General features: G+C 40.4%; 1 protein-coding gene across 1 annotated transcript; it reads left to right on the forward strand.

Annotated features, from left to right (window-relative positions):
- The first annotated feature begins 15,293 nt into the window (after positions 1-15,293).
- Positions 15,294-78,169, forward strand: CD38 (CD38 molecule). The gene is made up of 8 exons (XM_002814614.5): positions 15,294-15,624; positions 51,818-51,947; positions 60,191-60,326; positions 70,457-70,542; positions 74,323-74,396; positions 75,427-75,519; positions 75,849-75,935; positions 77,850-78,169. The coding sequence occupies exons 1-8, from the start codon at positions 15,392-15,394 to the stop codon at positions 77,911-77,913; spliced, it is 903 nt and encodes a 300-aa protein (XP_002814660.1). The 5' UTR covers positions 15,294-15,391; the 3' UTR covers positions 77,914-78,169.
- Positions 78,170-144,179: the final 66,010 nt, after the last annotated feature.

Consider the following 144,179-nt stretch of genomic DNA (forward strand, 5'->3'; position numbering starts at 1 on the left):
TTCTGCTAACCCCAACTTCCTGACAATGAACATTCTACTCTCTGCTATGAGTCTGGTTTTCTTAGAGTCCACATATAAGTGCAATCACATAGTATTTGTCTTTCTGTGTCAGGCTTATTTCACTTAGCATAATGTCCTCCAGGTTCATCCAAATTGACACAAATGGCAGGATTTCCTTCTTGTTTATGGCTGAGTAATATTCTATTGTATATATGTACCACAATTTCTTTATCTATTCATCCATTGATGAATACAATGGATACTTAGGTTGATTTCGTATCTTGGCTATTGTGAATAATGCTGTAATGAACATGAGGTTATTTTCCTATTACTTTTCAAAAAACCATGCGTTATGCTATTGATCTGGAAATGTATAATAAATGCATTTTTGAAAAGAAAAAAATTATTTCTAGGTTCTTAATGATGTTTTCGACAATCTAATTTAAAGAGCTGAGTTACTTTTTTCTACATGACTTTTAAAGATTATAGCTTTAGAATATGTTTTAAAATAAAATAAATAAAAATGCTATTTCAGAAGAATATTTATCCATGTATATATACAGGAGGAAAAAAATTAAAAAGGAAGAATATTTAAAGATAAGCTAAATATGTATCATATAATGTGGAGTTAAAATCTTAGGATATAAATTCCGGGGAAAATGTATATATAATACACCAAAATATTAATGCCATTTATTTCTGAATTTTGAAGTTACAAGTAGTTGTATTTTTTCTTTGTACTCTTCTTACTTTTCAAAATTATATATAAGCACACAATTGCTATTATAACCTGAAAAATCATTTGTAGAGCTTATTACTTTTTACGAAGGAATGTCTTTCTGAAATATACGTTTGAACTTTGCTTTGATTACTAATTATTTGGTAAAATATTAATAAGCAGAATTTTATAATTTATTAGAGTAAGAAAAATTTACTGTCAGGAAACAAAACAAAATAACCAAGACATTCTTCAGTTGGTAAATGGATAAACTGTGGTACATCCAGACAAATGAATATTATTCAGTGCTAAAAAGAAATGAGCTATTAAGCCATGAAAAGACATGGAGGAAACTTAAATGCATATTGCTAAGTGAATGGAGCCAATCTGAAAGGGTTACATATTGTATGATTCCAGCTGTATGACATTCTGGAAAAGGCAAAACTGCAGTGATAGTAAACAAACAAACAAACAACAATGGTTGTCTGAAGTTGAAGAGAGGAAGTGATGAATGAGCAGTTAAACAATTCTGTATGATACTATAATAGTGTGTGGACATCACTCTACCTTTGTTGAAACCTCTAGAATGTACAACATCAAGAGTGAGCGCTAATGTAAACTATGGGCTTTGGGGGATAATGACAAGTCAAGGTTGGGTCATTGATAGTAACAAAGGTACCCCTCTGAGTGGGATGTTGATAGTAGGGGAGACTGTGCATGTGTAGGGAGAAGGGAGAATAGGAGAACATTCTGTATTTTCTGCTGGATTTTGCTGTAAACCTAAAGCTGCTCTAAAAAATGAAGTAAAATAAAAAAAATCAGTGAATGATATTCAGTATCCCTATTTTCAATGAATTATATTTGGGGCTTTCTTTTGGAATTTTTGTTTGCTTTTGTTTTTAACTTGCTCTGAAAAACGCTGCATTGAGAAAGCATTGCACAGTTGCTTCTTAAATATTCAAGAATGTGTTCCTCCCCTCAGCTGAGATATTTGACCTTCAGCCTCTTTGTGTTAGAATATAAGAATGGAAAGTGTAATTGTCCTAGGGAATCAAGTAAACATCTTATTAGAAAATCTTTTGAGAAAATTTTGACACAAGTTGGTGTTCTGGGTGTTTGAAATGCATATAAAGAATGGCTCATATATAAACTTTGTCCATGTGCTATGATGGGCTAAATTTGATATCAGAATGGGTTTTAAGAAATATATATATTCAGCATCTATTCACCCTATTTCTGGTGACAATACCCTGATTTTCCTCTGGAGAGCTGCCCGTTGCTTTACTCTCAACCGATGTGGGGCTCCACCCCCAAGATCAGGCCCACAGAAAGTGACACAGACCCAATCTAATCGGAGCACTCCAGTCCCTGGCCACAGTGATTGGCTCATAAATGGGCTCAATGAGTGCTCATGGCAAGAAATATCTTAAGTGACTAGAATGAGGTGAGGTGTGTGTGTGTGTGTGTGTGTGTGTGTGTGTGTGTGTGTGTTTTGCAAAGTGTAGAAGAGCATGAATTCCAGAGCCCTATTGCTTAGGTTTGAATCCCAGTTCCCCACTTCCACCACCAACCAGCTAGGTAAACTTGGAAAAATCACTCTTCCTCTCTGGGCTTCAGGCCTCAGTCTCTTTCCTGTAAGATGGGGTCAATACTACTCACCTCATGGGGTTCTTATGGGGATTGTACAAGTTAATCTTTGTGGAGCATGACACGGTGTTTGTCTCAACATTTTCACTTGGATATGTAACAGGCATCTTACACTTGATATACCTCAAATGAATTCTCCTTTCATAGTCTTTCTCCACTCAGTAAACGACAACTCCATCCTCCCAGTTGCTCAAGCCAAAAATCTTGGAGTTGTCTCTGACCACTCTCATTGTCTCTTTACCCTATCGGCAAATCCTGTCTGTTGTACCTTTAAAATATATTCAGAATTTAATTGCATCTGCTGATGCCAACCCAGTTCAAGGCACCATCATCTCTTGTCAGGATTATGGCACCATGGCTTCCAAAATGGCCTCGTTGCTTCTGTCCCTGCCCCACTTCCATTTCTGCTCAACAAACAGCCAGAGTGAGCCTGACAAAACACGTCAGGACATGTCACTCTTGTGCACCAGTGCCTGCCTATCTCCGGGTCCCAAACACACAATTACATCTCTATCCTCATCTCCCACGTATTTCCTCCTTGTTCTTTCTGTGCCATGCACCTGTTACTTGACCTCTGCTGTTCTCTGAACACACCAGGCTTGCTTCTGCCTTAGGGCCTTTGCAATTGCTCTTCTCTGTCTGGAGCCCTGTTCCCCTAGATTTCACCTCACCTTCTTCAGATTCTTACCCAAGTGCCACCTTCTGAGTGAGACCTTCCTTGGTCCTTTACCCAAAATTGCAACCTTCCCCCAAGTCTTTATCCTGTTCCCTGCTGAGTTTGTTTCTTAGCCCTCATCATCACCTCACATGTGCTATGGTTTACTTATCTTGTCTATTATATGTCTATTCCCCTTTAAAACATAAGCTCCTGGCAACTGAATTTGTTTAACTGCTATAAACCCAGTACTAAAATAGTTCATGGTGCTCAGTAAATATTTAATGCACAAAGGGCTGAATAAGAGAATGGAAGTCAAAAGAATTGCATTACAGTGTGATACTCATCAACATATAGTTGTGCAGTGCCCTCTAAGTACCAGGGACTTGCTAACCACTGAGGATGTACCTGAGACAAAGATTGTTTGGCATCCTTCTATAATCTAGTTGGGGATGGAGGTGGGGTGGTAAAACTGTCCCAAAAAATCAGGAAGTATAGGATGCATATGGTTATCCATGATACAAGCTTGTAATCCAGACATGAAGGCCTGTAAAAGATGTCTCAGATTTGGAGTGTCTAAACTGTCACCTGAAGGTCTAAGGAACAGCAACTTGGTGAGGGAGGTGGGGCAGTGGGAGAGCTGAAAAGTCACCAGATCTGTTAAGCTGCGGTCAGACCTAAGGGAGGATGTGGTTGAGAAGTTGACTTCTAATGAACTCCTGTCTTTACTCTGATGAAATAAACAAGGAAGCCTAGAATGAAGGGCAGGCAGCCCAAGTGAATTAAAAGCATTTTGAGGCATCTTGCCAAGTTCTGTTTACTCTTATTTCGTTAAAAATACAGAAAGAGTAGTACATACAAGATTCAGCCTTGCTCAGTTTCAGGATGTGGGAGGAGAAATCATGCAGTTGTCTTATATGAATCTGCTAGAAAGAAGCAGGTCACAGGTGTGATCTGTGTGGCATCAACGAGCATGCTTTTCTGTTGTTTTTGATATTCAGCATTTATCTATTCTTCTTTTCGCGATGGTATCCTGACTTGAGGAGGCACAAAACATATTGAGGAGACAAAGACCTCCCTAAAAAAAAAAAAGACCTCCCTAAAAAAAAGCAGATTAACCCTGAGCTTCCTGGTGACACTCAAAGCCTTCTGACCAGGAGAAGTGTGAAGAAATGGCGAGAACAATCCCTGGACCAATCAAAGACCACACGCTGCTGCATCCCACGCCCAGTGCCCACGTCCCGCCGCCGTTGCCAGCATGCCCAAGAGAACGGCTGAAGGGGATGCTATAGGAGATAAGGTCAAGGTGAAGGATGACCCACATAGTAGATCTGCAAGTTGTCTGCTAAACCTGCCCCTCCAAAGCCAGAGCCGAAGCCTAAAAAGGCCCCTGCAAAGAAGGGAGAGAAGGTACCCAAAGGGAAAAGTTGACGCTGGCAAGGAGCGGATAACCCTGCAGAAAATGGAGATGCCTGAACAGACGAGGCACACAGAAAGCCGAAGGTGCTGGGGGTGCTGAGGGAAGCGTGTGCATTTTTGAAAACTGTGTGCTTCTGGTGGCTGCACAGTTTGAAATACTGCTTTTTATCAATTTTTTTTTTTTTTTTTGAGATGGAGTCTTGCTCTGTCGCCAGGCTGGAGTGTAATGGTGTGACCTCAGCTCACTGCAAACTCCACCTCTCGGATTCAAGACATTCTCCTGCCTCAGCCTCCTGAGTAGCTGGGATTACAGGCACGTGCCACCACACCCAGCTAATTTTTTGTATTTTTAGTAGAGACAGGGTTTCACCATGTTGGCCAGGATGGTCTCGATCTCCTGACCTCGTGATCTGCCCGTCTCGGCTTCCCAAAGTGCTGGGGTTACAGGCGTGAGCCACCGTGCCCGGCCCTATTTTTTTTTTTTTTTATCAAGTTTTATAAAAATCAGAATTTTGTTCTACTCTTTTTAAAGCTATGTTGTTAGTACACAGAACACTTTATTGTTTTTTGGGGAAGGCGCATACGTCACTAATAGAATGTCTCTGAAGCTGGATTGATGTGGGGAAAACACCTTTCCCTTCTAGTTTTTAATTTTTTTTTTTTTATTTTTAGTAGAGATGGAATTTCACCATGTCGGCCAGGCTGGTCTCGAACTCCTGACCTCAAGTGATCTGCCAATCTCGGCCTCCTCAAGTGTCGGGATTACAGGCATGAGCCACCATGCCCAGCCCCCTTGTAGTTTTGAAGGACTTCCTCTTGGCTCCCAGGAGGAGGGATTCCCTGACTTTCACCACATGGTCACCTTGGCACAAAAGCTTTGTGGTATGGAAAAACAAATTCATTCGTTTTTAAATCCTCTTCTTCCTTTCCACTCTTCAGCATAGACTTAACTCCCTTAAATCCAGACACCTGTTGGGACCTGACCCCCAATAATTGGTTACCAGTGTGTCAGGCAATCTGGACTTTCCAGTGATGCCACTGAGATGGTGTCCCTCAAAAGAGCAGCGGTTCCGATTCTAGACTGTGGATCTTCAGATAACCCTGACTTTCAGGAAGTGAAATAAAAATGGCAGAATTTAAAGTTGTTAAACAATGTGCTAAATGTGAAATGTCAACCCTCACTCTAAACTTTCCCTGTTTAGAGCATCAGTCAAAAGCTTCATGGGTTTTAGAGTGACTTTCTGATTTTTGGTAGTCCATGGAAGAAGAGAGTTTGAAAGTTGTTGTATACTGTTAATGATTGTCTGCCCATGTCCTGCTGAAATACCATGAGTGTTGATGGACAGTATCTTTAATAAAGCTGAATACAGTTTGGCTTGGGGAAAAAAAAAAGGCCTCCTGACAGCTGCCACAGACCCGTATCCAAGAGCATGTTTCCAGAAGTTCCTACTACGGAGCATAAATCCCCTTTGAGAACAGACTGAGTCTGTCAACTGTAAGCCTTTGTTTTCACATTTACAATATGAAAATCATCACATGTTTACATGATGGCAGTGTTGTGAGGGTATAGTTCACAAAGGACCTGACACTCAAAGATGTTAGCAATTATTGTTGAAAGAAAAAAAAACAAGAATTACGTATGAATTGTAGCATCTCCCTTTTCTCCCTTCAACATTGTGCCTTATTTCTCAGCAATGAGCCAACAGATGCTTGTTGATAGATGGTTTTAGCTGGTGAATCCGATGAAGACCTTGGATCTGTTGGTGAATGTCCAGCCTGTTGTCACTGAGTTTGAACTGTGGGAGAAGGAGCTGCTTATTCTGCAGGCATTGCTTGAGTGCCAACCACATACTGGGCATGGTTCTGGTGCTAGGGACAGAGAACTTGGTATTTCTGGTGAACAAAGGCAGGCAATGGCCCTGTTGGCATGGAGCTGCCCTTCTAGTGGGGGAACTGAAGAGAGGAGGCTCTCCCATTTCTAGAGGCTTTCCCAGGGAAATTGGCTGCTTTTTGCTTGACATATACACTCACATGTTCTTGCAGCAAGCCTGAGGCACAGGGAGATTACACGAGATGCTCAGGCTCAAAGAGCCAGTGGGGGTGGAGAGGTGGTATTGGAGTCTGGGCTCTGGTGGTTTGGGAGAGGACATATGGCCTGGCAGGAGCCATGTATACACAGTGAAGTAGAAAGGACAGAATTTCTCTCTCTCTCTCTCTCCCTTTCTTTCTCTCTCTATATATATTTATAATATCAAATAATATTTTATAATCATTTTTAAAGCTATGAAAGATTAGGGAAAAAAAAGGAAAGATACTACCAAAATGTTAATGGTAGTTGGGCAATGAGGGGGAGCATTTTTCTTCTTTTCTCTATTTCCACTTTTAATATATAGGGTTTTTTGTTTTTGTTTGTTTTGTTTTAAAGACAATCTCCCTCTGTCACCCAGGCCGGAGTGCAGTGGCACAATTTCAGTTCACTGCAACTTCCACCACCTAGGTTCATGTGATTCTCCTGCTTCAGCCTCCTGAGTAGCCGGGATTACAGGTGTGCGCCACTGAGCCTGGCTAACTTCTGTATTTTCAGTAGAAACGTCGTTTCACCATGTTGGCCAGGCTGGTCTCGAACTCCTGACCTCAAGTGATCCACCCACCTCGGCCTCCCAAAGTGCTGGGATTATAGGTGTAAGCCACCAGGCATGGCTAAAATGTGATTTTTTTTTTTTTTACTTGAATGATTTTAAAATGACTAATGAAATTGACCAAAGAAAGAAGAACATGTGTGCTTTTTATTCTAGAACCAATGTTTCTACTAACCAGCTGTGTGGCCTGGAGATAGTCATGCCTCTTGTCCCCAGGTGTCCCCAGATCTGTTGTTCTCCCCACCGTTCTGCTTATATGCTGTTCCCTCCTTTTTGCAAAACTTGCTTGCCCTTCAACAGCCTGCTGTGGTGTCACTGTCTTTTCAAAGTCTTCCTAAAAACTACTCCGGGCCAGGTGTGGTGGCTCACGTCTGTAATCCCAGAACTTTGGGAGGCTGAGGCGGGTGGATCACCTGAGGTCAGGAGTTCATGACCAGCCTGGGCAACATGGTGAAACCCCGTCTCTACTAAAGATACAAAAATTAGCTGGGCACAGTGGCACGTGCCTCCCAGCTACTCGGGAGGCTGAGGCAGGAGAATCGCTTGATCCCGGGAGGCAGAGGTTGAGGTGAGCCGAGATTGCATCATTGCACTCCAGCCTGGGCAACAGAGTGAGACTCCGTCTCAAAACAAACAAACAAACAAATAAACAAACAAACGCCACTCCGATTCCTTGTGATTCCCCATGTTTGCTACATCACCACTGCAATATTAGAGCTTATTTGTTGACTACTTGCTAGGGGCCAGACATTCAGCTATGTTCTCTATACACATTACCTGATTCAACTCTGAAAAGAATTCAACGACGCCCACAGATATTTTTCAGCCTGTTCGACAGATGAGAAACTTGTCCTTCAGAGAAGCTTTATTATTTGCCCAAATAGCAAAGCCCACCCAGGTCTACCTGACCACCAAGTGCTCTTAAGTGCTGGGCTATACAGGGATTCCTCAAGGCCAGTTTATTTCTGTGCCCTCAATACTTAACACAGTACCTGGCCCATGGTGGGTCCTTAATATTTGTTGAATGAATGAATATCAGAATATGCCATTTTTCAAGCCTCAGTGCAGTGTAACTATGCACAAATAAGTCTGCAATAATATTACCATATGTTGAGTGTCTAGCCTGTTCTAGGTGTGTACATTACCAATTAATCCGCTCTTCAAGCTGATGAGTAGACATTGCACTGCACCTATTTTACAGATGAGAAAATAGAAATTAAAAAATATTGGTAACTTGCCCCAAATCATACTACAACAGGGTGTGGTAGGAGGATCTGGGTAGTTTCTTGTGCATTATCTTCTACCCCCAAATATACCACAGTGTTAGACGTTTGTAGCCAAGCTTCTTGCCTGCAGAAAGATAAAATGCAAAATGAGAATATTCACAAAGCAAGTGATGTAGCAGAAGTAAGGGGCTATAGGGTTCCTTTAGGTTTTATTTTCTCAAGTGTTTATTACATTTCACAGAAAGAGAAACTAACATCTGAAGTTGCCAAATCCCTGATGATTAATAATCAGAAATGAAGACAAAACAAACTTGAAACTGTAACTGTGTGAGTGTTGAAAAACTCACATTCTCAGCTACCGTCAGTGAGAGGGCCAACTGGTACCACCCCTTTGGCTGGCAATATCTTTCAAAACTTTAAGTGCTTGTGTCTTTTGACCCAGGAAGTCTACTTTTAGGAGTGTATGTACTTGGACACCTAAAAAATATGCTGCCACAAGAATATTTGTTGTAGCATTCTGTGCTCATTTATATAGGTCTAGTTAAGTAAACTCTAGCATACTATACAATAGAATTCTAGGGGTCATCTAAAAGAATTGGGTAAGCAACATGTGCTGGTACTTAATGTCTTCAACATACATTAGTATGTGAGGAAAGCCAGGTACACAACAGCATATGTCCTATGCTATAATTTTTATGAAACAATGAAGGTCTCTCTCTCTCTCTCTCTCTCTGTATGCTGCTTGTTCATTAAAATGGGAAGAGGGGAGTTCAGGGAAGACGAAAGAATTGTTTTCTGAATCCAGCCCTTTGATCTATTTGACATTTATTCCATGTGTGTTTATCATATTTATTGTCAGAAACAAATAGCCTTTTCAAAGGGGTGTGTTTTGTGGCAGGACTCAGATGTTTCATTTCACAAGCTGGAAAGCTATAATTCCTAATGGTTCAGTTTCGTAAACAGCAGGTGGCAAACCTTCTTGCATGGTAACTGATTTTGAACCTTGCACTATAGGGATCGTGAAAGAAAGCACATGCCCAGAACAAGAGAGCAGAAGAAGAGAGGGAACACAGCAAGGTCAGAAATTATAGAAATGAATCCAGAGGCAAAACCCACATTTCTCAGTCATTCACTAACTGGTTTGTTCAACCAGCATTTATAGACATCAAATTGATCCCAGGGTACTAAGAGAATAAATTTCAATTGCTGCCAATCTAGCCTTGTGCAAACTCCTGGTCTCCTGAGGAGGGGACACCCTGAAGAAATCCTCAGAGTGTGCATTCCTGGGCTAGGGGGTCCAGACCAGAGCCTCTGAGATGGGTATTGTCTCAGGAGATCTGTTGGCATCTATGTTATTCAGTGAGAAGAGTATACAACAATTTGCAGATCGAACCTAGCTTGGGAGCTGAGTGGGGTTAGAAAAGGCTTCCTGAGGACGTCTTATTGAAGCTGAGACATGAAGGGTCAGTAGGAGTCAGCAGGGTGACGGTATGGCATCTGTGAAGGCCCAGAGGCAGAGGAGAGCTTGGGCTGGTTGGGGACAGAGAGAAGGCCAGCAGGAGTGGAGAAGCATAGGAGTTGCTGGGTACAGAGGTGTGCACCATGGAAGCTGGAGAAGCAGACGTGGGCCAACAGACAGGCTGCTTGTCATGTCCAGAGCAAGAGGGGAGGGAGTCAGAATTACGTTGTAAAAGTTATGTCTTTGAAAGGGGTGACTTGGAAAAAAAAACCCACCAGCCTGACTGTAGTATAGAGAATACATGGAGGAAGGTGGAAAGAGTGGAATTGGGAGAATGGTGGGGAAGCTCTTCCTGGGTGAAAAAGGAGGTGAATTTTCTCTTGGACTAAGTTAGTGGTACTGGAGATGAAGAAATGGATATTTAATGAATAATTTGCAGGCAGTAGGAACTGTCATTCATGTGGATATGTGGAATGAGGGAGAGGCAAGAGTCAAAGACTGGGAAATTTCTAGCTTGAGTAACTGCAGGAGATGTTGGTTCTTTTCACTGAAATGCAAAAGACCAGAAGAGGAGCTGGTTTGACAGAGAAAGATTAACAGTTTAGTTTTGGACAGAATGAGTCTGCATTGCCTATGAAAGCACTCAAATACAAGTGTTGTCTTTTCTAACAACTCTTTGGTCCCTTCAGGACCTCCCAGCCATGAGCTCTCTCATCTTTTGGTGATCTCTCACCCTCCTTTTGCCCCCGCTTCAGTTTCTGTGGGACTTAGATGTCATGGACCATTATTAAAATCCCATCCTTGAGGAGAGCGGATGGCTTGAATCCAGGAGTTTGAAATCAGCCTGGGCAACATGGCGAAACCCCATCTCTACAAAAAAATGCAATAAGTTGTGGTAGTGCACATCTGCAGCCCCAGCTACTCAGGAGACTGAGGCAGGAGGATTGCTTGAGCCCAGGAGGTTAAGGCAGCAGTGAGCCATGGTCTCAGCACTGCATCCAGAGCCTGGGTGACAGAGCAAGACCCTGTCTCAAACAAAACAAAACAAAAACAAACAAAAAAACAAAAAACAAAAACAAAACAACCAATAAAAACCAAAAACAAAACCCATTCTTGCTTAAAGTTTCTACTTCCTTGACGTTTCTTTCTCCATTATATTTACTGGTGTTAGGGGCTGAATGGTGAACCCCCCAAATTCATATGTTGAAATCCTAACCCTCAGTACCTTTGAATGTGGCTGTATTTGAAGATAGGGTAATAGCTTTAAAAAGGTAATTAAGTTAAAATGGGGTCATTAAAGTGAGCCCGAATTCAGTGTGACTGGTGTTCTTATAAAAACAGGGAAACTGGACACAGAGGAGTTCACAGGGAACACCGCGTGCAGACAGAGTGAGAAGACAGCCACTTGCAAGCCAAGGAGAGAGGCCTCAGAAGAAATCAGCCTGGTGACACCTTGATCTTGGACTTCTAGCCTCCAGACCTGTGAGTCAATACATTTCTGTTGCTTAAGCCACCCCATTGTGGCACTTTGTTATGGCAACCCTAGAACACAAATACACACAGCAAACCCCAACCCTGTCAAATCCAACTCTGCTCACTTTCACCCTTGTGTTTAAACAGTGGGGAGTGGCTGGGCAAAAGAACACAACCACTAACTGACCTTTTAAAAAATTCCTGACTACTTGATGATACCCTGAGAACCCACAGTCCATTTGCTCTCCTGGTCTCCTTCCAGGTCTACCAGCACCCCACCAACTCTCAGAAGATGACCTTTTCTTCTCATCTCACTGAGAAGCAGCAGAAAAGTACATCCACGTTATCATCACCCAATCCATGAACCTCCCAACCCCAAAAGCTGTGTTTTCCATCTTTCTTCTGTGAGGTGGTAGAGCTCCTACCCACACTCTCACCTGTGCTTTGGATACCTCTCACCAATATATGAGTCCAGGATTTCAAGACCAGCCTGGGCAACATGATGAAACCCTGCCTCTACAAAAACAAATAAATAGATAACTACAAAAAATTAGCCAGGCCCATGGTGGTGCATGCCTGTAGTCCCAGCTACTCGGGAGACTGAGGCAGGAGGATCGCTTGAGCTTAGCAGGTCGCGGGAAATTACTGGAGCAATTGTCAATTGTCGCCTGCCTACTGGGTCATCCCAGCATCCTACAAACATACTGTGATAATCTCATCTTAGAACAAAATATTCTCTCCTGACTGCCCAGCATCCTCTAGCTATGGCTTTATTTCTCGATTTCATTTTACAGAAAAGCTCTCCACACACACACGCAAACCCCAGCTAACTTACTGATACCACTTATCTTCTCACATACTCTCCTAAACCTACTTTGTTCTCATCATTCCTCTAAAATGATTCCTCTTGTCAATATCATCAATAACTTTCAGGGTACCCTTCCTCTTGTCTCAGGGATCATCCTTCCCAGTTCTCTTTGCTGAAGCTTTCTCATCTTTCTGGCCTCTGCCACAGGAGTTGCCCATGGCTGAGCCTCTGAAACTCTTCTGTTTCTGCACACACTCTTCACGTGATCTTATATGTATACTCTTGGCTTTAAAAACTGTCCATAGCTAAGGTCTCCCTTATTAGTGTCTCCAGCATTAATCCCTTGCCCAAACTCCAGAAGCTTATACCCAAGTGGCTCCTTGATGCCTCCTGTTGGGGGTCTAATAGATATCTCAAACTTAGGACATCAAAAACCAAATTCTTGATTCATGCCTCTTCCCAAGACCAAATCTACTTCACCTCCCGTTTTCCCGTCACTGTAGATTGCAGTGCTTTCCTTCCTTTGGTCAGTTACACAAATAAAAAATCTTGGCATCATCTTTGACTCATCTCTTTCTTGCAAATGCTACATCCAATTCATCAGCAAATCCTGCTGCTGCTACCTTCAAACTCTATTCAGAATCCATCTTTTGTTTTTCTTTGCCACCTTCATTACTGCTACTACAGCCATTGTAACTGTTCTCCATCCTTATCCTCCTACAATTTATTCTCAATACCAAAGCCAGATTAAGCCTTTAAAATAATATGCCAGATCAAGTCATTTGGTGACCTTGTATGAGTTAAAAATAAAATGCACAGGAATGGGTTAAAAATAAAATACAAAAACAGGCACATAGACCAATGAAACAGAGTAGAGATCTCAGAAATAAGACTTCATGTCTACAACCACCTATCTTTGACAAACCTGACAAAAACAAGCAATGGGGAAAGGATTCCCTATTTAATAAATGGTGCTGGTAAAACTGGCTAGCTATACGCAGAAAATTGAAATTGGATCCCTTCCTTACACCTTTTTCAAAAATTAACTCAAGATGGATTAAAGATTTAAAATGTAAAACCCAAAACTATAAAAACCCTAGAAGAAAATCTAGGCAATACCATTCAGGACATAGGCATGGGCAAAGATTTCATAATGAAAATGTCAAAAGCAATTCCAACAAAAGCAAAAATGACAAATGGGATCTAATTAAACTCAGGAACTTCTGCACACCAAAAGAAACTATAATCAGAGTGAACAGACAACCTACAGCATGGGAGAACATTTTCAAAATCTATCCATCTGATATAGGTCTAATATCCAGAATCTACAAGTAACTTAAACTAATTTACAAGAAATAAACAACCCCATTAAAAAGTGGGCAAAGGACATGAACAGATATTTCTCAAAAGAAGACATTTATATGGCCAACAAACATATGAAAAAAAGCTCAACATCATTGATCATTAGAAAAATGCAAACCAAAACCACAGTGAGATACCATCTCATGCCAGTCAGAATGGTGATCATTAAAAAGTCAATAAACAACAGATGCTGGTGAGGTTGTGGAGAAATAGGAACACCTACACTGTTGATGGGAGTGTAAATTAGTTCAACCATTGTGGAAGACAGTATGGGGATTCCTCAAAGATCTAGAACCAGAAATACGATTGGACCCAGCAATCCCATTACCGGGTATATACTCAAAGGAATATAAATCATTCTGTTATAAAGATACATGCATGCATATGTTCATTGTAGCACTATTCACAATAGCAATGACATGGAATCAACCCAAATGCCCATCAGTGACAGACTGGATAAAGAAAATGTGGTACATATACACCAGGGAATACTGTGCAGCCACAAAAAGGAAGAAGATCATGTCCTTTGCAGGGACATGGATGGAGCTGGAAGCCATTATCCTCAGCAAACTAACACAGGAACAGAAAACCAAGCACTGCATGTTCTCACTTATAAGTGGGAGCTGAACAATGAACACAGGGAGGGGAACAACACACACTGCGGAGAGTGGAGGGAGGGAGAGCATCAGAAAGAATAGCTAAAACATGAGGGGCTTAATACCTAAGCGATGGATTGATAGGTGCAGCAAACCACCATGGCACACATTTACCTATGTAACAAATCTGCACGTCTTGTACATGTATCCCAGAACTTAAAATAAAATAAAATAAAAAAGATAAAAAATAAATAAAACACACAGTCCAAAAAGTCATCCTGTCTTACAGAACCATGGGTGATCTGGTCTCCTGCTACTTTCCGAACTTCTGTTCTGTTTCCCTCAACCCTCTAGCCTAACTACAATTGGCCTCCTTGCTGCTCTGGAACAGGCCAAGAGCTTTTCTGCCTCAGTCTTTGCACCTGCCATTTCCTCTGCTTGGGAAATGTTTGCCTCAAGGGAGTTGGGTGACTTGATTGCTCACATTACTTAGGTCTCTGCTTGAATGTCACAGATGTTCTCTTAACAAAGAAGAGGCAAGAAAAGCCACTTTATTATTCATTAAACTCCAGCATAGAGTGCAGTATTACTGTGTGCCAGACCCTGCTTCAAACACAGTCCATGGACTATAAAATTGCATCTCTGAGCAGCTCCTGGAGCTGGTAGTAACAACTTACATTTACTGGGTGATTACCATGTGCCAGGAATCGTGCTAAACACGTTGTAGATATCAACTCACTTAATCCTCGTAACAATCCCATGAAGTAGGTACTGCTACTATCCCGGATTTACATCTGAAGTACAGAGAGGTTAAGTAACTTGCCCCATGTCATCCAGCAAGAACTAAATTTGAACCCAGAGCTTAGCCACTGATGCCTCTTGAGAGAAGGAGTCAGACTTAAGTTGAGTCTTTAAAGGTGGTTGACCAGGCATTTGTCAGTTAAGAAAGAGAGGTAGGACATCCTTTTTCAGGCAGAGGGCATTGTGTGCACACACGTATAGAAGCGGGCAGCCCACCCTCATGCTTTCCAGGAAGCAAATGTGGCTCAGGTGTAAAGCGCCCGTTTGATGAAGGGAGTTAGCGGAGGGAGTATAAAGATGTACTGTCTGCCCCCTTAGGACATCTGCAGAGTTAAGGTGGCTGTTTCTCCCTGGAGGTGGAGTGGGTGGGTCACCGCACAGGAGCCTATAGTCGTTGGTCTTTTAAACTCTTATTGGTGTACCCAGCCACGGAACTCTGAGGCAAGGGGTTGGGGGTGGGAAGGGAAACAGAGAAAAGGCAAGTGAAACAGAAGGGGAGGTGCAGTTTCAGAACCCAGCCAGCCTCTCTCTTGCTGCCCAGCCTCCCGCCGGCCTCATCTTCGCCCAGCCAACCCCGCCTGGAGCCCTATGGCCAACTGCGAGTTCAGCCCGGTGTCCGGGGACAAACCCTGCTGCCGGCTCTCTAGGAGAGCCCAACTCTGTCTTGGCGTCTGTATCCTGGTCCTGATCGTCGTCGTGGTGGTCGCGGTAGTCGTCCCGAGGTGGCGCCAGCAGTGGAGCGGTCCGGGCACCACCAAGCGCTTTCCCGAGACCGTCCTGGAGCGATGCGTCAAGTACACTGAAATCTATCCTGAGATGAGGTGGGTTGGCGACTAAGGTGCACCGGTGGGCACTGCGGGGACAGCAGGGCCCCGCGCGCGGGGAAGCCGCCCGGATCGCCCGGAATCGGGCGTCTTCCTTGGCGGGTCAGCCGAGAGCCCGCCGGGTGGTGCTGAGTAGGGAGTCCCGGGCTCGGGGCTCCGCGGGCCGCTTGCAGGAGCAGCTGGCCTTGGCACCGAGCGTGCCCGCGGGGAGCGGGGGGGCGCTGCTCGGTGGCTCTGCTGCGTAGCCGGTGAACACTTGGCACCGATGCCCGCCTACTGGGCAAGATGCCCTGAGCCCAGCCCCTCGCCGGGCTGCAGCCCACCTTCGGCGCTCTCAGCCCCGCTTCACCGCTTCAGGGACAGAAAAGAACTCGCAGATGCAGGGGGTCGCTGACATTTTCAACTTTTTCTGCGGTTTCCGCCCGCTGTCTCTGACCCGAAAGTGCCCCCGGACGGTTACAGAGGACACTTGATTAAGTGGTTTGCAAAGCCTGTGGTAGGGGAGGAGGGTGTAGAAGGGCCAAACCACGGAACTTAGTTTTATTCATTTATATAAAGCACCACTCCGACTCTTTTTGCGCGGCCTGAAATGCATGTGACCAGAGAAGTAATTAACAAAACAATGGCAACTTCTAAAAACTAAGACATTAGTTTAGATGATAAGGCGCAGCAACTCGGTGAATCTGTACAAACCTTGGAAAAAAACCCACCACATTAGTCTATGGGACGTTCCAGTTTTCTCATGCTCCTTCCCAGCTACTAACCTCTCCTACAGGGAACAACTACTTTTTGGATTTGATTCCCAGGCCTCACTTTCACCGGGAAATTATCGTTGCTTGTAAAACAGAACAAGCCGGGAAGTCAAGCAGGGGGAGCTGCTACTTTACGCTCTGTGCTTGGGATAGCAAAATCCCGCATTTAAGCAATCCCAGGAAATAAGCAAAAAGACCTCCCTCGCCTCTCCGAGCACACTCAACAGTTCCGGTTGCAAAATGTTCGCCTCCTGGGATTCCCAGCGTTCCGTTAGTTCTATTTACACATAATTAGATACTTAATGGAGAGAGAAACTAGAAGTTGAGGCGTTCCTCCAGGCTGCATTGTAAAGTATGAAGTGAAATCCAAAATGAAATGGTAATGTTAGAAAGCAACCTCATTTAAAAAAAAAAAGTAACACTGGTCTTGAAGATCTTTCAATGTGAGTACATATAGATCTATCTCATTTCTTTTGATAGCCCGTAGTATTTCATAAACTAGATGCAACCATTTCCTATTGACAGGAAATTAACTTGTTTCCAATTTTTCAATCCCATTCATTCTTCCAACAAGTATCTGTTGAGCATCCACTATGTTCCAGACAGTGATCTAGCTACTGATGACACAAGAGTGAATAACAAAGTTCTCACTCATGAAATTTTCACCTTAGTTGGGAGAAACATGATGCAATTAAAATCTTCATACATATATTGTGTGTACATATGGGAGTATTTCTGTAGGATCGATTTCTAGTGATGGAATTGCTGAGTAAAAGGGAGAATTACGCATATTTTAAGTTTTGATTTTTCCAAATTCCAGGTATTCCAAATATCCTCCAAAATAGTTGTGCCATTTTACTCTCCCATCATCAGTCTATCAGAGGGGATGCTTTCCCACAATCTCTTCAATGCTGAATATTTTCAACTTTTTAATTAAGAGAAAAAAGAGCATCTAATTGTTCCCTCAGTATCAGTGAGTCTAAGCATCTTGTATATGTTTATTTGCCATTTATATTTTTTTCTGTAATTTTCCTGTCCAGATACTTGATACTTTCTATTGAGCTGCTTATTTATTTATTAAGGGAGATTTTTATATATTTTAGATAATATTCACACACACACAGTCTTACAGCCACATCCCTGAAATCTTGACCTTGTAAACATGTTTTACTGGCAGCACTCTGGACTCAATCATTGCCTTGAGACTATTTCTTTTTCGATATTCTTTGGAAAGACTAAGAATGACAGTTTTATTTTCAAACCCAACAAATCCTTGCATGGAAATGTTTGCTCTTGATTCTGCTTTTAAAAAATAAATAATTACTTTCTCTCTTTCTTTCTGCACCTTATTAGACACAGCTAAAAGAAGTGAGTTGGACCAGGCACTGTGGCTCACACCTGTAATCCCAGCACTTTGGAAGGCCCAGGCAGGTGGATCACTTAAGGTCAGGAGTACAAGACCTGCCTGGCCAACATGCTGAAACTCCGTCTCTACTAAAAATACAAAATTAGCCGGGTGTTGTGGCACATGCCTGTAATCCCAGCTACTCTGGAGACTGAGGTGGGAGAATCGCTTGAACCCAGGAGGAGGAAGTAGTACTGAACCGAGATCCAGCCTGGGCAAGAGAGTGAGACTCCGTCTCAAAACCAAACCAAACCAAAAAAAGAAGTGAGTTGGCACTTTCAACATTCTGCCTGGAAATCTCCTTACCAAACCTATAAGATCATTAGGTATATTTTCTGCACGTTGTATTGTGACAGGTGAGAGTGCTACCAAACTTTTTACCAGGACATAATACGGGCTGCTTTTCTTCTAGTTGCTAACAATTTCCCCCAAGTCCATCTTGCCTGCACTAACAGTCTCCTGTAGACCTCTCCTCTCCTGCCTGTCACACATTCCTAGTACTAATGCTACAGTATAGTAGTAAGGGTCTCCAGAGAAACAAAATTTATGTAACATAATACAAATACACTAATAGAGAGAAAGAGATTTTAAGACATTGGCTTATATCATTGTGAAGTCTGACATGCCCCAAATCTGCTGGACAGGCCAGCAGCCTGGAGACCCAGGGAAGAGTTGATGTTGCAGCTGGAGTCCAAAGGCAGTCTGTGGCAGAATTCTCTTTTACTCCTGGGACCTTGGTCTTTCTCTTAAGGCCTTCAACTGATTGGATGAGGCCCACCACCTCATGAAGGGTAATGTGCTTTACACCGAGTCTCCTGACTTAAAATCTAAAAAATACCTTCACATCACAACTAGATGCGTTTGACCAAATATCTGGATACCATGCCTGGGCGAATTGCCACTTAAAATTAATCATCACAGGGCGAAGGACATGAACAGACACTTCTCAAAAGAAGACATTTATGCAGCCAAAAAACACATGAAAAAATGCTCACCATCACTGGCCATCAGAGAAATGCAAATCAAAACCACAATGAGATACCATCTCACACCAGTTAGAATGGCAATGATTAAAAAGTCAGGAAACAACAGGTGCTGGAGAGGATGTGGAGAAATAGGAACACTTTTACACTGTTGGTGGGACTGTAAACTAGTTCAACCCTTGTGGAAGTCAGTGTGGCGATTCCTCAAGGATCTAGAACTAGAAATTCCATTTGACCCAGCCATCCCATTACTGGGTATATACCCAAAGGACTATAAATGATGCTGCTATAAAGACACATGCACACGTATGTTTATTGCAGCATTATTCACAATAGCAAAGACTTGGAACCAACCCAAATGTCCAGCAATGATAGACTGGATTAAGAAAATGTGGCACATATACACCATGGAATACTATGCAGCCATAAAAAATGATGAGTTCATGTCCTTTGTAGGGACATGGATGAAATTGGAAATCATCATTCTCAGTAAACTATCGTAAGAACAAAAAACCAAACACCGCATATTCTCACTCATAGGTGGGAATTGAACAATGAGAACACATGGTCACAGGAAGGGGAACATCACACTTCGGGGACTGTTGTGGGGTGGGGGGAGGGGGGAGGGATAGCATTGGGAGATATACCTAATGCTAGATGACGAGTTGGTGGGTGCAGCGCACCAGCATGGCACATGTATACATATGTAACTTACCTGCACGTTGCGCACATGTACCATAGAGCCTAAAGTATAATAATAATAATAATAATAATAATTTTAAAAAATTAATCATCACATACATGTTTTAAGGTTTTGTTACACAAGACCTCACTTCCAAGTATCACTTTCTGTTTTGGTCATCAGTTGCTGCATAATAAACAACCACCCTAAAATTTATTGACTTAAAACAACAATCATTTATTGTCTGTCATGGTTCTGTGGTTTGACTGGGATCAGCTGAGTGGCCTGTTTCACTTGGCGTCAGCTGGGGATGTAGGCATCTGCAAAATTGTCTTGGCAGGAACATCCAAGATGTCCCACTTAACACGATGGCTCCTGGGCTCAGCTGGGCTGCTCAGGCCTCCCTTCCTCTCTGTGTTGCCACAGGGCCTCTCTCTATCCATGTGACCTCTCCATATGGTCTCTCCCTGGTGTAGTTGAATTTCTTCAAGGTTTCTAAACTCTCAAAAGTGCAGCCTGGCAGGCCCGCTCAAAGCTTCAGATCCACAACAGGCACAGCTTCCCTTCCACAGATTCTATAGGTTAAAACAGTCACCGGATCAGCCCAGATTCAAAAGAAGGAGAAACAAACTCCACCCCTCCATGGAGGAAGCAGCAAAAATAATGTAGACAGCTTTTACCCTTCACATCTGGATTTGTTAGCTTTTCTGTTTTCATTTTCTTCTGGTCTTTCGTCCTTCTGTTACACTTACTGCTCTATTTTACTACCTTTTATCAATTAGCTTTTAAGATGATAAAAATCTAATACATGCCTCCTGGAATGTCTTCTTGAGCCTAGGGACTTTTGTTTAGTGATATATCTTGAGGACCTAGAATAGTGCCTGAAATGTAACAGGCATTAAATATTTGGCTGAATTAAATGAATGGCATATAAGCCAGGGTATTAAAAATAACATAAACAGAGTCATAATAAATATACTTCCCCAGTGAACGATTTAATACCATTACTCCCCAAACCCTCAATTTCTGTCTTGAGCATAGAAACTGTTAATTTTTCCTTTGTGTAGTAGCTCCTTAGTATTTCTTTAGAGGTTGTAGCACTTTATCTTCCTCACTGGTCCTTTTCCTTGGTTTTCCTTTTCCAAAAATCTCTCAACAATTTCCCCCAAGTCCATCTTGCCTGCACTAACAGTCTCCTTTAGAACTCTCCTCTCCTGCCTGTCACACACTCTTAGTACTAATGCCACGGTATAGTAGTAAGGGTCTCCAGAGAAACTCACTTTCTGCAAGTTTTTTAGTGTGGGTAGATGAGTATTTAAGCTTGTTCTTGGCGTTACCAGGTTGGTTCTTTGAGTTGAACCAGGGGCATTACATGCGGAATATTCTTGAACAGATCACCTCTGGTTCTGTTGTCTCAAGGGCCACACACACACAAGAGCTGCCTTCTGACTAAGATGGCTCTGGGCATATGAGACCTGAAAGACACATGGCCAAGACTCAACAAAGCGTTTGCTGACTGTCAGCGCTGACAGCATCTCGGTACTGTGGGAGGGAGCCCAGTGTCTGGTGATAGTCAGGACGGACCCAGGTGATGTCAGGGGTGGGGTGGGACCTGCAGGAGGGAATGGAGAGCCAGCACCTAGGGGAAGCTGGGCATTTAGGGAGATATCCAGAGAGTGTAACTTCAGTTCCACTAATCTCCTCATCTGGGTGAAAACCAGCCCTCTCCATGAATGATGGTGATTGCAGGTACTGATGATAGCTGCAGACTGCTGGTGGTCTAGGCAAGCATTCAGGGATGGGAGCAGGCATTTCTGAGAGCTCCCCTTACCCCTGCCCCAAGACAAGGTGGGGGCCCTGTGGGGAGTGACTATTTTATTCACTTCTGCATCTCCAGTTGTCTAACACATTGCTTATCACCTAATAGTCTCTTAATAGAAGCTTGCTAAATTGAGCTGCCTTGAGTCCACATCATGCTGGTTAAACATAAATAGAAATTGTGGGAGACTTAATCAGAGAAAATCTTTCATCTGTCTTACCTTACGTTCTAATGATCACTTCTGTGCCCACGAGGACTATCTTTTCTGATTCATGTTCATGTCGATTTCTTTTTTATTTAACTTCCTCTTCGAAATTTCTGGCAGGATTTCTTGGGAGCCAATTCTCCATTTTTACTTCCCCATGCCTCCCATTTTAATGACTGTAGGATTTTCTCACGGTCTACTCAGCAAAACTTGTTAGTACAACATGTGCAAAATAGCAAATTTATGCAAACACTTAGCAAAGACTTAGCTGTCTGCCTAGTGCTAGGGTGAGACATGGGAGATTCACAAATGAAGAAACACAAGCATTGATCTCCAGGATCCTGCAGTGGGAGGTACGCGGAGGACCAACCTGGGAACAGAGCAATGCAGCACCATGTGATCTGTAATGACAAAGAGGCCTGTACACAGCCAAGAGGTCACTGAGGAAGGAGCCATTGCTTCTGTGCAGTTAGTGCTGCACTAGATTCTGCAGGGATGTAAGGGCTGTACCCCTAATCAAACAAGAAAGACTATGTGAATTGCTGAATATGTGAGTGGAGTGCCAGCACAATGCCATGGAGATGCAGACGTGCCCCATGTGGTGGGGCAGAGTCAGGAAGCACTTTAAGAAAGAAATAGCATTTCAGGTCTTCTTTTAAAGGTAGAATTTCAACAAGAGGGTGCTCTAAGAGTGTGTGCTACCCTGCTGAGAAAATCCTGGTGGTCAGATAAGATGCTACTGCCAGGGAAGATTGGCCAATTGACTGACTAAACCCTTAAAGGTTTGGGGATCTTGGGAAGGATTCTGCTGGTGAGAGGGTCTGGACTTCCTCTTGGTCTGTCCACACCTGGACCTTCTCAGCACACAAGAGACTATGAGGGTGGCCATTTTGCACAGGACAGAATTCCAGCATGTTTTCCCCCTGGAGTGATGGAATGACCACCTGCTCAACATCAGTGTCCCCACTGAGACCATGAGATTCATTAGAGTGCTGGAAAGCATCATGCTTACCTGTGTCTTCTCAATGCTTAGTGTTATGATTGAAGACTTCCTTCAGTCCTACCTTTTGTTCTGGAGTTCTAAGAATCTTAGGTGCTGACCAGGCACAGTGGCTCACACCTGTAATCCCAGCATTTTGGGAGGCAGACGCGGGTGGATCACGAGGTCAGGAGATTGAGACCACCCTGGCAAACATGGTGAAACCCCGTCTCTACTAAAAATACAAAAATTAGCCGGGTGTGGTCGCGTGCACCTGTGGTCCCACCTACTCAGGAGGCTGAGGCAGGAGAATCGCTTGAACCTGGAGGCGGAGGTTGCAGTGAGCTGAGCTCACGCCACTACACTCCAGCCTGTATCACACAGCAAGACTGTCTTAAAAAAAATAAATAAAACTCAGGTGCACCTGAGACAGATTGAATGTGGAAGGGGAAGTGAAACAGGCCTTTGAGGTGTGGGGCCTGGGTGCTGCTGTAGTTACAAATGGGGAAGTGAGACTATAGGTCTCAGTTACCTGTGGAAGGAAGGGTAGAGCGGAGTACTTACGCAAATTAGCTAATTCTGGGGGCTTGGGGTGCCACCAGGATATCAGGGAGAATACAGCCAGGGAATAGAATCTTCTTGAAGCAAAGGCTGTTTGGAAGCCCCCAGAGTGGATGAAAAGGATCAGTGGGAAACAACAGATATCAGGAGAGGGAGAAGAAGATACCTATTTCTATGCCTTTTGGCCTCGTGTTTTGCTTCAGACACTGTTCCCAGGAAGGTCAGTGGAACCCACTGCTCAAGACACACACTTGCTCCTTGTTCTGGTGTCATAATAGCTGCAGGAAGTGGTGGTGTTCAGCCTGGAGAACGTTCCTTTTCTTTTTTTTTTATCACAATAAACACTCATGGCTTCTCTGCTTCCTCCTTTCCTCTTTGTCTTAGGACTCTTGAAAAACAGCTGCCAAATGTCAGTTTAGATATTTTGGAGGAAAAAAGGTTGGGAATCAATGTTTACAGGTTGCCTGCAATGTGCTGCAAACTCCATAGTTGGTTCTTTTTAAACTTTCTCCGAATCCTGTCGGGGAAGTCCCAGGAACCACACCTTAGTGTGTCCGGAATTTGTGGGTTCTTATTCTCATTAACTACAAGAATGAAGCTGCAGACCCTCACGGTGAGTGTTACAGTTCTTAAAGGTGGTGTGCCCAGAGTTTGTTCCTTCTGATGTTCGGACATGTCCAGAGTTTCTTCCTTCTGATGGGCTCATGGTCTCGCTGGCTCCAGGAGTGAAGCTGCAGACCTTCATGGTGTTACAGCTCTTAAGGTGGCGTGTCTGGAGTTGTTCGTTCCTCCCATCTGGAGTTGTTCATTCTTCCTGGTGGGTTCATGGTCTCGCTAGCCTCAGGAGTTAAGCTGCAGACCTTCGCTGTGAGTGTTACAGCTCATAAAAGCAGTGTCTGGAACCAGAGAGTGAGCAGCAGCAAGATTTATTGCAAAGAGCAAAAGAACCAGGCTTCCACCAGGTGGAAGTGGACCCCAGCCGGTTGCCAGTGCTGGCTCCTGCAGCCTGTTTTTATTCCCTTATCTGGGCCCACCCACATCCGGCTGATTGGTTCATTTTACAGAGAGCTGATTGGTCTGTTTTACAGAGAGGTGATTGGTCCATTTTTGACAGGGTGCTGATTGGTGCATTTACAAACCTTGAGCTAGACACAGGGTGCTGATTGGTGCATTTACAAACCTTGAGCTAGACACAGAGTGCTGACTGGTGTATTTACAATCCCTTAGCTAGAGGTAAAGATTCTCCAAGACCCCAGTAGATTAGCTAGACACAGAGCACTGATTGGTGACTTTACAAATCTTGAGCCAAACACAGAGTGCTGATTGGTGTATTTACAATCCCTTAGCTAGACATAAATGTTCTCCAAGTCCCCACTAGACTCCGAAGCCCAGCTGGCTTCACCTAGGGGATTCTGCACCCGGTGGCAGGCGGAGCTGCCTGCCAGTCACGTGCGGTGCACCCGCACTCCTTAGCCCTTGGACGGTGGATGGGACGCACCTGAGCAGGGCACGGTGCTCGTCGGGGAGGCTTGGGTGGCACAGGAGCCCACGGCCGGTAGGGTGGTGGGAGGCTTGGGCATGGCGGGCTGCAGGTCCCAAACCCTGCTCGGCGGGGAGGCAGCTGAGGCCCACCAAGAATTCGAGTGCAGCGGCGGCGGGCCAGCACTGCTGGGGGACCTGGCACACCCTCCACAGCTGCTGGCCTGGGTGCTAAGCCCTTCACTGTCTGGGGCTGGTGGAACCCGCTGGCTGCTCAGAGTGCGGGGCCCGGGTAGCCCACGCCCACCCGGAGCTCGTGCTGGCCCACGAGCGCCTCTCCCTCCACACCTCCCCGCAAGCAGAGGGAGCCGGCTCCGGCCTGGGCCAGCCCAGAGAGGGTCTCCCACAGTGCAGCGGTGGGCTGAAGGGCTCCTCAAGCGTGGCCAGAGTGGGCACGCTGAGGCCGAGGAGGCGCTGAGAGCGAGCGAGGGCCACCAGCACATTGTCACCTCTCATTAGGGTTGGGGAAATGGACCCTGAGAGAGATTAAGTAATTTGGTGATATGCTATAGTCACGCTGGCTATGTAATTTATGGAGCCTAGTGCAGAATGAAAATGTGGGGCTTATTTTTCAAAAAGCAGGAAACAGCTTTTCTTTCTTCCAGGGTCTCTTCCTCCACCTGCCATGGTGGTGTTTGGTTGCTATTTAATGTTGAGCCGTCTTGGGCACAGGGATACTTGCAGGGACAGGGTGTCTGCTAATTTTTCTGTAGACCTCAAAGGTGAGTCCTGAGGCTTCAGGGTCACTGGCCTCCTTTTAGGGAGCCACGACGCCTTGTCTTTGTACTTCAGGAATCATTACGAATCTCTGTAGGTAAAGCGGCAGAATGCCACGTCCTCTCCTGGTTGCCAGGACGTGTTCATTGTGGTTTGATTGCTGGGTCTGTCCTGCAGACCCAGGCTGAGTGACAAATGAAAGGAGTACTCAGACACAGGTATGCAGTGAAAGAGCGGCTAGGGGACTGCCGAAGAGTCAGCAGTCTCGATAAACTGGAGCTGCTCGCTTTCATTCAGTACAGACATAATGCAGAAAGCCTGGAGCCAACGCAATCTGTGGGTGTTTAACATCGTTGTTCTGCCTTGCAGGGAGCAGTCTCGCCGGAGGATGATCAAAGGTCGGTTTCCGGAAGTAAACAAGCTTATTTAGACAAACTCCCCTACATTCCCTTGTACCTTCTCCTCGCCCTCTGCGTCAGGGTAAGAGAACAGCTGCCTTCAGCTTATTCTCCCTTGAAGCTTTGCAGAGCCTTGTGACCTTTCAAAAGGTCTGCTGCTTTCCCTATGGGTTCTCCCACTACTCTGACCGATCTCCTATATTTGATCTCACCTTAACAATCACTTCTTAGAGCTGGGTCACGAAGTATGCAGCATGCACCTGGCACTCCTAATACTGTGCCCATGATGGGCATTGCTGATTGTTCAGAGCATATTGGATGAGCCTGGTTCAGCCTCAGAATCTTCCACCCAGTGCACCATGGAGATGCTACCAATTGGTTGGAGTTGCTCTGAGAGGTGACATTTCCTTGTGATTCTGCATTAGAATCATGTTGTTTGTCAGCCGAAACAGGGAAACCTGCCACATTATCCGCCCCCAGGAAGATACCATCATCATTCCATGCACCTTCAGTCCTGGGAGCTTACTTTAAAAAGAAGTGACAGACATATGAGCGCAGGTCCCCAAACAGAGGGGTGGCAGGATGAGGAGCCAGATGAAGAGGGTCAAGGGCCTGGGGCTGCTTGGCTTGGATGAATCTGATGAGAGGTGGGGTGCATCTAACTGTTCTCTGCTGATGAAGAACAGACTTGTTGCACGGGGGTAGGTGTGTGCTGTGTAAACACACATCAGAATCAGGACCCCGAATAGTGAATAGGCAAAGTAACAGCTGAATTTGCCCAGCTCATCACAATTTAACATCAGTTTTCAAAAAGTTAAGAGCGTGGCTTTCATAGCATGCAGAATCAACACACATCAAAGACTGATTTACTCATTTATGAAGGAATCAGCAAAATGACAAACTTAGTTCAGAGGATATTTTGAGGCACTGAGTAGATATAAAACTGGTTAATGTTTCTCAGGGCAATAAAAAGCTATAAACGTTGGGGATTTCTTTTTCATCAGACAGAAATTATTTGCATACTTAACAGAAAAGATCTCCAAGTTACCATCTAACTTCATAAGGTTAGAATAAAACTTCATAGAGTTATTAATGAATGGTAAATAGAAAAGACAAACAAATATATGTTTTACCAGATAATTAAATAATTCTTGGTAAACTTGGCAAACAGTACCCCAGTGTGACTCTGAAAAGACATACTGCCCATCTTTTTGCCTTATTTCTACGTTTTAGGTATTTTTGTAACATATCTATTCAATAAATATGTATTGAGCTCCTATGATGTCCCAGAAACTCTTTTAGATCCTGGAGATGTAGCAGTAAACAAAACAGATGAAATTCTTGCTCACATGGAGCTTATATTCTAGTAGGGGAGACAGACATTGAGTGAAACAGAAAAATACATAGTATGGCAGATGGTGGAAAGTATTAAAAAGAGTGCTGTGTGGTGTTTACAACTTACTCATTTATGAAGGAATCAGCAAGATGATAAACTCAGTTCAAAGAACATCTTGAGGCATCGAGTAGATTTAAAAGTGGTTAGTTTCTCAGGGCGATAAAAAGCCATAAACTTTGGGGATTTCTTTTTTAGGTATGGAAACCTAAAATAAAGAAGATGCTATGGTTTGCACATTTGTCCCCTCCGAAACTCATGTCTGAAATGTAATCCCAGAAGTGGCAGGATGAGTGATTGGCCCTTTAGGAGGTGATTGGGTCATGAGAGATCTGCCCTCATGAATGGATTAATCCATTCATGGATTACTGATTAATATGCAAATGGGTTAATGGATCAATGGGTTATCCTTGGAATGAAATGGCAGGCTTTACAAGGAGAGGAAAAGGGACTTGAGCTAGCATGCTCACCCTCCTCACCGTGTGATGCCCTGCCCTGCCTCAGGACTCTGCAGAGTTCTGGTAAGCAAGAAGGCTGTCACCAGATGTGTCCCCTAAACCTTGGACTTTTTGGCCTCTATAACTTTAAGGAATAAATTCATTTTTAAAATGAATTACCCAGCTTCAGGTATTTTGCTGTGAGCAACAGAAAGTGACTAAAACAGAAGGCTTTACTGGAAGGTGGCCTCTTAGCAAAGACCTAGAGAAAGAGGGAGAGCAAAACATAGAAATATCTGGGGAGAACATCCTAGGTAAAAGGAACAGCAAGTGCAAAGGCCTCGAAAAGCAGCAAGCCAGCCAGTGTGTTTGGAATGTTCTTTTATGAAAAATTTCCAAGATATGTAAAACTAGGGCTAATAATACAATTAACCCCTACTTACCCATTACTCAACTTCAACAACTATCAACATTCTGCTGTTCTTATTTCATCTATTTACCCATTTTAAAAAAAGTATACTTTAAAGCAAATTCCAGGGTTTATATAATTTTGTCTGTAAATCTTTCAGTCTGTATCTCTAAATCTTTCAGTCTGTAACTCTAAAAAGAACATTAAAAAACACAACTATCATACCATCATCCTACCTGACACAACCAAGTAATTTTTCATATCCAATATTGATCAGATGTTTAATTTTCCATGATTTTCTTTAAAATGTAGTTTTATAATTGATTTGTTCTAATCAAGATTTGCACATTGCATTAAAAATATATGTATCTTAAATTTCCTTTAATTTACAACCATTTCCCTCCCCCATTTAAGAATGCATATTAATTTATTAAACAGACTGGGCAATTCATCTTGTAGAATTTCCCACCTTCTGGGTTTGGCCAATTACATCCTTGTGGTGTTATTTAAAATCCTCCTCTATTCCCTTTATTATCTGTTGACTGACAGCTTGGCCAATCAGAATCACTTGAACGAGCTGATTACACCCCCTCTTTCTGAAACGTTTTCTTCCCTTGAGTCTGTACACACTGTTGACTTCCAAATTTATATCTCCAGCCCAGACCTCTCTCCAGTACTTCTGCTTGCTACTGTTTTTCATAACTTTCTGATTTTTTTAGTATCCAATGCTAGAAAATATATCCATTTAGAGAAAGAGACAAATAAAGTATGAGCTCATATTGATAATTTCGTTTCAAAGTAAAGGGAACAAAGTTTTTATTTAACATTTTAATTTTATGCTTGTTTCTCTTTTACACTGAAAATCTTAGTTCCCAATGACATTAATATAATTATGCATTTACTTCCCATATATATGTTGTATATAATTGTTTTATATATACATATGTGCATATATATTATTGCTAATGAAATGTCTACTGAATGATATAAGTTTTCTCTGTGATTCTTTTGGTCCTTGGGACACAGGACTTATCCCACTAGTGATGTGTAGTCAAAATACTATGTACCAGTGTTTGATACCTTAATTAAAGGATCTCTCTGGCTGCTGCATTGAGAACAGATGGTAGCAGGACAAGGACATCAGCCTGGAAGCCATTTGGAAGCTCTTTAGTAATTCAGATAAGAGATGATTTTGGCTTGGATGGTGATGGATGATGTTGAGAAGTGGGTGGATTCTGGATACGTTTTGAAAGTAGGTCCCATGTGATTTGCCATGGGCTAATATATGGAATGTGAGAGAAAAAGAAGAAACAACAATGCTTCCAAGATTTTGGGGCAGAGGTACTGAAAAAATGAATTTCCATTTATCAGAAAGAGAAAGACTGTGGTAAAGCAAGTTGGGAAGGAAACAGCAGCTCTGTTTTCCACATTCAGTAACCCTCCCTTATCTAGGGTTTCACTTTCTGCAGTTTCACTTATCCATGGCCAGCCATGGTCTGAAAATATTAAATGGAATATTCCAGAAATAAACAACTCATAAGTTTTAAATTGAGCACTCTTCTGAGTAGCGTGATGAAATCTCATGATGTCCTGTTCTCTTCTGCCCTGGATGTGAATCATCCCTTTGTCCAGCATATCCATGCTGCATATTTTACCTGCCTGTTACTTGCCTAAGCAAGTAGACGGCTACTTGCGTATCCATCTCAGTTATCAGATTGAAAAAGCAGTACATATACATAGGGTTTAGTACTATCTGCAGTTTCAGGCATCACTGAGGGGCTTGGAACATAACCTGGCAGATAAGGGAGACTACTGTCTTAGTGGAGATGTTGACCAGAAGCCTGGTTCATATGAGTTTGGGGGTCCTGGAGAGAGGTCTGGGCTGGAGATATAAATTTGGAAGTCAACAGCGAATACAGACACAAGGAAAGAAAACATTTCAGAAAGAGGGGGTATAATCAGCTTGTTCAAGTGATTCTGATTGGCCAAGTAAGATGAAGATTGGAAATTGACCAATGGATTGGTGACTTGGCAAGGTCAGTTTGGGAGGAGTGGTAGTGATGAAAGCTTATGTGGAACAAATTCAAGAAAAAAAACAAATAAGAAGAGAGAGGAATTAGAAGTTGTTGTGCACAGACAACTGTTGCAGGAGGTTTTGCTGGCCAGGGGAACAGAAATACAAGTGAAGTACTGACTGGATGTTTTCCAAAACATGCAACTTAGTTTTCATAGAAAAAAATGGTTTTTCTTTTTCTACTTATTCAATTTTGTGCACAATTTAATTAAATTATATAAGTAAAAACCACAAGCACGAACATGTTTATAAATAGGTAAATAAATAACAAAGTAGATGGAAACAAAAATTCTCACGTGTGCAAAAGAGTAGTTTATTAGCTGTCTAGAAGACAGAAAATTTGCTTTTATAGAGGGAATGAATAGTGTTGATTAGTATAGTGAGTCAGTTAAATAGGTATCAGTTGAATTTTTTGAGGCAATGAGTACATTTAGAATTGGCTAGGCATTATTTTTGCCATTAAAGGAAACTCTTAGAAATAGATCAGGTCAGAAAACCACAAAGACAGTTTTCTTAAATAAGGGGATGGTGGGGAAAAAATGGATGTCAGATGCTGAGAAAAAAACAGGAAACTCAACAATAGGTGAAATCAAGAATTATTTTCGTGTGTGTGTGTGTATTTCACAGAAAGGGGCTGAAAGGGGAGGAATGGTTATATTCACAGATTTTTGTAGTTCATCTTAATAGGGAATAGGAGATTATCTTTTTTTCAGCAAAATATTACCAGCAAATGTCTATTCTGGAAAAAGAGGATAAGAATCTTGTATTTAAAGACCAAAAAGGTGAAAACTGAGGTCAGAAATTTAAAAAGTAAGTGTAGCAAGATGCTAACATTCTTATTCCCTCTAATAACTCTTCTTTTTAAAAAAATTATAAAAGTAAAACATGCCCGTTGAAGAACATTTGGATGAATACAAAAATATAGAAAAGAATGTAAAATCGCTTAAGCCCCAAAGTAGAATTCTAAATAGCGGAGAAACCCACAATTTAAAAAAATAAATAAGGAGCTCCACAAAAGGAAGATATATACCTGCTTAAATGGATGGCCTCGGCATAAGTAGTCTTATAGTTACAATTAATTTTTTTCTATTATGTGATGTTTTAAAAAATTGCTAAGCTCAGTTGTCTACTCCCTGCTAGAACGTATCAAACATGCTGCATCCACATAGTAGATGGTTATTCTACATTTTTGGTCTTTGGATGTTTTGAAGCAATTAGCAAAGTTTGATTTGAAGATACATTGTAAATTTCTGACGGCATATTTTTCTCTGGCCATGATCCATATTTGCCTTGATATTGTCCAAATGTTCATTTTATCTTATGACTATCAAGCAAATATTATAAAGTTATTTGTGAATTTGGCACTTCATAGATGAAATATTGTGAAATTCCGAATAAAACTGCTTCATTGATTATCTTGGTTCCTAAGAGAGATAGTTTATGAGTTAAATTATCTCTAGCAGTGTCTAAGTTGGCAGTAATTAAATCTCCGCGGGAATTCTTAATAAAGGCAAAGAAGGACTGAAAACACCTTGTTGAAACTGAGACAGATTTAAAACCACAAAAAAATGTAAGATTTAGTTAGTTGTTCACATTTTGGGGTCCTGCTTTTATGTGTTAATACTTTCAGATAAAAGTTTTTCAAAGGTAGTTTTGAACCCCAGGATCTGAATATATTAATTTATTTGTCTCTGAAAACTGTATACTTTGTGTTTCCCAGGTCTGGCTTTCTTCATTTTTCCACCTGAAGGAACTCCTTTTCCTCCTTCAGTATCCTCATATCCTCCTTCAATGTTTCTCAGTCAATATCTCCTCTCAATTTTTCCTTTTTAAAATTAAAAATTAAATTATTAACATTTTAAATACACTGAAATGTTCATGGAATAGAAGTACAAATACCCATTTACCCACCACATGGAGTTAATAGACAATAAAAATTTGCCATATTTGTTTTACATCTTTTTTCTAGTTTTTAAAGAAATAACATGTTACAAATAAAATCAAAATACTCCTTCCACCGATTTCCTTTTCTCCTGTCTCAGAGGCAAATACTGCTACTTGCTTCTCTTGTATCTTTTTAGAAATATTCTCTGCATATATAAGCATATATCCATATATTTTTCCACACATAGTATCTCTTCCGTGTCTTACTTTTTTTCATTCTACAATGTATCTTGATGATCAGTGTGGCTTTGTTTCATCCTAATAATTATATAGATTCCACTTTACAAATTTACTGTACTTTGGACTTGTATCTATGAACGTTTAGATTGTTTTAAACCTTTGGCAACATTACAGACAATGCTGCAATGAAATCTTTCTGTATGTATACATACGTGCATCTGTGTATAAGATAGAATTCTGGAAGTAGAATTGCTAAGTTAAAGTATATGCTACTTAATTTTGAAAAAGTTGTCGAACTTCTCTTCACAAGGCAATTATCTTCTTGAGGTAATGAGAACTCCTATTTCCCCATACCCATACTACACAGAGTATCTTCAAATTTTCTGATTTTTGCTGGTCTGATAAGGGAATGTTACCTCAGTTTAATCTTTATTTGCATTTACTATGTGTTTTTGCCCTGTAGAGTGAACTTTACTTTTCTAGCTAACAATATATTTTTGTGATTTTAATGACATCACTTTTGAGATTTACCCATGCTAATATATAAACTCGGGTTCCTCAATTTTAAGTGCTATTCAATAGTATCCTATTGAATGACCATACTACTCATTTATTTATTATTACCTACTTATTAATTAGTCTGTTATCTTTTTTGTCAGTTTTTGCTGGCATAAACAATGCTGAAGCATACATGTCTACTTGTGCATATGATTTTTTCCCAGTATGTTTAATAGAATGACTAAGGTTGTGAGGTGAGCCATCTTCACCTTTACTGGGTATGCTAGTGTGCTGCAGCTGCCGTGATAAAGTACCACAAGCTGGGTGGCTTCAACAATAGCAGTGTACTGTCTCACAGTTCTGGAGGCTGGAAGTCTAAAATCAAGGTGTCAGAAGGGTCGGTGCCTTCTGAAGGCTGTGAGAGAGAATCTGCTTCATGCCCTCTTCCAAGCTTCTGGTAACCTCAGGCGTTCCTTGTCTTGTTGATGGTGTTGTCCCAGTGTCTTCATATTGTCTTCTCTCTGTTTGTGTTTGTCTCTATGCCCAAATTTCCCCTTTTTATAAGGACCCAGTCGTATGGGATTAGGGCTCACCCTAATGATCTCATCTTAACTTGATCATCTGTAAAACCTTATTTCCAAATAAGGTCATTTTCTGAGGTACTGGGTGTTAGGGTTTCAACGTCTTTTGGGGGGGTAAAATTCAATGAATAACAACAGGTATACCAGTTAAGATGCTTTTGGCTGCAACTAACAGAACATTCAACTGAAAAGGTTTAAAATATATTCTAAATTTTAAACAAATGTTTTACAGAGATGAGTTCTGACTATGTTGCCCAGGCTGGTCTCAAACTCCTGGCCTCAAGCAATCCTCCCACCTTGGCTTCCCAAGGTGCTGAGATTACAAGCATGAGCCACAGAGCCTGGCCACTTTAAAATGTTGTTGACACACATAACAAGACCTCCAGAAGTGGGGTGGTCATAGGGTCGGTTCAGCAGCATAGTGATGGCCGAGGCTCTTTCCTTCCACTCTTCCATCTCCCTTGAGTGGCTTCAGCATTATGTCCTCATATACCTGGAACAGAGGGCAGGGAGAGGGGCAAGAGCACACCCCCATTTCAAGTCTCTTTTCATCCCAAAGTAACATATTTCCCAGCAGCCCTCTTCCAACCCTCTCTAGGCTTCTCCTTAAATTTCACTGGCCAGAATTGGACCATGCGGTTACCCAAAGCTATAAAAGAGGCTTGAGAAGTGAGAATTTGATATTTTGAATCATAATAGGAGACATGCTTTGCCAAAAGGAAAGAAGGGTAAAAGAAATCTTCTGGAGAGTACGGAACCAACTGCGTCTGCCACATTGCATATGGCCAAATGGTCACCAAATTTGTTGTATCACTTTATTTTCACAAAATTGGTGTAAAGTCCTCATTGCTATTCATCCTCGTCATCATTTGGAATTCTCAAATTTAAAAAAATGCCCATTTCCTTGTTGTTTTATTTTTTTAATTCCCTGATCATTAACACAAGTAATTATCTTTTTATGTGTTTATTTGTCATTCAGGTTTCTTCTGTGAAAAGCCTATTTCTGTCTTTTGCTTGTTCTTATGTTGAATTGTCTCTACACGTTCAGGATTCTAATCTTCTGTCAGTTATGTGGATTGCAAATATAGTCTCCCAGTCTATGGCTTAACTCTTGACTCTATATTTATGACGTTCCTTATTTACTGAAGATTTAAATATGATCAAATTTATGTTTTCTTTTAGGGTTGTGCCTTTTGTATCTTATTTAAGAACTGATTTCTTTAATGTGAGATCACAAAAGGGTTTTAAATATTCTAAAAATGTTAAACTTTTGCTTTTCATAGTTAGATCTTTGATCCGCTTGGAATTTATCTTTGTGTGTGGTGAAATTAGGAAGCCCATTTCATTTTTCCCCAGATGGATAGTCAGTTGTGTGAGTGCTGTTTATCAAATAATCCATCCTTTATCGAGGGTTATCTGATGCCACTTCTGTTGCATCTTGTGTTTCTTTATGTATGTCAGTTTATTTCTGGACTCACCAATCTGTTTTATGGTCTGTTTGTCGCTATACCACTGCCACGTTGTTTAAATTACTAATGCTTTGATATCCAGTAGAACATGTCTGCTTTCTGTTACTGGAGATAAATTTACATTTTTAAGAAGTTTATATAAATGGAATACATATCATGTACTCTTTTGTGTCTGAGTTGTATGTCTTTGTCATGATGTTTTTGTGATTCATCCATGTTGTATGTATTAATAGCTTGTTCCTTTTTATTATTGGGTCTATTGTGTGTATATATCACAATTTGTTTATTTATCTGTTGATAGACATTTGGCTTGTATTCAGTTTTTGGATACAATGAATATAGGTTCTACGAACATTAGTGTACAAGTTATTGTATGGACATACTGACAGAGCAGGAGCACCGTCCTCTTGGACAAACACTGCCACTTTAAGTGCCAGCTCCATTTTTAGCCTCATGCATCTCAGGGAAATCACTTTTCTTCTAACTACAAGTAGCCAGAAAGAGCAAACAGTAAAACACAGATAAAACAGCTCAGGCACAAAAGGAGGTGGGAGAAAAGTCTCTTGGGTAACTGCCAAACTTCACCCTCATACAGTGGGCCCCAGTAAAACAGTGGGCGTTAATAAACACATTATTTTCCCTTCAGGTGCACTAAAGTAGGGAAGCTAAAAGCAGACTCAGGGGGTATGCCTGCAGCTGCAGAAAAATGTATAAAAACAGCACACAACTCTCCCTCCCAAATAAGCACAACAAAAAACACAAAAGCAGTCCAAGCCTCTAATAAACTCTCCTATCCTAAATCCTTAAAAACTCTTAGTCTGTAAGAGAGTGTGCCTTTGACCTAGCTCAGCCAAAAGCTCCTCACGGGTTTGTTTTCTCTAAAATAAACCTGTCTTAACTGGCAAGCCACCTTTCGTGTTTCTTTCCTCTTTCTTTAATTCTTACACATACTGTTTTATTTCTCTTGAGTGAACACCCAGAAATAGAATAGCTGAGCCATATGGTAGGTAAGTTGATTAACTTTTTGAGAAACCACCAAACTGTTTTATAAGGCAATTGTATAGTTTTACATGTGTAGCATCAGTGTGTGAATATTCTAGTTGTTCTACGTCCTTGTTAACATTTGGTATTGTCAGACTTTTAAATTTTAGCCATCTAAAAATTTATAGTGTTATTTTATGGTGGTTGTAGTTTGCATTTTCCCCATGACTAATGATGCTGAGGATCATCTCATAGGCTTTTTGAAGTATGTGTTCAAATCTTTTGCCCATCTTTAAAAATTAGGGTTTTTTTTTTTTGTACGAATACTTGGAAATTAAGCAACATACTTCAGAATGACCAATGGGTCAATGAAGAAATTAAGAAAAATAAAAAAACTTACTGAAAATAATGAAAATATATCTAACAAATAAAAATTGATACACAAAATACCAAAATCTATGGAATACAGTAAAAGCAGTACTAGGAGGAAAGTTCAGAGTAATGATTGCCTACGTCAAAAAAGTAGAAAGATTTAAAACAAACAACAGTGAACCTCAGGAAACTACAAAAGCAAAACAACAACAACAACAACAACAACAACAAAACCCCCAAACTCCAAATTAGTAGAAGGAAGTAAATAAAAAAGGTCAGAACAGAAATAAATGAAATAGGTTGGAAAAGTAATACAAAAGATCAACAGAATGAAAAGTTGTTTTTAAAAAAAAAATTGACTAAGCATTACCTAGACTAAGAAAAAAGAGGGAAGAGCCAAATAAATGAAAAAGGAGATGTTACAATTGATACCACAAAAATATAAAGGATCATAAGAGACTATTATGAACACCAATAAATTGGAAAACCCAGAGGAGATAGATAAATTTCTGGGCACCTACAACCTACCAAGATTGAACCAGGAAGAGATACAAAATCCGAAAAGACCAATAACAAGTATTGAGGAACCTCAATAATAATGTTTATTAAACAACAATAAAAAGTTTCCCAATTAAAAAAAAAAAGCTCAGGACTGGATGGCTTTACTGCTGGATTCTACCAAACTTTAAAAAATAACTACCAATTCTTCTCAAACTATTCCAAAAAATTGAAGGGAAGAGAATTCTTCCAAACTCATTCTGTAAGGCCAGAATTAACCTGATGCAAAACCAGACAAGGACACAACAACAAAAAAAGAATATTGCAGGCCAGTATCCCTGACGAACATAAATGGAAAGTTCCTCAACAAAATACTAGCAAACTGAATCCAACAGCACATTAATAAGATTATTTACTAAAACCAGGTGGGATTCATTCAAGGGATGCAAGAGTGGTTCAACATATGCAAATCAATAAACATAATACATCCCATCAACAGAATGAAGGACAAAAATCATATGATCACCACAATAGATGCAGAAAAACAGTTGATAAAATTCAGCATCCCTCCATGATAAAAAGTCTCAAACAATTAGGTTTAGAAGAAGGAACACACTTCATCTTAATAAAGGCCATATATGACAAATCCACAGCTAATATTGTACCGAACGGGGAAATGTTGGAAATTTTTTCTCTAAAAACTGGAACAAGATAAGGATGCTTACCCTCACTACTCTTATTCCACATAGTATTGGAAGTTCTAGCCAGAGTAATTAGTCAACAGAAAGAAATAAAAGACATCCAAATTTGGAAGGAATAAGTCAAGTTGACCATGTTTGCAGATGACATACTCTTACCTATAGAAAAATCTAAAGACTCCACCAAAAAACTCTTAGAATTGATATACAAATTCAGTAAAGTTGTGAGATACAAAATCAACATACAAAAATCAGTAGCATTTTTATACACCAATAATAAACTATCTGTAAAAGGAACCCCACTTACAATAGCTACCCCTCCCCCCAAAAAAACCCCACCTAGGAGTAAATTTAACCAAAGAGGTGAAAGATCTCTAGAATAAAGACTACGGAACACTAATAAAAGAAATTGAAGAGGACATAAAAAATTGGATAGATATCCCATGTTCATGGATTGGAAAAATTAATATTGTTAAGATTCCATACCACCCAAAGGAATCTACAGATTCAATGCAATCTCTATCGAATTTTCAATGGCATTTTTCACAGAAATGGAAAAAAAGATTCTTAAATTTGTTAGGAACCATAAAAGACCCCCAATAGCCAAAGCAATTGTTTGTTTTATTTTATTTTATTTCATTTCATTTCATTTCATTTTTGAGACAGTCTTCCTCTGTCACCCAGGTTGGAGTGCAGTTGCATGATCTCAGCTCACTGCAATCTCTGCCTGCCAGGTTCAAGCAATTCTACTGCTTCAGCCACCTCAGTAGCTGGAATTACAGACATGCACTACCATGCCCTATTTTTAGTAGAGATAGGATTTCGCCATGTTGGCCAGGCTGGTCTCAAACTGCTGACCTCAAGTGATCCACCTGCCTCAGTCTCCCAAAGTGCTGGTATTACAGGCATGAGCCACTGCTCCTAGCCAAGCCAAAGCAATTCTGAGCAAAAAGAACTGGAGGGATCACACTACTTTACTTTAAAATATACTATAATGCTATAGTAAAACAGCATTGTATTGGCGTTAAAGCAACACATAAATCAATGGAACAGAATAGAGAACCCAGAAAGAAATTCACATATTTATGGCCTACTGATTTTCTACAACAGCACTAAGAACATAAACTGAAGAAAGGACACCTTTTTCAATAAATGTTGCTGGGGAAACTGGATATTCATATGCAGAAGAATGAAACTAGAGCCCCATCTATCATAATATACAAAAAGTAACTCAAAACTAATCAAAGACTTAAATGTAAGACCCCAAATTATGAAACTACTAAGAGAAAACATAAGGAAAATGTTCTGAGCGAAGATTTTATGGATAAGACCTCCAAAACACAGGCAACAAAGGCAAAAATAGACTAATGGGATTACATCAAACTAAACATTTCCGTGCAGCAAAGTAAACAATCAACAGAGTAATGTGACAAACTACAGAATGGGATAAAATATTTGCAAATGGTTTCTCCGACAAGGAATTAATATCTAGAATATACAAAGAACTTAACAGCAAAAAGCCAAATAATCTGATTTTTAAAATTGGCAATTGATCTGAACAGATGTTTCTCAAAAGAAGACATAAAATGGCCACTAACTATTTGAAACAGTGCTCTACGTGACTAATGATTAGGGAAATGCAAATCAAAATCACAGTGAGATATTATCTCATGCCAGCTAGAATGGCTATTATCAAAAAGAAGAAAAAATAACAAAGCTAGCAAGAATGCAGATAAAAGGAAACTTAAAACATTTCAGCTTTTACTTTAGATTCAGGGGTTACATGTGCAGGTGTATTGCATGATGATGAGGTTTCAGAGTATGATTGAACCCGTCTCTCAGATGGTGAGCATAGTACCCAATATGTGGTTTTGCAACCTTTCCTTCCTCCTTCCCCCCCTCCTCTTATACTCCCCAGTGCCTAGCATTCCCATATCTATGTCCATGTGTACCCAATGTTTAGCTCCCACTTATAAATGAGAAAATGTTGTATTTGGTTTTCTGTTTCTGCGTTAACTTGCTTAGGATAATGGCCTCCAGCTGCATTCATGTTGCTGCAAAAGACATGATTTCATTCTTCTTTTTGTGGCTGCATGGTATTCCATGGTGTATACGTACCACCACATTTTCTTTATCCAATCTGCCATTGATGGGCATCTAGGTTGATTCCATGTCTTTGCTATTGTGAATAGTGCTGTAATGAACATATAAGTGCATGTCTTTTTTTTTTGGTAGAACAATTTATTTTTCTTTGGGCATATACCCAGTAGTAGGATTGCTGAGTTGAATGGTAATTCAGTTTTTATTAATAGTTCTTTAAGAAATCTCCAAAGTGGTTTTCACAGTGGTTGAACTAATTTACATTCCCACCAACAGTGTATAAGCGACAAAGAAAATTCTCACACGTTGTTGGTAAGAATGTAAATTAGTACAGCTATTATGGAAAGCAGTGTGGAAGTTCCTTAACAGGCTACAAATACAACTACCATATGATCCAGTAATCTCGCTACCAGACCTATATCCAAAGAAAATAAAATCAGATGTCGAAGAGATACCTGCACTCCCATCTTTACTGCAGTTTCATTTATAATAATGAAGATATGGAATCCACCGAAGTGTCTATCAACAGATGAAGAGATAAAGAAAATGTGGTATATATACACAGTGGAATGCAACCATAAAGGAGAATGAAATCCCATCATTGGTGGCAACATGGATGAGCCTGGAGGACATTATGTTAAGTGATATAAGCCAGGCGCAAAAAGACAAGTTTCATATATTCTCACTTACATGTGGGAGCTAAAAAAGTTGATCTCAGAGAAGTGGAGGGTAGAATAGTGGTTACTAGAAGCTGAGAAGGGTAGGGAGATAGAGGTTGATCAATGAATACAAAATTATATATAGATAGAAGAAATAAGTTTTAGTTTTAGTGTTCTATAGCATTGTAGGGTGACTATAGTGAACAATAACTTATTGTATATTTTCAAGTACTGAGAGGAGAAAATTTTGTACATTACCAGCACAGAGAAATGATAAACCTTTGAGATAATGGATATACCAATTACCCAGATTCGATCATTGTGCATTGTATGCATGTATTGAAATGTCACCCTTCACCCCATAAATATGTGCAATTATGTGTCATTTAAAAGTGATAAGAAAAATTAGTTTTTTTGATCCTATTATTGACTTGTACGAAGCTTATATATTCTGAAAAGAAGTCCATTTTCAGATGTGTACTAAAAATATTTTCTTTCATTTTGTGACTTACCTTTCCATTTTCTTTAATGGAAACTTTTAAAAACTTTTAAAAAGCGAAGTTTTAAAAAAATCTAGTTAAGGTCCAGTTTGTTAACTTTTTTCTTATATGGCTTGTGATGCTTATTCCTTCTGCCTAGAATGTTACTGGGATGTTCGTGGAGCTAAGTCCCTCGCTTCCTTCAATTCTTTACTCAAATATATCCACCCTATTTAATGTCAACTGTCCACCGCATTTAATGCCACCCTATTTAATATCACTGACACCTCCTCCCCCCTCACTCTTGACATTCATTCTAGTCTATTTTATGTTTTTTTCTCATAGAACTTATACATTTCTAGCATGCTTTATAACTTACATATTCATTGTTTATTGTTTGTTGTTTATTGTCCATCTTTGTTCCAGTAAAATGTAAACTCCTAGAAGAACAGAGACCTGTGTTTTGTTCACTGATATACCCTAAGTGCTCACGAGTGTTTCGAGCACCTAGTATGTGCTCAATAAATATTTGCTAGGTTGATGAATTAATGATTTCTAAGCTTTCCTTCAGCCTGAAGAGTTTTCTGATTTTAAGATTCTACTTAGATAATCCTAATTGTCTCAGTGACTCTCACCAGTCACTCACTTCTCCCACAAGGTGGCAGTCTTTACCTTCAACACAGGTTCTGGTAGCCTCAAATTTGAGAATTAATAGCTGAGTTAACCTGCTTGTTTTCTTTGAGCCCAGACAGCCTGCCCTATGGGAACTGACAGCTGTAAAATTTAAAGGACGAGTGTAATTACCCTGCAAGATCTGAGTGCTTTTAGGCAAGAGGATTTAGGGGGTGAGAGTTTTCCTGGAGAGGGACACATTATGAAGGTGATATTGCTTAATTGATGGGGACTTTGAAACATAGTTGCTCTTTGTGAGAATGGTATAGGTTTAGAGAGAGGTGCTAGCACAGAGCTGTGACACCTGAAGTAGGCTGACAGCAGACAAACTGGATTTAATCACCAAATATATCTGTGTTTTCATCTCTTCCTGCCCTGTGCCCTCTTATCTGACTCACTTTACCCCAGCACTGGGGAATAACTGTGCCCTATTCTGGTCCTGAACCTTTTGTACCATCTAGGGAAATGAGAACTCCTCTTGGGGTCTCAGATCCTCATTTCTGTTAGAACCAATGCTGTTCTGCGGGTAGGGCCATGGTTGTAAATTTCCTGTGGGAGGCAGCATTGCTTTGCAAAAAGAACACAGTTTGGCATGTGAGGCAGCTCTGCCACTTGGACAAGGTAATAAACATCTCTAGCTTTAGTCTCTTTATTTCTAAAACAGGGATGATGCTAATACCCCGCCCGTGGACTAGTGTGAGATTTAAATGTCAGGCACTTGGCACAGTGGCAGGTGGTGAATGCTCTTTGGTGATCATGACTATCCCTTTCTCCTGATAGTGCTGCCTCCTCCCTCTGAGAACCTGGAGTCAATCCACCTTGGGTAGGTCAGAGAAGGTAGAATAAAGTGGTGGGAGGTGAACTCGACGGCATGATGCACAGGGCGATAGGGTGAGTGAGAGGTCTGGGATCTGTTGGCGGAAGCAGAATGGTAGGAAAGGGGAAAACATGCCATTGACCTTGAATCTTGGCATTTGTGCCCAGCCTATGCTGTGTTGAGCCTCAGGTCACCATTTGCGGAGGTGAGCAGAAAACTGCTAACAGATCGAGGCTTCTCCAGCCTTCCAGGAAAACTTTCATCAGTGGGTTAGTTGTCTTGTTCAGAAGCTGATCACGGAGCTTTGGCCAAGCATAAACACTGATTATGGCAGTCTGATTGTCATAATCTCTTTGATTCTTTAATATCCCCTTCAAGATTGTTTGTTATTGTCAATGCCCCCGAAACCTAAGACTGCCAGGAACACACTGTAATTGAAAAAGATGGGTTTGTTGCTCTCTGCAAGAAGGGAGGACACCCAGCATAGGGACCCATGAGGGCGGGGCAGGTTTTATCCGATGATGTTAGAAAGGACTTACTGAGGATTTGGGCTTGTTTTAGGAGATTTGGAGGAAAGGTTCAAGGAGGCTGGCTTTTCCTGGATGCTGCCAGGAAGTAGGGGGATGGTAGTAAGTCCGTGATAGGATGTTTAAATAAATTTCCTCTACTGGGCTGAAAGAATGAGAAGGCTGAAGCTGTAATAAGTAAAGAAGTGGCAGTCACTCCTATCAGCTATGACAAAAGGATGTTTGGCTATTACTTTATGGTTTGGATGCTGTTTTTGCTTGCATTCACATCATGATCTGTCATGGTGATAGGCCACGTACACAGTGGCCTTGTCTGCTGCTAGTGTCCCATGGAATTGATTATGCTTAGTTGAAAAACACTAAGGCCCAGCTGTGGGGGCCCGGCCAGCTCCTGAGTGTCAGGGGGGCTGCACTGCTCTGTCATTACCAACATCTCCACATACAATACAACCTGTGCATGTGAGGTCCCAGAAGGAAGGAGCTAAAGCAGCTAGACTGGGATCACTTTACTCAATTTGAGGAGACGAGTGCTCTTGAGGGAACCAGAGGAAGGGAAGACAGGTGAGCTGGTCTAATCTCCTTTTCTATTGGAGCTCTAGGCGGATAGACTGAAAATATTTGCTAAAACAAAGAGATCCATCTCTAGAATACCCTTAGCAGGATGTCCTTGATTAAAGGATTATTTCTGAAAACTAAATTCAGAATCCGTGAGGCATGATTCCCTGGAAGATCATGTAAGCTGTACAATTCTCTATGGAATAAATTGGAGACTTCATCCCTTAGATCCCTTTGATTGTGTGAGGAACCCCATGAAACCTCACTTAGTGGCCTTATTCATTCTTCTGGGCCTGAAAGCATATGTCCCATGCAGGAAGGAAGGCAGGACCAGCAGGGCTTTGCAGGTTGTGCCATTCTCTCCTTGCTTTGTTTGAGCCTCTTTATTACCTGTCTCCCTGACATTATTTGTAGTGCGATTCTGGGTATATTCTTTGATTCTTGTGTGATTTGGTATCCAGTTTTGCTGAAGGATGCAAGGAAGTGTTTGAGGAGAAAGGTCTATTGGAAGAGGTCTGTAGTCCTAGCCTCCTGCCCCACTCCACATTTCACATCATTAGACCTCAGCACATGGGTCTGGGGCACCAGCACTGTCTTACCTGTTACATAGTGTGGTCTTTATCTGGAGGAGGGATGCAAAAGGATACATTGTGGCCAAGAGACCTGGGAGAGGCACAAAAATAACAGGTGACCACCAAGGGTGCTTGGACCTGAGATGTTCCCATTTCCTAAGACCCTCCAAGATTCTCCAACATTTGGTATAGTTGCCCAGGCAATTTAACAAGAAAATCAAAGTTTTGTTAGAACCCCCATTGTAATATATGCTTATCACAGAAAAATTGAGAATATAAGAAGGAGAATAGAAGGTCACAAAACAACTCTATACTACTGTCCGGTGATAGCTATTTTTAAAACATGGATTGATCAGTGTGGGGTGATTTCTCCAAGTTTTTTTTTTGGACAGAAAATCCTTGAAGATGCCCTGGTTTTAAGGTCTTAGGATGAAGGAATTATAGTTGAACAGTTCAAAACGATGTTATGAATTACTTTCGGATTTGTTTGCTTGATTGCATTAGCCTTGCCTGGGCCCTATGGTAACTATTTAGTTCCATCATGGCGGCTGAGTAGGTGGCTCTGGAAAAAGAGCTATTTAAGAAAAGCTTTTCTTTCTCTAAAAATATTGTAGAGGGCTCGCCCTCTGTTCTTGGAAGCAATGTTTGGGATGGCCTCTTGGGAGGCTGTCTGATGAAGTGTCTAGGGGTATGTGGTCTGGACTTGGACAGGACAAGATGCAAATTCTGGCTGGGATATTCTAGTTGTGGAGTGTTGGAAAGTTACTTGGTCGTCTGAGTTTATAGGTAAACTGGAGATAATAGGTGTGTGTGAATGAGGATCCAATGAGATGCCTGTAAAACATTTAGTCAGATGGCTGCGTGAAGAAAGCACTTGGTAAATGCTAATTGTTGTGGTTGTTATAATTATTACAATGATTAGTCATTGCTGATTGGTGGCTAACTGGCTGTAAGAAATGAAAGTAAAGTAAGGCAGTAGCAGCGGAGGGAGGTGGTGGAGGGAATCAGGAGACATTTGCAGGTTCTGGTTCTTCTGCCTGAGTTTAAGTGCTGGGGAAAACTAGTTGAATAACTGCTTGTCTAACATTTAACAGCTGTGTGACCTCGGGCTAGTCACATTTCCTTTATAAACTTCCTTTTCCTCATTTGCGAAATGAAGGGGTTTCGTTAGGTTACTTCTCATCACCCCTGGTTAACCACTAGAATCGTTTGGGAGACCTTTTTAGAAATTCTTGGTTCCGGGGTCTTCCATTTTCCCCATTCTCACTTGGTGGGTCTGAAAGCAGGCACTGCAGCTTTTCTAAAGCTCTTCAGGTGATTTTGAAGTGTGGCCAGGGCTGAGAACCTCTGACTTCCAACAGCACTTCTGGTTTAGGAAGGAGCGAATCACAGGCACAGAATGAGCTCTCAGGAACGGCTGCTAAGCTAATAATTGCCGTGACACTGTCTCCCTGTCCCAACTGCAGGCACCCCTAGACGTCTCCTGACGAAGGCTTCCAATGTTGGAACAGAAGACTCTTTGAAGAAAAATATTATTGAACTTCCAGAAATGACTCAGTCCTTCTCTGCTGCTTGTTTAGTCGGAAAGATCTGCCCCCATCCCTGTCTACTGCAGTCCCAATCCCTTTTTATTTCAACATATATATCTAAACCAAAAAAAAATTGACTTGCACAACCAAGGTGAGGTGTTTGGCTTTAAGGATAAAATAAATAGTTTCGTAAAACCTGCCCCCAGATTTCTCATTGCCTTTACTCATTTTCTCTAATTTGTAGGGCACACTGAAAGCTCGGATTCATAAGATGTAGAAAGGGCGGAGAGTTAAGTTACAAACTCTTCTGAGGTCTGTTTCAACTCTAATGTTCTATAGCTCTGCTCCGTCTAAACAAGGAATTCTGTTAAATTTGTAACCCGGACTTTCTTGAATGCTGAGGTAATGTTTCTTGAAGTAGGATATATATACCCAAGAAGAATAAAAATAATTCTAGAGGTGTTTTAATTCTCTGTGGGACTCAATAAAAGTTTTGGTGATTATATATAAACACACTTATGAAAGCATCTGGTACATGTAGGTGCTCAGTGCATATGAATTTCTCTTTCCTGCCAGATCTTTTGTAGTGGAAAATTATCTTATTCTTCCATCTTTGTCTGCAAAGATGCTGCTAAGGAAAGATGTAGAAGAGTTTTACGAGGGAGTTGGAGTATGGGAACAGGAAGTTCCCAAGAAGGCCACTGCATTAATTAATAGAATTGAAACAAGATTCCCTAAAGGAAAATCGCTGCCAAATCTCTTTTCTCTAAACTATCCAAAATGGTGCCCCATAAATTTTCATTGACATTGAAGTACATAATGTAATAAGCTTTTTTTCCTTAAATATATAATGTACGGAGAAAACCAGGTTGATAATGGTTTCCTGGCATGGCTTTCAAAGGCAAGTGTGGATGAAGTGGAAATATGGTGCACAGATATTGGAAAGAAACCGCTGTTGAACTCTTCACATTTTCGTGTATAACCCAGTGATTCTCAAACCTAAATTTGCATCAGAATTGCCTGGAGGGCTTATTAAAACATGATTGTTGGATGCCACCCTTGCATTAATTAATTACACCTGCAACTGTTCTATTTTTAAATGGTCACGTTTTAAGGTAGTGGGCTGAGGACTTCATCATGTGAGTTTCAAATGGGACATAATTCATCCCCTAGCCCAGTCCTAGTGAGTGGTAAGTGGTATCTCTTGGTTTTAATTTCCACTTCCCTAGTGACTAATGATGTTGAGCATTTTTATATGTGTTTATTAGCCATTTTTATATCTCTTATGAAAAAATGTGTATAAAATTATTGGCCCATTTATTAATTCGGTTATCCATTTATTATTGAATTATAAGAGCTCTTTACTATTCTGGATGCAAGTCCTGAAACAGAAATAATATTTGCAAATATTTTAATCCATTCTGTGAATTTTATTTTCACTTTCTTGATGGCGTCCTTTGAAGAACACAGGATTTTAATTTTGATAAAGTGTAATTTATGTATTTTTTATTTTGTTGCTGTGCTTTTGGTATCATATTTAAGAAATAATTGCCTAATCCAAGGTTATGACAATTTTTTATTCTATGTTTGCCTCTAAGAATTTTCTAATTTTACCTCTTATATTTAGGTCTTTCATTCATTTTGAGTCAATTTTTGTATATGGTGTAAAATATGGGTCCTAATTTATTCTTTTGCATGTGGATATCTTGTTGTCCCTGCACCATTTGTTGAAAAGTGTCGTGTTTTTTTTTCCCCCATTGAGTGGCCTTGGCACTCTTGTCTAAAATTAATTGATGGTAACTGTAAGACTTTATTTCTGGACTCTTTATTCCATTGATCTATATTTCTATCATTGTTACTGAGCAATGTGCTTGCTGCCTGACAGATAGAGAAGCCAGTATTATGGAACTGGTTTTTGAGAAAAGCAAAAGCTTTATTGTGAGGGTTGACTTGCAAGGAAACAGGATGCAAAGCTCAAATCTGTCTCCCCATCTGGGATCTGGGACAAGTTTTATGGGTTAGGGAGGGCAAGCTGGTATGCAGAAGCACTGGTAGGGCAGGTTTCAACTGGAAGTACTTTAAACAAGACCATTTATGGCAAGGTATGGTAAGGGTCCTAACACTGGACATGCCTGGGCTCAGGTTTCTTGCTTTTAAAAATGTTTGGGCCCTCAGTTTCCAGTCATGCCTTGACCGTTTGCTTCTGTGGTGGGGCAGGAGAGGAATTTTTCTCCTGGGTGTTATTCAAGGTTGAGGTCTTCTTTTCTGCATTGCTTTGGCTGCATGACTTAACAACTTTTTGGCTTTGTGCCTGTAAAATAACTTGACATACTATTATCATCGGAGTAGGGCCAGTTAGAACTGGTCCTGTGATTACACCATTATGCCAGTACCAATTGTCTTGATTAGTGTAGCATTGTAGTAAGTTTTGAAATCAGGAAGTTTGTGTCTTTCAACTTTGGTCTTCTTTTTCAGGATTTTTGGCTCTTCTGTGTTCCTTACATTTCCATATGAATTTTAAGTTAAACTGTCACTATCTGCAAAAGAGGGAACTGGGATTTTTATAGAGATTATATTGAAGCTGTAAATCAGCTTGGAGAATACTGCCATCTTAACAATATTAAGTCTTCTGGCCGGGCGCGGTGGCTCACGCCTGTAATCCCAGCACTTTGGGAGGCCGAGGCGGGTGGATCATGAGCTCAGGAGTTCGAGACCAGCCTGGCCAATATGGTAAAACCCCGTCTCTACTAAAAATAATAATAATAAAAAACTGGGCATGGTGGCGTGTGCCTGTAATCCCAGCTACTCAGGAGGCTGAGGCAGGAGAATCATTTGAACCCGGGAGGCAGAGGTTGCAGTGAGCCGAGATCGCACCATTGCACTCTAGCCTGGGCAACAGGGCGAGATTCTGTCTCAAAAAAAAAAAAAAAAAAACAATATTAAGTCTTCTGATCCATGAATGTAGAATGTTTTTCCGTTTGTTCAGGTCTTCTTTACTTTGTAACAATGTTGTGTATTTTTCAGTGTTCCAGTCCTGTAATTCTCTGTTACATTTACTCCTAAGAATATTAATTGTTTTGCTGCTATTATAAATGGAATTGTTTAAATTTTGATTTTATATTTTTCATTGACAGTATATGGAAAAGCAATTGATTTTTGTATACTGATTCTGTAACCTGAAACCTTGCTGAATATGTTTACTCATTCTAACAGTTTCCTTTTTGTGGCTTTCTTATAATTTTCTATATACAGTATCTCATGTCATCCGTGAAGGGGATAGGTTTACTTCTTCCTATCTAATCCGGATGAGTTTAGTTTATTTTTCTTACCTAAATTCCTTGGCTAGAACTTCAATACAATGTTGAATATAAGTAATGAAATCAGACATCTTTGGACTGTACTTGATCTTAAGGGGGAGCATCCAGTCTTTTACCATTAGGTATAATGTTAGCTGTGGGGTTTAATAGATGAATTTTATCAGGTTGAGGAAATTTTATTTCTAATTTGCTCAGTGTTTTTTTTCATCACAAGAGTGTTGGATTTTGTTAATATTTTTGTGTATCTATTGAGATGATCATGTGGTTTTTGTCATTCTACAAAATATAGCACATTAAATTGATGGATTTTTATATGTTAATTTTTTTTTTTTAATTTTACTTTAAGTTCTGGGATACATGTGCAGAACATGCAGGTTTGTTACATAGGTATACATGTGCCATGGTGGTTTGCTGCACCTATCAACCCATCATCTAGGTTTTAAGCCCCACATTCATTAGGTATTTGTCCTAATATTCTCCCTCCCCTTGCCCGCCACCCCCGCAATAGGCCCCAGTGTGTGATGTTCCCCTCCCTGTGTCCATGTGTTCTCACTGTTCAACTCTCACTTATGAGTGAGAACACGTGGTGTCTGGTTTTCTGTTCCTGTGGTTTTTTGGCTGAGAATGATGGCTTCCAGCTTCATCCATGTCCCTGCAAAGGACATAAAACTCATTCTTTTTTATGACTGCATAGTATTCCATGGTGTATATGTGCCACATTTTCTTTATTCAGTCTATCATTTATGGGCATTTGGGTTGGCTCTAAGTCTTTGCTATTGTAAATAGTGCTCCAATAAACATATGTGTGGATGTGTCTTTATAGTAGAATGATTTATACTCCTATGGGTATATACCCAGTAATGGGATTGCTGGGTCAAATGATATTTCTGGTTCTAGATCCTCGAGGACTCACCACACTATCTTCCACAGTGGTTGAACTAATTCACACTCCCACCAACAGTGTAAAAGCATTCCTATTTCTCCACAGCCTCACCAGCATCTGTTGTTTCCTGACTTTTTAATGATCGTCATTCTAACTGGCGTGAGATGGTATCCATTGTGGGTTTGATTTGCATTTCTCTAATGACCAGTGATGATAAGCTTTTTTTCATATGTTTGTTGGGCACATAAATGTCTTCTTTTGAGAAGCATCTGTTAACACCCTTTGCCCACTTTTTGATGGGGTTGTTTTTTTCTTGTAAATTTGTTTAAGTTCCTTGTAGACTCTGGATATTAGCCCTTTTTCAGATGGGTAGATTGCAAAAAATTTCTCCCATTCTGTAGGTTGCCTGTTCACTCTGATGATAGTTTCTTTTGCTGTGCAGTAGCTCTTTAGTTTAATTAGATCCCATTTGTCAATTTTGGCTTTTGTTGCAATTGCTTTTGGTGTTTTAGTCATGAAGTCTTTGCCCATGCCTATGTCCTGAATGGTATTGCCTAGATATTCGTCTAGGGTTTTTATGGTTTTAGGTTTTACATTTAAGTCTTTAATTTTTGTATAAGGTGTAAGGAAGGAGTCCAGTTTTTGTTTTCTGTATATGGCTAGCCAGTTTTCCCAGCACCATTAATTAAATAGGTAATCCTTTCCCCATTGCTTGTTTTTGTCAGGTTTGTTGAAGATCAGGTGGTTGTAGATGTGTAGTATTATTTCTGAGGTCCCTGTTCTGTTTTTTTTGTTTTGTTTTGTTTTTGAGATGAGATCTCACTCTGTCGCCCAGGCTGTAGTGCAGTGGCACGATCTCAGCTTGCTGCAACCTCCGCCTCCCTGGTTCAAGCAATTCTCCTGCCTCAGCCTCCTGAGTAGCTGGGATTACAGGCACGTACCACCACGCCTGGCTAATTTTTGTATTTTTAGTAGAGGTGGGGTTTCACCATGTTGGTCAGGCTTGTCTCGAACTCATCACCTCATGATCTGCCTGCCTCAGCCTCCCAAAGTGCTGGGATTACAGGCGTGAGCCACCGTGCCCGGCCAAGGTCTCTGTTCTCTTTCATTGGTCTATATATCTGTTTTGGTACTGGTACCATGCTGTGTTTTGGTTACTGTAGCCTTGTAGTATACTTTGTAGTCAGGTAACGTGATGCCTCCAGCTTTGTTCTTTTTGCTTAGGATTGTCTTGGCTATATGGGCTCTTTTTTGGTTCCATATGAAATTTAAAGTAGTTTTTTTCTAATTCTATGAAGAAAGTCAATGGTAGCTTGATGGGAATAGCATTGAATCTATAAATTACTTTGGGCAGTATGGCCATTTTCACAATATTTATTCTTCCTATCTGTGAGCATGGAATTTTTTTCTATTTGTTTGTGTCCTTTCTTATTTCCTTGAGCAGTGGTTTGTAGTTCTCCTTGAAGAGGTCCTTTATGTCTCTTGTAAGTTGTATTCGTAGGTATTTTATTCTCTTTGTAGCAATTTTGAATGGGAGTTCACTCATGATTTGGCTCTCTGCTTATCTATTATTGGTGTATAGGAATGCTTGTGATTTTTGCAGACTGATTTTATATCCTGAGACTTTGCTGAAGTTGCTTATCAGCTTAAGGAGGTTTTGGGCTGAGACAATGGGGTTTTCTAAATATGCAATCATGTCATCTGCACACAGAGACAATTTGACTTTCCTCTTCCTATATGAGTACCCTTTATTTATTTCTTTTGTCTGATTGCCCTGGCCAGAACTTCCAATACTATGTTGAATAGGAGTGGTGAGAGAGGACATCCTTGTCTTGTGCCACTTTTCGATGGGAATGCTTCCAGCTTTTGCCCATTTAGTATGATATGGGCTATGGGTTTGTCAGAAATAGCTCTTATTATTTTGAGATATGTTCCATTGATACCTAGTTTATTGAGAGTTTTTAGCATGAAGGGATGTTGAATTTTATTGAAGGACTTTTCTGCATCTATTGAGATAATCATGTGATTTTTGTCGTTGGTTCTGGTTATGTGATGGATTATGTTTATTGATTTGTGTATGTTGAACCAGCCTTGCATCCCAGAGATGAAGCCAACTTGATCGTGGTGGATAAGCTTTTTGATGTGCGCTGGATTCAGTTTGCCAGTATTTTAGTGAGGATTTTTGCATCGACGTTCATCAGGAATATTGGACTGAAATTTTCTTCTTTTATTATGTCTCTGCCAGGTTTCGGTATCAGGATGATACTGGCCTCATAAAATGACTTGTGGAGGAGCCCCTCTTTTTCTGTTGTTTGGAATAGTGTCAGAAGGAATGGTACCAGCTCCTCTTTGTGCCCCTGGTAGACTGTGTGTTAGACGAGATATGTATGAGCTACCTGGCATATAATAGATGCTTCCTAAATGAGATTCTAAAAAATAATTATGCTCCAAAAATATTTTTAAAATCAAATAATTTATGTTTTATTTTCTGTGTTTTATCTCACAGACATGTAGACTGCCAAAGTGTATGGGATGCATTCAAGGGTGCATTTATTTCAAAACATCCTTGCAACATTACTGAAGAAGACTATCAGCCACTAATGAAGTTGGGAACTCAGACCGTACCTTGCAACAAGGTAACTGGGGGCATGCCGTTGATTTTAAAACTGGGGATAAAAGCCAATGGTAACAATTCATAGGTCCAAATTTTGATTAGAATGAAGGAAGAGGAAAAATCCAGACATTATAGTGTGAGTGTGGTTGGTAGGAATGGAATTTGCAGGCCATTGAGGGGCCATGATATAATTAAGATTTAGGACATCTGGAGAAGGGAGATAAGAGAGAGAAATGGGGATACAGAGATAGGAAAGGTGCTTTGGCCAAAAACTAGGCAGAAAAAACCTAACACCAAACCCAACTCAAACAAACAAATTAACACGACCTATATAATAACAAAACTTTCCCCTGACCTGCGATAATAATAGTAGTGGTAGTAACAATAGCAAGGCCAAGTTACACTTGCAGACTGCTTCTTCTTTTTCTTGCTTACAAAAGACTCTCCTAATCCTTACTTTCTTAGGCCTTCATAGCCATTCTCTGGAATGGGCAGGTCAGGTGTCAGCATCCTAATTTCACCAGTGAGAAAACTGAGGCTTGGTGTGTTTAGGTGACCAGTGTTGCCCAAGTTTGACAGGCTTCAAAGTGACCAGTTTAAATGTAAATGGCATGAGACTTGGAGCCACAGAGGCCTGGATTCTAATACATTGGTTATATTGGAAAAGATCTATCAGAGTGCACCTTTTCTACAGTCAATGTTTAAGGCAAAATTCCACGTGCCTAAAATTTTCTTTGTGAAGCCCTTAAATCCATCCAGAAATTACAGCCTCTCATTCTATTGTTAGTGAGCTGGAGTCATTGTGAAACTTCTCCATTCACTAGGCGTGATGCCCTATGCAGAGAAGGTGTTTGGCAAATAATAACCCAGGCTGACAGTTGTCAAATAAGTGACTATGCGATGAATAGTATGCTAAGCAATTTACTTGCATTTATCTCAGTTAATTTCCCTAGGACCCCACTAGTTTATTTCAGTCATTATCATTACCATTTTACAGGTGTAGAAAGTGGGGCTTAGTGATGTTTTGGTTGCTCAAGGTGAAACACCTGATAAGTGATGATGATGCTGGGCTTCAATAAGGACTGGGATTTTAGGGCCCATGCTTTAAACCAGTATCCTTCACTGACTTCCATTAAGAATGAATAGGGGGAGGAACCAAGATGGCTGAATAGGAACAGCTCCAGTCTGCAGCTCCCAGTGAGACCAACGCAGAAGGTGGGTGATTTCTGCATTTCCATCTGAGATCAGGAGGTTTCCTCGTGTGTCTACACCACCAGGGCCCTGGGTTTCAAGCACAAAACTGAGCCGCTGTTTGGGCAGACACCCAGCTAGGTGCAGGAGTTTTTTTTGTACCCCAGTGGCACCTGAAACCCCAGTGAGATGGAACTGTTCACTCCCCTGGAAAGGGGGCTGAAGCCAGGGAGCCAAGTGGTCTCGCTCAGCGGGTCTCACTCCCACGGAGCCCAGCAAGCTAAGAACCACTGGCTTGAAATTCTTGCTGCCAGCACAGCAGTCTGAAGTTGACCTGGGATGATGGAGCTGGGTCGGGGGAGGGTCGTCCGCCATTACTGAGGCTTTAATAGGCGGTTTTCCCCTGACAGTGCTAAGGAGGCTGGGAAGTCTGGACTGAGTGTGGCAACGTGGTTGTGGCCAGACTGTTTCCCTAGATTCCTCCTCACCGGGCAGGGCATCTCTAAAGGAAAGGTAACAACTCCAGTCAGGGGCTTACAGACAAAACCTCCATCTCCCTGGGACAGAGCACCTGGCAGAAGGGGCGGCTGTGGGTGCAGCTTCAGTGGATTTAATCGTTCCTGCCTGCTGGCTCTGAAGACAGCAGCTGATCCTGACAAGAGGGATTCTCCCAGCACACCACACCAACTCTGCTAAAGGACAGATTGCCTCCTCAAGTGAGTCCCTGACCCCTGTGTCTCCTGACTGGGAGAGACCACCCAACAGGGGTCAACAGACACCTCATACAGGAGAGCTGTAGCTGGCATCAGGCCAGTGCCCCTCTGGAATGAAGCTTCCAGAGGAAGGAGCAGGCTGTCATCTTTGCTGTTCTGTAGCCTCCACTGGTGATACCTTCAGGTGTGGGAGGAACCCAGGTGAATAGGGTCTGGAGTGGACCCTCTGCACACTGCAGCAGGCCTATGGAAGAAAGGGCCTGACTGCTAAAAGAAAAAACAGAAAGCAAAAACATCAATGAAAAAGACCCCACAAAAACCCATCCAAAGGTCAGTAGCCTCAAAGATCAAAGGTAGATAAATGCATGAAGATGAGAAAGAATCAGCACAAAAATGCTGAAAACTCAAAAAGCCAGTGTGCCTCTTCTCCTCCAGATGATCTTAACACATCTCCAACAAGGGCATAGAACTGGGCTGAGGCCCCTAAAAAGAAATGAGTTCATGTCCTTTGCAGGCACATGGATGAAGCTGGAAACCATCATTCTCAGCAAACTATCACAAGATCAGAAAACCAAACACCACATATTCTCACTCATAAGTGGGAGTTGAACAATGAGAACACATGGACACAGGGAGGGGAACATCACACAATGGGGCCTGTCGGGGGTGGGTGCTAGGGGAGGATAACATTAGGAGAAATACCTAACGTAGGTGACAGGTTGATGGGTGCAGCAAACCACCATGGCATGTGTATACCTATGTAACAAAACTGCACATTCTGCACATGTAACCCAGAACTTAAAGTATAAAAAAACTAAAGATACTGGCTACATTTACCCAATGTTAAAAAAAAAAAAAAGAACTGGGCAGAGGTGGATGAATTGACAGAAGTAGGCATCAGAAAATGCATAATAATGAAATTCACTGAGCTGAAGGAGTATGTTCTAACCCACTGCAAAGAAGCTAAGAACCATGATAAAACATAGGAACTGTTAACCAGAATAACTGGTTTAGAGAGGAACATAAATTACCTGATAGAGCTGAAAAACACAACATGAGAACTTCACGATGTAAACACAAGTATCAATAACCAAATAGACCAAACAGAAGAAAGGATATCAGAGCTTGAAGACTATCTTGCTGAAATAAGACAGGCAGACAAGATTAGAGAAAAAAGAATGAAAAGGAACAAACAAAACCTCTGAGAACTGTGGGATTATTTAAAAAGAACTTATGACTGATTGGGGTACCTGAAAGAGACAGGAAGAATGAAACCACGTTGGAAAACACACTTCATGATATCATCCAGGAGAACTTCTTCAACCTAGCAAGACGGGCCAACATTCAAATTCAGGAAATCCAGAGAACCCCAGTAAGATACTCCATGAGAAGGTCAACCCCAAGACACATAATCATCAGATTCTCCAGGTCACCTATAAAGGGAAGCCAATTAGACTAACAGCAGACCTCTCAGCAGAAACCTACAAGCCAGAAGAGATTGGGGGCCAATATTCAACATTCTAAAAGAAAAGAATTTCCAACCTTGAATTTCATATCTAGCCAAACTAAGTTCATAAATGGAGAAATAAAATCTTTTTCAGATGAGCAAATGCTAAGGGAATTCATCACCACCAGGCCTGCCTTGCAAGAGCTCCTGAAGGAAGCACTAAATATGGAAAGGAAAAACCATTATCAGCCACTACAGGAACACACTGAAGTACATAGACCAATGACACTATGAAGCAACTACATAAACAAATCTTCACAGTAACCAGCTAGCATCATGATAACTGGATCAAATTCACACATAACAAATTAACCTTAAGTGTAAATGGGCTAAATGTCCCAACTAAAAGACATGGAATGGCAAGCTGGATAGTCAAGATCAACTGGTGTGCTGTATACAAGAGACCCATCTCACATGCAAAGACACACATAGGCTCAAAATAAAGGGATGGAGGAATATTTACCAAGCAAATGGGAAACAGAAAAGAGCAGGGGTTGCAATCCTAGTTTATGACAAAACAGACTTTAAACCAACAAAGATCAAAAAGAAAAAGAAGGGTATTACATAAGGATAAAGGGGTAAATTCAACAAGAAGAGCAAACTATCTTAAATATATACATACCCAATACAGGAACACCGAGATTCATAAAACAAGTTCTTAGAGACCTTCAAAGAGATTTGGATACCACACAATAACAGTGGGAGAATTTAACATCCCACTGTCAATATTAGACAGATCATCAAGGCAGAAAATTAGCAAAGATATTCACGACCGGAACTCAGCTCAGGATCAAGTGGACCTGATAGATATCTACCGAACTCTTCATGCCAAAGCAACAGAATATACATTATTATTGGTGCCACATGGCATCTACTCTAAAATTGATCACACAATTGGAAATAAATTACTCCTCAGCAAATGCAGAAGAACTAAAATCATAACAAACAATCTCACAGACCACAGCACAATCAAATTAGAACTCAAGATTAAGAAACTCACTGAAAACCATGCAATTACATGGAAATTGAACAACCTGCTCCTGAATGACTCCTGGGTAAATAATAAAATTAAGCCAGAAATTAAGAAGTTCTTTGAAACTAATAGGAAAAAAGAGACAGTGTGTCAGAATCTCTGGGATGCAACTAAAGCAGTGTTAAGAGGGAAATTTATAGCACTAAATGCCCACATCAAAAAGCTAGGAAGATATCAAATTGACATCCTAACATCACAACTAAAAGAACTAGAGAACCAAGAGAAAACAAATCCCAAAGCTAGCAGAAGACAAGAAATAACCAAGCTCAGAGCAGAACTTAAGGAGATAGAGACAAAAAAATCCCTTCAAAAAAATAAATGAATGCAGGAGGTGGTTTTTTGAAAAAAAATTAATAGAATAGATGGATCGCTAGCTAGACTAATAAAAAAGAAAATAGAGAAGAATCAGATAGATACAATAAGATGATAAAGGGGATATCACCACTGATCCCACAGAAATACAAACAACCATCAGAGAATACTATAAATACCTCCATGCAAATAAACTAGAACATCTAGAAGAAACGAATAAATTTCTGGATACATACACCCTCCCAAGACTGAACCAGGAAGAAGCTGAGTCGCTGAACAGACCAATAACAAGTTCTATAAATTGAGGCAGTAATAAATACCAACCAAAAAAAAAAAAAAGCCCAGGACCAGACAGATTTATAACTGAATTTTACCAGATTTACAAGGAGGAGCTGATACCCTTTCTTCTGAAACTATTCCAAAAAATTGAAAAGGAAGGACTCCTCCCTAACTCATTTTATGAGACTAGCATCATCCTGATACCAAAACCTGGCAGAGATTAAAAAAAAAAAAAAAAAAAGAAAGAAAGAAAACTTCAGGCCAATATCCTGAAGAACATCGATGCAAAAATTCTCAACAAAATACTGGCAAACTGAATCCAGCAGCACATCAAAAAGCTTATCCACCATGATCAAGTTGGCTTCATCCTCAGGATGCAAGGCAGGTTCAACATACATGAATCATTAAATGTAATTCATTACATAAAGAGAACTAAAGACAAAAACCACATGATTATCTGAATAGATGCGGAAAAGGCCTTCGATAAAATTCACCATCGCTTCACGTTAAAAACTCTCAATAAGCTAGGTATCAAAGGAACATACCTCAAAATAATAAGAACCATTTATGACAAACCCACAAGCAATATCATACTGAGTGGGCAAAAGCTGGAAGCATTCCCCTTGAAAACCAGCACAAGACAAGGATGTCCTCTCTCACCACTCCTATTCAACATAGTGTTGGATGTTCTGACCAGGGCAATCAGGCAAGAGAAAGAAATAAATTCTATTCAAATGGAAGAAAGGAAATAAAATTGTCTTTGTTTGAAGATGACATGATCCTATAACTAGAAAACCTCATCGTCTCAGCCCCAAAGCTTCTTAAGCTGATAAGCAACTTCAGCAAAGTCTCAGGATACAAAATCAATGTGCAAAAATCACAAGCATTCCTATACACCAACAAGACGCAAGCAGAGAGCCAAATCATGAATGAACTCCCATTCATAAAGGGAATAAAATACCTAGGAATACAGCAAACAAGGGAAGTGAAGGACCTCTTCATGGACACCTATAATCCACTGCTCAAGGAAATCAGAAAGAACACAAACAAATATAAAAACATTCCTTCCTCATGGATAGGAAGAATCAATATCATGAAAATGGCCATACTGCCCAAAGTAATTTATAGATTCAGTGCTATTCCCATTAAACTACTATTGACATTCTTCACAGAATTAGAAGAAACTATTTTAAAATTCATATGGAACCAAAAAAGCTCATATAGCCAAGATGATCCTAAGCAAAAAGAACAAAGCTGGAGGCATCGTGCTACCAAACTCCAAACTGCACTACAAGGCTACAGACGCCAAAATAGCGTGGTACTTGTACAAAAATAAACACATAGACCAATAGAACAGAGTAGAGATCTCAGAAATAAAACTACACATCTGCAGCCATCTGATCTTTGACAAACCTGACAAAAACAAGCAATGGGGAAAGAAATCCACATTTAATAACTGGTGCTTGAGAACTACCTAGCCATATGCAGACAATTGAAACTGGACCCCTTCCTTGCAACTCATACAAAAATTAAGATGAATTAGAGACTTAAATGTATAACCCAAAACTATAAAAACCTTAGAAGAAAATCTAGGCAATACCATTTGGGACATAGGCACAGGCAAAGATTTCATTATGAAATTGCCAAATGCAATTGTAACAAAAGCAAAAATTGACAAATGGGATCTAATTAAACTAAAGTGCTTCTGCACAGCAAAAGAAACTATCATGAGAGTGAACAGAAAACCTACAGAATGGGAGAAGATTTTTGCAATCTATTCCTCTGACAAAGGTCTAATATCCAGAATTTACAAAGAACTTAAACAAATTTACAAGAAAAAAATAAACAGCCCCATCAAAAAGTGGGCAAAGAACATGAACAGACACTTCTCAAAAGAGGACATCCATGTGGCCAACAAACATATGAAAAAAAGCTCAACATCACTGGTCATTAGAGAAATGCAAATCAAAACCACAATCTCATGCCAGTCAGAATGGCATTATTAAAAAGTCAAGAAACAGCAGATGCTGGTGAGATTGTGGAGAGATAGAAATGCTTTTACACTGTTGGTGGGAATGTAAATTAGCTCAACCATTGTGGAAGACAGTGTGGCAATTCCTCAAAGATCTAGAACTAGAAATACCATTTGACCCAGCAATCCCATTACTGGGTATAATAGAAATCATTCTATTATAAAGATATGTGCATGCATATGTTCATTGCAATGCCATTCACAATAGCAAAGACATGGAATCAACCCAAATGCCCATCAGTGATAGGCTGGATAAAGAAAATGTGGTACGTATACACCATCAAATATTATGCAGCCATAAAAAGGAACAAGATCATGTCCTTTGTAGGGACATAGATGGAGCCAGAAGCCATATCTTCAGCAAACTCACACAGGAACATGCAAACACCGCATGTTCTCACTTATAAGTGGGAGCTGAACAATGAGAACACATGGACACCAGGAGGGGAAAAACACACACTGTAGCTTGTTGGGGTTGGGGTGAGGGGAGGGAGAACATTAGGACAAATAGCTAATGCATACTGGGCTTAATACCTAGGTGATGGGTTAGTAGGTGTAGCAAACCCATGGCACATATTTACCTATGTAACAAACCTGCATGTCCTGCATGTATACCCTGGAACTTAAAATAAAAATAAAAATAATAGATTCATAAAACAGAATATAATTCTGAACTTTGACTCCCTGTACCTTTAAGAGGGACCCTTAAATTAAAAAATCTATTGTATTTTTTTTTGGTAGGGGTAGGGAATATTTAGGGAATTTGGAAGAGGTTATATAGTTCTTTAAGAATCAAATAGCACATCTTCCTGAAAATAGCACGTAGACAAAGTTTTTTTGGAGACAACCTTAGGAATATTGTAACTCTCTCATGCCACCTCCATATGTGATCCCATGTTGATTATAAGATTTTGATTAGTGGCTTTCAGACTTTTTTGACTGTGACCTAGAATAAAAGATTTATTTACATTGTGACCTAGAACACACACACACACACACACACACACACACACTCTCTCTCTCTCTCTCTCCCCCACTCTCCTGCACACAGAAATCATTGATGCTTACAATTCTTACTCTTACTATGGGTGATTTACTTTGATATGCTCTGCTTTTTTTTCATTTACAAAACCGTGGATTAATTTTTTTTGACATGCTAAATTGATCTCAGTAATAGATTGTATTTATTCTTTCTTAGATTCTTCTTTGGAGCAGAATAAAAGATCTGGCCCATCAGTTCACACAGGTCCAGCGGGACATGTTCACCCTGGAGGACACGCTGCTAGGCTACCTTGCTGATGACCTCACATGGTGTGGTGAATTCAACACTTCCGGTGAGGCTCTGGGCCCTGTGGGATTGCCCAGGGATGTGGAGGGTGAACAGAGTGAGTTCTGCTGGGGGCCCTGAATGATTAGTGTGGAGGACAGAGCCACAGGCACCCATCCTGATGCCATCTATACTTATATTAGTCCATTTGTGTTACTATAAAGGAATACCTGAGGCTGGGTAATTTATAAAGAAAAGAGGTTTATTTGACTCACAGTTATGCAGGCTGTACAAGAAGTAGGGCACCAGCATCCGCTTCGGGTGAAGGCCTGAGGCTGTTTCCACTCATGGAGAAGGAGAAGGGGAGCTGGCATGTACAGAGATCACATGGTGAGGGAGGAAAGCAAGGAGAGATCAGGGGAGGTGCCAGGCTGTTTGTAATGACCAGCTCTCCTGGGAACTAATAGAGTAAGAACTCATTACTACAAGGACAGCACCATGCCATTCATGCAGGATCATCCCTATGACCCAAACACCTCCTACTAGTCCCGAGCTCCAACACTGGGGATCAAATTTCAACATAAGGTTTGGAGAGTTAAATATCCAAACTATAGCACTACCCTTAATGACAACTCAGGCTGATATAAACTAGCATTCCCTGTTTTCTTGAAAAATTGACTTCAGAGTTGGGGATTGCCCATGCTCCCTAATTCCCTTCTTTTGAGTGCTCACATAGCCTGCTTCTGAATTCTTGGTATTTTGCTCTCTGTAAGGTCATCATTCAGGTCCAAAGAAGTCTAGAACAGGATGAGGTCTCAGTGGGACCCAGACCAAGGTTCTTGCTCTTCAGAATCATCACAGTAGCCATGGACTGGACTCTTCCATCTCAGGCACTGGCTTTGCCATCATTTTTCAGATGTAGCCTTATCCTGCCCAGAAAGACTCAACACCTCACCAGGGGAAGGGATTTCCTACAACCAAAACCCTACTGCAGTTTTCACTTCTTTTTTTTTTCTTTTTGTTTATATGGTGGATATTTTTACTTTATATAGTTTTATTCTTATTTTTACTACTTTTCATTGTTTGTTTTAAAAAGCTTATCTTATTATAGCTTCTTTGTCCCAGGTTTGCATTATTTTCAATTACAAAAATAAAGCATGATTATTTGAAAAAAAAATACTTGCACATTACAGAAATGCATAAAAGCAAAAAGCAAATGTCACTCTGAATTTTCCCTTCACCTCCTGCCTCCACATCACTTCTCAAAGGGTAACTATTATCAGCAATTTGATATAGATCTTTCCAGACTTTTCCTATGCTAATGTAAACATGTATATTTAAAATATACACGTGCTGTTGTGCAACTTGCTTTATTCACTTAAAATTGGTAAGTATAAAGATAGCTATCCTCTTTTAAAAGGCTTTATCATTAAGAATCCTATTAATGGATATTAAGTTGCTGTCTCACATATCTCTGTTTCTTCAGGATTGATCTCTGATGTCTTATTTAATTCATTTGGTGAGGTCATATATTCCTGGATGGTCTTGATACTTGCAGATATTTTTCTGTGTCTAGGCATTGTATTTATTGTAGTCTTTACAACCTGGGCCTGTTTGTGCTTGTCCTTAGAAAGGCTTTCCAGATATTCTGAAGGACTCGGATGTTGTGATCTATGTTGTATCTGCTGTAGGGGGCCCTGCAAGCCTAGTAATGCTGTGGGTCTTGTACACACTCATGGAGGCACCACCTTGATGGTCTTGGACAAGATCTGGAAGAATTCTCTGGATTACCAAGCAGAGATTCTTTTTCTATTCCCTTTACTTTCTCCCAGAGTCTCTCTCTTTCTATTCTGACCCACGTAAAGCTGGTGACACACTCCACCGCAACTAGGACTTTGCTGGGTAAGACTTGAAGCCAGTACAGCGCTTGCCCAGGGCCTGCAGTAACCACTTCCTAGCTGCCATCTATATTTGCTCAAGGCTTTGGGGCTCTACAATCAGTAGGTGAGAAAGCCAGCCAGACCCGTGTTCTTCTCTTCAGGTTGGCAAGTTTCCCAAGGCCCTGGGTTGGTCCAGAGGTGCCATCCAGAAGCCAGGGACGAGAGTAAAAAACCTTAGAAGTCTACCTAGTATTGCATTGTACTATGACTAAGCTGGCATTCAAACCACAAGACACAGTCCTTCCTGTGCTGTCTTCTCCTTTTCTAAGGCAGAGGAGCCTCACCTCATGGCCACCACCACCACAGGCCCACAGGGAGTACTGCCAGTGTACTGCTAATATTCCAAGGCCCAAAGACTCTTCAGTCAGCTTGTGGTTAATGCTGCCTGGCCTGGGACTCACCCTTCAAGGCAGTGGGCACATCTCTGGCCCAGGGCAGGCCCAGAAATGCTATCCAAGAGCCACATCCTGGAATCAGGGACCCCAAGCCCAGTTGGTGCTCTACCTCTCTGTGGCTATACCTGAAGCCAGCAAGTCACAGAGTCTCACCCAAGGCCCATGACATACTAATTGGGTATCACTTCTGGTTTTTCAGGGCCCAAGGGCTCTTCAGTTAGTAGGTGATGAATCCCGCCAGGACTGGGTGCTTCCCTTCAAGGCAGCAGGTTCTCTTCTGGCCTAGGGTGTGCCTAGAAATGTCATCTGGGAGCCAGGGCTTGGAAAGGGGGCCTCATAACTCTGCCGTATACTTCTGTGGCTGGAGCTGGTATCCAAGGATGCAAGACAAAGTCCTCCCCACATGTCCATCTCCTCTTCTCAAGTAGATGGAAGGGGCATCTTTTGGATACATGAGCTGTGCAGCCTGGGGTTAGGGGAGAGGTGATGCCAGCACTCCCTTGGCTACCCTGGCTGGTGTCTCAGTAGGTCACATGTGCCCCTAGACCACTGGCTTTTTGGCCCAGTTCAGCATTATGACTAGCCTAGGAGTTGCAGTCCCCTAGGCTGCCTTTTAAGTTTATTTAGAGCCCCAGGGCACTTTAGTCTGCAGTAGTAAGGCTTGTGAAAACTCAAGTTTCTAATGCTGGGATTGACAATTCCCTTCTGGCTAGGGCTGATTTAAATGTTCCCTCTGGGGACAGGCATCAGTTGAGTTTGGTCTGGTATTGCTTTCTGCTATAACAGGGCAGCCCTGAGTTCAATGCCTCGGAATTGCTATGCTTTCCCTCTCCCTAGCACACAGAATCACTCCACACCAAGCAGCCACTTCTTGGGGGTGGGAGATGGGTGACATTGGTGATTTAAGACTGTTCTTTATACCTCTTCAGTGCCTCTTTCAGTGATATGAAGTTAAAACCAGGTACTATATGTGCCCCCCTGATTCTTGGTTCTTATGAAGGTGTTTTCTTGTGTAGATAGTTGTTAAATTGGTGTCTTGTGCAGGGGATGTTTGGTGGAGCCTTCTATTTATTACTCCATCTTGTTCTACTCTCAAGTCTGAGTTCCTTATATATTTTGGTTATTAACCCCTTATCATATGTATGGTTTGCAAATATTTTCTCTCAATCCATAATCCCGTTTGACTCTCTATGCTGTTAATTATTTCCTTTGCTGTACAAAAGCAATTTAGTTTGATGTAATCCCTTTTGCTTGTGTTGCCTGCACTTTAGGGATTAAATCCAAAAATATCATTGCCCAGTCCAATTTTCTGTAGTTTGTCCCCTATGGTTTTGCTGTAGTTTAGACATTTGAGCCTTTAAACTTCATGTTGAAATTTGATCCCCAATGTCGGAGGTGAGACCTAATGGGAAGTGTTTGGGTCATGGGGGCAAATCCCTCACAGATGGCTTGGTGCTGTCCTTGCGGTAATCCATGATTTCTCACTTTCTTAGTTCCCATGACAGTTGGTTGTTGAAAAGAGCCTGGCGCCTCCCCACTCTTTTGCTTCCTGTTTCACCACGTGATCTCTGCACATACTGGTTCCCCTTTACCTTCTGCCATGAGTAGAAGCAACCTGAACCCCTAAGCAGATGCCCAGCCTTGAACCTTCCAGCTAGCAGAATGATGAGCCAAATAAACCAATTTTTTTTTTTTAATTACCCAGCCTTGGGTATTCCTTTATAGTAACATACCAAGAGTCTAGGATAGTTTTTTCCTAGTAGTTTTACAGTTTCTGGTCTTACATTTAATTGTTTAATTTACTTAAATCAATTTTAAACTTAAGATTTATGTCAATTTTTTTGGCTGGCTTTTGTGTATGATATGAGATAAAGGTCCAATTTTATTGTTCTTTGTGTTGATATTCAGTTTTTACAACACCATTTATTGAAGAAACTTTCCTTTTCTCATTGTATATTCTTGCCACTTTTGTAAAATAAATCAATTGACTATTGATGCATGAGTTTATTTTTGGGCTCTCTATTCTATTCTATTGATCACTATGTCTGTCTTTTTGGCCAGCACCATGGTGTTTTAATTACTATACCTACAGTTTGAAATCAGATAGTGTAATGCCTTCAGCTTTGTTCCCTTTGCTCGTGATTACCTTGGCTATTTGGATTTTTTTGTGGGTTCACATGTATTTTATAATTGTTTTTTCTATTTCTGTGAAAAGTGATATTGGAATTTTGACACAGACTGCATTGAATCTGTAGATGTCTTTGGGTAGTATGGACATTTTAACAGTATTTATTCTTCCAATCTATGAGCGTGGAATATTTTTTCATTTACTTGTGTCTTTTTCAATTTCTTTCATCAATATTTTATAGTTTTTGGTGTACAGATCTTTTACTTTCTTGGTTAAGTTTATTCCTAAGTACTTGTGTTTTTTTTGTAGCTATTGAAATGGGATTATTCTCTTTATTTCTTTTTCAGATAGTTTGTTGCTAATGTACAGAAATGCTGTTGATTTTTGTGTGTTGATTTAGCATGCTTCAACCTTACTATATTTGTCAGTTCTAACAGTTTTTTGCTGGAGTCTTTAGTGGGGTTTTTAAATATATAAAATTATGGTATCAATAAACAGTGGCAATTTCACTTTTGTTTTTAGTTGGATGCCTTTTATTTCTTTCTCTCACCTAATTGCTCAACAAGATCTTCCATTACTATGTTGAATAGTAGTGACAAGAATGGGCATCCTTGTTCTAGATATTAGACGAAAGGCTTTTAATTTTTTACCATTGAGTATAAGGTAGCTGTGGTCTTCTCATAATGACCTTTATTTTATTGAGTTACATTCCTTGTATACCTAATTTGGCGAGAGTTTTTATTATAAAACGATGTTGAATTTTTCAAATGCTTCTTCTGAATCTAATGAGGTGATCACATGGTTTTTGTTCTCTATTCTGTGAATGCGATATATTACATTTATTAAAGTTTGTGTATGTGGAACCATCCTTGTATCCCAGGGATAAATCTCATTTGATCATGGTGGATGATCCTTTCAGCATATTGTTGAATTCAGTTTGCTAGTATTTTGTTGAGTATCTTTGCATCTATGTTCACCAAAGATTTTGGCCGTAATTTTCTTTTTTTGTAGGGTCCTTGTCTGGCCTTGGTATCAGGGTAATGCTAGCCTAATGAAAAGAGTTTGGAAATATTTTCTCCTCTTCAATTTTTGGAAGAGTTTGAGGAGGATTGGAATTAGTTCTTTAAATGTTTGATATAATAGCATTCAGCAGTGAATCCATCAGGTCCTGGGCTTTCCTTTGATGGCTTTTAAATTACTGATTCAATCTTCTTACTCATTATTTCTATTCAGATTTTTCATTGCCTCATGATTCAGTCTTGGTACCTTTTGTGTGTCTAGAAGCTTATCCATTTCCTCTATGCTATTTAACTTGTTGGCATATATTAATAATTGTTCATAGTGTCTCTTATGACCCTTTGTATTTCTGTGATATCCATTGTAATGTCTTCTTTTTACATTCCTGATGTTATTTATTTGAATCTTCTCATTTTTCTTAGTTAAGCTAGCTAAATATTTTCAATTTTGTGTATCTTTTCAAAAAAACCAATTCTAAATTTTGTTAATCTTTTGTATTGTTTTCCTAGTCTCTATTTTATTTATTTCTGTTCTAATCTTTATTATTTCCTTCCATAATGTTAAGTGTATTTTTTTGAGATTTTTCTCCTTTCTTGATGTAGGTATTTATTACTATAGCTTTTCTCTTAGAACTGCTTTTGCTCCATCCCACATGTTTTGGTATATGGTATTTACATTTTCATGTCTCAACATTTTTTTTTTTTGATCCAGAGTCTTGCTCTGTCACCCAGGCTGGAGTGCAGTGGCGCAATCTCGGCTCACTGCAAGCTCCACCTCCCAGGTTCACGCGATTCTCCTGCCTTAGCCTCCTGAGTAGCTGGGACTACAGGTGCCTGCTGCCATGCCCGGCTAATTTTTTGTATTTTTTAGTAGAGATGGGGTTTCACCGTGTTAGCCAGGATGGTCTTGATCTCCTGACCTCATGATCCACCCGCCTTGGCCTCCCAAAGTGCTGTGATTACAGGTGTGAGCCACTGTACCCGGCTGCCTCAACATATTTTTTAATTTTCCTTTTAATTTTTTTATTGACCCATTGGGTTTTCAAGAAAATGCTGTTTAACTTCCATATATTTCTGTGAATTTTCCAATATTTATTTTATTGATTGCTAGTTTTCTACCATTGTGGTCAGAAAAGATACTTGATATGACTTTAACCTTCTTAAATTTGCTGAGGCTTGTTTTTGTGTCCTAATATGTGCTCTAACCTAGAAAATATTCTGTGTGTTCTTGAGAGGAATGTGTATTACACTGCTGTTGGATAGTGTCGATGCTGATGTATATGGTCTGTTAGGTTCATTTTGTCTAAAGTATTGTTCAAGTTCGTTGTCTCCTTATTAATTTTCTGTTTAAGTAATCTGTTGTTGAAAGTGGATATTGAAGTTCGCTACTATTTTTGCTTTACATATATCTCTCCTTTCAGATCCTTAAATATATGTTGTATTGAAGTTCCCTGCTATTTTTGCCATACATTATATTTTTCCTTTCAGATCCTTAAATCTTTGTTGTTTATATTTAGGTGTGCCAATGTTGGGTGCATGTATGTTTACAATTGTTATATCTTCTTGATGAATTGACCCCTTTATCAATATACAATGTTCTTTGTCTCTTTTTAGTTTTTGATTTAAAGTCTATTTTGTCTGATATAAGTGTAGCTACTCCTGATCTCTTTTAGTTTCCATTCACATAGAATGTTTTTCCATTCCTTTACTTTCAGTTTATATGTGTTCTTAAAAGTAAGGTGAGTTTCTTGTTGGCAGCATATAGTTGGATCTTTAAAAAAAATCTATTCATTCCATCTTTTTGTTGAAGAATTAATCCTTTTACATTCAGTGTAATTATTGATAGGTAAAGAATTGCTACTGCAATTTTATTAATTGTTTTCTGTTTTCTGCTTTTTTAGATACTTTGTTTCTTTCTTCCTCTCTTATTGTCTTCCTTCTGGTTTCATTGTTTTATAGCTGCTGGCTGGTTACTGTGATGGCTTCTCGTCACATCATTCATAGGATGTATTTCCTGGCCAGGCAGTTATGATATTTGGTATCTGAAGTTCAGCAGCATTTCAGGCTGGGCTCCAAGGTTAGATAGACAGGCAAGATCAGAGGCTATGCTCCTTAGAAATGCACAATTGAGGATGACCTTCCTGAGAATGGAGCCATAGGGTTGGCTTTTGGCTAAAGTGAGCAGCTGTTTGACCTTCCAGGTCAACTGGGACTAGCTCTGATGCTTCTCCAAAATGCACTGAGGTAAAAGTTTCCCTGCCTGAGTAGGTCATTGGCAGTCATTTTGGCTGAGTGGAGCCACTGCTTGACTTCCTGGATCAATTAAATCTAGCCTTTATGTTTCTTTAGGATGGGCAAAGGTGGTCATCTACCTGCCTGGGTTGGGTCACTGGGTTGGTCTCTGAGGCAAGGCATGGAATCTAGCTATCTAGGAACTTATGCTAGATTGAACTTCCCCAAGTGGTTCTGAAGGAGACCAGCTCAGCTTGTTTTGGGCCATGAAGTTGGCTGGTATTTCCCATAGGATGCCACAGCTGGGCAGAAACACAGAGATATCATCAAGATCCATGTGCTGGTCACTATGATTTCTGCCTCCTTTCTTTGTTTCTACCTAATCTGGTGCAATCTAGTTGTCCTGCTATCCTCAGCATTCCCTGTGAGATGAGACTGGAGTGAGCTTTCCTGGGAAGCATCTTGGAATGCTAGGGAAGATGGATGACTGCGTCTGGTTCTCCTTCCCCTAATAGAAACCATGGCCTAGGAAAATTTTCTCCATCTGGCTTTGTGTTCTCCTTTTGGGGAGGAGAAGGGGTGGCATAGTCAAAGTGAGATCATTCTTCTTACCCATCCAATTTGGTTTTCATTCAGTTCTACGGACCATGTAAGTGTTTCAAGTTTGTTTCCAAGTATTGGAGCCTTTAAAAAGACATCCTGCTCTGTGGATAATTGCTAGTTGAACTTTCAGTGGGAGTAGAGTCTGAGACTTTCTATCCTGCCATCTTGCTGATGTCACTCCTCTAGGCCTTAAGTATTCAGTTCTGGAGGCTGAGAAGGCCAAGAGCAAGGCAGTGGCAAAGTCAATGTCTGGTGAAGACTTGCTCTCTGCTTGTTGCTACATCCTCACATGGCAGAAGGCAGAGGAGTAAAAAGGCCCGATTTTTATATTTTAATTTTTTAATATTTCAGCTTACTTTTTTCTCAACATTTTAACCTGATTTAGTTTTGCCATGTTTTATGTTTTTTTTTTTTTTTTACCATTTTTCATTGTTTCTTTTCTCTCTCTTTCTTTCTTTCTCTCCTTCCTTTCTTCCTAACTTCCTTCCTTCCTTCGTTTTCTTTCTTGTCTTTCTTTTCCGTCTTTTCTTTCTTTCTTGTCTCTTTCTCTCGCCCAGGCTACAGTGCAGTGGCACAGTCTCAGCTCACTGCAGCCTCAACCTCCTGTGCTCAAGCAATCCTCCTGCCTCAGCCTCTTGAGTAGCTGAGACTACAGGCATGCCCTACCATACCCAGCTAATTTTAGTATTTTTTGTAGAGACAGAGTTTACCATGTTGCCCAGGTTAGCCTTGAACTCCTGGGCTCAAGTGATCCACCTGTCTCGGCCTCCCAAAGTGGGAATACAGGTGTGAGCCACTGCATCCAGCCTATTTGTTTTACTATGAAGTTTTTAATTTATGCGATAACCTTCTAATCTCCTTTTGTTCTCTTGCCTTTTTTATATTCTTAATTTTGTTTCTGTTCCTTGTCAGATTTTCTTCTTTTTCTTTTTATTCCTAACTTTAAATTTTTATTTAATGAATGGCAGGCAGCAATGAGGAAGAATCCTATTGGGAGAGGAAAGATGACAAACTGAGAGAATTCTCTCCAGATGTCATTGTGAAGATAAAAGAAGTTTATATTCATGAAAACGTATATACTTTAAAGCACCTTACGAAATGTATGTCCATTTCACCATCAACATTTTTACCTCTATTGGGAAGATAATTCCTTTTGACTCCACAATAATTATTTATATCTACACATGGGAATGTTTCTTTTTTATTTGTGTGGTTTTACATTATAAGACTCCTAGAATTACTATATCATGTGCTCTCTGAAGGCAAAGTTCCCATCTAATTTTTCTATTTTATCTTTCTACCCCTAACACCTAAAACTCTATAAATATGCATTAAGGCAGATATCCTTGGGAGAAATGACACAGAAACTATGTATTTATGCTCTGTGTCTATTGTACTTCACTCAGGGCTAAGACTGCCTTGATGAGGGCAAGTGTAGGAAGACTCTGAGGCCATCTGAGAGTAAGTAGTGAAGACTTAAGAAGGGGGGTCAGGAAACTCAGCAAGAGAGAGTTGTCGGGAAGCAGAAAAGCAGTTGGCAAAAGCAACCACTGAAGGACTGGTTTTACCTCTAATTTTTCCTGGACTAGGGATAATCTAGAGGGCTTGTCTCTGTCAGATGAACTTTTGCTAACATTTCCCAGAATCATGACTCAAAACTTGCCACTGTGTTCCCATCTGGGATTTGGAAGATAAGGTAAGAACTTGGAAGGAATTCAGGGGACACTTAGTTAAATTGGGTCAAAATGTGTCCATTCCCCAGCCTCCATCTTGGCAGTGACACATTGGAAAATGGTTCCACTATAATTGAACAGCCAGGGAAGAGTAGAGCTTCTTTATACTCTCTCTTTTCCACTTTATTTTCTACAAACTATGTCTTTTAGAAATAAACTATCAATCTTGCCCAGACTGGAGAAAGGACTGCAGCAACAACCCTGTTTCGGTATTCTGGAAAACAGTTTCCCACAGGGTAAGTACCAAGTAGTGAAATTCTAGAGCTTTGGAGACCACAGAACTTAAGACGTTATCCAGTCAGTGCTTGGTTTTAACACTTTTGGATTACAAATACTTTTAGGAATGAAAATATAGGATTCATTCCTGAGAAAAAGGTTCAGAAGCACATGCCAGAAAATTTACACATCCAATTTTAGAACATTCTTAGAGGATCCATGGGCTCCAGTTGCAGAATCTTTGCACGTACACACTCTGACTTTGGCTACCAGGAACCTGGGGCTTGGTTTAATCCTCTGATTCAGGTATTAGTCCATCTTAGATACCTCGGACAGTCATAACAATCTACATGTATAGACCCCTTACTGTGTAGCAGGTACAGTCCTCAGATCTTTACATGAACTAAGAACTTGCATCTTCACCAGAACCCTGTGAAGCAGGTGTTGTGAGTATTGTGACCATTTAACACATAACAACGTGAAGTTACAAGTAAATAAGGAATCTACTAAATGTACAGAATTAGTAAGAGGCATATGTGGGAGTTTATCCCAAGCCGTCTGACTCCAGATTCAAAATCTAGGCTGGGAAATACTCACCACTCCACCCTCTACCTATTTTTTTAAAAAATTGATACATAATAATTTTACATATTTATGGGGTATATAGTGATGTGGTGATACATATAAGGTATAGTGATGAGATCAGGGTAATTAACATGTCCGTCATCTCGAACATTTATCACTTCTTTGTGTTGGGAGCATTCAATATCCCCCTTCTGGCTAGCTGAAACTACATATTATTAACTATAGTCATCCTACAGTGTTATTGAACACCAGACTTTATTCCTCCTATCTAACTATAATTTTGTATCCTTTAACAAATCTCTACCTATCTCCTCCTCCTACTTTTCTCAGCGTCTGGTGGCCTCTGTTCTGCCTTTTACTTCTATAAGATCAACTTAATTTTAGCTTCCACATATGAGTGAGAATATGTAGTATTTAACCATCTGTTTCTGGCTTACTTCACTTAACATAATGCCCTCCAGTTCCTTCCATGTTGCTGCAAATGACAGGAATCCTTTTTTTTTTTTTTTTTTTTTTTTTTTTGAGATGGAGTCTTGCTCTGTCACCCAGGCTGGAGGGCAATGGCATGATCTCGGCTCACTGCAACCTCCACCTCCCAAGTTCGAGCGATTCTCCTACCTCAGCCTCCCCAGTAGCTGGGACTGCAGGTGTGGGCCACTATGCCCGGCTAATTTTTGTATTTTCAGTAGAGACGGAGTTTCACCGTGTTGGCCAGGCTGGTCTCAAACTCCTGACCTCAGGTGATCCACCAGCCTTGGCCTCCCAAGGTGCTAGGACTACAGCCATGGGCCACCATGCCCGGCTAATTTTTGTATTTTCTGTAGAGACAGGGTTTCACTATGTTGGCCAGGCTGGTCTCAAGCTCCTGACCTCAGGTGATCTACCCACCTTGGCCTCCCAAAGTGCTGGGATTACAAGGGTGAGCCACTGCACCTGGGCCAGGAATACATTTTTTAATGCCTGAATACAATTCCATTGCGCACATATACCCCCATCTATTTCTGACTTTACTCAAAGCTACCTGTGTATATTTATTTATCTTGTAAGTTGCTTCAGTGTTAAGTGGACAAGGAAACATTTCTTTTCAAGTGTATTAGGGAAAAAAAGAGAAAGGAAGGAAGAAAGAAATGAAAGAAGAAGGTGGGAGTAACAATATACTAATTATAATTTTCAAAATTAAACTTAGACATCTGAGGAGCTGGGGCAGGTGGAAGTGTATTTGTTAAGTGCATATGTCTTAGTCCATTTGTGCTGCTATCACAAACTACCTGAGACTTGGTAATTTTTTTAAAAACAGGAGTTTTATTTTCTCATTGTGCTGGATACTTGGGAAATCCAGGATTAAGGTGCCAGCAGATTCAATGTCTGGTGAGGGCTGCTCTCTGCTTCCAAAATGGTGCCTTCTTGCTGTGTCCTCACATGGCAGAGGCAGAGGGGCTAAAGGAACCTAGCTAGTTCCCTGGAGCCCTTTCATAAGGGTGTTAATCCCATTCATGAGGGCAGAGCCCTTAGGGCCTAATTATCTCCTAAAGGACTCACCACTTATTACCATCACATTGGTCTTTGGTTTCAACATAAGAAACATATACATTCAAATCATAGCAGCATATCTGTGACAAGCCTTGAAGTGCTTCCTCTGTCATTCCCATTGAGTCATCCCCATAGGTAGTGTGACAAATCCCTACATTAAAGGTAAGGAAACTAAGACTCAGAAGTTAAGTGACTCATCCAAGTTCCCTGGGCTAATAAGTTGCAGACCCAAGAGCCTAACCTAGGTCTTCTTGATTCCAAAGCCATGCTCTTCAGTTTTGTTCTTTGAATCTGCTTATTGGTTCTATCTTTTAAATGACAGGTTTGATCTTAACTCTAGGTTGGTATCTAGCTAAACCTCTGTCTTAGGGGGATTCATGTAAACCCTGGTATGATGGAAACAGGAAAACAGCCTGGAAGTTGACATAAGGAGACCATGTTTAAACTTGGGCAGATTCCTTTACTCATTCTGATCTTCCGATTCCTCATTTGTCAAATGGAAATCAAAATAGACCTGTTCTATAGGGTTACTGCAATGTTTAAATGAGATACCACCATCCTATAATGTAACCCAAAATCCACCCACTTCAAAAATAATTCATTGAGTACTTACTATGGACAGTGAACATTCATGGGCACTTTATAGTTTTTGTTTGTTTGCTTTTTCTGAGAATAGTTTCCATTTCACTACTCTATGGTATGTTTTAGGGCAGTGCTGTTGCTAAAATCTTTTAAAGTGAAGTCACATTTTATATGTACCAAGAACCTCCTTGTGTTCCCCACTCAGTCCCTGGCACTAGGAATACAGAGGTGCACGTGACTGAAGGTGTCCTGACCTTGTAAGCTACCAGCACCTTTATTTTGCCATGGACGTATGTGGATGGACTTCTTTTTTCAGACTTGTCCCTTTCTTTTTCTGATAACAGAGGCAGTGTTTTTTTTTAATGTTTAATTTTTTGTGGGTAGGTTAAACTCATCATTATAATACAATACAGTTGGATAATGTGGAGGGAATGTAGGATGCTGTCAGAGTCAGAGAAGGGGACTTGAGCTAGTCCCAGGGGTTGGGGAGGCCTCCTGGAGGGAGCATATAGAACACTTTATTTTGTTCATTTCATTTTTTCCAAAGTCTAACAAAGATTCCTGCTGAATGTTTCTTGCATGGAGAAATAAGACTCTTTGCTCAAGCATATTTATTCATTCACTTATTCAGTCCTCCTTTCTCTCTGTGCTTTTCCAGGCCTGAGGGTCCCCTGTTTTCTCCTCAGTTTCCCCTTTTGTGGTGTTCCCATTTCCCTTATCCCTGAATCATCCATCTGCTCCCACTAAATGAAGCATAGTGTCTACAGTGCATGACACTGAGAAAGCACTTTCATCTTCCCCCTCTAGACATTCCTCTTACTCATCTGGACTTCTGACTTCTGAACCACTGAACCACCAGCTCTATGAACTATAACACTGAACATTGTTCACTTAGAGATTTGCGCAACTGCTTCAATAACTCTGATATGAAGCATAATCCGTCCAGTGGCTTGGAATGAAAATTGTGTAGACCTGACATTCCTGTGCTAAAACCATATAGGATATCCTTCCTTAACCAGCTATTGCTAAGTATTGTTTTGAATGAAACTGCTGGAGGATGGTAATTAAGTTTGCATGGTGAATGGTGGGTATTTTTTTTTAAGTTTGCAGAAGCTGCCTGTGGTGTGGTCCATGTGATGCTCAATGGATCCCGCAGTAAAATCTTTGACAAAAACAGGTACACATTTATTTTGCATCCTGTTTGCAAGTATCCTGTTGCAAATATTACAGTGGATATTTCATCTCTAGAAAGAATATGCTTTTCATGTTTCAGGTCAGTTCTGAAGATTTGGGCCAAAAAAGGTAAAAATTTTGAATTCTGTGGAGAGAGTTGTCTCCTAAGTCAATGTGTTTGTCTGATTTCTCCTTTGCCAAAAATTGTCTACCAAGTTCTAATGGCCACTGCACTGTATCTAGCCCCTGCTCTTAACTTTTCCAGGCCTGGTGTAATTTTCTCAGCTTTCTCTCCTGTTACCCTCCACCCTACCCATTGCTCGCCATTGTTCACACTGTTCCCCCATATGACCTGCCTCCCCTGCTCCCCTGCTCCCTTCTTTCTAAATCCTCACCATCCATGAAGACCTGCCTTGACTCTCCTCTCCTCCAGGAAAATTGTGTACCCCAATTCAGTAGTAAAACTACTACTGGGAACATTGGGAACTGCGCTGGGCCCTTGGCCTTCACTGTCTTTTTGCAGACATTGTCAACAATGTACTGTAGTGGTTGAAAGCAGGTACTGGTGGTCATTACATATTATCTGTGTGACCTTAGGCAGGGCAGTCAACCTCTGTGAGCCCCTGCATATGTACCATAGAGTTGATGGTGATGGGAAGATTAACTGAGACAACAGATGAAAAATGCTGAGCTCTGTGCCTGACAACAGAGAAAGTGCTCAATGAGAATCAGCTATTATTCTCATTTGCTGATCCTTGCCACTGAATCTGGCCACACCTGTGCCTTCCTTGGCTGATCTCCTTCTATACTTACAGTTTTTACTACATTGATTACCTTTTTGGCCTTTGTTCTCTAATTTTTGTTCTTAACCAAGGGTCATGCTGAATAAGAAAATGTTATTGATTTGCAATTTGATGTGTCAACTCCAAAGGATAGGTCCTAGCCAGTGCCTTTCTGCCTGCTGGTTTTTAAGGGAAGCGTGAGTGCTTTCGTTTGGGGTTGACGTTTGGGGTTCTTTGTTTCTTCTATTTTAGCACTTTTGGGAGTGTGGAAGTCCATAATTTGCAACCAGAGAAGGTTCAGACACTAGAGGCCTGGGTGATACATGGTGGAAGAGAAGATTCCAGGTATATCTTACTACTTTGTACCCAAGGGTTATTTTATGAATCAGTCCGCAAAAGAATCCACAGTCACAAGAATGCACTGGGAACAAATTGACTTGGGAAATGAAAGTACATGAATGTACACGAATCCCAACAGCCTCTTAACTTTATTTCCACAAAGGATATTTAACTGCTTGACACTTCAGCTCTCCTGCTGACCCAGGAGCTCTTAGAGGCTGGGCCTCTACTTTACCTCTTTATCCAAGGGCCTTGTCCAGGGCCTGCTACAAAAACAAAGAGACTCCAAAAATGTGAGATCTTGTAATTTTAATACTTTCTTCTTTCTTCCCCAGAGACTTATGCCAGGATCCCACCATAAAAGAGCTGGAATCGATTATAAGCAAAAGGAATATTCAGTTTTCCTGCAAGAATATCTACAGGTAATTAATTTCTTCTTGAAGAAAAAAATAGCTGTCTTGTCACCTGTAGAATTTCCTTTTTTCCTTAGCTTCCTCTGAGCTTGAAGGGCTGTGTGAATCTTTCTTGGGCCTTGATGATGATCACAGATGGCAACCTCTGGTGATCTCTGTCCCTCCTTCCAAGCTGAGTCCAGAAAGTGTCCAAGCTAGTGGCCTTCACTTGGCTGCCTTTCCTCGTCCGTCTCTATTGGTCCCAAGTGGGACTTGCCTCTAAAGCTGACACAACCTTTGACGGCATATTTTTTCATTCCCAGTGTGAGTGGCCCAGTCCAGGGTACACTGGCCTACTAGGTTTCAGGGGAGCAAGGGAATGTTTTGCTAAGCCCTTTCTTCCAAGTTGTAAAATCCTTGTGACTTGACATCATTTTGCATGTGAAGCTTCCTTAGTTGGATCTGAGTACAGATGCCTAACATGTGATAAGGCATCACATGGCAGTCTACCAAGATCTATCTTTTTTAAATTAAAAAAAAGTATTTAAAAATTTTTTCTAATAATTTGTGTTTATTAGAAAAGTTTGAAATTACAGATAGATATATATATATATTTTAAGTCACCTATAATTCTAGTTTCAAAACCGAGACCCCTCACTCATTTTTAAGCAGTTGTGACCAATGGTGTATGTAGGGACTCACTGGTAGAAGCATCTTTGGAGATTTTCCCACATATAATAGCTTGGAACAAGATTGATGCAGAGAGAAAAAGCTGTTCAAAGGAGGTAGAAGCTGAGATGCTAGAATATTGTTCCTGTCTCCATGTCACTACCTTCTCTCACTAACCACATCAGAAAAGCAGAAGGATAGGTTCTGGAGACTCTACTGATGGCTTTTGTTTCCCAAATGACCTGAATTCCCCATCAGTCACCTTGCTTCTATCTGGAAACTGCCAGAAAAGGCCATGAGCATTCTACAGCAGTTAGACAGCAAAACAGAAAGAATGAATGAAGAAGCAACTGTAAAAGAAATCTGGCAGATATCTGACCAGTCTAAGCTGCTCAAAGATATGTTGCATGGAGAAAATAGAATAGTAGAAACCTAGACAAAGATTGGGAAATAAAGATGGTCTTATCCCCAATACTCTTTTGTCTTGTTAAACATTAACCTTTTTCTCATAAATGATCAGAAGACCTTTATATTATAATTTATCAACTCCCCTCATTTGTGTCCGCTTTAGGCTCCAAGTGAGCTCACTCATTCTCCATCTGGAAAGAAAATATGGGCATGGCTTCCATTTGGACTTGTACCGACAGTGGCCCATATGGGAACTAGGTGACACATCACAAGGGCAGGTTCTGATACCTCTTCCTTCCAGAAGCCCAGGGGTGCTGGCAGCTGCTTCTGAGGATCTCTCTCTTCCTTGGCTCATATTTAGCAAAATCAAATTTAGAGAACCCCATTCCTCGCTATCCATCATCCCCCTATTCATGTGCCAGCCACTTCCATTGGATCCTGTTGCTTTAGCTAATTTTTATGAAAATAATAGTCATTCACCTGTTAGGTACTTACCTAAGGTTTGTTTCAAAGCAAGTTTGGTCCCCTTGCTAAGGGTCTCCAGCTTTTTCCCAGACGGTCTATAACTTCTGCCTCTGACACTGGATTCAACACTCCCTTAGGAAGCTTCGGAAGAGAGGAAAACAAATTAGCCACAGAAGCTGTGGGGGTCCCTGGCCTTGGTTGCTGCTCCTGCTGTTTTTTTTTGACCATCAGGTGGCATGGATAGCTCCTCTCCCGACATGTCACTGCAGGAGAGGAGTTTGTATGGATGCTAAGTGGTCTGTGCACCTTGTCATCGCTAAAAATGGGGCTTCCTCCATTAGCGAATTGGACAACAGATGTATCCTATGGTCTCTTGATTTCCTTTTTCCTTTCTTGTCATAGACCTGACAAGTTTCTTCAGTGTGTGAAAAGTCCTGAGGATTCATCTTGCATATCTGAGATCTGAGCCAGTCGCCGTGGTTGTTTTAGCTCCTTGACTCCTTGTGGTTTATGTCAACATACATGACTCAGCATACCTGCTGGTGCAGAGATGAAGATTTTGGAGGGTCCTCCACAGCAAGGTCAACCCCAGAGATGGGAGCCTTTTTCCCCAAAGTCTTAAAATAACTTATATCATCAGCATACCTTTATTGTGATCTATCAATAGTCAAGAAAAATTGTTGTATAAGATTAGAATGAAAATTGTGTATTAAGTTACTTCACTTTAATTCTCCTGTGGTCCTTTTATATTATTTATATATTGGTAACATCCTTTCTACTGAAAAATCACCACACCAAACCTCTCTTATTAGAACAGGCAAGTGAAGAAAAGTGAATGCTCAAGTTTTTCAGAAAGCATTACATTTCCAAATGAATGACCTTGTTGCATGGTGCATTTTTGTACCCTTCCTACAGACAGTCAAACTGTAAACTTCATGGTCATGGGTGATGTTGGTGGAAATTATTCTGTAGGATATAAGCTACCCGCGTACTTGCTGCTTTACCTCTAACCCTTCCAACAGTGCTGTGAGGTTGGTATTATTTCATTTTTTAGGTGAGAAAATGGGAGCTCAGAGAGGTTATATATTTAAGTTGGTGCAAAAGTAATTGCAAGTTTTGCCACTGAAAGGAATGGCAAAACCACAATTATTTTTGAACCAACCTAATAATTTACCGTAAGTCCTACGTTTAGTATCAAGCTAGAGACTGAATTTGAACTCAACTCTATCCAACTCCAAAATTCATGTGCTTTTTCCTTCTAGGCCTTTCGTACCAAACTAATAGTAGTTATATTTTCTTCCAACAAATGCATGTTGGGTTAAATTGACTAGAATGGAATCTGGAATGTAGTTCTTCTGGATGGCTCCAAAACACATGTTTTTCTTCCCCTGTCTTCCTCCTCCTCTTCATGCTCAGTGTTTTATATATGTAGTATACAGTTAAAATATACTTGTTCCTGATACTGGAAGCTTATATTTTCTCTCTTTTTTCATGGATTAACCTTGCTTGAGGGCTTTAACAATTGTATTACTTTTTCAAAGAACCAAGCTTTAGCTTCATTCATTTTTTCTTTCTATTTAATTGGGTTTTGCTCTTCTCTTTATCATTGGAAACATAGAAATGCTTTCTGATTTCTTTGGGTAGATTTACTTATTCAGCTTCTTGAGATGGAAATTTAGACCATTGATCCTTCAGCTTGTTTTCTTTTTGTATACATAGATTTTAGGACGATACATTTTCCTTTGAGTTCTGCTTTAGCTGCAGCTCTTATGTTTTTATATGCCTCTCTTTATTATCCTTCAGTTAAAAATATCTTTCGATTCATTGTTATATAAAAATATGTGCTTAGTTTTTAACATCTGGAGATTTTCTAGTTTTGAAAAAAACATAAACCAGGCACGGTGGCTCACACCTGTATCCCCAGCACTTTGGGAGGCTGAGGCAAGAGGATCACCTGAGCTCAGGAGTTTTTACACCAGCCTGGGCAAAACAGTGAGATATTATCTCTAAAAAAAATTACCTGGGTATGGTGTTGTACACCTGTAGTCCAAGCTACTCCAGAGAGTGAGGTGGGAGGATTGCTTGAGCTTGGGAGGTTGAGGCTGCAGTGAGCTGTGATCACACCACTGCACTCCAGCCTGAGTGACAGAGTGAGACCCTGTCTCAATAAAAACAAAAATAAATAAAATAAACCGTATGTGTTGAATAAAGAATTAATAAATTTATTTGAGAATCCCTCAGGGAATGACCACAATTTATTAAAAATAGCCTAAATGTTGGAGTCAGGCATTTCTGGATTCATATTTTGACATCATGCTGTCATCTTGAACAAAATAACCTTTCTGAACTTCAGCTTCCTTGCTACTCAAATAAGGATTACAAAACTTACCCTGTTAAAATGTGGTAAGTACTAAGGACGACAGCAAAAATTGAGTCCAGCACAGAGCTTCCTAAATAAGCAAGCACTCAACAATGTTGGTTCCTTTCTTCCTCCCCTGCTTGACAATCCAGTTTCCCACAGGAGCCTTTGTAGCTGTAGCCACCATGGTCAGTCCAGGGATTCTTCACTAGCCCTTTCTCCCCTGGCAGACATCCTTGTGGGAGTTTAGTCTTGGCTTAACATGAGGATAGGAGTTTGGGACCAGTTCTGAGTGAGATTCAGACTTGCCCCAAATTGCCATTAGCTCCCGCTGCAGAATGTCTTCAGAATCGGGGCCCGGTCAGTCTACTAGGTGACCTGCTGTTTTCCTCTTAAGACCCTTTCTACTTTGATTGCTGCTTTCTGGACTCATCGAGTCCTTGCTCAACAGGATACCCCTTGAAGTGGCTGCCTGGGCCACATCCCCTTCCAAACAAGAAATGGAAATATTAGAAATCAATTTTTGAAATTTCCCCTAGGAAGACTCACTTGAGTGTTCAAGTTCAGAGCCAGTGGAGACCTTAGGGGAGGCTGGTCACAAGGATTTTGCACCGTGCTGTAGAGGGCCCCAGGGAGCCACAGAGGTGGTGAGGGGCTGGTGCTCTTTTCTCCGTGCGTGACCTTGTGTGTCTATCTTCATTATCACAATGCCTCAGCTCTACCTCCTTTCCCCCTGTAGTTCCAATGTGGGTATCTTTGCCATCTCCGGCCCGAAGGACTTTCTGACCTACATGTATAAATACCCCCTCACAACATATATTACTTTTCTTATAAGTGAGTTATCTACTGGATTACTGGTTGCTCATACACCTCATATTTTACTCGTATATCTATTACTCCCTGTCTCCCTACTCCATTCTCATTTGCTGTAGAAAATTCTCCTACCATCCCAACTTTCACCCACCATCATGCTTACCCAAAGGCTGTGGGAATGACCTGGGCCCTAATGCCCCTTTTCTAAATTCCTAAGGCTCACCATTTTCCTATTGTAATGGTTCTTGACTTTATAATGTTTGAGGCACCTTTTCAAATATAGTCCTTTGATTTCAGACTGAATACTTGAAAGGACACACATACACACACACACACACACATATGTAAGTGCATATGGCTGTATACACTCCCACACACACACGTGCCTGTATACAGTCATATGATATATACACAAACACACGCACACACGCCTGTATACATCATATGCCAACAGTGGGGATATGTTCTGAGAAATGCATCATTAGATGATTTTCTCATTGTGTGAACATCATAGAGTGTACTTACACTAATCTAGATGGTATAGCCTACTACACACCCAGGCTACATGGTATCACCTATTCCTCCTAGGCTACAAACCTGTACAGCGTGTGACTGTACTAAATACTGTGGGCAATTTTCACCTGATGGTAAATGTTTGTGTATCTAAACATATCTAAACATAGAAAAGGTACAGTAAACATGCAGTATTATAATCTTATGAGACCATCATCATATATGTGATCCATTGTTTGGTCCATCATTGGCTGAAAAGTGGTTATGCGGCACATGTCTGTATATATACTTTCCTGTTACAAAAACGGTGTCTCTCAATCCACAGTAATTGCAGCGTCCAGTAGGTCTTACTTTAGCCCTGAGTCACCATTTGTGTCAACGTGTTTGGTGCCATGTCCACGTCTCTCATGTAACTGGCAGAGCTATCAAATATTTTGGCAAAACACATTTTTTCTTTGGCTTTGCCTTGGCAACTTTCTGTGCCTTTTGTAGCTCTTGTTTGGAAGAAGCTCAACCCATGTCTGCACACTGTGATACAAGAGGGACCGCATCAACTTACTTCTTGGTGCCTTATTCCCCGTTAGAACAATTCCTAAATCTGTAACTTAAGTTTCTCAGGAAGATTCCATACTGCACAGAAAAACTGCTTTTGTGGGTTTTTAAAAGGCAAGTTGTTATATGTGCTGGATAATTTTTATGTATGACAGATAAAAATTGTGTAAAGTAAAATATTAAAATACACCTAGAATACTGTATAACTTTAAGTCATTTTATCAACACATTGCTAATCCAGATATTTTCCCACAGTTTTTCTCAAAATAACAGAGCAGTTAATTTACTTATACTATGAAAAGTCATCATTTTAACATATATTTTAAGCAATCCACCAAGAACTCAGTAGGCAGCTGAGAGGTGCTGCCCAGAGAAGTGGTAGTTAGCTTGGCCTTAGCTCACACACACAAAGCACAACAGGCTTTGAACTATCCCCTGACAGGGCATTTATTCTTGAAATTGATTCAGAGAGGCACACATTACCATTCTCTAATCAGAATGCAAGTAGCACAAGGCAGTGGAAACTATGGAATTAAGAAGCAGGTGATGCATTGGGCAAGTTTATTAACATCTATGACTCTCTAGTTTGAAATTTATTTGTAACAGACAAAAATGAATTATTCAAACAATAAAAATATAATAAAGAACTGTGTTGAATAATTATTTTAAAAGGAGTTGTCTCCGGGCTTGAAAGAATTAAGGGACATGTTCAGTGGGTGGCACACTGCTGAAGACAACAGGACTTCCCACCTACCGCACCCCATGATTGAGTGAGTTAGGTAGCTGGGGAAAGGATGGGTCACTGTCCTGGTGTGTCTCACTGGTGGAATAAGTAGGAATAGATGCCAACAAGAGACCAGTGCTGCTGTCTACAAAGACCTGAAAATCCTTACTCACACCTCTTTATTCTTCAACACATTGAAGAAGAATGTTGTTTGCTTTTCAGTAGGAGTCTCACATTCGAGAATCACATGATGACACATCTTTTATTCTCTATTAAGGAGACTCACCTTGAGACCTCACAGGATTTAACAGAATGAAAACAAAATGTGTGATTACTTTTTTAAAAAAACTTTTAAGTTCAGGCATACAGGTGCAGGCTTGTTACACAGGTAAACTTGTGTCATGGAGGTTTGTTGTACAGATTATTTCATCACCCAGGTATTAAGCCCAGTACCCATTAGTTATTTTTCCTGATCCTCCCCCTCCTCACACCCTCCATCCTCCAATAAGCCCCAATGTGTGTTGTTCCTCACTATGTGTCCAAGTGTTCTCATCATTTAGCTCCCATGTATAAGTGAGAACACGAGGTATTTGGTTTTCTGTTCCTGCGTTAGTTTGTTAAGGATAACGGCCTTCAGCCCCATCCATGTCCCTGCAAAGGACATGATCTTGTGTGTGATTCTTAATAAGTGACGTAAACATGAAACAACACTTAAAGACTTGATGCAAAAGACCTGGCAGGGTGGCTCGTGCCTGTAATCCCAACATTTTGGGAGGTCGAGAAGGGAGGATTCCTTGAGCCCAGGAGTTCGAGACCAGCCTGGACAACATAATGAGATCTCATCTCTGAAAAACACTAAACAAAAACTAACCAGGCGTAGTGGCATGTTCCTGTAGTCCCAACTACTTGAGAGGCTGAAGTGAGAGGATTGCTTGAGCCCAGGAGGTCAAGGCTGCAGTGAGCTGAGATTGTGCTACTGCACTCCAGCCTGGACAATAGATATTTAGATGCTGTCTCAAAACAAACAAATGAACAAAACAAAAACAGAACAAAACAAAAAACTTGATGCAAAATGCAGACCTGCAGAAAAGAGAAAACCAATGTTTATTGTACAAGGCACTTCACACATCGTATCAGCCTGTGATCTCAGCTGAAACAGCAGAACACTACTTTGGCTGTGTGTTAGGGTTCTCTAGAGGGACAGAGCTAAAGATAGGTGTATATATGATAGGGAGTTTATTAGGGTGTATTGACTTGCATGATGACAAGGTGAAGTCCCACAATAGGCCGTCTGCAAGCTGAGGAGCAAGGAAACCAGTCCGAGTCCCAAAATCTCAAAAGCAGGGAAGCCAGCAGTGCGGCCTTCCATCTGTGCCAAAGGCCTGAGAGCCCCTGGCAATCCACTGGTGTAAGTCCATGAGTCCAAAAGCTGAAGAACTTGGAGTCCGATGTTCGGGGGCAGGAAGCGTCCAGCATGGGAGAAAGATGGAAGCCAGAAGACTCAGCCAGTCTAGTCCTCCCACGTTCTTCTGCCTGCTTTTATCCTAGCTGCACTGATAGCTGATTAGATGGTGCTCACCTAGATTGAGTGTGGGTCTGCCTCTCCCAGTCCACTGACTCAAATATTAATCTCCCTTGGCAACTCCCTCACAGACACACCCAGGAACAATACTTTGCATCCTTCAGTCCAATCAAGTTGACACTCAATATTAACCATCACAGGCTGAAAGTGAATTTTCTAAAAACTATCAAGAGCTTATAGATTGTCTAGGAGGGCGAGAAAATAGTTTGAAAGCCACTTAGCCAAGAACAACACTCCAGATTACTCCACTGGCTTGTCAGGTAGAAAAGTTGCCACTTACCCTGCGGACACTTGGCTGTCGCTCTATCACTGCCAGAACACAGACATGGCTATTTCTGGGAACAGAAGTAACGAAAGAGAATGGTGGGTGGTGCATGGCACCTGCTTCCCTTCCTCATCAGCCACAGATTCATGGTTGCACAGATATGTTCAGTGTGTAGGGCCTGATACAGATAAAATGCTTAGGACAGAGCTCAGTTTCTCTGTCTGTAAAATGGGAGTGATAAGAGTGTCTATCATTTTGGGTTGTTTTGAGCATTAAGTAAGGTGATACGTGCAAAATTCTTAAGATAATGCTTAATACATATGAAGAACTGTATCAATGTTAGGTCTTTTTTTTAATTTTAATTTTTATTTTTTTTGCGCCTGTTTTTATTCTGGAGGAAATTCCTTGACAAGCCTACCTAGTTTAGATGCTGAGACCCTGAGACCTAGGGGACAATGGAGAAGAGGGTAGAGAATGGCTCTCTTGCCAACCAACAGGATCAGCTATAGTCTCTCACAAGCTTTGAATCATTCTAGATGGTTAGAACTTTCCCACCTAAGAGAGAAATGGGCCAGATACCTTTCATTAAGAGCTGGCCTATCCCAAGCTGGAGGTTGACAAAATGCAGCAATAGACTCCACTGCTCCCAAATCTAAGAAGTTCACATGTACACATTTCATCCTTCAAGCTGATCAAGAGTTCAACAGCCTCCTTTAGCATTGCCAGTTCAAGCCCCTGCTCTCCTGACCAGGTACTTACTGCTCTGATGATGGTTAAAGCACACAGCCTTCCTTGGTGCAATGAAGCCAGAAGACAAGATGTGCTGGGAGTAGACATTTTCTCCCAGTGGAATCAGTGAACTGAAAGAACATTGAGAAGGCAGGAGAGCTAAGAAGAAATGGGACAGCTATCTCTGACCTTCTGCAAAAGAACAAATCTCCCGTTGTGAATAATATTTAATAATTGGTTCAGTTTTCCCAGCATTGCCTTCCAGGGAATTTTCCTGCACTGGTGGAATAATCAGATACAAGCTGGAGGGAAAGACGCCCTGTGGGAGCTGCTGCTAAGTCCCAGATTCTTCTTAGACGCTCAGAATTTGATGACTTTGGCACTGGGCCACAGAAGTCATGAGCTTCTCCAGGCACAGCTTGTTTGGCCTGGTGATATGAGAGGAAGGAAGCGAGGTGGGATCTCATCAGGTGTCCTTCCTGCTGTCAGCCTTTTAGAACACAGGTGACTCTGTGCTATCAGATGGGATTAATGTGTTTTTTTGTTTTTGTTTTGAGACGGAGTCTCACTCTGTAGCCAAGCTGGAGGGCAGTGGCATGATCTTGGCTCACTGCAACCTCTCCTTCCCAGGTTCCAGCGATTCTCCTGCCTCAGCCTCCTGAGTAGCTAGGACTACAGGCATGCGCCACCACGTCCAGCTAATTTTTGTATTTTTAGTAGAGACAAGGTTTCACCATGTTGGCCAGGATGGTCTCGATCTCCTGACCTTGTGATCCGCCCTCCTCGGCCTCCCAAACTACTGGGATTATAGGCATGAGCCACCACGCCCGGCCTGTTGTTTTCTAAGTGTCACTCATTACCATGAACATGTCAAATACTTTCACAGTAAAAGTAACAAAATAGACATTTCTGTAATAATTTATTACAGAATCATGAAAGAACCATGGAACATGATGGTGGCAGATCAGTGGCTCATCTACTTTACTTGACAAGTGAAGATACTAAGTCCTTCTTCTGGGGTTGTGGAGGGTGTGTGTTGAGTTGTGAGCAGTAGTTTAGGAGTCAAGATTTTCTCCTTCCATGTCTTTCTTTCCTATCAAAAAGCCTAAGAATCCGGATACAGGAAGGGGAACATTACACTCTGGGGACTGCTGTGGGGTTGGGGGAGAGGGGAAGGATAGCTTTAAGAGATATACCTAATGCTAAATGACGAGTTAATGGGTGCAGCACACCAGCATGGCACATGTATACATATGTAACTAACCTGCACATTGTGCACATGTACCCTAAAACTTAAAGTATAATAATAATAAAATAAAAAAATAAAAATTTTTAAAAGTAAAAAAAAAAAAAAAAAAAAAGCCTAAGAATCCACAAACAGGTGTGGTGGAGATTGCTAACTGTTGCCTAGTATCTGTTCTTTTCTTCTTTTTTAAAAAAATAAGCAGTATTTCCCCATCTGCCATTTTTAATCAGGGCATGACTTCACGGCTAGAGAACAGATTCCAGCTCTGCAGCTGGCTCTGGCCAATAGGGTGTGAATGGACATGATTAATGCAATTGCCTAGTCACCTTAAAAACAGTCACTTGCTCTAAATTTTCATTTTTTAAATTATACTTTAAGTTCTAGGGTACATGTGCATAACGTGCAGGTTTTGTTACATATGTATACATGTACCATGTTGGTATGCTGCACCCATTATCTCATCATTTACATTAGGTATTTCTCCTAATGCTATCCCTCCCTTCCTCCCCCCACCCCACAACAGGCCCCAATGTGTGGTGTTCCCCACCCTGTGTCCAAGTGTTCTCATTGTTTGATTCCCACCTATAAGTGAGAACATGCAGTTTTTGGTTTTCTGTCCTTGTGATAGTTTGCTCAGAATGATGGTTTCCAGCTTCATCCATGTCCCTACAAAGGACATGAACTCATCCTTTTTTATGGCTGTATAGTATTCCATGGGGTATATGTGCCACATTTTCTTGATCCAGTCTATCATCGATAGACTAAATTTTCATTTTTATCTCTTTTACTTTGCTGAAAAACAATGAAATTTCAGCAGCAGACTTGGACTTAGAAAATGGAAGCCATAAGCAGAGGGTACCAAACTCTAGAGAAAGATACTTCTCTCTTCCTCTCTTCCTCTCTTCCTCTGATCTAGTTTCACCCAGAATCTAATTTCCATGATGGCTAGACCTGGTCTTTTTCTTCATTGCTTTATCCTCAATCCCAGACACATAGCAGAAACTCACTCAGTATTTGCTCTCAGAGCTTTTGTCTCCATAATGCCCTCTTTGATCCTTACCTCTGTAGCTCAGTTTATTTGTCCAGACTTGGCTTTGCTGGCCACTTTAGCCTCACTATTAAATAATTGACCTACTGATTATTTGATCACCGGTATTAGTTGATCCTTTTCTAGGTGCAAGGTGCTGGTGATAGAGTATTGACAGAAACAGACATGGGCTACTGCCATGGAGCAGATGGCCCACTCCCTGTGTATTCAAGGGGGAATCTCTACTTCAGCCTGAACTTGGTTAAAGTCATTTCCCCCATATGCCTTTCCAGCTGCCCACTGTGTTGTCTGGAAAACTCTGGTCTTTTAGGAGGACTGAGGATGAGATGGTTAGTACTATCAATGACACAAACATGCCCCATGAGCACAAAGTACAATTTGGGGTGATGTGAGAGGGATGATGAAAGCTTCCCCAAACAGGGGAGATTGAGAGTTTTCCTTTAAAATGTTTTTATTTTTAACCAAGTTACCATTTATTTGATGTAAGCAATACAGATAATAAAAAATAAAGATAAAATCATTGAAATATATCAGTGCTATACTTTCTACTCATTGATAATCTTACCATCCAGGGGTAACCACTGATAACATCTTATGTATATACTGTACACTTTTCATATAAATCATATTTTTCATAGAAAAACAATCCTAAAATTCATATGGAACAAAAAAAAGAACTAAATAGCCAAAGCAATCCTGAGCAAAAAGAACAAAACTGGAGGCATCACACTACCTCACTTCAAAATGTATTACATGGCTTATAGTAACCAAAACAACATGGTGGTATGGCTCATGCCTGTAATACCATCACTTTGGGAGGCCGAGGTGGGTGGATCACAAGGTCAAGAGATCAAGACCATCCTTGCCAACATGGTGAAACCCCGTCTCTACTAAACATAGAAAAATTATCTGGGTGTGGCTGTGCTGGCCTGTAGTCCCAGCTACTTGGGAGGCTGAGGCAGGAGAATCACTTGAACCTGGGAGGCAGAGGTTGCAGTGAGCCAAGATGGCGCCACTGCACTCCAGCCTGGTGACAGAGCGAGACTCTATCGCAAAAACAAAAACAGAAACAAAAAACCAACACATAGACCAATAGAACAGAATAGATAACCCAGAAATGAATACACATATTTATAGCCAACTGATTTTCACTAAAAGCTCCAAGAACATACATTGGAGAAAGGACACCCTCTTCCATAAATGGTGCTGGGAAAATTGGACATTCATATGCAGAAAAATAAAACTATACTTCCATCTGTCATCATATACAAAAAATCCACTCAAGATGCCTTAATACTTAAACACAAAACCCTAAGTTATAAAACTACTAGAAGAAAACACAGGGAAAACACTTCAAGACATTGGTCTAGGCAAAGATTTTATGGCTAAGACCTCAAAAGCATAGGCAACAAAAGCAAAAATGGACAAATGGGACTATATTAGAATACAAAGCTTCAGCACAGAAAATAATCAACAGAGTAAAGAGACAACCTGTCAAATGGGAGAAAATATTTGCAAACTATTCATCTGATAAGGGACTAATATTCAGAATATATGAGGCACTCACAACTCAACAGTAAACAAACAAACCAACCCACAATTAATCCCATTTAAAAGTGGGTAAAGGACAGGAAGAGACATTTCTCAAAAGAATATACACAAATGGCCAACAGGTATTTGAAAAAATGTTCATCACTAATTGTCAAAATGCAAATCAAAACCACAATGAGGTATTATCTTACCTCAGAATGGGTATTATTAAAAAGACAAACATTAACAGATACTGATGAGGATGTGGAGAAAAGGAAACTCTTATACACTGTTGTTGGGAATGTAAATTAGTACAGTCACTATAGAAAACAGTGTGGAGAGTTTTCAAAATGCTAAAAATGGAACTATCATAGGACCCAGCAATCCCATGACTGCATATTTATCCAAAGGAAAATAAATCAGTATATCAAAAGACACTTGCACCCCCTATGTTTATTGTAGTGCTGTTCACAATAGCAAAGATATGAATTAATGAATTATCTATTAATAAATGGATGAAGAAAATGTGGTGTATATACACAATGGAGTACTATTTGGTCATGGAAAAGAAAGAAATCATGTCACTTTCAGAACATGAATGAAACTGGAGGTCATCCTGCTAAGTGAGATAAGCCAGACACAGAAAGACAAATATTGTATATTCTCCCTCATATGTGGGAGCTTAAAAAGTTGATGTCATGGAGATAGAGAGTAGAATGACACCAAAGGCTAAGGGGGTGTGTTTGTGGTGGAGGGGATGAAGAGAGGTTGCTGAATGGGTACAACCATACAGTTACGTAGAAGAAATAAGTTATAATGTTTCATAACAGAGTAGGGTAGCTATAAGTAACAACAACGTATTGTATCTTTCAAAATAACTAGAAGAGAGAACTTGAAATGTTCCCAACACATAGAGATGATAAATACTCGAGGCAATGAATACCCTAAGAACTCTGACTTGATAATTATACATTCAATGCACATAACAAAATATCACATGTATCTCATAAATGTGTACAAATATTACGTATCAATAAATTTAAAAATTATATTTTTATATCGACCACATACACACAAGCTAAGAAACATTTTTAAAAAGATTTTAGAATTTCTGACATCAGGCTGTATCTTAGAATCAATGTATTTACAAAGCAACATATGACAGTTTAAGTGGAAGCATCCTTTTTCTTAGTAATGAATAAATTAATAGTCTATCTTATACTTGCTGACATCTTAGATCTAATGAAATAGGTATATGTTTAGAGAAATGGGAGCATATGTTTAGAGAAATGCTATCTCACCCTACAGTGACTAGCTTTTTTCAAACTATGTTTTGAATATCTTTCTAAGTTAATAAATAGAGCTCTGCGTTGTCATTTTTCATTGGCAAAGAATATTGTTGTACCATAATTTATTCATCCCGTATTTTGGTACATGTATTTTATTTCCATTTTTTATAAAAACCGTGGTTGGGATGGCTGTGCACGTGTGGGAGCAGGGATTATATGGAGAGTGTACTTTCTACTCAGTTTTTTGTGAACCTAAAACTACTCGAAAAAATAACATTTATTAAAAAGAAAAACAAGCCATTATAAACACTGCAAGTCCAACAAGTCACAAGTCACATGGCCAACCTCAGATTCAAGAGGTAGAGAAATAAACTTTACCTTGTGATTGGGAAACTACCAATTAACATTGCAAAGGAATGTGTATACACAAGAACAGATGTGATATGGTTTGCTGTGTCCCCACCCAAATCTCATCTTGAATTGTAATTCCCATAATCCCCACATGTGGTAGGAGGAACATGATGGAAGGTAATTGAATCATGGGGGTGGTTACCCTTATGCTGTTCTCATGATAGTGAGTGAGTTCTCACAAGATCTGATGGTTTTATAAGGGGCTTTTCCCCCTTTGCTCGGCACTTCTCCTTTTTGATGCCCTGTGAAGAAGGATGTGTTTGCTTCTCCTTCTGCCATGATTGTAAGTTTCCTTAAGCCTCCACAGCTATGTGGAACTGTGAGTCAATTAAACCTCTTTCCTTTATAAATCTCCCAGTCTCGAGTAAGTCTTTCTCAGCAGCATGAGAACACACTAATACAACATGGAATTTGTGGAAATTGTTTTTACAATCAACAACACTTGGGAAGATTTTAAACATGGAAGAGACGTGATCAGATCTGCATTATAGAAACAGTACCCTGGTGATTCTATAGAGAATTAATGGGAAAGTAGCTTCACTGGACACAGAGAGGCTGTGAAGAAGCTCTTTCCACAATCCTCCCAGGCAGTGGGAGTCCAAGGAAAATGTGTGAGTAAGAATCTGAAAGGTAACAGCCAGAGGAGTAGAAGGAAAGCCACTTATGAAAAGTGAGGGGAGGAGAAAGGTTCATAGATGACTGAAATGTCAGAAATTATAAAGAAAACCTTGGGCAGAAAGGTAGCCCTTGAAATTGGCAACAGGGAGGTTAATGACACTCTTTCTGGAATACTCTGAGCGTTGAGGGTGGTTGAGGAATTTAGAAGTTTAATGAATTAAAGGATTTCAGAATGCTCTAAATCAACACAGAAAGACTCAAGAGGTGCAAGACTCTTTGTGGTTCCCCTCGACTGAGGAAGGTTAGTATTGCAAATCCTCACAGTGGCTGTGTGCTTTCACGTGCAGGTGACCAGAACAGGGTGGACAAACAGACTCCACTGCAGATGAGGGAACCTGATAAAAGAACATGTCTCACCCAGGGAGCCATTTTCGAATAAGATATTCCCTGTTTTTATCCTTGAGCAGTGAGTAGAAAGGTAATGAATAGGATCAGTGGTGACTACTCCGGGAAAGGCGTAGCCCTGCTCATCCTCCCACTCTCAAACCATCTTTCCCTCTTGCCCTCAGCCCCAGCTTCCTCCATGCCTGCTCTTCCACCACCCTCAGCACACACTGCTTTCTGGCTGGCACACTCTTGTCTGGCAGTAAAATTTAGTGGTTGAATGAGGCTCTGGGCTGAATTACTCAGCTTGAATTCTATTGCAACTCTTGTGAGTTGTGTGACCGAGGCCAATGTGCTTAACATCTCCAGTCCTCAGCTTTTCTAAGCACAAAATAGTAAGTGCCTAGCTTGCCATAAGGATTCAGTAATTAGCTGCTATTAGTATTATTACTTTCTAAAGCTTGTACTGCCTTGCAGAGTTCCAATTTGAGAGACAACGAGTAAGAATGAGAACAGGGCCTTCATGGAGCTCCTGTTCTGGACTAGACTGTGAGGATTCCAGCTCTTTCTCCCTTTGGCTGTAAGCTTTTTTGTGCTTCACTTTTCTCATCTGTAAAATGGGAATTACAGCAGTAACCTCCTTTGCTGGGTTGCTGTGAGGGCTGAATAAGAATTAGTAAAACCTAGGCTTATCTCCAAGGGGCAGGAAATCTGCAGTCACAGTGAGTTAAATCTGATAGATGTTTACATCTCTTTCATGTAAAAGCCCAGAGGCCAATTGTCTGGGGCCTGTAGAACAGCTCTGCTCTGTAAGATCCTCAGAATCCTGGCTGCCTTCCTTATCACTAAAAATCATCCTTTAATTTTCGTGGTCCAAGATGGCTCTCCAGTCATCAAACCAATGCTCCAAGTAATGGAAGGGAGGAAAAAGCATGACAAAGAACCAAAGAGTAACTAACTTTGCACTGTCTTTTAAGGAAGTTTCCAGAAATCAGCCATAGGACACCTGTAGTAATACTTCTTGACTAGAAATTAGTCATGTGACTTTATCAGTCAGAGAAGAGGTAAGAAAATGAAAGTTTTATTCTGTCCAGCCATAATCCACCTAAAAATGCTATTCCTTTAGATGAAGGTAAGAATGGGTGTTGGAGAGACAGCTACTTTGCTGAGACACATGTTTACCATTTAGTACTTGGCACACAGTAAGTGTACAACCAATGTCCATTACCATCATCATTATCATCATTATCCATCTACACACACTTGCTTATATGAAGACCATGTGGCTTCCTCAGAAGAAAGTCTCTCAGCTCTAAAGTTCCTGGGATTTCACTGTTTGGGTTCACAATTATTGTGTTTGAAAGGCTAGGTGTGTTCTCCATGACATCCCTCCTAAGGCTTCTCCCAGGTGTTTAAAAATTATCTGAAGAAGATAGATAAAATTGTGTTATTTCTGTAAATTAAGACATACACTCTTTAAAATGTTTTGGGATGGAAATATTTGTGGTCTTTTTGGTTTAAAATACAGTCTAGTCACCTAATTGAATAGAAAGATCAGTACATAGTTTTAAAAAATACCTGATGGGAAGATATTTTACCTGAATAAATTATGTATGAAAGAAAAAAAAGTTGGTAGAATGAAATGGAAAGCTGCATAAATAATAGAGTGTTTGAAAACGGGGTTTTCCTCTTAAGTAAGACATTCTGTTCATGAACTATCACCAAATTGGGAGTGTGCGTGTACGTTTTGAATCAAAAACTTCAAAGGGAATATGGAACTTCAGAGCCGGCCGGGCGCGGTGGCTCACGCCTGTAATCCCAGCACTTTGGGAGGCCAAGGTGGGCGGATCACCTGAGGTCAGGAGTTCGAGACCAGCCTGACCAATATGGAGAAACCCCGTCTCTACTAAAAATACAAAATTAGCCGGGTGTGGTGGCGCATGCCTGTAATCCCAGCTACTCGGGAGGCTGGGGCAGGAGAATCGCTTGAACCCAGGAGGCGGAGGTTGCAGTGAGCCAAGATCGCACCACTGCACTCCAGCCTGAGCAACAAAAGCAAAACTCCAAAAAAAAAAAGAAAAAAAAAAACAGGCAGTCTTTGAGGATTTTTTATTGAAGAATTCCAAATGTGTACACGTTTTTTAAACACACTAATTTATATTTAAAGAAACCATAGAAAGTGACTGACTCATCAGAAATAATCTCAACAAATGGGAAAATTCAGTTAATACTATTGAAACACTACTAAGATGATTCCAGGAAACGTGGTTTACACAATACAATAAAACGTCTTATATGCTGTAGGATAAGAAAACTGACTGCTTTTTGGTTTTTGAAGTGGTGTAATAATTAACTGTATTTAATTCTGTTCTTTTCATAAATTCATGACTAAATACATATTAATATACCAAATAATAAATGAATATATCTTCTCTTTCAATGTTTCTTAAAGAGATTTTTATTTGTTTTGCTTTTTTCCGGAGGTTTTTTATTCACAAGTGGAACAACAACCTATCCAAAGGGAGCTGATGATCTATTGGTTCTTAGTGCTAACAATGAGTTTCAGATGGCAGCAACTGTTATATCTAAAATATGCAACAGATAAAATTCTCAGAAGATCCATGCAAAAAGCTCTACTATGCAGATGACCACAGAAATGTAACATTTGACACTTTTACTGGCAATGTCAATGAGACTCCAGATGTTCCCAAACTCTGCTACTCTACTTGACCCTCATTTTTGCCTTTGTATTTTGCTTTTCCAATTTTGCTAATGACACAAACATGATTCAAATCCTTAAAGTATTAATTATAGTCAAGGACATATCCTACAACAAATTGGTCTGGAATTTCACATCCATCTCTGTCTGGTCTGTACCCAACAGTTCTGGTGCATATCCATCTGGCAATGTTGATCATCTTTGGATTATAGTGCTTGGTCAAGGAAAGCCAGGTCTGCATTGTTTTGTCAGGGGCAATTGCATCTTTTTCAATCAAGACTTTCTTCTCATTTCCATCGAGATTGAGGATAGTGAAAATAAAGTAATTTTTTTAAAAAGATATTCTTTTCAGTTAAAGTTGTAAAATCATCTTCCTAAATTACTTTTCTCTCCTGAATTGACTGGTCATTACAGTAACTGTTTGGTCTGATAAAATCTGCAGTCATAAAATGGATATGTCCTTATTTCTGCTAAGTGCTTTGCTGTTCAGCAAATCAGCAAAGAATTTATGGTATCTTGGCATGTGCAGAGGGCTGCAATCTGATTGCCTCCTACCTCCTTCACAGAATTTCAAGAACAAGCCATTTTGTCCCATCTGTAATTAATCCTGGAGGAATAAATATCTTTTCTAAATCCTCAAAATAATGATTAGATATAGAAAACCAGCCGGGCATGGTGGCTCATGCCTGTAATCCTAGCACTTGGGAGGCTGAGGTGGGAGGATCACCCAAGGTCAGGAGTTGAAAACCATCCTGGCCAACATGGTGAAACCCTGTCTCTACTAAAGATACAAAAATTAGCCGGGTGTGGTGGTGGGCGCCTGTAATCCCAGCTACTCAGGAGGTTGAGGCAGGAGAATTGCTTGAACCCAGGAGGCAGAGGTTGCAAAGAGCCGAGATCATGCCACTACACTCCAGCCTGGGCGATAGAGTGAGACCTGTCTTAAAAACAAAAAAGAAAACCAATCTAGGTCATAACCATGATGTGGAGCTGTGGGCCACCATGATAAAACTGGCTAAAAGGAGGAGCATGAAAGGGTACCTTTAACTAGGTGTTTGAAATTCCCATGTTTTAAACACTGGTTGGATGACCAGACCGTCTCACAGCAGCCCATGTAACCCCTCGACTGGAGTTGTCTGGTGGAAGGAGCACTGGCCTTGAATAGACAATGGCCTACTTGTCCCAGTTTGCACCCCTAGAACCGTCCCGGTTTTAGCACTGAAAGTCTCACATCTGGGAAACCCTCACAGTTTCAGGCAAGTGGGATGACTTGTCATCCTTACTTGGAGTCAGAGCCATAACCTAGTTGTGGGACCTTGAGCACATCACTTCGTTTCTCAGAGTTTGTTTCCTCATGCATAAAATAGAAAAAGCGGCACCTCTGTCCCAGGCCTATGGTGGAAATCTCATGTGAAAATGGTGCCTGGGACTCAGGAGGAGCTCAAGAACTCATGGTTAAATTTACATTTATTATTGGCTTCTAGTATCAAGGCAATAATCCCTCCCAGTGACTGTAATGGTCTGCTACTCAGTGAAATGGGATCTTCCACCCCTCAGATATTTGTTAACTCAAGGACGCCTTTCCCTTAATTAACAAAAGAAAATTCTGAGCCTTGGTAGATTAAGCTATGACCCAAGCTGAGCCCTGACATCTGATTATGCTGGTAAATGTATCCTGTGTTTGGTTTCAAGGCTGTAGTATATCTTTGAGTTTTTGAAGTATTCAATGTCATATCAGGGAGATTTATAAGACAAATCATTAATGTTTAATTTCATTTGCAGAAAACCATGTTTTTGAGTTATAACATGTGTGTCACCTGATTTCCTTGAAAATCAGGAGAAGCAAGGCCAAGTTTCAACTTGAAAAAGGGATCTAGGCTTTTCCATTTTTTGTGTTATTAAGAGTACTGACCTGGGCTCGTTAAAGACATATAACCTGGAAGCTCGTTACTAGATGTCCTGCAAATATTACAGATTGATATGGAAGGGCAATTGGTCAGTTTTTCTGCATGGTGTTTTAAAATTTCATTTCTTTGCTGAAGACTAATGATGATTTTTCAGCAAAAGCCAGACAGGAGGAGGCAGCAAGTATTGCTGAGCAAGTGAGCCAAGTGAATGGGATTTGGATATAAGAGCATTCTGGAAAGTTAGAAATGCCACACAAAGGCAAGCTCTTATCTGATTTCTTCAAATCCAAGAAGCCCATTCATTTTATAAGATCCCATTTCAAAAACTGGGTGTATCTTAAAATTGATGTGATTATTTTCTGTTTTTTTTTTTTCTTCTGAAAAACTTTTATTGATGACACATCTGGCAATGAAAGGTCACTTACAGTAGAGGAAATATGTTATTCTAAATTCTGATATCCTACTGCTTCCCATGTTTATCCAAACCAAGATAAGCTCAGTGGTTCTTCAAATCCATAATATCCACATGCAAGAAAGATAAAACTTACAAAGCTTGGTGAAAGAAAAAAATATATAGCAGATAGTCATTAGCTTTAGGGAAGATGAATGTCAAGGCCATAAATCTACACCAGGCTTAGAGGTCACAAGAACACTGTGATCTTGTGATCACAAGTGTCTCTTTAACTCACTTGCCTGAAGACAACTAACCCAGATCTGTAAGCTCTCTGAACAAGACGTTTCTTTACAGCCCCCATCCCCACCAAAAAAAGACTTCTTTGGATGACTTAGAAATTTCCTCAATGATAAATGAAAATGCTAACTTTGAAAACTTGGCAATTAAGATAGATTTTAAAAAGTAAATTTAAAAAAGAAAACTTAGCAATTAGTGTGAGATTTTCCTGTTCAGTTATTCTGAGTTAAAAGCACCTGGTACAGACATCTCCCAAAGTGGGTACTCAAAACACATTAGCTCCGTTCCCTTCTCCCTTCCAATTCAGCAGTTTCTCTCTACTTCATATTATGAAACCACCAGAGGGAATGTGTCTTTTCATAGAGTCCCACTCAGGGCCTTGAAGAATAACAAAACAATGATAATAATTACAACAAGGACAGATATTTGTTCAACACTAGGTGGTGTGCTGACAACTTTTGATATACTCATTTTCTCCCTTAATCTTCATCGCACTCCTAAGAGGTGGCTGCTATTACAATTCCCTTTAAAAAGGAAAGGAACAGAAGAGGAACAAGGCTTACAGAGAGATTCAGTAAAGTGCCCAGGGATATGAATGTGAACTTGTAAAGCTTGAATTTGAATCTGGAGAGTCTGATTCCAGAGCCTAATTCTTAATCACAGTAGAGTCAACACATAAGAGTCAATAAGTGTGAGTGTAGCATTGCACAGTTCCCAGTAGGCTTTTATGTGCATGATGTCATTAGGTTCCCAGAAGAGCTCTGTGACTAGAATTAATGTTCCTATTTTATTTTGTTTGTTTATTTATTTATTTTTTAGAGACAAGGTCTTCCTCCATCACCTAGGCTGGAGTGATGACATGATAATAGCTCACTGTAACCTTGAACTTCTGGCTGGAGCGATCCTCCGGTCTCAGACTTCTGAGTAGCTGGGACTACAGGCCCATGCCATCATGCCCGGCTATTTTTATTTTTATTTTTGTAGAAACAAAACCTGGTCTAGAACTCCTTGCCTCAAGCAATCCTCCCGCCTCTGGCTAAATACGTTGGCCAGGCTGGTCTAGAACTCCTTTCCTCAAGTGATCCTCCTGCCTCGGCCTCCCAAACTGCTGGGATTACAAGTGTGAGCCACTGTGCCCGGCAGAGTGGAAGGATGAGAAACTAGAGTCCCAGGGATTTAGAGGGACCAGTCCAATGTCACACAGATAGTAAGCAAATCTGGATTTTAAACGTGAGTCTTCTGATGCTTAGTTAAGGGAGATTTTCCAGCCAGCAATTAGATGAGCTTTATTTTCCTCACCTGTAAAGTGAAGACAGTACCTACCTACTCACTAACCCGACACAATAACACATCTCAGAGCACAGGGTAGACACAAAACCAAAAAGTCCTAGGAGTCAATACAAGCTTGCAAAAGATCACCTTCAATTGGTATTAGAAGTTGTCTATTTGGAAGGAGAAAGTGCAACAGCTTTCTGAGAGAGACATGCCCCCAGCCACACCATCTAGGAGTCAGGGTGGTGGTAGGCTCAGATATCCAGATAGGAAGAGAAAGCCACAGTCCGGGGTGCTGAGAAAACATGGGGAGGACTGTAGACCTAGCTTCAAATCCCAGCTCTTGTGTTTATGATCAAGAACCACAGGCAAGTTACATCGTGTCTACATCTCCGAGAGCTCACATGTAAAATGGAATTAATAATGACTTTTATTTCATAGAGATGTGGATATTAAATGGCCTGGTATACTTATTGCAATTAATGCAATATCTGACATGGGGGAAGGATGCAATAAATAGTCATTATTATTAGGAGAAATTAGAAAAACTCTACATAAGACATAAAGAAATGTTCTGGTGGTCTCTAGTTTTGTTTCTATATTATCCAAGGTTCCTTGTCCTACGGGGCATATTTTTCTAGTGACAAGAGGCTTGGATTCATGGGAAAACATTCTGGCTGAGTTCTAGAGCAGGCAAGTTGCATCACCTTTCTGAGCCTCAGTTTTCTCTTATATGAAATGGGAATAATGCCTTACTGACCTCACGGAGGAGGCATGAAATCTCAGGAGATAAAGCATGGGAAAATTTGCGGGAAAATGTAGGACAAAGGTGGGTTATAAGTGTAATGATGAAGATGATGATATGACTTTTCAATTATCTTTTTTGAATGTAGGGTAAAAACAGAATTTTTTTAAAAAATTATTTTTTTAGACTTTTTTAAAAAAACTTTTATTTTAGGTCCAGGAGTACATGTGCAGGTTTGCTATATAGGTAAACTCGTGTCATGGGGGTTTGTTGTACAGATTATTTTATCACCCAGGTACTAAGCCTAGTACCCAATAGTTATTTTTTCTGCTTTTTTCCTCCTCCAACCCTCCACCTTCAGGTAGACCCCAGTGTCTTCTGTTCCCCTCTTTGTGTCCACGAGTTCTCATCATTTAGCTCCACTTATAAGTGAGAACATGTGGTATTTGAAAAACAGAATTTTTATAAAGGTAAGTAAAATGCCCTTATAAAAACTGAATATTTACTGGAAAGCTAGGACAAATATTTGAGGTAAGTACAATACCAGAATACTGAGAAAATAGCAGCAAGGCATGGGCTGAAATACCAGGGCCCCAGCAGAGGAGGCAGTCCCCTTGGTATGACCCTTCCCCCAACTCAGCAAGGGCCTGAGCAGCCCATTGCTCATGGACAGCAGAGCAGCAGAGCATCCGTGGGCTTGGCTTTGCCCTTGCTCGGCACGCATTTAGAATTCAGTGGATCAAACATGAACACTAATAACAGGATGGCCATCTCAGACCCACATTTCAACTGCTCTTCCTTACTCATTCCTGCCCTGAGGCCCCCTACCCGCACTGTCTGCCTTCTCCAGTCCCCTCCCAGAAGGGCTTCATGCCTTCATAGCGTCTGGTACTTCTCCTCTGTTATGCTTCTCAACCCCTCTCAACCCCATGCCCAACCCAACAGAAAGGTCAGCTGGCTCAACCTTCAAAATATACCTAGAACCTGCCTGTGAATCACCACGCTGGTAGAGCCCCCAGTTTCCTCACCCAGACTCTTGCAAAACTGTCCTTGATCAGTTTCCCGTTTCCACTTCCTGGTGGCACTTCTCCCCTGAGCAGCTGGGTGGCCTTTTGGAACACAAAGCAGACCCTGCCACTCCCCATCAACACTCTCCAAGAGCTCTCAGTGCACTTGCAGCAAAAGCCAACTTCATGGATTACACAGCCCTAGGAGGAGCTCCTCCTCTCCCATCCATTCTACACCCCTCTGACTTTATCCTCCCTTCTCTCCTTGGCCCGGCTGCTCCAGTCTTCCTGGCCTCCTCACTAATCCCTTGTCCCCATTTGGGGTCTTCCACAGCCTCTTCCCTCCAGCTGGAATGCTTCCCAGATAGCTGCATGGCAGGCTCCCTTCCTATGTCTTGACTTAAATGTCTTCCTCTCCATGAAGTCTTCCTTGACCACCCTATATACATGGTACCCCTCCATGCTCCTTAGAGCCTCTGCCCTTTCTCCGCATTATTTTTCTCCATATTTAATTTAAAGCTTTCATGGTGCTTCTATGTGCTAGGTACAATTCTAATATATCTCACTCAATTCTCACAAAAATCCCCATGAGGTAGGCCTTACTGTTATTTGCATTTTACAGACAACTAAAATAAAGCACAGAAAAGTTGTGTATCTTGATCCAAGTTCCAGAGCTAGTGTTGGGTGGAGCCTGGCTTCAAACACAGGAGGTCTGGCTATGAACTTCCTGCTCCGAACTCTACACGGGCTGCCTCTCATTGCATGTAGGATCATGTGACATATTATTTAGGCACCTCCTTGTTTATTTTCTATCTCCTTTCATTAGAGTGTAAGTTCTAAGAGGGCAGGGACTTTTGTCTTTTTTATCCATTGCTGTATTCCTAGTACCTAGAAAAGTGCTAGCACACATTAGGTGTTTGGTAAACATTTGTTGGATGAATTAATAAGCTTATCCTAAGTAAACTACATAATGAACATTGCATAAGGTCCATGAAGGAGGAAGTATCTGTCTTGTTTGCTGCTAAAACCCCAGGATTTATCGGTAAATGCACTAGGTGGCAAGCCCACATTGCTTTTATTTGTGCTTTCTTTCATATAACAAGCATTTGGGGAGAGAATAACTGATGACATAAGATGGGGGTAATCATAATCCCCTTCTGCACAGCTGTGTGGACTCTGCTGTGGATTGGAAGGAACAAAAGTAGAGGATGGCGTGGACTAACGGAGGTGCTACAGAGATCCAAGTGGGAGGCAAGGAAGCCAGAGGCTATGAGAGGCGATGCAAGAGTCACCAGTGAGTTCTAGGCACAGGGCATTGGCAGTGCTTTGAACTGGGGACGCAGAGTGAGAAGATACTTTCTTGGAGAAGTGGAGGGAGAAATTGGTGCTGGGTGTGCTGGGTGTGAGGTTGTGGTGGAGCATCCTCACAGGGAGGCCCAGTAGGGAGGTGGGAAATTAAAACCAGACCTGGGAGAAGAGCTTTGAAGAAGTAAGAGTGGATGAGATTGTCAGAGAACAACATGAATAAAGAAAATGGAGGCAGAAACCATAATCTTGAGGGACTGCCCAGTTTTAGGGAATGGTAGAAAGAAGGGCGGGAAAGACCGTAGGAAAGCTAGCAGGTGAATTGGAGTATAAAATGCTGCGAAAATCGGTTGTGAAGATATTTCTTTCCACAAAGAGAGAGGAAGGCACAGCATCAAAGTCTGCCAGGAGATCAAGACAAATATGTTCTGAAAAGGTAAGCCATTGATGAGCCTCAACTGGAGAGAGTTGCGCTGGTGGGCGCTGGAGTGCAGGAGTGAAGGTGAAGGAAGGCAGCTGATGGGGGCTTTCTTTGCTATTTTCTAGCTGCGACTTTGGGCAGGTTACGTATTCCATGGACTTCAGGGTTTGTTAGTTTGTTTGTTTGTTTGTTTTGAGACAGAGTCTCAATTGGAGACTAGTAGATTTACCGATAAATCCTGGGGTTTTAGCAGCAAACAAGACAGATACTTCCTCCCTCATGGACCTTATGCAATGTTCAGGCTGGAGTGCAGTGGCAAGATCATAGTTCACTGTAGCCTCAAACTCCTGGGCTCAAGCAATCTTCCCACCTCAGCCTCCCTAATAGCTGGGCCTGGTTAGTTTTTTTTCTTTTAAACCCTTTTTCTTGGAGTTGGGGTCTTGCTAAGTTGCCCAGGCTGATCTAGAACAACTAGCCTCAAACAATGCTCCTTCCTTGACCTCCCAAAGTAACGGGATTCCAGGCGTGAGCCACTACTCCCAGGATGGGTTGAGTCATGAGTCGTGGGTCTGGATGGAGTCAGTTGATGTCCAGAATGCAAAAGTCTGACAAACATCTCAAAAGACCAATCTTAAGTTCTACAATAGTGATGTTATCTACAGGAGCAGTTGGGGAAGTCACAGATCTTGTGCCCTCTGGCTGCATGACTCCTGAGCAGCAAGAGATTATAAAAAGGTAAGACAGGGAACAATGGCTGGTTATTATTTAGCTACACCTACATTTTAGAAGGATGCATGTCCCTTTTATAATCCAAATCTTGTGGCTCTTCATTCATCTTAAAAAGGCAGTTTTGGTCTCTGGGCAAGGAGGGGGTTCATTTCAGGGAGGCACTAGTATCATCCTTGCTTCCAAAGTCAAACTATAAACTAAATTCCTCCCATAGTTAGCTTGGCCTGTGCCCAGGAATGGGTGAGGACAGCCAGCCCGGGAGGCTTAACGCAAGATGGAGTCAGCCATGCTAGGCCTCTCTCACTGTCATCATCTTTGCAAAGGTGGTTTCAAGACCAAATAAGCACACAGACGACATATTTACAAAATGGGGGAAGATGAGGAAAACAGTGTAGTGTTAGATTTAAATCAGTGGGGTCACCGTGAACTCATATATTTGCAGATTCAAAATCACTTAGCTACATTGCTATTTTGCCATATTGATTTTAATTCCTCTGACATCGAATTCAACAATATTCGTTGAGTGCTTACTGTATTCCAGACACTATAGTGGGTACTTTACATGAAATATTTCATTTAATCTGCCCCACTGCACTATGCAATATAAACAACTGGTATTTAAAAGGTGAGAAACTTGCCATAGGTTCCGTAGCTGGTAAAGGCAAAGCCTGACTGAGACTAGGTTTGGTCTGACCCCAGAACTGTGTTCATAATGACAGGGATAAATAAAGCGAGTCAATGAAAAACTTTTAAGGGCTGTATGCATTTGTGACACTAAACTTGATCTGACTCCTAAAGTGAACAAGCTGTATGGGGGAACAAAAGACCTTTGGAATCACCTAGCTCATCAATAAAAGTGTTTGTGCTCATTTGCCATGGAGCGTATCCTCAGGCACCAGGGAGGCAAGAACTGGGGTTTTAAAGCCAGCTTGGCCAATCTCAGCTACACTACCCTGTGCAAGAACACTGGACCTCTCTGGGCCTGTTTCCTCATGTCTAAGTGAAAACAGCTGGACACCTGGAGGAGTCACAGGCTCCAATGTCTACAGGGGTTGACAGGTAACACAAATCAGTAAAATGGCCCCATGATCTAGGTCCTGTCTCCAGTGGCAGTGGTCTCTTGGCTTCAACTCAGTGTCACTAGGCAGATGTGCAGGGCTCAGGTCACTGGATCCTCTAGCCCCTCCAGACAAGCCAGGAATCTAGACTTTTACATGACATCTTTCAAATCTTAAGTTAATTTTTAAAAATTGTATGAGGTAAAAGAAAAATCTCCAAAACTCTGCAGCATATTCTATGTGGTCCTTAGGCCAACAGTGTGATTTTTATTTTTATTTTATTTTATTTTAGTTTAATTTCTGTGATACACGTGCAGAACGTGCAGGTTTGTTACCTAGGAATACATGTGCCATGGTGGTTTGCTGCACCTATCAACCTGTCATCTAGGTTTTAAGCCTCGCATGCATTAGATATTTCTCCTAACGCTATCCCTTCCATTGCCCCCCACCTCCCTGACAGGCCCCAGTGTGTGATGTTCTCCTCCCTGTGTCCATGTGTTCTCATTGTTCAACTCCCACTTATGACTGAGAACATGCAGTATTCGGTTTTCTGTTCCTGTATTAGTTTGCTGAGAATGATGGTTTCCAGCTTCACCCATATCCCTGCAAAGGACATGAACTCATTCCCTTTTATGGCTGCATAGTATTCTATGGTGTATGTGCCACATTTTCTTTATCCAGTCTATCACCGATGGGCATTTGGGTTGGTTCCAAGTCTTTGCTATTGTAAATGGTGGTGCAGTAAACATACGTGAGCATGTGTCTTTATAGTAGAATGATTTATAATCTTTTGGGTATATACCTAGTAATGGGATTTCTAGGTCAAATGGTATTTCTGGTTCTAGATCCTTGAAGAATTGCCACATTGTCTTCCACAATGGTGGAACTCATTTACACTCCCACCAAAATAACGCTGTGATTTTTTAAACCAGATAATCTCTGAAATTCCAACAAAGATTCTTTCTGGGAAAAGAAATGGTCCCTTTGGGTATGGAGCAGCTGTTCTTTGCAATAAGCAGTGATGCTAAAGCTGATTGTCTGCTTCATCTTCTCAGAGCTTTGCCAGGTAACACTGGCACAGTGGACAGTTCTGGTACCTCTTGGGCCACCATCTTCTTACCTGTAGAATAAAGAGGCTGAAGTTCTCTGGGGAAGAAGGAATGAAACTAGTATCCTTTGAGCACCTGTTTTTTGTCGAGAACTTTTCTCTTTCTTTCCCATTTTTTTTTTTTTTTTTTTTTGTGAGACAGGGTCTCACTCTGTCACCGAGGCTGGGCTGCAGTGGTGCGATCATGGCTCCTGCAGCCTCCATCTCCCTGGCTCAGGTGATTCTCCCACCTCAGCCTCCTGAGTAGCTGGGATTACAGGCATGCACCACCACTAATTTTTGTATTTATTTTGTAGAGACGGGGTTTCACCATGTTGCCCAGGCTGGTCTGGAACTCCTGGGTTCAAGCAATCTGCCTGCCTTGGCCTCCCACAGTGCTGGGATTACAGGGGTGAGCCACCACACCCGGCCATGAGACTTCATGATTCAAGTCACTTGTGTTAGTTAGTGTTCTCCAGAGAACTGGAACCAATGGTGTGTGTGTGTGTGTGTGTGTGTGTGTGTAGAGAGAGAGAGAGAGAAAGAGATGGAGAGACAGTGAGACAGAGAGAGATACACTTATTTTAAGGAATTGGGTTCATGTGATTATAGAAGCTGGCAAATCTAAAGTCTGCAGATCCAAGGAGGAACTGATATTGGAATTCATGTCTGAAGGCCATTTACCAGCAGCTTCCTACTGCTCAGAAGGTCATTCTTTCAGGCTATTAAGGCCTTCAACTGATTTAATGAGGTTTACCTCATTAAAGAGGCCAAATTGCCTTACTCAAAGTCCACCGATTTAAATGTTAAATCTCATCACCAAAGAAGCTCTTTCCCAGAAACATCCAGAATAGTGTTTGACCACATATCTGGGTATGATTGCCCAGCCAAATCGACACATTGAAATAACCATCTCACCAATTTATCCTTAGGATGATCCTCATCATTTTATAGATAAGGAACCTGAAGCTCTGAGAAGTTAAATGATGTAAACAAAGACACAGTTTGGGCCAGAGCTGGGATTCAGGTCACCCAGGTCTGGCTGGCTTCAAAACTCATCTCTTTCACCCAGTTCTAATATTTCATAATTGTAGAAATCAATGTTACTGTCCGATAAGGGTAGGACCCAAGTTTGCATTCGATTCCAGGATCAAGCGAGCCAGCTGCAGAACCCAGAGCTCCCGTGGGAACATCCAGGGAGCACTCCACACAGAAGCATCGTCAATCTTTCCTGGGACTACACGGGGGAAGCTGTTTCCTTGGGTCATGCAAGGCAATGACCCGGGGAAACAGAAATTGTCTTCCTGTTGCTGGGCCTTTTTCAAGCCCTGGCTAGACTTTATCCAGTAAATATTTACTGGGCACTTTCTTCATGCCAGGCATGGTGCTTGCAACTGTGGACTTGGAAGTGTGTGGGGCACAACCTTGGCATCTAGCAGCTGTAGGTCTAGTCAGGGAGGAAGTCAAAGGAACAGCAAATGTAGTGATGTGGATGGAGGCCTGTGGGGCTGGAGAAGAGAGCTGGTCTCTGGTCCCTCAGACTCTGGGTTCCTGGCCTCTCCTTGGATTTGTATCCTTGGAGCCTGGCACACTTCCTGGCATGTACATATTAGGTGTTCAATAAATGCCCACTGCATGTCTCCATGAATGAATGAAGAAATGGAAATTATCGATCTACATGTCTGTACTCTTTACTGGAATGTGACTTCCTTACAGGTAGGGACAGTAGCTAAAGACGTAGGCTCATGTCTTGGACCAGCTACCTTCAAATTCCAGCCACCTCTCTTACCAGCTGTGGGATATAATCTCTTTAAAGCTCGGTGTCTTCAGTGGTAAAATGGTGCTAATAGTAGAAATTACCCATGGAGTCACTCAGTGGATCAAATGGGGTAATGAAATGAAAGTGATTAATAGCATATCAAGCACGGAATACACTCTCAGCAGACACTAGCCATTTCGTTGCAGTAATCATTAATTTCTGTTTTCCTGGCACACAGCAAGGCCTCAATACATAATTATGGGTGGATAAATGGGTGAATGAATGAATTCATCTTGGGCTACTGGAAAAGAGAGGGGCAGGCTGACCTTCTTTCCTTCTTATCCTGTCTGGATTCTTTCATCTCATCTCACTGTTATGTGCCCCTTGCTAACCCCTGAAACCTTGGAGACCAGGACACTGGTATATGGAGGTTTGGTGCAGTGAGGACGCAGGCACAGAAAACTCTCAGTGATTCTTTTCCTCACTAGTTTTCATCAGGTCTCTAAATTGTTCATATCTTTAGATGAGTCTGGGAAATTAGGGCATTCCTCAAAGCTTGGAGGGAAAAAGGACAAGGCAGCCTCTTCTTTCCGTGCAAGCCTCTGTTGCCTCCTTAGATGTCTCCCTGAAGCACATTTCATTAAGAGATCAGCCAAGTTATCCCTTCTTAGGGCAGGCCTACTCTCTATCACTAGTTCCTAGCCCTTCCTGTGGGGCCATGAGGACTCTCCTGGGCCACTGGCTTTCCTCGCTCTTCCATGGGCCATCGTCTCAGTAGTAGGAATATGTCCAGCTGTTTAGGAGAATGGGTCTGATGCTGTAGGCATCCCTGCATGGATGCAGAGAAGTGGAGCTTTCCTTGTGTAAGGCATTGAGTTAGGGTGGACAGGACCTGCTGTATGGCCTTGGACAAGTCACTTTATTTCTCCAGACTTCAATTTTCTCATCTGATGAGGAAGGTAGACAAGATGATTTCTTTTGTTGTTGTTTGTTTGAAATAGTCTTGCTCTGTGCCCAGGCTGGAGTGCAGTGGCACAATCATGGCTCATTGTAGCCTTGACCTTCCAGGCTCAAGTGATCCTCCCACCTCAGCCTCCTGAGTAGCGGGGGCCACAGGTGCATGCCACCATGCCCAGCTAATTTTTTATTTTTTGCAGAGACAGGGTCCTGCTATGTTGTCCAGGCTGGTCTTGAACTCCTGGCTTTAAGAGATCCTCCAACCTCCACCTCCCAAAGCGCTAGGATTACAGTATGAGCCACCACACCTGGCTAAGATGACTTCTACAATCTTTTTTGTTCTAAAATTTTATGATCTTCAAACAATGGAGTGAACAAATCATCTACCAGCAAATACACGTGGTAATGAATGCTGCTTTAGGGAGATTAGCAGTAGCTTGGGGATCTGACAGACTCTACAAAAGAGAAAATTAGGTAGGTGCACATTAGAATCAAGGAAGGGGACCTCTTGATGTACAGAGTCAAGAGACCATGGTTCCTGGGCCTCCCCTTTCTCACCACATGCCATTCGATACCACACCCTGTTAGCTTCTAGCAGTTCATAGCAATGATAACCACCTCCCCCATCCCAATCAGGGTGGCTTAACTCAAGCAATTCTCTAATGAAGACCTACAATATCCTTGAAATTGGTGAATCCTGCCAATTCTTGGAATTCCTTGCTATATTTTTGTTTGTCCCAAGACCAAGTCTGGAACACTGTTTAAAGGGTTAATGCTGTTTAAAGAGTTAACGCTGTTAACTCTCCTGACGTCTCGCTTCTGATCTCCTTAGTTACACCACGTTCAATTATATCATACAGTGCCACCATGGGTGTGACTTGGCCGGGGATCACCATAATTGCCAGACTCATAGTTTGGAGTCAATTTATCTTCACATCTCACTCTTAATCTTGGCTTTGCAGGAAAGTGTAAGCAACTGGGGGAAGTTCCATAAAAGTGTCCACATTTCAATTAACCTTCAGGTTGACCTTGTTTGAATTCAGTCAAAAGTTTTTTTGCCAGAGAGATGTAATAAAATATACCTATTTGGGCCAACAGAAAAAGAAATCAAAGAAATATATTTTGGGTAAAGGAATAATACTCTAAAATACTTTGCCCACATTAGAATGACAGTGTACCAAATTTTCTTTCTGAATTGAAGACCAATATAGTCAGTGAAGAAAGATATTCTAAAGAAACTTGTGGCAAAGAAAAATAAATGAATATAATCTTTGGGTAACAGATTCCAGGTTGGGCTGATAAAGATTGTCAGGATGTGTAGGGGTTGGTCCCAAACTCTGAAGTCAAGCTCTGTGTTCTTGACGTCTATAGCATCCTTAACAAAGATCACGCTGGGAAACTTTTAAGTTCCTTCTGTCATGTAATCTGAGGTCAGAGGGAAGTTCCAAAAATCCCCTTTCATCAGCTTAAAAATGCAAATGATTCATAAAAAACTCAGGCTATTTACTTTCAGTACCAGATAATTAATGTCAACTCTGCATATCCCAACTCCTGAAACATTCAAAATGTGCACTTCCACTTCTGTTGAAATGACATGTCTTATTTTTGTAGGTCTTGGGCTTTTCAGAGAATAGAGAGAAGAATTTGGGAATTCATGTCACATAAAATTACAGAAAATGTTTATTAAAATGTTTGATGTAATGAATATTTATGTAAGGTTGATTTATAAAAAAATTTTATAACTTTATATCTAATTACAAAACAAAATTTGGGAAATATTCTGAAAAGAGAAAGAAGAATGTGAACATGATTTCTATCTCTACCACCCAGAGTTAATCACCATTTTCACAGTTCTAGTGTAATGCCTAGCCTGAAGCCTAGCAAAGAGTAGGAACTCAAAAAGTATTAGTGTATTGACTATGTCCTCAGGCTCTATTATTATAAAATTTGTATATAATATATAATTCTATTATATATAAATATTTATAAATATATAATATATATTTATATATTATATATTATATATAAATATTTGTAAATATATATATAATATATTACATATAAATATTTGTAAATATATATAATCTTTTATATATAAATATTTGTAAATATATAAAATATATTACATATAAATATTTATATATATATTTATATATTTATAAATATTTATAAATATATATTCATTTATAATATATAAATATTCATAAATATACATTTATATAATATATAAATATTTATAAATATACATTTATATAACGTATAAATATTTATAAATATACATTTATGTAACATATAAATATTTATAAATATACATTTATGTAACATATGAATATTTATAAATATACATTTATGTAACATATGAATATTTATAAATATACATTTATGTAACATATGAATATTTATAAATATACATTTATGTAACATATGAATATTTATAAATATACATTTATGTAACATATGAATATTTATAAATATACATTTATGTAACATAAATATTTATAAATATACATTTATGTAACATATAAATATTTATAAATATACATTTATATAACATATCAATATTTAGATATATTTATATATATCTAAATATTTATATATAAATATTTATAAATATATTATATATTATATATCTTATATATATCTATGATATATTATATAAATATATATAATATATCATATTATATCATATATGACATATAATATATCATATATAATATATCCTATAAAATATAATACATAATATATCATATATAATATAGTATATAAAATATAATATATTATATATCATATATATCATATATAATATATTATATATATTATAAATTATAATATGATATATATTATAATTTATAATATATAATAAATTATAATATATTATATATTATAAATTATAATATATAATATATTATATATTATATATTATAATATATTATATTATATATTATAAGATATTATATTATATATTATATAATATATTTTATATTATATATTATAATATATTATGTATTATAGTATATTCTATATATTATGTATTATAATATATTCTGTATATTATGTATTATAATATATTCTGTATATTATATATTATAATATATTCTATATGATATATAATATATCATACATAATATATTATGTAAAATATAATATATAACATATATCATTATATATTTATATAATATATCACAGATAAATATATATTATATATTTATTTATATATTCTAATATTATATATTATATGATTATATATAATTAATATTATAATATAATAATATATAATATATAATATATATTATAATATATAATATAATATAATAAATATATATTATAACTATATAATATAATATAATAAATATATATTATGAATATATGATATATTATATATATTATAAATATATATGATATATTATATATATTTATATAATATATCATATATAAATATATTTATATAATATATCATATATCTTATATAATATGTAGTATATAATATATCATATATCTTATATAACATGTAATATATAATCTATCATATATATTATATAACATGTAATATATAATCTATCATATATATTATATAACATGTAATATATAATCTATCATATATATTATATAACATGTAATATATAATCTATCATATATATTATATAACATGTAATATATAATCTATCATATATATTATATAACATGTAATATATAATCTATCATATATATTATATAACATGTAATATATAATCTATCATATATATTATATAACATGTAATATATTATATATCATATATATTATATAACATGTAATATATTATATATCATATATATTATATAATATGTAATATATTATATATCATATATATTATATAATATGTAATATATAATATATCATATATATTATATAATATGTAATATAATATATCATATATATTATATAATATGTAATATAATATATCATATATATTATATAATATGTAATATAATATATCATATATATTATATAATATGTAATATAATATATCATATATATTATATAATATGTAATATATTATATCATATATATTATATAATATGTAATATATTATATAATATATGATAGATTATATATAATATGTCATATATATTATATAATATATAATACATTATATATTATATAATGTATATTATATAATATATAATACATTATATATTATATAATGTATATTATATATAATATGTCATATATATTATATAATATAGAATACATTATATATTATATAATGTATATTATATATAATATGTCATATATATTATATAATATATATTATATAAATATAATAGTTATAATAAATATAATAGTTTATAAATATAATCATAGTTTATAAACATATATAAACTGCACCAACTCTCCATGTATGTATGTATATTTTTATATATATAAAATATTATATATTTTATGTATTATATATTATATTATATATATTTTAGATATTATATGTTATATCACATATATTATATTATATATAATATATAATATATTATATAATATATTATATAATATATTATATATTATGTAATATATATAATATATTATATATTATATTTTTATATATTATATTACATATATAATATATTATATAATATATTATATATATTATATTTGTAATATAGTATATATAAGATATATATATATAAATATACATACATACATGGAGGGTTGGTGCAGTGAGGATGCAGTGTGCTGAGATTGCACCACAGCACTCCAGCCTGGTGACAGAGGGAGACTCTGTCTCAAAAGAAAAAAAATGTTGAAAACAGTTCTCACGCACTGAGTCTGCCTCTGGGTGGGGCCATAGGACCACTTGAGTCATGAATCCTGGGTCTGGATGGAGTCCGTTGGTGCCCAGAATGAAAAAGTCTGACAATCACCTCAAAAGACCAATCTTAAATTCTACAATAGTGATGTTATCTATAGAAGCAATTGGGGAAGTCATAAATCTTGTGCCCTCTGGCTTTATGACTCCTGAGCAGCAAGAGATTAAAAAAGGTAAGACAGGGAACAATGTCTGGTTATCATTTAGCTACATCTACTTTTTAGGAGGATCCTTGTCCCTCTTATAATCCTAATCTTGTGGATCCTCCTCTTACTTTTGGGAACACCCACTCTGTCTATGGAGTAGCTGTTCTTTCATCACTTTATTTTCTTAATAAATTTGCTTTTGCTTTGCACTGTAGCCTCGCCCTGAATTCTTTCTTGTGCGAGATCCAAGGACCCTCTCTTGGAGTCTGGATCAAGACCTCTTTCCTGTAACAGTTTGGTAACCATGAAGAGAATGACTGAGAAGGTAGAGGCCTGCTCTAGTTTGAAAGTCCTCTCCTTTGGCCTTGCTCCAAGCACAGGCTCCTTCTCTTTGTTTCTTTTTTAAATGAGATCAAAATGCTTATCTTCAAATGGTAAGACACATACATTCACCAATTAGACAATACCAAACTGACAAGCAAGACATGATTTCTAGAAGCCCGGGGAAAATTCTAGTTCCCCTTGGAGTGTGCCCTGGAAACTACCCAGGCTTCCCCTACCCACATTTACATTTTTATTTCTTAATTTTGTTCTCACTGTAGCACTTTAACAAATATTTATGAAACTTACTAATCAATCACTTTAGCAAGAGTTTCCATTTTCCATTCCTGGTTGTCCCCATGCTAAATATTGTGAGTTGTCACTTAGCAACAGAAAAATAACCACCCTTTGATAACACTAATGGGAATAATTGACATTTTCTTGGTGATTCTCTGGATGTTTAGGATGATAAAAGATCCCAAAGGCTGTGTCATACCTCAGCAACTGAGTCCAAGTGCACATTTGGATGGTTCTCCCAGCGCAAAGCAGAGTGTGTATTTGGTAGGTTTCCAGTTAATTTGATTAATTAACTAGCCAACACAGAAATCTGGCTTTTAAGCAAGTCCTCCAACCAAGTGTTTACTAATTTTAAAGGTGATATTGTATTCTCCATCTGCTTTACTTCTTTGTCTATTTCTCAACCAGAGTGCTTTTTCTTGGTCTCCTAAAGCCCTTAAAACATCCTCGTTAGAAGACGTTGGGGAACTTCAGAGAAGCCCAAAAAAGAAATAGCATCCATACTTTCACCACCCAAGTGCCATTGTTTGGTATGTTTCTTTCTGATCATTTTTCTTTTTAGAATAAAGCAAAACAAACAAAACAAACTTTTTTCTTTTGTATAAACTAGCTGCTTACCACAAAATATTGTGAAAAATCTAGAAATACATAATAATGAAAATAAAACTCACCTGTAAACTTACGCTTGTTGATCCTTAGCAGTTTTTCTATGAATTTTATTAGTCTTAAATAATTGAGTACCTATCATATACATAATTTTCGGCCTTCATTTTTTCCCCTCGGTTTTTATTTTTATCAGATTTAATAGATGTACATAGAATTAAATTGTTTTTAAAAAACTTCAAAAAAAATCAGTCTCTTTACGTCACCAACCCCTTCCCTCCTCATCAGAAACAATCTTCAACCCTTTTTCTGTGTCTTACAATAGATAATATTTCAGATTTGATGAATTGAGGTATTTATCAAGAAATATACTCTCGACTAGATTCTTACTGTAGTGTTTTTTTTTTTTAAACTTAGAAATACTACCATAGGTGAAAGAGATAAATGGTGATATACGAGTTAAAGAGAAATTACTTAGGCAGATAGTGAGGGTACAGAAGTCCTTGGCAAAGTTTTCCTTTTAATGAAAAGCAGCCCCAAATAACTTTCCTTTCTAACAGAGAGCAGTCTGTAAAATCGAGCTGCAGACATCGATGCCAGTACTTGTGCCAATCATGTTCAAAATGGCGGTTCCATCTTCCCTTCTGTTTGTCAGCCACGTGTACAGTAAGAAGCAGACAAGATGGCGCTTGTCAAGTGGAAAGCTCATTTGCATAATAAGATTAGGATTGGGTGGCCATCCTTCCCGCATGCTATGTAAACATCACACCTGCAATCTGCGGGCTATAGGTAAATCAGACACTGCCTCCTCAAGCCTGCCTGTAAAATCTGGCACATCTGCTGCTGGCTGGTCTTTTCCTTTAGGAAGCCTCTCTCTCTCATTAGAGAGAGAGCTGTTCTTTCTGTTTCTTCTGCCTATTAAACCTCCACTCCTAAACTCCTTGTATGTGTCAGTGTCCTAAATTTTACTGGCACAAGACAACAAGCCCCGGGTATCTACCCCAGATGAGGAAGTCATGTCGATAGAACATGATAGCCTTCTGTTAGAAGGTTCACTTATACAGTAATAAAAATTAGCTTTAGGAAGAGTTCCCAATAATTTGGAAAAAATATTGGGTTAGTCTTTTCTTTCTGTTTCTTTCTTTTCTTTCTCTTTCTCCTTCCTTCCTTCCTTTTCTTTTCTTCTTTATTTCAGCAGTCAGCACTCTTACTTTTGCTGATTAGAATAAAGCAAAACAAATAAGTAATCATTTTCTTCTGTATAAATTAGCTGCTTACCGCAAAATATTTTTTTCACGTACTTTTGCTGACTTCCAAAACAACACAAAAATGAGAATAATCAAGACATATGTAGAAAGATATAAACCTTTCAGGATAAAGACTTTATGAAAAGAGTTAGTTAATGGAGCTACATTTTGGCAAGTGGAAGGTGCTGGTTGAGTGGACTTAAATCCAGAAAACTAAATTAAGGCTAGCACTGAGAAGACCAAAATAGCCTGGTTTTATGTTACTTGTTATGAGATGAATTGCACTTCCCCAAAATGTATACCTTGATGTCCTAACCCCAGTACCTCAGAATGTGACTGTATTTGTCCTAACCCCAGTACCTCAGAATGTGACTATAAAGAGGTAATTAAATTAAAATGAGATCATTAAGGTGGGCCCTAATTCAATTTTACTGGTGTGCTTAGAAGAAGAGGAGATTAGGACAGACTCCAACAGAGGAAAGACCACGTGAAGACACAGGGAGAAGGCGCCATCTACAAGCTAAGCAGAGAAGCCTCAGAATGAAGCCAACCCTATGGACATCTTGATCTTGGACATCCGGACTCCAGAATTGTAAGCAAAGTTTCTGTTGTTTTAGCCACCCAGTCTGTGGTACTTTGATATGACAGCCCTAGCAAACTAGCACACTGCAATCCTTCAAAAGGAGTTGATGAAAACAAATACCTCTGGAAGGAAAAGGAGAGTGGTGTGTTAGACCAGAGGACTCCTTAAAGGTCTGATTAAGAATCTATTGACGTTCCCACTGATTCTTCATCCCCAGAGATTGTTGAGGTTTATTTTCTTCTGAGGATAATGTAGAAAGAATCTGTCGACCAGGGCAACAGTCAGGTGAGAGAATAAGGTACAAGACCAAAACAAAACAAAGAATCAAGTAAAATTTACATTCTGAATGCTGAGACATTGCTCCCAGTGTTCTTTCTTCACTCAGTCTCCAGGATATTGAAGCATGGATTTCAGAATATTGAAATCTTCAAGAGAGATTTGAAGAATTTTCTCTAGTGAATTGAACCAGCCCAAGACATCAGAGGTTTCCTCGATGAAACAGTTCAGTCAGATCACCCTATAAGGAAGCCCACATTCAATAAGCCCCCTCATTTTTGCCCCTTGTGCCAATTTCCAGTTGGTGTTTCAATGCCTCATTGTATAATATGAGCAGATGTGGCAGACTATGGTATTATTCACGAATACTCTGTGTCCCTCCTTAAGAAAGGAGTAGAATCCCCACCATATGGGACTCAGACACAGCCATGTGACCTGCTCTGGCTAATTTAGGTGTGAAGGGAAGTCTTGTGTGTCACTTCAGGAAAGAAGCTTTAAAAGCCAGGGCATGCTCTCTTTTCTCTGCCTCTTTGAGCAAACATACATGAGACAGTATGAAATAGACAGGAGCTTGGGGCTTGAGTGAAGGTGTTGAGACCAATTCTCTGGCCAATCCATGAAGGACATATATCATGACCAAGAAATGAACATGGTTATTTTACACTGTTGAAATTTCTACTCTCTTTGTGACTGCAACATGATCTAGTTATTCTGATGGATAAAAAGGTAGCTAAGGATCACCAGACATCTAAAAAAAAATACTCTAGTATAAAAACTAGATACTCAAATGACAGGTAAAAAATCTGGAGGAAAATTTAAAATGGAAGAAGAAAACTTTAAAAACAAGCTGTAATAAATATAGGCAGATATATGAGAATCAAAAAATAACAGATGCCATTTTTTAGAAAGAAAAGAGGAGTATTTAGAGGAAAAAAACAGTTTTTGTAACTTAAAAATATTATAGAACAAATGAAAATTTCAGTGGAAGGATTGGAAGATAATGTTGAAGAGAGCTACCAAAAACTTGGATAGAAAGAAAATGGGTTGGAAAATAAGACAGAGAAGAAAATCAGAGAACCAGACCAAAAGGTCAGCATCCTATAATAATTCCAGAAAGAAAGAACAGAGAGAAATAGTGAGGGAAGAAGTCACTGCTAAAAATATCCAAAACATTTTTCTGAACTGAAGGACTGAATTTCAAAATAGGAAGAGGCCACCAAGTACCCAAAACAGAGATGAAAATAGAATTTTGCCAGGGCACGGCATTGTGAAATTTTAGAGTTCAGGGAACAATTTGACCAAAGAAAAAAAAATTTTTTTTCAGTTATATTACGTAAAAGGAATCAGGAATTAGAATGGGGCTGGGTATGATGGCCCACGCCTGTAATCCCAGCATTTTGGGAGGTCGAGGAGGGCGGATCACTTAAGCTCAGGAGTTCAAGACCAGTCTGGGCAACATGGCGAAACCCCGTCTCTACAAAATACAAAAATTAGCCGGGTGTGGTGGTTTATACTTGTAGTACCAGCTACTCAGAAAGCTGAGGTGAGAGGATGGTTTGAACCCAGGAGGCAAAGGTTATGCTGAGCCAAGATTGCACCACTGCACTCCAGATTGGACAACAGAGACAGACCATGTCAAAAAAAAAAAAAAAAAAAAGGAATGGAATTAGCTTTCTAAAAGGAATACAGCAAAGCAAAATAATACAAAATAATACAGCAGGAGGGAAATAACATTCTTATTATTTTGTTTAAGGACATCCAAATTTTCAAATCTTATCTCTTTTTTAACTGAGAGAGAATTGTGCTTTCATTTTGTTAATCGTTGCAGACATCCAAGGCCCAGGCAGCCACTTCACCCAAATACAGGAGAGAATAAAAGGAATAGAGGCAGGCTCCTCCTCTACCTCCAGGGCTCTTTTTCTTGTCAATATTTTTATTTGTTTTGTTTATGTTCCGGGAACACCTTTTACACCAACAAACCACTCTACCCTGTAATGGAAGTTACGCAGAACATTTTAAAAGTTGTTATCCATTGATATGGTTTGGATCTGTGTCCCCACCTAAATTTCATGTTGAAGTAATCCCCAATGCTGGCGGAGGGGTGGTGGGACTGGTGGGAGGTGATTGGGTCATGGGGGCAGTTTCTCATGGTTTAACACCATCCCTCCTTGGTGCTGTCATCACAAGTGAGTTCTCGTGAAATCTGGTTGTTACAAAGTATGTAGCACCTCCCCTCTGTCTTCCTCCTGCTCCGGCCATGTGATGTGCCACTCCTCCTTTGCCTTCCGCCATGTTTGGAAGCTTCCTGAGGTCTCCTCGGAAGCAGAAGTTATAAAGTTTCCTGTACAGCCTGTGGAACCATAAGCCAATTAAACCTCTTTTCTTTATAAATTACCCAGTCTCAGGTATTTCTTTATATCAGTGTGAGAATGGGTTAATACCTTCATTTTACATAATTGTAACTGTCTGAGGTAGAAAAAAAGCCAGGCTAACATGGATTGACAGGGATTAATGCAATCTTCTAATTTAAGGAGATGGTTTAGTGCTTTTTTCTTTTTCTGGTTAGGTACATGTTATTCAGATATTTTTAGGCCAATAAACATTAAATATCATCTGATTTAAACAACATGTTTTATGAGTTTGGGAACTGAGGCCCAAAGAGAATAAAAAACATACCCAAGTCCTTATAGTTTCTCAGTACAAAGAGCAACCTCTACAAACTCAGTATGTTTGCTTCAAACCTAATTCATTACCTTCTCCAGGCACACGCGATGTTCATCCTGCTGAATTCCCAATCCCTGGAGACTAGAACCCGGTGGGGCTCTATGCTCCTGCAGAGTCCCGTTTCCCTGGCTTTCTGTGTTGGCTGGCTGGTGCTGTGCACTTTCCTCTATCCTTCCTGCCCTGAGAACCATGGTGATCTCTTGCCCCAATTTAAGGAATGGATTTGATCCTGTTACTTAGTTTTGCCAGTTAATGCTTGAAAAATATTCATAGCTGGCTGGGCACAGTGGCTCCTGCCGGTAATGCTAGCACTTTGGGAGGCCACAGGAGAAGGATCCCTTGAACCCAGGAGTTCAAGACCAGCCTGGGCAACATAGCAAGACTCCATCTCTATTTTTAACAGAAAGAAAGGAATATGCGTGGCTGTAACAGCTATTTTGAACAAGCATAGCTTGTAGGAAGTCGTTGCAAAGCGACTTGATGCTGGCTTGTCACTGCCCCTTCACTTGTGTGCACAGGGCTGTTGTTTTCTTACCCCTGGATGAGAATTCAGGCAAGGCCCATGACTTTTTTTTTTTTTTTTTTTTTTGAGATGGAGTCTTGCTTTGTTGCCCAGGCTGGAGTACAGTCGTGTGATCTCAGCTCACTGGAACTTCTGCCTCCTGGGCCCAAGCGATTCTCATGCCTCAGCCTCCCAAGCAGCTGAGACTACAGGTGTGCACCACCACTATGCCTAGCTAATTTTTGTACTTTTTGTAGAGAATAAGTTTCACTATGTTGCCCAGGCTGGCCTCAAACTCCTGAGCTCAAGCAATCCGCCTACCTCGGCCTCCCAAAGTGCTGTGATTACAGATGTGACCCACCATGCCCAGCTCTGCTTACCCCTTCTTAACTCCTGGGAAATTGGAGCTTCAAATGTTCTACAACGTTGCCTTTGGCTTCCCTAAAGACCTTTTTGGAGGGGACCTGGGAAGTCTTATGCTGGTTTGCTCTGATTTCACTCATATTTGGTGCATGTGACACACTCAGGCATGCTTTGCTCCAGTGAACACCAGAACACCAGCAGGTTCCCTCACAGACACTTCTCCTCTAGCCTCAGCTGCCAGCAACTGTTCCACTGACCTTTCGACCTTTAGATTTCTCATGAAGTAATCAGACGGGATATTTTATCCCCCTGCACACCAGGGAAAGGTCGAGCTTTCTGAGTGGCTTTGTGAAAACTCCCCTCTCTTGACTTGAAGTGAGGTGGGGAGAATGCCTTCCTTCTTTTTTTATGAGTCTCTTGAAACACAATCATGGTGCCAGTATGGTGAGGTCAGGTGGGGGCTCACAGTATAGCTCTCTCAAAGGAAATTCCCTTCACAGGCCCTCCCTTCAATCCCAGCTCTCTGCCCCTGTATGCCATCTCCATGAGGGCATGTATCTACAGAAAACAGAGGCACACTCAGAAGGGCAATTGAAGAGAATTAAAGAGGAGTCATTTACCAAATATGTGGGAGGGTTAATGAGACCAGCCAGGGATGGTGAAGCACACAGAAGTAGCAACACTGAGGAGCTGTTACCACCCCCCGGTATGAGTGTACCTGGAACCTGTTGATAGCTGTGGATATTGGAGAGCAGCCACCTGCCAAGTGGCCCTAAGTGAGGAAAGCAGCCACCCCAGCCTGGAAGAAAGGAACTGAAATGATAAAAAGGCTTATTCTGGCTGGCGTGTGGCTAATATTAGAACCCCCACTTGACCTCACCATACTGGCACCATGATTGTGTTTCAAGGGACTCACGTAAGCACTCTCTCTTTTCTCCTACTGCACCCCTAGCTCCTGCTAATGCTTCCTATTGGCTGAACCCAATCGAAAGGCAGAGGGCACTGAAGCCTGGGGCATGCAGGCTATAGAGTTCAATCTTCAAGGGGTGCAAAGAGTTTACAGTAATTCTTTATTTCCTGATCTTTTGCACATTCTTAGGATTGTGGCATCTGACTCACAATTCCCTTTGGTCTCTTAATCTATTCTATCTAAATATCTCCATTGAGAGTTCCACTTTACCCTCTTGGGTTATTTGTCATGTCAGTTATATCATCAAGATTTAATCAGAAAACAGAAAATAAAGTAGAAAGATTTCAAATAAACAATCTAATGATGCATCTTAAGGAACTGCAAAGGCAAAAATGAACCAAACCTCAAATTATCAGAAAGAAAAGAAATAATAAACATCAGAGAAGAATTAAATGAAATAGAGACTTAAAAATACAAAGGTCAATAAAAGAAAAAGTTGATTCTTTAAAAAGATAAGCAAAATTGATAAACTACTAGATAGACTAACCAAAAAAGATGAGGGAAGACCCATAGAAACAAAATCAGAAAAAAAACAAAAGGCATTGCAACAAATACCACAGAAATACAAAAGGTCATCAGAGACTATTATGAACAACTATAGGCTAACAAAATGGAGAGCATAGAGGAAATTCACTCTTTTTGTGACTTTGGGTAAAATAACTTATTTGAGCCTTGATTTTCTCATGAGTGAAATGAACTGTTTGAGCTGCATGGTTTATAAGACCCTTGTAGCTTGAACATTTAAATCTTCTTCTTTACTTACACATTTCTGTGCTCAAATAAACTAAAAGCCCTGCTGGAAACTGTTTCCACCATCTGTTGCTGCATCAAAAATCACCCCAAAATGTAATGGCTTAGAACAATAACCATTTTGTTGTGCATGGTTCTGTGGGCTGGGAATCTGAGCAGGGTCCAGCTAGAACAGATCACCCTTGTGGTCTCACAAGGCTCTACTCCCAATGGGAGTAGAGGCACAGTGACCATCTTCACAGACAGTCTAACAGAATCCAGTGAAGAAAGTCATTTTCACCTTCTTTCACCAACTTGTCTTCTCTCAGTTTTAGCTGAAATGCCAAGACCACTCAAGTCTTATCTAGGGAAATAACAGGGTCTTGAAGCAAGAAAAATTGGTTAACAAAGGAAAAAAGAATGAAATGGAAGTGAGAAATCATCCTGGCAGACTTGTAACTTTCAAACCTAGGATTGCAAACACACAGCCACAGCTACCTCTCCTTAATCCTATATCCCTTGTAGACAGCATTAATCACCACAAAACTGTTTAATTAAGTCCATTCATGTCCTTAGCAGTCTTCTCCATACAAGGGTCTAGGCAACCATTACCAATTGATATGGTTTGGATGTTTGTCCACTCCCAATCTCATATTGAAATGTGACCTCCAGGGTTGGAGGTGGGGCCTGGTAGGAGGTGTTTGGGTCGTGGGGGCAGATCCCTCATGAATGGCTTAGTACTTTCCCTATGGTAATGAGTTCATGCAGGAACTGGTTGTTTAAAGAGGCTGGCTCCTCCCCCTTGCTCTCTTGCTCCCTCTCTGGCCATGTGACATGCCTGCTCCCACTTCACCTGCCATGAGTAAAAGCTCCCTGAGGGTGTCCTAGAAGCCAAGCAGATGCCAGCGCCATGCTTCCTGTACAGCCTGCAGAACTGTGAGCCAATTAAACATCTTTTCCTAATAAATTACCCAGCTTCAGATTTTTAAAATAGCAATACAAGAACAGACCAATACACCAATCTAATAGTTTGTAAAAGAGAAGAAAACTATTTATCCCATGACTCAGCTTCTGAGGTGTGGGAGAATAAATGTTTTGAAAACACTCCACAGGTTGATTCTGATACTTTCTGCCCTCTCCTTGTTGAGAGTGGCTGCTTTAGCGGCTAGATGGAATAGCAGGGTACTCCTAATAAAGGGATTTCTCAAAGGAGTGTATTTGGTTCTCACAACACAGATGGAAGATAGGAAACTGTAGAGAAGTGAAAGAGAGATCAGACTGTTACTGTGTCTATGTAGAAAGGGAAGACATAAGTGATTCCATTTTGACCTGTACCTTAAACAATTGCTTTGCTGAGATGTTGTTAATTTGTAACTTTGCCCCAGCCACTTTGCCCCAACCTTGAGCTCACAAAAACATGTGTTGTATGGAATCAAGGTTTAAGGGATGTAAGGCTGTGTAGGACGTGCCTTGTTAACAAAATGTTTACAAGCAGTATGCTTGGTAAAAGTCATCGCCATTCTCTAGTCTCAATAAACCAGGGGCACAATGCACTGGGAAAAGCCACAGGGACCTCTGCCCTGAAAAGCTGGGTATTGTCCAAGGTTTCTCCCCATGTGATAGTCTGAAATATGGCCTCGTTGGATGAGAAAGACCTGACTGTCCCCCAGCCTGACACCCGTAAAGGGTCTGTGCTGAGGTGGATTAATAAAAGAGGAAAGCCTCTTGCAGTTGAGATAGAGGAAGGCCACTGTCTCCTGCCTGCCCCTGGGAACTGAATGTCTCGGTATAAAACCCGATTGTACATTTGTTCAATTCTGTGATGGGAGAAAAACCTCCTTATGGTGGGAGGCGAGACATGTTAGCAGCAATGCTGCCTTGCTATTCTTTACTCCACTGAGATGTTTGGGTGGAGAGAAACGTAAATCTGGCCTACGTGCACATCCAGGCATAGTACCTCCCCTTGAACTTAATTATGACACAGATTCTTTTGCTCACGTGTTTTCTTGCTGACCTTCTCCCTATTATCACCCTGCTTTCCTACTGCATTCTTCTTGCTGAGATAGTGAAAATAATAATCAATAAAAACTGAGGGAACTCAGAGACCGATGCAGGTGCAGGTCCTTGGTATGCTGAGCGCCGGTCCCCTGGGCCCACTTTTCTTTCTCTATACTTTGTCTCTGTGTCTTATTTCTTTTCTCAGTCTCTCGTCCCACCTGACGAGATACACCCACAGGTGTGGAGGGGCTGGCCACCCCTTCAGAAAACTGAGGCTCAAAAATGTTGAACAATCTGGCCACATTCCACAGAAGGATAGTGGTGGCCTCCAATCCATTTTCTACTGCCCTTAAATTGTTCCTGAATCTTAAACTCTCAGAATCATAGACTCTGAGAGCAGAAGTGTGGTCATCAGGTGCAAGCTTTTTGTCTTACAGATTACGAAACAGGTCCAGAAAGTTAAATATCTTTCCAGTGGTCAGGTCCATTAGGACAAGTTAACCTCAAGGCTAGAACTCAGCCTTGAGCTGAGCCCGGTACAATTTGGCTGACTTCAAACTTTTGGCTCATGCATTTGGCTAATTCGTTCTATGAAACCTAGTATGGTAGGAGGTTTCCTACAGATTCTGACCTATAGCCCAGAGCAGATATTGTACTTTAATTTTGTCATAAAGGATATGGAACATTTACATAAATCTTAAGTTTTAAACTAGCTTATCCAGACAGGACACTAAAAATATGAAATAAGATACGCTGTCAGATTTTGTCATTGCCTTTGATTTAATATTTTAACAAGATGCATTTTATGTAGTGTCCTGAGGCATTTTATTAAAAGTGGAGTGTTTTAAAAGTCTGATGAGTTATTTATGGATAAATCCAGACTCACTAGCTTCTGCAATTATCTAATATATGCACAACCTTTCAGTGGAGAGATTCCCAGGTCTGGAAAATTGTGACTTAGGGACAATGTGACAAGTCAGGGATTGCCATTTGTTTGAGTGCTGCTTGAAACCAGACACTCACCTATGTTAACTCATTTAGTTCCCATATCATCTATGTGAGATGAACATTATAAGCCCCAGTTAGGGATAAGAAAACAGACCCAGAAAGGTTTTCCATAAACCAGAGTCTGTACCCACATACTCTTTGTTCTCAGCTACCATCATACATGATATACAAAGCCAATCACTTTGTGGGCTAGATCCCACTCCTGTTGCCTTTTAAAGAACATTTTCCAGAAATTCCCCTCTGTTCTCTCTATATTTTTTCCTTTTTGTTGGGTTATTCTCATCGGCATACAAACATGTAGTTAATTCTCACATTTAGCCAAAAATAGGCATACAAATAGAAAATCAGTTTTTCTGGACCCCTGCATTTGGAGACTCATTTCTTAGCTCCCTGTCACAGTAAAATTTTATGGAAGAGTTGACTAAACTTACTGACTCCTACTTTTTCGTTTCCCATTCTCTCTTGAACTCATTCTGTCTTCCTTCTGGTCCACTACTCTACCAAGAGAGCTTTTGCCAAAGTCATAATGATCTCCACGTTGCTAAGTCCACTGGTCCTTCATCAGCGCTCACTTTGGTATTCGTGTAGTTGGTCATTGCATTCCTGGCAATTCCTCACTTGTCTTCCAGGATGCCATGTTCTCTCAGTTGATGCCCTGTATTATGGCCCACTCCTTCTTTGTCCCCTTTTTGCTGCTTCCTGTTTTTCATCCAGATCTCATGTTGTAGACCAGGTCTCAGTCCTTGAACTCCATGTACACTCACTCCCTTTCTTTTTTTTTTTTTTTTGAGACGGAGTCTTGCTATGTCACCCAGGATGGAATGCGAGGGTGCGATCTCGGCTCACTGCAACCCCCTCTTCACAGGTTCACGTGATTCTCCTGCTTCAGCCTCCCAAGTAGCTGGGATTACAGGCACCTGCCACCACACCCAACTGATTTTTGTATTTTTAGTAGAGATGAGGTTTTACCATATTAGTCAGGCTGGTCTCAAACCCCTGGCCTCAGGTGATCCACCCACCTCGGCGTCCCAAAGTGCTGGGATTACAGGCATGAGCCACCGTGCCCAGCCCCATTCACTTCCTTTCTTGCCTCTAATCTCATTGCTTTATATACCATCCATATACTGATGACTCCAAAAATTGTGTTATTGCTAGATCTCTCCTGATCTACTGCAAGTTATACGCCCACTAGTAAGTATTGGGGTTCAGATTTGAGTCCTAGTCTGCTCATCTTCAATGTATTCATACCTTTCCCTTTATTATAGTACCATAGTTCAACTTGCTAAGGCCCAGGGAGTATTAAAAGTGCTTTCTACGTACTAGCTCACAAAATTGATTCCAAAAATAATTCTACAGGAAAGTTACTAACATTCTAGACAAGGAAACTGAGGCACAGTAGAAAAGTTCATCATTTGCCCAAGGTGCATAGCTAGTGAGTGGCTGCACCATGACTTGTATGTACTCAGGCAATTTGACTCATGAATCTTCCCTGTCAGTATTTTAGGACACTGACCCACCAATGATGACATGGGCAAAAAGTTGGCAGATCCCAGAATGCAAATTAGCAGAGGCAGAAATCCTCCCAGTTCCCTCTAAATCACTTTCTTATGTACCGAGGGACTAAATAGCAATATAGTCCCTCTACTGTTTTCCCGTTTCCTGTTGCCATTTCCAATTTCATAATGTGTGGGAAGTAACCCTGATGATGAAACATGGGTGTAACCCACATGCAGAGGCTCAGCAAACAGCTAATGGATTTATGCTGACCTCTTGGTAGGAACAGCTGCAGTTTGAGATTCTGCTACATTTTCTATCATTTTATTATGCGTCCTGGTTTTTGCCCAGAGAGCAAAAAGTTTTGGGAAAAGCATATAGAAAAAAATAATAAAAGGTAAAATGTCTGTTATTTCCAGGATAATGGCCCCAAGGGTGGAATCACATCTGGAAGCTGTTTCTTCTCAGCCCAGTGAGCGGATGCCAGGTCAATCCTTCCTCCCCGAATGCTGCCAGAGAGACTGGAGAATCATGTAGGATGGAAGGTCAGCAGAAATGCAAGGGGCCATTGTGATGAGGATCGAGAGAGGCATCCCCTACCAGGCAGCAGGATGCTCCATCTGAACAGCACAGCAGGACAGGTGTGTGGTAGCTGAATCATGCCCCACAGGAGATCCAGGCCCTAATCCCTGGAATGTATGAACGATAACTTTATTTGGCAAAATAAGCTTGGCACATATGCTTAAATTAAGGATTTTGAGATGGGAGAGTATCCTGGATCATCCAGGTGGGCCCTAAATATAATCACAAGTGTCCTTATAAGAAGGAGGCAGGGAGAAGTCTGACAAAGAAGATAATGTGACCACTAGGGCAAGATGCTACTCTGATGCCTTCTAAAATAGTGCTGGAAGCCACCTGCAAGCAGTGTAAGGACTGCAGCTCTAGAGGCTGCAAGAGGACAGCAAGCGATTCTGCCCTTCAGCCACCAGAGGGAGCATGTGTGCTGCCAACACCTTGATTTCAGCCCAATGAAGCTAATTTTGGACTTGTGGCCTCTACAACTGTGAGAATAAATGTTTGTGGTGACTTGTTACAGCAGCCACAGGAAACTATATACCTGGTGACAGAGAGGAGGAGCAGAAGCAACGGCAGCAGCAGTGATAGTCAAGTCGAAATGACGTTTCATAGAAATCCCTGGAGCAGGAGGAACCATTTCATCCCACCCTACAACCTCTGGGCTTTACTCTAGGTGCATGGGAAAGAATCCAATTTCTATTTTTTTTTTCACATACAGGAGCTATTATCCAGGAGGGACCCTAAGAACTGGATGTAGGACAAAATGCCATCATAGCTTGAGCTCAAAGCAAGGCCTGGTTTCATGGCACCGTGTTTCAGGCAAAATCTTGGAAAGGACTTTACCTTTGAGATGAATGAGGTTCTTTGAACAGGGCCTAGAAGAGGAAAATGACAATCAAAGCATCAAGGAGTTCTATAAAATATGCCAAAAGGAATTTCAGTTTTTGGAGATGCCCAGGAGAGTGAGGGTGAGGGTCTTGGAACTTAGGGAAGGGGGAGCTGGGAGAGGTTCTCGGGAGACATTTGCCCCAACAACGTGGGGGCAGGATAGAGAGCAAGGACTGAGACAGCCCAGGAGCCACTCACTGTTGGAGGGTCGTTTGGGGACTTTTGAACAGTGAAGTCTCATTATCAGTTTTAAGTAGTTTCATGTTCCCCACTGTCAACTGAAGAATCAATAAATTTGGAAACGAGAGCTTTGTTTCTTATAAAGGGCTACCTCCCACAGGGTGGCCATTCTGCAGGCTTGGAATTGTAGCCTCTGGCAGGAGCTGGAAGCAGGCATTTTGAGAGAGGGAAGGATGAGGCAGGAATTGATGCTGAACAGGTTGGCTAAGTAGACATATTCAACAGATTATAGGAGGAGCTCTGAATATTCATGAAGGGGAGGCATGCACATGTGCAGTAAGCTAACATTATGTTCTATGTTCGCTTTGGGTGGAGACTTCACATTTAGGTGTATTACAGTTAGAGCTTATATGTCAAAAGGTGAAGCAGAGGACATGAAAGCACTCAGTGCGCAGGCTCCATCAACTGGCCAGAACCACTTCATGGTCCAGGATTTCTTACCAGAAGAGAATGCTGGTCAGTTTCGGTGTTGAGCCCACAAAAAGGGAGGAGCAGCAGCAGGCAGTTGGTTGAAACCAGTGGCAGAGCAAGTCTTCGAAAGGGCTGGTTTCTGTTTAACCCTTATGGAAGAAAGCTTAATGGTGATTATCAAAGGAGGGGCTGTAACAAGGCGTGCCTGATGTCCCATCCTGTCATGGTTGGGAACTCAGTTTTCAAGGTTTTTCTGGGGCCCCCTGGCCAAGCAGAGGTTCATTCAGTTGGTTGGGGGGCTTAGAATTTTATTTTTATTTCTCAACACTATGAAAAGGCCCCCTGCCCTTACCCCCAAACCTTCATCTGCCATATGGCCCAGCCATACAGCAAGGAGACAAGCAAACAGGCAAGCAGAGATATCAATTCAGCAAGAGAAGAAATCTAGAGTGAGAGTTGAACAGAGTAACATCAGCATTACCCAGGCACCCTTGGAAATGTTGGGGGAGGCAATGGCATTCCAAGAGCAAATGGGATGAAACCAGAGCATTTTCTTAGGCTGCAGGACACGCAACTGCTGGGAAGTCAACTACATTCAAGTGTATGCAGGCAGAAGTTAAGAAACTCCTGAGCCAATTGCTTCTGGAGACACACAAATAATAGCAGAAGGCTATGAGACCAAAGAGGCACACATGGGGCATATTCAGGACCATAGCCTTGCCCAGATCACTGTTGTTAAAAGACAACTGCAGTCCATAGAGAGCACTAGTTAAATAAAAACGCACTCAGTAACTCATTCTTTATTTATGTATGTATTTACTTATTCACTTACAAATAATTAGACTCTGGGGTTATAATGATGAAAAAGACATTTCCTGCCATCAGAGAATTCAAGTCCAGCAGAGAAGATAGAATCCCAAATAAATCATTAGAATAGAGTGTGACTGAGCCCACAGCAGGTGCACCTAACCCATCCTGGGAATAGGTTCAAATGAGCTTCCTAGATGGGGCAACCTCTAAGACAGTGTTTAAAAGAATGTTTTCCAAAGGGTGGTACCCAGAGAGGTGCAGATACAAATGCACTTGTGTGTGCATGTGTGTGTGTGTGTGTGTGTGTGAGAGAGAGAGAGAGAAACAGAGAGAGAGAGATTTTAGTAATAACTTATTTTTCTGGTTGCTATGTATTTCTGGCAAGTGGCATTTCCATTTATGATAGTAATAGGGCTTCTTTTAAATTTTTTAAAATTTATTTCATTGTTGGGTGATGGGATTCTCCCCTTGGAATAGGCAAGGCATTTACATGATTCAAAGTCAAAACTATTTAGAAAGATCAACTGAAAAGCCCTTCTGTTCTGTGTCTCCCATCTTCTTCCTGCCTGCCCTCTACAGGTAAAGCATTTTTATGAGTCTCTGGTTTATTCATATATATACATGAATACACACGCATGCTCACATCTAAACACATATACATATTATAGATATATAGTGATCCTCTCCCTCTTTATACAAAAGACAACGTACTGTATGTGGTTAAACACTTGGCTTTTTTTGACTGAACAATATATTCATTCTGGATATCTCTCCATATCAATACGAACAGACAGTTGTCGTTATTTTTTAATGGTTGCACAATACTTCATTGTGTGGCTGTTCCACAGCTTATTCAACCAGTCCCTGTTGCTACATATTCGGGTTGTTTCCAATCTTGACTTTTCAGTCACGTCCACAGTGAATTACCTGGCATTCATGGTGTTTCTTACCTATGCAGTCTACTGTAGGATGAGTTCCTAGGACCTCAGTTGTTGGAACAAAAGGTAAATGCATGAATAATTTCCTCTCTACACAGATGGTATCATGTTGCATTAGCATTTAATGAGTAAATGAGGATTTCTTTCTAAATAAACTTACATGAGATTAAAAAAAGATAAATCACTTTAGAAAGCATTTTTAAGTAAAGTCAAGGAAGAACTTTGATTGTACGAAGGATATACAGATGATGAGAAGTTAGTTGAAGACAACAAAATGCAACCAGGCAGATGATGTAACATGAATAATCCATCTGGTATAATTAGTTACTTTTTATGGCTAATTAACTGTTAGTTGAATGTGGATGGCTCACCTACACTGAGGTTTGGATTCTTCTAAATTAATCCTTCCAGTTCTCAAAATCTTTGTTTGTGTTGGATCTTGTTATCCAGACTGGCACTGCTCTTGACTGTGTCCGCCAATTCACCTGTTACACAGATACCCGTGATGTCATTGTATGCAGATAGAGAAGACCCTCTCTGATGTGAGTAAGTCCTCTGATAATAGCAACCACAAACCCTGTGTGGTGCTTGTTTTCAAGCACAGACAGACACATGCCACTATTGAGAATAATAGTAAATATCCCTCTAGGGCACACCTTATGCCAAGCACTGCTTTAAGAGCTTTATTTGTATAAATTCATTTAATCCTCAGAATTATTCTATGAGGAAAATAGAGTTACTATTTTTCACTTCAGTTGAGAAAGCTGAAGCCATCATGGGATTAAATAACTTGCACCCGGCCTCAGGAATAGTAAACAGTAGACTTGGAATTTGAACACAGACAATCTCTGAAGCACTGTGATCCTATAAAGTGGGTAAAGCAGGTGTGATAAGACTTTATTTTACAGATGATCAAACCAAGTGTCAAAGACATGGAAAGACTCGCCCAGCCCCACTCAGCTAACAAGTAGAAGAGCTGGTATTTAAATTTCTCTTGGGACATTAAATTCATATTCATATTCATACTGTTTTATATGTAAGATTCTTTTCATATGACAGAAAACTAACGTACTATCCATTTATTGGAACTAATAACATTTCAATTATCAAAAAAATATATACTTTCCTTTTCTAGGATATAGAGATTTTTTAATGCAGGAAAATCACCTGTAAGAAAGTTTCACCAGGTGAGGTGGCTCATGCCTATAATCCCAGCACTTTGGGAGGCCAAGGTGGGCGGGTGGATGACCTGAGGTTGGGAGACCAGTCTGATCAACATGGAGAAATGCAATCTCTACTAAAAACACAAAATTAGCCAGTCCTGGTGGCGCATGCCTGTAATCCCAGCTACTAAGAAGGCTGAGGCAGGAGAATCACTTGAACCTGGGAGGTGGAGGTTGCGGTGAGCCGAGATCATGCCATTGCACTCCAGCCTGGGCAATGAGAGTAAAACTTTGTCTTAAAAAAAAAAAAAAAGTTTCAGGTATGAGGAGCAATTGCCCAATCTTACTTTAACTCATGTCATTGGTGTGGGAGGGTCCTATATGAGATTTATTTGTATTCTGCTAATAAATTTCATCAGCATCTACAATGACACTGTTGGGTCCTTCAATCTTGGTTTTGTCCTCCATAGTTTAAATATCAGGGTACAAGGAGTCCACAGAAAGACACTCATCATTGCTGAAAAACCTTTACCTTCTTCTGTTGGAAGGGATCCTGAAACCCTGGTTGCAGGATGGAATAAGGCAGCATATGGTTTAGAGGGTGGACTTTGCAGGTGACAGGCCCAGGTTTAAGTCCTGCCTTCTCTGTTCCTTAGTTATGTGACACTGGGCATATTTAGCCACTCAGAGCCTATTTTCCCATCTGCAAAGTCAGAATAAAATTTCTGATACATATTGTTGTTGCATAGATTGAATGAGAAAACGTATGTAAAATGCCTAGCATAGTGCCTGTTACTGTGTAATGCAAACACGATAAACATATTAAATAAACAATAGCAATTTGAATAGTAAACTGTGTCATCTGAAAGCACTGTAATCTTTAGGAACCAGGAAAAACAATATGTTCAAAACAGAATTGCTAGCAGTCAATCCATTGAAGTCACCACAGTGAAGAGTAGCTTTCACAAATTCTCATTTCTTCATCAAACTCTTCCCCAAACTGAGTTTTGTTTTGTTTTTTTTTTTTTTTTTTGAGATGGAGTCTCGCTCTGTCACCCAGGCTGGAGTGCAGTGGCGTGATCTTGGCTCACTGCAAGCTCTGCCTCCTGGGTTCCAGTGATTCTCCTGCCTCAGCCTCCCGAGTAACTGGGACTACAGGCACCTGCCACCACACCCGGCTAATTTTTTGTATTTTTAGTAGAGACGGTGTTTCACCATGTTGACCAAGATGGTCTCGATCTCTTGCCCTCAAGATCCACCCACCTCGGCCTCCCAAAGTGTTGGGATTACAGGTGTGAGCCACCGCGCCCGGCCTGCAAACTGAGTTTACTTCTATTTTGAAGAGTTCTGAAGAGCCTCATGAGAATGACCAAGAAGCATAAAGTGAAAACTTTTATACACAAAATTTCAGATCATTGAGGCTATATTGTAAAAATGCAAAGTGCCACCCTCATTCCAGCTCTACAGGTAGTGTTGACAGGTGATATGGTTTGGATCTCTGTCCCCATGCAAGTCTCATGTTCAGTTATAATCTCCAATGTTGGAGATGGGGCCTAGTGGGAGGGCGATTGGATCATGGAGGCAGTTTCTCATGAATGGTTTACCATCATCCCCTTGGTGTTGTTCCTGTGACAGTGGGTGAGTGAGTTATTGTGAGACCTGGTTGTTTAAAAATGTGTAGCGCCTCCCCCACCCACTCCCTCCTGCTCTAGCCATGTGAAGCACCAGCTTCCCCTTCACCTTCTGCCATGTTTGTGAGTTTCCAGAGGCCTCCCCAGAAGCCACACAGATGTCACCATCAGCTTCCTGTACAGCCTGTGGAACCGTGAGCCAATTAAACTTCTTTATAAATTACCCAGTCTCGGGTATTTCTTTATAGCAATGTGAGAACTGACTAATACAACAGGGCTTTGAAAAATCAGCTCTTCAGCATTGCAATGGAAGCTGAAAGGAGGTGGTGAAATCAAATCAAAACCTTGATAGAAAGATGTTATAGGATAATTTCTACAATTATATTAACATAATTTTAATAATATTTTATTAAGAATTTAGACATGTCAAGTGGAATGAAAGTTTTAAGACTCGGGAATAAACCCTGCTGGGAGGCAAATCCACTTGCAAAAGTTTTGTCAGATCAGAACATCAAATCATACTAGGCAGATAAATATTGAAGTTGAATTTGTCTTTATAAAACACATGAGAATTTAAATTAAAAACACTTTAGTAAAAAACAAACAAAAAGACAAAAAAAAAGCTGATTTGTGTTGTCCACAGAAAAGTTATGAGGACCTATATATTTGTTATCCTTTGAACTATTTAATCACTATATCTGTTCTGTTCAAGGAAATGCACTGCATGGTCTGGATGCACAAAAGATTTATAGCTCTCAAAGAACGTCCCAGGTAGACAGGCATGAAAACCTTACTAAGAATGCACAATGCAGACATAAAGTGCTATGGGAGCTCTGGAAGCAGGGACCACTGCGGCTGAGAATGTCAGCTAAGCCTTCACTAAAGAGACAGAATTTGAGATGGGTCCTGTGGCAAATACTGCTGGTTACCTACTCAATATCAATTTCTCCTTTTTTCTCTAAACATAGCATAGATTTTTGTTCAGGGTTGCAATGCGATCATTTATGTTCATAAAAAACCAAAACAAGGCTGGGCGCAGTGGCTTACGCCTGTAATCCCAGCGCTTTGGGAGGCCGAGGAGGGTGGAACACCTGAGGTCGGGAGTTCGAGACCAGCCTGACCAACATGAAGAAACCCTGTCTCTACTAAAAATACAAAATTAGCCAGGCGTGGTGGCTCATGCTTGTAATCCCAGCTACTCGAGAGGCTGAGTCAGGAGAATTGCTTGAACCCAGGAGGCAGAGGTTGCTGGAGCTGAGATTGCGCCATTGCACTCCAGCCTCGGTAACAGGAGCAGAACTCTGTCTCAAAAAACAAACTAACTAACTAACAAAAAACACCGAAAACAAACAAGCAAAAAAGCCATACATTCCATCACAGCCTCACTTTAAGTCTAGGACTGATGCATAAACCCATTACCATGAGAATCTTCCAGGAAAGCTCTTGACAAAGGACAGATGAGCTGACCCAAGCCTTCGTTTGGTCCTTCGTCCTTGCCTGTCTTCCTATCTGCAATGTGGATAAGAGGCTGGACGTGGAGTAGCCAATTGAAAATCACAAAACAATAAGCATCGTGATGGACACCATCAGCTTATCAGTCCATGCTGTGCTGCTATGATAAAACACCTGAGAATGGTTCATTTATAAAGAACAGAAATGTATTTCGCATGGTTCTGGAGACTGGAAAATCCAAGGTCAAGGTGCTGGCAGGTTTGTTGTCTGGTGAGGGGCTGCGTCTCCTCTTCCAAGATGGTGCCTTTGAGGCAGGATAGGTAGTCAAGGAAATGACCATGTTCTCAGAATGTAGCAGCCGCGGTGACCGTACAGCCAACACAATAAGCCTTAGCATTCGCATTATAATTGAGTTCACTCAAGCAAAGCTATCTTCAATAGGGACTTTCCCCTCTAGATAGCATACACACTTTGATTTTACCTGTCCTCAGACTAACCCCTTGCTCATTATAGTAGTAAAAACCACACTCCTGGGTGGAGATTTACAATGCTAATGAGAATGTGATATATGAACAAGCATGTACAGCTACTGCCCATGTGTACCCAGAGGACTACCTAGAACATGCTTGCTAGTAACACCTCTTTATACCTCCTTATGAATAACCATGTAAGGCTCCCATATAAAGGGAGTCTCCCTAGTGCCAGTCTTTGCTGTCTCACCCTTACAAGCAGCACGCCCTGAAATCTTCCTCTCAGGGTGTACTGTCTATTCTGTATTATTTTTCTTTTGCGATAAATTGCTCTATGCTGCACTTCCTCTGCTGTGTGTCTCTTGTTTAAATTCTTTTAAACCCGGAAGACAAGATTTGAGGTATCACGTCAGCCATCAACACCTTGAATGCTGCATCCACCAGGGAGAGGGAAACTTCTTCATGTGACAGAAGAGCAGGAAAGCAAACCCTCTGTCATAGGCCACTTTTACAGTGAAGAGCTTTATTCCAGCATGAATCCATTCATAAGGCATTAATTCATTCATGAGGGCAGACCTAACACCTTCCATTAGGCACCACCTCAAGATCTAAACACCCCTCATTAGGCACCATCTCCCAATGCTGTTGCATGGGGGTTTCAGCTCCCAACACATGAATTTGGAGGGAACAAAAACACTCAAACCACAACAATAAGGGTAGCTGAGCAGAAAGACAAATGAAGCTAGAATCCCTAATAGTACTTAGGAGCTGATGCACCAGCCCTGGCTTTCTGCTTCTAGGTTTTTTGTTATATGAGGAGCATAAACCTGTTTACTTATCTAAGTTACTGTTTTCTTGCAGCAAAAGGTAATTCTAACTGCAACGATCTTTGAGGAAGGAGATGACTTTAGTGGATGGGGTGGAGGAGCAAAGGTATTCTAAGTGAGGGGAAGGGTTTAAGCAAAGTTTTGGCAGCACAAATAATCACGGTGTGGCTAATGAAGTCAATCTGTTTAAACTGAAACACCTTGGGGCACTGTTTGGACGATCCCTTGGGTCCCTCTGAGCCCCTGTGAAATTATTGGGTAATGATTTTTCCTTTCCAAAATGTAAATAGTGAAGTGAGACAATTGGTGATTATTCTTAAGCAAATTATTGCAAAGATTTATGAGTCCCTTTCCAGAAGACAGAAACAGGAAGAAAACATGTAGAGTTTGCATAGTCCCTCCAACAAAGTCCTTCTTGTCTAAAACTTACATGCTTTCTGGTTTTAAATGTTTTTATTCAAGAAGAGGAAAACTAATCTGTCCTTCAGTTTTTCAAACTGAGCCTTGTTTGGATGGCTCAATTGAGCATTCCCCAAACAAGGTAACATGTAGGTCTCCCTGGCTCCTGTTCTCAACTTCTGTTCTTTGGGATGGATTCTCTATTTCTGTTTTTTTGGGATGGCTGCCGAGTCATGCTGGCAGATACCTGCTACAGGATGTGGACACTCCCTTCTCTGAGGTGCCAGAGGAGGCAGTTCTGGGTTGCCGGATGGCTCAACGCCCCGCTAGGCAAAGGATGGGGCAGCGTGGGTGATATCCAGATAACACTTGGGGCTGCATTTGGTGGGAAATAAAAAGATCATCATTTTTTCATGTGTCTGTTTCTTTGTATTCCAACATTTCTATTTTTTGTATGTGATAAATGTCATTGGAGACCATAGAGGGAAGAATCCTGAGTTAATTCAGGTCCTGAAATACTATTCAAAAGAGTGTGGTACATATTTCTGCTTGGCTATCCCAACAGCCATTTTCAGCTCTATTCTCTCTTGCCACCTTTTACTTTAAGGTCTTAGAAAAGTTAAAAAAAATATATATATATATATACACGAATACCTTTCCAGACTCTTTTGAAGCCTGGGGTTGTCATTTGACATAATTCTAGCCAATAATATGTCTCTGTGGAAGTTTTCTGGGAGCTCTGATTAAGGTTTTTTTGTTTTGTTCTGTTTTTTTCTGGAAAAGGCAGACACATACTGCTAGTGGATGTGATGTCTGGAGGTGTAGCAGCCACCTTGAGACTGTGTGGTGATAAGCATGAAGGTAAGGCTTAGAAAATATCAGAGACTTTGGCCTTGGCACATCAAGCCACTGAACTAAAGGCAGGAATTACCCAGCTCTAAACATCTTATAATGTGTTAAATATAAATCTAGACCCTCATTTTCTGTTACTTGTGATTGAAGGCATTCTTAATGGGTACAGGTGGGTTGGTTTGGGAAACCTCAAATTATAGACTAGAAGATTTGGATTTTTAAACTTTTCCACAATAACTACTTAAGACCCATAAGGACTTATATTAGAAACATTTCTGCTAAGTCCTCCGCTTCTGGAAAGGGCAGCCCTAGACATCACAAGACATCACACAATATACTCCTTGAAACAGCTCATGGAAACCTGACTCAAGAGGTGTGTGTCGGGATTAGAGCAGAGTATTGCCTGTGCTGAGCCAATCAGATTTCTCTCTATGTGTCTATAATTTGAAACAGGAGGCCAGAGAATGATGGCATCTGACGATGATCATAGAAACTGGGAGTTCGAGGTCTAGGGTCAGGGAAACCCCACAAGCAATAGACCCAGGAATCGGTATAGAGAGAAGAGAATGGAGCACTTGCACTGAGGGAGAACAAGGAGTGAGAGGCACCCTCAGCTTCCAGGGATTCCCAGTGTCCAGCTCCACTTCCTGTTAGCTCCTGCTCCATTTCTTGCCCTTGAGTACCTTGAACACGCCCTGTGTGGCAAATTAAAAATGGATACAAAGTGTTTGCGTCTCCTGTTATGAGCTGAATGTCTGTGGCTCCCACTCCCTACCAACTTCATATGTTGAAGCCTTGGCCCCCAATGTAGCTGTATTTGAAGACGGGGCCTCTAACAATATAATTAAGGTTACAGGAGGTCATAAGGATGGGACCCTGACCTGACAGGATTCATGTCCTTATAAGAAGAGGTCCCAGAGAGATTGCTGTCTCTCTCACCACACATGGACAATGAACACCCATGAACACACCGTGTAACAAGCGCCCAGGTCAAGAAAGAACATTTGCACCACTGTAAAACGTCCCTCATACCCTTTCCAGTAACTGCCCCACAAGGATAACCACATCCTGGTTTCTAACACCACAAAGTGGTTTTTTGCCTCTTTTGAACTTTGTGTGCCACAAAGTTTTATGTGTACCACATATTTTTGAATAGTATTTATTTCAGGACCTGAATTAATTCAGAATTCTTCCCTCTATGGTCTCCAGTGACATTTACTTAATATATATAAATGGAACCACACTTCATAAACTTTTTTGTATTTGGCTTTTTCAGATCAACATTGTGTTTGCAAGATTCATTCCTGTTGTGTGCTATAATTTTCTCATTCTTATTGCTACCCAGTATTTTGTTGTGTGAATGTATCATTGTTTCTTTATTTACTCTTAATAGCCATTTGGGTAATTTCCAGTTTGGGATTAATAAGAGTAACGCTGCTACATTCTTGTACATGCCTCTTGGCGAACCTGTGTGCACATTTCTCTTAGGTATGTTTAAGGAGTGGATGGCTGAGTCATAGGTTACGCATGTGCTCAGCATTAGTAGTTGCTACCAACAAAAATTTCCACAGTGATTGTCACAACAGACACTCTCCCAAGGTATAAGACTTCTGGGTGCTCTGCATCCTTGCCAACACTTGGTGTTTATTTTTTTTCCATTTTAGCCAGTCTGGTGGGGGTGAGAAGATACTGTGCTGTGGTTTTAGATGTACTTTTTTAAAAAATTTGTGTGAGATGGCCCTTACTGTCCGTAGTACTACTACTACTTCATCTACATGGTACTGAAGGGACCAAGTTAATTTAAATTTCTTAAATAGCTCTCCACTACTTTTGTGATTGGGCTAAAACTCTATAAACTTTTCTCCCACCATCACCCCCAGGTTCCATCACTTCAGTCACACTGAGCATCTGCTGTTCTCATTCTTTTCCCACATTTAGTCCTTCCTTTGTGCTGTTCTTTCTAGAATCCCATTCTCCGACACCAGGAAGCCTCTCCTGACCGTCCTGGCTTAGCTGCTGATAATGTGCCAAAATGGCCAATTTGCTTATTTATATCCATCCATTCTTCAAGGGAAAAGGCAATTTATGTGATTGTCATAAGATATGAATAGCAAATGTTTGTTTAATGAATGACAGTGAACAAATAAATGCATTAATATGGGATATTTGGAAATAGGAGCAAATGTAAAGACTTATCTAAGAGGGATTTTTAGTACTAATAATGATAATGATAAAATATTCTATGTCTCCTTTTGCTCAACTGGTTTAAGCAAAGGGTTAGTTCTTTTTCTGTTCAATTCCAGTATTGAAAGAATTTTAAGAGATGCTCCAGGCTTATGCAAAGTTCACTTCCTTTAATCCTAACACTTAGTGGGACATGAAGAAACTGATTAAAGCAGGTAACTCACTACTGGTCTCAATGAGAATCTTTTTTGAACTCTATCCTGACAGCCTGGTGGGCAGAGAGGTTTGATGTCCTTTTCGCTATCTTTAGGCTCAAACACGTTCAATACAAGTTCGATTGCTTGGTATTTCCCTCTAGATTTCCTCCACAGGGAAGCTCTTATAATCCAAGAATCATCTATAGAGCAATAAGTCACCAGTGGGACATCTGATTCATCTTTAAATGTCAGAACACCGTGATTCTTATTGAACAATAGTACTTGGTTGGCTCCAGACCCAAGAGTACTGATGGATGAATCTGCTGGCCAGACTTAAGAAGCAACATTCTGAAGCAGTTACCAATGTATGCCACTGATAGCAGATTAAAACAGGAAGAGGAAATCTTGAATTTGTAACGCCGATGGGGCTGCCAGCTTGATTTCTCCAACTTTAGTCAGGATTGGTTGAGACAAAAATCAACGGCTAGTGAAACTCATTTATTACAGTTGTTTTAAAACCACAATGGTCTTTAAACATTCTTTTCTTATTCTAAAATGTAAAAAAAAAAATAGAGAATTCAACATATAACCCTGTGAAAGCTCGTTTGTTCTTGGGAGACAACTCACCCCTACTACATCCATCTAATTACTATGAGGAAGTACCACAAGAGGAGGGAGCAGATCTTCTCCATTTCCACACTCCCAGTACCGGGGCCAGAGCCTAGACCTAACAGATGTCCAATCCCTGCTTGTTGAGTGAAATGGCATTTACGCCCATGTGTTGGCTGGCTGACTGATTTTGTTTTTGCCAAGTAGCAACTTTGAAGCACAACTCAGTGCTTTTTTTACATTCTGAAGGAACTAATTGCTTAGCATCCCCAGTAGATTTTACTGATAGGTTTTTAGGGAAAAGAGAGAAAATAGTTTACAGTGCATGCAGCATTTCATTCCCCAAATATCCACCAAACATGTACTCTCTCTCTCTTTCTCTTTCTTAGCTTTACACACTGAATTCCCTCTGTTTGAAAGCAGAGCCTCCCTCTTAGGAGTTTATGTTTTCCAAAAAGTAAAATAAATATCCATGAAAGACAATTTTTGGTGGTACTTTTAATGATTTCAGATAATTCCCAGAAACAACATAATAACGAGTCTTGGGTTAAGAAAACTATTTTCTTTAATTTTTTTTCTCCTTTTATTGTGTCTCCTTTTTTCCCCCATGCCCTTTGTTTTTCTTTTCTTTTCTCTTTTTTCTTTTCTTCCTTCTTTTTTTCTTCACTGCCCCTCTCCCTTGCTCTCTCTCTTTCTTTCTTTCTTCAAAGAGGGAGCAGGACTCAGTCTCAGAGCCTAGATGAGGCAGCAGTTTCTAGCTAGACTTTAAGAACTGAAATTTCTTCACGGAGTATTTATTTTTATAATTATTTTCTGATATATAAAATTATACTAGCTTTTATTTTGACACAAAAATAAAATAAAATAAAAAACAAAATAAACCCTCCTTTTAAAAAAATTTAAGGCTGGGTATGGTGGCTCACACCTATAATCCCAACACTTTGGGAGGCCAAAGCATGTGGATAGCTTGAGCCCAGGAGATCCAGGCCAGCCTAGGAAACATAGTGAGACCCCCATCTCTACTAAAAATAGAAAAATTAGCTGGGTGTGGTGCTGCTTACCTGTAGTCCAACTACTTGGGAGGCTGAAGTGGGAGGATCACTTGAGCCTGGGAGGTCAAGGCTGCAGTGAGCTGAGATCATGCCACTGCACTCCAGTCTGGGCAACAAAGTGAGACCCTGTTTCAAAAACATAAATAAAATAAAATATAATAAACTTAAATTTAAAATTGAGTCAATTTAAAGAAAAATAGTAACTGCTAGTTGATGACTTTAGAAAAGGAGAAAATGGTGATATTGGGAGTTCGGAAAAATGACGTAAGATCAAGTTGGATTTCTTGTTATTGTTGCTAAAACAAAGTCTGATATTATGTGATGATTAATTTATATGTCAACTTGACCAGGCCACATAATATCTAGATACTTCGTCAGACATTATTGGAGATGTTTCTGTGAAGGTATTTTGTTACATGAAATTAATATTTAAATCAGAGTGAAGGGAAAACTTTCTCTAACTGTGTTTTTTCCTCTACTCTCAACCCACAATCATCAGCACAGGAGAAGACTTCTGTGATCAAGTATGGGGGGTTTTCCCCATGCACAAAGCAGTGAACACTAGCTGGGTGTCCTCCAGTTCAATTCTGACACTGTTTACCCACTATCTATCTACCTGGAGACAGTATCAGATTCCACAAGTTGGGGGTTCAGTCCTCAAGACTGCTCCCCATATTCCCAGGCACCAGGTGCAAGTCCGGACCTCCAGAACTTCACATTAGGGTTCCCATGGCCCCCTCTTTGGGTGGGATTAATTTGCTGGAGCAGCTCACAGAACTCAGGGAAACACATTTAGTGATATATTACAAAGGATATTGCAAAGGATACAAAGAGATGAACAGGGTGAGTTATGGGGGAAGGGGCATGGAGCTTCCATGCCATCCCTGGGCGCGCCACCCTCCAGGAACCTCCACAGGGTCAGTTATTCAGAAGCTCACTGAATCTAGTCCTCTTGGGTTTTTACAGAAGCTTCATGACATCAACATTCCTTTCCCCAGGGTATAGGGTGGGCCCCTCTTGTAGGAGGGTCTTAAGACCCACAGTCAGAAAGGTAAGGGAAAATTAGAGTGAAGGGAGGGCAGGAGATCAGAGCCCTGCCCATGAAGCCTAACCCACCCAACATTATAACAAAATGCCGTACAGGGGCTATGAGTGTTATGAGCCAGGAACCGTGGATGAAACTAATATATATCATAACACCACAGTCAGATTTTCAATAAAGCTGATCACCCACCACAATATGGCAGGCCTCATCCAATCAGTTGAAGGCCTTAAAGAAAAGACTGGGGTCCCCTGAGGGAGTGGAAATTCTGCCAGCAGACGGCCTTTGGACCGGAACCTCAACTCTTCCCTGGGATTCCAGCCTGCTGGCCTACCCTGAAAAGTTTGGACCAGCCAAATCTCTACAGTCATGTGAGCCAATTCCTTAAAATCAATCTCTCTTTCTCTCTCTCTCCTCACAGCCTGTTGGTTCTGTTTCCTTGGAGAACCATGACTAACTCATAGTGTTACCTGCATTTTAAAGATGAGGCTCAAAACCTAAGAGAGATCCCCTAAACCTTTGTATTAGTAAGTGGCAGGGCAAAGACTCACCGTGGTTCCAAGTCCACCCACTGTACCATGTGACCTTTACAATTACAGAAACTGTTACCATTTTCAAACTTCAGTGATGGCCCAAAGAAAAGGATCCCTAACGACAGCAGGTCGGATGAAAACAGGTAAATAGGATGCAAAACTGTTTGGCCCAAGAAAGACTCCACTTAGATATCCCTTTCTTCAGAAAGTCCCTAAGCGCACGCACGTGCACACAGACACACGCACATTCACACCCCAAGCACACTTTCACAGAGCTCAGATGCAGGGCTACTCACTCATTTTTACTCTCAAATGCCTGTTCTCTGACAATACCACTGCAACAACCAGTTAGTCAGTCAAGTGGAGTTTAATGCCACCCTGACAGAGCCTTAGTAGAGTCCCAGAGCAAAGAGGACAAAGTCAAGGTGTTTAGATGTTCATGGGGCTTCAGGGTTTGTTTTAAGGTGGGTCTTTCAAAACAGGCTTGATTAGAATTGGGTAAGGATCATTATACAATTCTTCGGGACTGGAAAACACAGCAAGTTAAGGACTCTGATATGATTTGGCTCTGTGTCCCCACTCAAATCTCATCTGGAATTTAATTCCCAGATGTCAAGGGAGGGACCTGATGGGAGGTGATTGGATCATGGGGGTGGTTTTCCTCATGCCGTTCTCAGAGAGTGAGTGCTCACGAGATTTCATGCTTTAAAAGTGTTTAGCAATTCTCCCCTTTGTACTCTCTCTCTCCTGCTGCCTTGTGAAGAAAGTGCCTGCTTCCCCTTCGCCTTCCCCCATGATTGTAAGTTTCCTGAGGGCTCCCCAGCCATATGGAACTGTGTCAATTAAACCTCTTTCTTTTATAAATAACCCAGCCTCAGTATTCTTTACAGCAGTGTGAAAATGTACTAATACAGACTCCCAGGAGAAGGTTTACAAGAGTCCTGGGGTATGTGAACAGTCATTTGATACAGTCCATTGAAATATTGAACAGTGTCATGCTCATTTAAATCAGTTGCCCAGGAAGTTCCTGATATAAACTATAAAGTCTTTTTCTCTTCCTGGGAAAGGGTTTCCTGGAATAGTAAAGTCATATTAATGAAGATGAAGTGACTGCAGATTTTACCACTCAGCAGCCTTGAAGCATGACTCAGCAATCGTTTATATTCATAAAAATCTCAGTGTATTGTCTGGGCATGGTGGCCCACACCTGTAACCCCAGCACTTTGGGAGGCTGAAACAGGTGGATCACTTGAGACCAGGAGTTCAAGACCAGCCTGGCAAACATGGCGAAACCCTATCTCTACAAGAAATTAGCCAGCCATGGTGGCATGCGCCTATAGTCACAGCTACTTGGGAGGCTGAGGCAGAGGCAGAGAATCACTTGAACCAGGGAGGTGGAGGTTGCAGTGAGCCGAGATTGTGCCACTGCACTCCAGCCTGGGCAACAGAGAGAGACTCCGTCTCAAAACAACAACAACAATAACAACAAAAACTCAGTGTATTGTCATGCAATGTTGATTTTACTGAGAATTTTTATAAAGAGAAAATAAAGAAAAAGGTTTATCTTGCATAGTAAAAGCATATCGATGAAGACAATGAAATACCAAAGTCATGTTAAGGTAGACACAGAGATGAGTTAGAGGTATTAGAAATTAGAAATGAGAACAGAGAGGGAAGCAAGGGTCAGATTTTACAGGGACTTATAGGCCATGCAGAAAAGGTTGGTTCTTATTCCACATGTGACAAGAAGACTTTGGAGGGTCCTGGGCAGGGGAGTGATAGGTCTGTTTTATGTTTCAGAAAACTTTCTGGCTGTTGCATGGAGAATTGCCTGTAGGAGAATGGAAACAGGAGGCCCAGTGAGGAGAAATGGTGAGATATGGTGGTGGTTTGATGGTGGAGCCAGCAGGACTTGCTAATGGATCAGATGTGAGGTATAAAGGAGTGAAAGATGGCTCGTAGGTTTACAATCTGAATACAGGGAACCTGAATACATAAATAAGCGAGAATGTTGTTTACAGAGATGGGGACACCTGGGTGAGGAGCAGGTTGAGTCAAGACTTTTAGATGTGCTTTCTTGGAAATGACCACGAGGCATCCAAGCACTATGCCAAGTGGGCAGTTGGATACAAGAGTATGAGCCTAGAGGAGAGATTGGTCTTGGGATTCTTTAGAAGGCAAGAATGTAGATGACAACAGAAGGGTTCCAAGGACTGACCCCTCGAGCACCCCAATATGTGAAGGTGGGAAGGGGGAGATGAGGCCAGCATAGGCGACAGAGAAGAACTATAAAGTAGACCTATACAGTGTGACCTATGAAGTAGCGGCAAACCAGGAATGTGATGCACCACAGCCACTCAAAGCGGGGACCTCATGAAAGACTGAGTCTGAGTGAGATGAGCTCTGAGCATCCACAAATGAAAACAAATACATTACAATTCAGGCAGGTCTGCAAAAACCATTTTCTATAAACTGTTGGTATTGTCTGCCGAATCCCATCCCTTCCAATAATGGTGGAAGAGGGGGTTGGCGAGGCAATTAAAGGTTGCTTCATCTCTGGGTTTTAGTTTTAGCTGTTTGAGGTTAACTCAGCCTCTTTGGGGTAAATAGTAACTTCAAAGATAAAACTGCTTATCGGG

The sequence above is a fragment of the Pongo abelii genome, chromosome 3 (assembly GCF_028885655.2).
Source record: "Pongo abelii isolate AG06213 chromosome 3, NHGRI_mPonAbe1-v2.0_pri, whole genome shotgun sequence".
NCBI classification, from domain to species: Eukaryota; Metazoa; Chordata; class Mammalia; order Primates; family Hominidae; genus Pongo; species Pongo abelii.

Excerpts from the sequence above, each read along its gene's own strand:
- CD38 (XM_002814614.5), top strand. The coding sequence starts at position 15,392 with ATGGCCAACTGCGAGTTCAGCCCGGTGTCCGGGGACAAACCCTGCTGC. Across the intron at positions 51,948-60,190 it reads AGACCGTACCTTGCAACAAG|ATTCTTCTTTGGAGCAGAAT; the intron begins GTAACTGGGGGC and ends ATTCTTTCTTAG. Across the intron at positions 75,936-77,849 it reads TCCTGCAAGAATATCTACAG|ACCTGACAAGTTTCTTCAGT; the intron begins GTAATTAATTTC and ends TTCTTGTCATAG.